Source organism: Corvus kubaryi, unplaced genomic scaffold (assembly GCF_017639235.1).
Source record: "Corvus kubaryi isolate FWS band 111438036 unplaced genomic scaffold, C.kubaryi_AGA036_p1.0 67, whole genome shotgun sequence".
Classification (NCBI taxonomy): Eukaryota; Metazoa; Chordata; class Aves; order Passeriformes; family Corvidae; genus Corvus; species Corvus kubaryi.
Window position 1 is genome coordinate 5,110,610 of NW_024582055.1, and position 144,179 is coordinate 5,254,788.

At 40.5% G+C, this 144,179-nt stretch overlaps 1 long non-coding RNA gene across 1 annotated transcript; it reads right to left on the reverse strand.

Moving 5' to 3' along the window:
• Window positions 1-28,612: 28,612 nt before the first annotated feature.
• On the reverse strand, window positions 28,613-110,220 carry LOC121674326. Its single transcript, XR_006019552.1, has 3 exons — window positions 110,054-110,220; window positions 39,479-39,552; window positions 28,613-28,838 (listed from the first exon to the last, which is right to left on the reverse strand). It is a non-coding gene; the product is annotated as an uncharacterized LOC121674326 (long non-coding RNA).
• Window positions 110,221-144,179: the final 33,959 nt, after the last annotated feature.

The following is a 144,179-nucleotide window of genomic DNA, read 5'->3' on the forward strand; positions in this document are numbered from 1 at the left end:
AAGTGGCTGGGTGGGGTTTAGTCCAAAAGTAAGAAGTACTGAGGTAACAAAACTGGTACTGGTGAGATCTCTGAGCCAGGAGTAGTCTGTCATCATCTTCACTAAGCACTTTTTCCATGAATATCTCAGAGCAGACTCCTTACAAGTGCCCTGTGCCTGCATTTTTCTGTCACAGTGCCTTCGAAGAGGGAAGCCTGCGGATGCGAATCCGACTCTCCTCACGTGCACGTGAGCAGCCAACTGGGTAAGTGAGGGGTTTGCTCAGACATGTCACAGACCTGCACATGTTCTTCGAAGTGTACATCACGCTTTGACAGCCCAGGCCTTCACACAGAGTGGTTTAGTGAGGCTCCTCAAACCCTCCTTCCCCATGCCCCCCGCCCTACATGAAAGCAAAGAAAACATTCGGAACTAAGTCTCTAAAAACGATTTGGTTCACTGCTACACTTCAAGCATATGTAAAAAAACCCATGCTGCTGCCTTGTGACACAGCACAGCACATCCCAGAGGTTGGTTTTAATGTATTTACTCTTCCAGAGCACCACAACTTTTAGTAAACGGGCAACATATGATGCAGCTCTGGTCTCACCACAACATGTGTAACATCTGGGAGAGCTGCCACTTGTGTAGCCAACCACCGCTCTGGTGACAGACAAAGTGAGCATTATACTGAAATGCCATTCCTCAGCTGTTTGCAGAATTAATTTCCCTGTAGAATTTTCTAATTAGTTGGCTCTTTCCAGCCCGTTCACCACAGAGGAAGCAGAAAGGAAGCAAAAGGCTAGCACCTGCTCCCAGAGCTCTGGCTGGGGAAAAAAAAATAATTAAATTTAAGGATGACATATACAGTAAGTATTTAGGCACTAGAAAGCCTTCTATCCATGCAGCTGTGGGGATGAAGTAACTCTGTTTGAAAGCTTAATGGAGATTCTTCTGTGGGGAAGAATTTCCAGTGGCTCACATTCCAGACAGTTAACCACATTACCGAAGGGAAGAAAAAGAGATTTGTTCAAGCATTAAGAACTGTCTTAAAAAAAATACAAAAAGAATTCCCCCAATCTGTAGAAAAAAGAGACAGATGAATAGACAGTGAACAGACACCTGAGGATGATTCTACAGTAGCTCACTCCATTACCTATGGGTTATTTTCAACCATTCTTTATTTTTCTATGATTTTGAATTAAAAACTATTATTATGTTGGAATGCAGTGTATGATATTATCTTAGAAGGAACAACTAACACAACAGAGTTTGTTCCCAGCTGAAGTGAGTCATTGGAACAAAAATAATAACGAGCTTCTTGCTTTGAATTTACCTGCAGTGGGTCAATGTAAGGAAGAAAACATGAGAGGTATTAATTAAAAAAATAAAAATAAGAAATAAACAGTCCAAGAAAGGTAATTTGCATTTTTGACTACACAGCCACTTTGCCAAAACAATTTTTACATATTGTATATAAAGTGCTGATGATGGTCAACTAAGGTTAGAATGCACGAGGGGAAAAAGCTCTGTTATGGAAATTAGGAAAGCCATTATCGCTTTAACACAGTTTTCACTGTCTTTCCACAGTGACCTTACGAAATGGTAGACCTTTCAAAGAACTAAGGTTTTAGAATAAGATCACATTTAAATCAAATCCATTTAAATTAATTGGGTGCGTGTTTGGATCAGAGCAACGTGTGATGTAGGCCCAGAGACGAGCAAGTTATCCATTAATAAAGCAGATGGTGTATTAAATGTACAGTTTTGTCTAATTTTTGTGTAATTCCAAAGGTTCCTGAAAGTTGTTTTTTAACGGATTCAACATATGTGTCTCAGTGCATGTATATATTTGGAGTAGGGGTATGTGGGATTGAAGGACTTCTTAATTAACAATGTATTAATTTCACAGAATAGAGACACATGTTACATTTTCGTAAACCCATAATTTTCCAGGACAATTTTAGATAAACAAATGCAAAAGGGAGTGCAGGTAGGAGGAAAGGTTCTGCTAAAACCAAAGGAAAAGGAGAGATTAAGTTGCCTGTCTGAGACAAACGCTCAGACCCTGTTCCCCACTCAGAGACAGTTTTGAAAAAGTAATGAAATAAAGAGTGGAATCACAAGGCAAGGCTATTCCTGCTTTTCACTGGCAGTGCTTGGTAATATTCTCTGGTACTCTGGTTGGCTATGGAAAATCCGTGTATGAATGAGTGGCTTTCATCCCTGTCATATGAGGTGGCGCTGACATGTCAATTCCAAATGTCTGCAATTATTTCAAGTGGACTTCCCCCCAAAGCCTACATTGGAGAGCATAATTTCAAACTTCAGAAAACCCAAGAAAACAACACTCATTTATATTCCTCGGAAGTGGTGTGGCTAAATTCATCTGTGGCTTTGAAAATCTCCCATGATACTCTAGTCTGGCCCATTAACTGCACCTGTTCTCTTTTTCTTTCTCTTCTTTTTTGAGTGGGGGAACAAGGGTGGGGGGGGAATTATTTCCCCTTCAATAGCAGGTGTCTGGCTTTTAAATGATGCATTGAATATTTTATTTCATTACTGTCTAGGCCTTTCAAATGAAATAATTATCCAAAACCCCTCATCCCATTATTTTCCCCCTTTGAAATTAAAAGTAAAGAGTGGAAGGGAGAGCATGTGCTTGAAAAGAAAAATGGGTGACATTACAACTCACAGGGAAACATAATGTGAAAGAATACATCTATTTCCTACAAATAATGATCTAAATTAATCCATTTATAGGTTTCTCTATATTATTCACTTTGACAAAAGTGAATTTTTTCAAAAGGAAAACATATCACTGAAGTAATTTTGACTTATTTCTGATTTGAGGGTAGACCTTCCATAAATATAAGTATACATAAGTTGGTACAGGCAGCTTCTCTCCAAGACCCCTACCCATACTCACAGAACTGACTTAAATTTAATTTACCTGTGGCTCACTGAAACAGGCATTATTTTTTCCCTTAACAAGTAAAGGGACGTGAATAGCAATTTGAGTGTAAAAAAGACATATTGTTCTCAGATTATTACAGGTCATAATATTTGACTTCAGCTAAATCTGAAGTCAAAAAAACAGGCTAAGAAAACCTTGGTTTGCTGGAGGAAATAACCCCTGCTTATTTCCCACACACTGAAATTAAAAAAATATTAAAACTAAATATAGTTGAGTCGGTGACATTTAAAAAGTCTGTTGGGGGATTTTATATTGGTTGTGTTCTGTTTTGCTTTTGATTAGTTTTGACTAGTTTATCTGCAAATCTAAAACACATGAAGAACCAAAGTCTGCAGAACGGAAAAGAGCGATTTTCTCTGGGAAGCCTCTAACCTGCTGTAAAGAAGAATTCTGCATTGTGGTGCAGCTGACTCAACCCTTATTTCTCTCAGCTACCAAGAAAAGCAGAGAAAGACAACTTCTGTACCTTTCCAAAAGTTTAGAAAAACACTGGATAAATGGCTGAAGAGGAATGTTTGACTCAAACCCCAGAACACAGATTCAGGAACCACCTTTTACTGGCTGCCATCTGAATGCCAACATTGACTGGCATTACCTGGTTTTTAGGACCAGGTGAAACCTCACCCACGCTGAAAGGGAAAGGCAGAAAGTGTTGTTTTGCATTTAACTTCGACAAATATCTAACAGTGGTGAGCATGGGATGAGAATCCAAAGGTAGTGTACATGGTTTGACTGGAGTTGGGTGACATCTTTCACAAACTTGGGATCACAGCTCCTTGTCCTTCTTTCCCCTTGCAGCTCCCAGACACACAGTCAGTCCTTCCCGCTCCCATTCTTTCTTGCTTTCTCCCTCTTTTGCCAGTCATCTGTTTCCCACCCAGGTGGCTCATACTGCTTTCCTTGACTGTGTTCATCTGAGCTAATGTTGCCAAACAAATGGCATGTGGCCAGATCCCAAATCCCAGTGCAGACACGCTGACCACCTCTATTTCCAGCGCCAGGCACGGCAGCCCCAGAGAGGCTCGCAGGTTGCAACATGTGTATTAATATCACTTTGCTTTCTCATATCCTTATCTCTAACAGCAAATCTATGTAGCTCAGGATATGAACTGCAAATGAGAGATGAGGAACTGGTTAGTGCTTATCGGGAATGATGGAATTTGAGATTCGGAGATGAAGGGGGGTTGTTAGTTGTGTTTTTTTAATGAGAGGACTGGCTGATGTTTATCAGTTGACCTCTGTTTCAGGTAACAGAGCAGCTGGCAGGGAGCTATTCATACTGATTAGATTGAGTGAGTTGGTATTCAGATTAACTTCTGATTTCCCTTGTATTATTTGTACAAGCTCTTTATTGCTCTGGATAATTCTCCCCTTCCTGGTTTAGGAAGTGGAACTGACATCCTCCTGGAGCACTGCTACCAGCTCACCAGATTTTATTATGTGAGATGATATGATGGTCATAGATTAACTCAACCTCTTACTATTTTTCTGTATTAAAATGAGACCTCTGTGACATTTGCTTTGTTCTAACCAAACAGGAGTAACGCACAGCTTTATCATCTAAAACAGATTTATGGTGCTGAGACTGATCAGGATATTACTTTTCATCAACATTTCTGTGGCTAAGGCAACTGCTGTCTTCTTTCAAGATTGAATATTTGTGTAACCCAAGTGGCTTTCAATCCTTACCTGTTCTGAGTCCCCAAAACTCTTCTGCTGTGGCTGGAAGGAATTACGATGTTCTTCCCTTCCCTGTCCCCTGCTAAGCTCATTGCAGTATCTTTGGGTTTCTTTCCTATTTCATAACCTGTTATTTGTCACTTCTCTGCCACAACAGATCCTTGAAGTGATTCATCAACGGAGCAGATTCATAACCAGTTTTTCAAAAGTTTCCTTATTGGCTTTACAAGCCTGACCCCAACAGACCTTGCAATCACAGGTGAGAGTCCAGGTAGAACAAGTAATAACTTCACACATATGTACGTGAGGATTTCCACTACACCAGCAAACACATTTTTATTGACATTTCCTTTTCCAGCCTGGCTATCGAACCTCATATTTCACGTATCTGTAGAGAAGACCAGGTTTGTTTTCCATGAATGGGCCGCATTATGGGGTTTTTTATGTTACTCCATCTCCTACAGGCTTTTATCCAAACCAAGCAACTAAAATAAAACATGGCTTCCTTCCCTGAGATGGTTTCATAGCCCAGCTCTCCAACTTTCTCCCGTACCACAAACATGCAACACAATTGTGCAACAGCCGAGGAAGGAATGGTGAGATCAGAGCCGTGACTGCAGACATCCTGACATGGGGATCTGGCAGCTATTCAACACAAACACAATTAGAGGACTTACCCTTGCGTGAAGTATTTGCTTTCTTGATAGTCACCAGCCCTAACCTCTAGGAATGCTTATGAATCAGATAGCGTTCCTTGAGGAGGGCGAGCCCTTTCAAGCTCCTCTGTCCTGCCTTAGCCAACACAGATACAAAGAAGAAAGAAATTCTGCCGCGTCCTACAACTTCTCCCAGGGAAAGCCTTTAAGAAGCAGAGAAGAGTTGTGGTCTCAAAATCCCTGCCAAGGATTCGAGAACACAATATCACATGGTGCTTGCTCCTTTTCCTACTCTCAGCAGGAAAAAATAACACCACAAGAGACAAACTTTGAAATTCTCACCCAACATGAAAGTAGGGGGATTTCCTGAGTCCTGCTCCTTGTCTTTGCATTGCAGTTGTCTTCTCTGGCAGTGGCGATACCACAGAAGGGTGGCAGAGATTTGCATGTCTTGGAGGACTCATACATGTGTATCTGCATAGATATTTGTGAGCTGGATAAAAAAAGGTTCACTATTTTAGAAAATGTAACCTGGTGTACACAACTTACAAATTCTCAAGTGTGACAACACAAATATTTATGTAGATTAATTCCCATCAGTGTAAATCCTGGGCTTTTCAGAGTAATAGCATCTTTAAAATGGCAATAGGAGCCGACCTCTAATAAAACATCTGCTAGCAAACTGGTCAAATGTCTGGCACAGCAGTTACAAAGGGAAAGTCTTGTTCCAAAATGCCCAATAATTTAAGTTATTCTCATCTCAAACTGCATTAGTGACACAAGAGAATTGGCCCAAGGGAGGGCCCAGCGGGGTAACCCCAGGAGTGTAACACAGCAGTGCAGAGGGGAAGAGCAGCAGGATTTCCAGATGATGCAGTGTGACATGACACGACTACCACGGCTACTGCAAGATCCAGAGAGGCTTAACTGGTATAACAAAAAACAAAATACGAATAAAAGAAAGTGGTAAAGACAGCTCCAACACAGAAACACAGGAGTGGGCTGAGAGGCTCTGAACTGTGTGACCTGCCTGGAGCGAACCCACCACCTCCCTGCAGGACCACTTATCCAACACCAGCTTTGAAACTGCACCCCAGCAGCTGGAGGAGGAACAGTTGTGCAGTGTTGTGCCCTCCCAAGTGACAAGATGCACTTTTCCATTTTTAGCAGCTTCCACAAATATCAACGGCCTGAAAAACAGCGGAGATTGCCAAAATATCAGACATCTGAATCCAGTCAGAATGAGACACTCCCAAAAATATTTCCAATGCTATGAAATTCACACACACACCTCCCCAGATACCCAGGGGAAAATTTTTGCATGGGACCAGAGAAAAAAGAACAATAATGCCTCAGCCAGATATCAGTGATCACAGAGTTCCAAGCTAAGGAGCTGATTTATGTTATTTTGGTACACGCAAAACAACCTGGCCACGCTCAAGGGACAGACTACCCGAGCATGGTAGTAAACTACTGGTAGTAAAGCAATTGCATCAAGAGAGCAAATAGAGCAACTAAAACACATTTCTGGAGTAGCACTGTTGACATCTGGAGACCCACCCAAGCCAGGCATTCATCCCAAAATAAAAAATTGGCAACCAGCTATGAATGGTTGCTGGTCTTGACTTTTTGTAACTCTGCTAAGGAAGCACAATATAAATCTGCAACCTTGTATCCGGACAATAATTGGAATACATCGAGAAAATGCTTGCAGTCATTCTGGACGAAAAAAAAAAAAGAGGGGGGGGGGGGGGGCAGAGAGATTTCAAAATCTAAGACTGCTTATAAACAAGGATGTTACTTTCCCCTTTCTTATCCAGAACCACCCTTAATTGAAAGGATCAGTATCTGAAGCAACTGGTGCTGCCCTGCACATGAATCCCCTTTGCACCTCTTCCTTCTTATTTCTTCAGTGGTTTTATTAACATTAGTGACTTATCTGAGTATTAGAATGCTTGGCTGCTTGGAAGCTTATCAACAACAAATTTTATGGGCTGTTTAGTGATGGAAACAGGAGGAGCTGGAGCTCTCCCCCCCAGCTACCTCGATATGGAAGTCTTCAAGAAGCCATGGAATGTGCTCTCTGGTATTTTTGGTATCTTTAAAGTGTCAAGAGTGCAGAATTTCTCTTGTCAGTTGTCACAGTGTGACTCACAATTAGAGCCATCTGCTCTGCATTCACCTCCCCAGGGGCACCGCTCGTTTTTCACCAGCTTCCTGTTGTTGACAGCACAGTTCCTCCCTGTATCACTCTCCACCAGCACCCATGCTCCCCGCAGACATTGGAGCAGGCTTAAGCAGATTTCCCTTGGGAAAGCCTTTCCCCTTGTTTTGCTAGTGACTGGAAAAAATATAGACTGTTGAGAATGCTCTGAAGGCGGAGGCTGGGTTTCTAAAGGAACTGAACAAATTCCATTCTTTTTTTTTTTTTTCTTTTTTTGTGTCAGGAGGACCCCATTGTTTTTAGATCTCTTTCAAATATCTCCACGTTTTCTCTACATCCAATATTTATTTCAAGAAAGAGAGCAGCTTGAAAAATGAAATGGTTTTTTGTGCTGAGTCCTCATCAATAATTGGTGGAAATGGGTGACTAATACTACCAAAATATTATTCAATTAATTTTTCAAATACTAGAAATAATTTCATATAATAAGTTTCACTGCCTTCCCTTTCTACTCCACCCAATTAAAAAAACAGTTCCACTACAGGTTTTTCCACACCAAATGCTTAAGCTGAGGGAGACTAACTATCCCAAGCACAGATCCATGCTTTGTGCATGGGTTAATGTCTGGACCATGCAGAAATACCAAATACCACCTAGGCTGGATATGGCTGCCTGAAGCACAGCTCTACTGTGTGTTCTATGGCATTTTTGCCCCTGTGGACTGGAAATTTTATTTGTTAGGCTCTGACCAGTAATAAGAGATTTGAGATTCTACTTTCCCTGGGAACTCAGCTTTCTTGAAAGGATCTCCAGTCCTGCAGGAGCATAAGATCTTAGATATTTTCAGCTACTGTAATCATTCTTCCTTGGGCTTGTTTCAGTGCTTCCCTGTTACGTCTCCTGCACAAGGAGCAGGCCAACAGAAAATTCAAGTAGTCAACACAATATAAAATGCATCTTCCACAAGGATTATTAATTTTATGCTCCTAACACTTTTTCCTGAGCCTTTAGGACAGCTCCTGGGCCCTGTTCCTGGCCTGACACTGGTGAAAACCGCTAACGTCCATGGTGCTCAGACACTCCAAATAAACTGGTAAATCATCTGTTTTGTTCCACATCCTACCAATAAATGTTGCATAACTTTTTTTGTCATTTGCTGGGATCTTTCCAGAACCTGTTTTCCACTTCTCCCAGGAACAGACTCTTCCTTATATATTCAGAGTCCTCCAAACACAAGTTTAGCAGACACCAGATCATGATGCATCTGCACTCACTCAGTCACATCACATCAATGCGATGCACAGAAGCCTTTCACTTGCCTTCTAAATTAGGACAGCGTAACAGCTGAAATATTTCCCACTGACCCTGGTCTTCAACACAAAATTAAACTTCTCTTTGCTATTTCAACATTCACTCCATCAGGATTATATTTAAGATCAACACAATTTGGACCCTGGACCCAGACTGCTTAAATTATTAAAAAAAATATGAACCCATGCCAGTTAAATCAAGAAAATGTGTTCTAAAGAAAGATAAAACACATCCTCTGTTTAAAAGCACATTTCCAAAAAAGCAACACTAAACTCATAAAACTGTTATGAAATCTGCAGTTCCCCCAAACATGAGAACTCTCTGCATGCTAGAATATTAACTCATATTTGTTGGGTAATCTAGTAAACCCAGATGGGGAGAAATTGGAAAGGGAAAAATGGATTATTTCAGTGTTGCCTCAGATGGTTCATCTACTCCACAGCACAGGCACATATCTGTATTGAAGGTTTTCAAGGTTCCACAGTGGAATTCTTACTTAAAACCTGCATTTGCTGAAGGCATGAAAACCTGGATTCAAAATAGTCTCTGTAGGATCAATTGTGGAGCTGCCACTAAAAGGCCTTAAAATGCATTTCCCACTCCATAATTATTGTTCCAGTAGACTGTAGCAGATTATTTTTACAGATTACAAACCCACTGACTTGGTCACCTATTAAACACAATCTTCTTGGGCTGAAGGGCTCTTTCTGATAACTGGTATGTTGTTCTAAAAAGTCGATGCGAGTCAAGGCTGGGTTTCTCCATTTATGAGGTTTGGAGAACTTGATATGACAGCCTGCTCACCACACTTCATTCCTCTCAGCTGTATTTGTTTCCTGCTCATTCTACCTGTAGCTTCAGTCCATTTTTTACAGTAGTGTTCCCAGCACTTTAATGATGGAACCATAAGCAAAGCTACACAGCTAAATAGCTTATTCTTATCAAATAAAGCTGTGCTTGCACCCCAGGTGATACCTGCCAGAACTTGCATGTTTTAAAAGGAACATCCAGTCATAAAGCCTAAGATGTATTTTGAAATTTAATGGAAATGCACTCAGTTAATAGTGCTTTGCAGAAGAGCAAACTGGTAGTAACGTACACTGAAAAATCAAAATTATACTGAGGAACAGAATAACTCTTCTCAAGCAAAGCTGTTTAATGTATAAAATTAATTGTGACGGGAGGAATCTGGTTTTGCGCTGAAAACCTCAAGCATTACATCACAGATAGTCCTGAGGCCTTGCATTTTAATAATTAATTTCATAAAAGATCCCGAGAGCAATAGAAAGGTCATGAGAGCTGCTCCAATCCATGGGCAGTTAAGCAGGAGAATGCTTCGGTGCCCTTTAGCCTTTGAGTGTGCTGCAGGACAGGGGGGTTTGGTGCTAAACGACAAATTGAGTTAGAAATATTTAAGTCATAAACCATAGTAAATCTTTTAGCACTTGAAACACCATGAGACACTCCAAGCTGAGAGCAAATGAAGTGTTAGTCTATGCATGTTTAAAAATGCACAGAGGCTGTGTTTACTGAATTATCCATTTCTTAACTATGTCTACTTTAGGAAGCTGACATCCAACAGTTTCCCACCAAAAGGAACCATTTATGAAAAGCTCCTCTATCATGGTTTAAGAAAAGAAAATAATATGTATCTCTCTGAAAGCAAAATTATGTAGGTTGCAAAGTCAAGGACAGCTAAATTAGGAAGTGGCAGATTTATGTGTGCCTGCATAACCTCTACTTGGCCCTCTTGTAGGTCCTGTGCCCCGAGCGAGACAGAAGTCCTGTGGAAAAAATAGTATGTGATTATGCAATTAAAGACTGTATCTTAACACAAAAAGCATCTGAATTCAGGTTCTGTTGGCAGCTGTGAATAAAACATTTCCTAACATTTAAATTCTGGGCTTTGCAAACTTAGCACAGGATTTCTGTCAGGTGATATCTTCAAGTGGCTTTTATACATAGGTGGAAATTAATTCTGGCCTAATTACTAAGTATTTATTGCCACAGAACAGTTTTCTCTTTACCTGAGCTGAAGAAAGAAGAATATAAGGAGGCATCTGTAAAAGGATGCTCTTCTTGAAATGAAAAGGATCTCTGTGGCCTTTGAGTAGAGTCAGCAGAAACTTTCTATAAAATTGGTTCATCTTCCCTTGTTTACTGGTTATTGTGATCAATATCGAAATGAGCACACTGAAATAAAGATTATTGCTGCTCAGATCTGAATCTCACCACATGCTTTGCTGCTTTTGTTATCAAAGCTCTCAGTCTAGAATCAGAGAAACACAGATTGTTTCTTCCTAACCAGTTTTGAAAGCCTGCTCAGGATTCCTAGGGAAGACTCATATTGACAGGAACCTTCCTACCAAAATCCCTCTGACCAACAGCACTGTACACTCCTAGGAAGGAGAAGGACTGATGTAATTGCCACCATTTCTTCATGCCAAGTCCCTCAGGGCCTGTCCTGTTCTGACACAATCCTTTCACAAAAGGGGAGAGCAAACTTTTTGCTTCCCCACTAAAAGTATACAGCAGAATCCAGCGTAAGCTTTGAACTGAATTCGCGTCAATGTAGTTCTTGTTATTTTAATCTCTCCTTTCTTTGCTTTATGGATTTAGTCAGGGCAATCAAATATTGAAAGAGCATGTTAAGTGCAATGCAAGCTGAGACTGTAAAGGTGCCAAATTGATTAATGAAGTTACTATAAAATTTGCCACACTGTTTAAGTATATGATGGTATAAAGTCATCACCCTACAGAACAACAGAAAATGTCATATATTTCTGAGTCATCATAGTTACAGAGTGTCATCACTTTTCACTCCCTCACTTTTAAACTTCTAGAACCTTAGACTTTCATCTGTATTTATGGCATTTTTGGATTAAAATTTAGCACAAAAACTGTGTATTCTGAGGGTCATATGAACAAAAAAAAAAAACCTCTTAATTCTAGATCTTAAATGTCTAGCCAGGAATAAATATTTCCTTATGTATTTTTAAATACTTGGGGGGGAGAAAAAAAGGGAAAAAGAAAGGCTGCTCAGGTTCGGAAATATTTCTATAACAAAAGCTGCTCCAAAACATTGTGTGCTCCAAAACACTGTGGCAAACAGTACAGGTGCAATTAGGACACTGTTGTCTTGACAACACCATGCAAGAAAGAAAAGAAACATTTCTGTTTCATGAAAGAAAGCTGCAGTGTTATTCTTTTAACCCAGAATATTCCACTCACGGATCTCAAAAGCATCACTCAAAATGAATGAGCCAAATAGGTATCAAGGTGAACTAGACTTCACTTTGAGACTGCAGTGTTAAATCCAAAGTGAAGCTCCCTTCTCTGAAAAAACAATATCAAGCTCTACATCAGGACAATTCTCTACATCAGGACAAACCACTAAAGCTTGCAGAAGCTGTGCTGGATGTTTTGGGATTAGGTCTCCTACAGTGTTCATTTTTATGGATAACTATCACTATGGAAAACGTGGGTCCTTCAACCTTACCCAGTGTGCCACTCAACCATTCTGATGGGTTTCAGCAGGCCTCACTTTTGCCCACATCTTACTGTGCTACTAAAATTGAGAAGGGATTTAAGAAAAGTGCAGGAGTAACAGCTGGACTTCCCAGAACAGCAGAGCCAGTGTCAGGACTGTTACCAAAGTGATCCTTACAGGTCAGGGAAATGTCCTGTCTATGAGGAACAGATGGAAGAGAAGCAGTGAGGGCTGGATCCCATAAGAGGTTACCACAAAGTATTCTGCACTGCCCAGTGCAGGCAGGAATCCCTGGAAGCCTTTGGGCCCAGATGTAGAAGTTACAAGGGGTCCAGGGAGCACTTCTGGGTGCAGAGTGGAAGGTGGCAAAGTGGTGCCAAGAGTGGTCCCACCTGAGAAGCCATTTAGCTGTGTCATTGAGGTGCTGGACCACAGAGAGCAGACCTGGTGAGAAGGAAACACTGGCTCTCACCCAAAGGGCGAGAACTTTGCTCTGCTAGGGAACAACTTGGGAAAAGGTAGAGCCATCATCTCTGGGGTGTGCATCATGCCCAGCAGGCAGCTTGACTGAGAAGTCCTCAACTTGGACAATGGCCTCACTTCAAAAGATGCCGCTTGAATGCGAGGATACACACTGGCAACAGCAGGCTCCTTTGAGGTACCTCTCCCTTCCCAGCAATATTTACCTAAGAAATTTAATGCACAGAAGAGAACGAGCGAAAGGGAATATTCCGGTACATGACAGGAACGGTCTTTACTGTGATTTCTTTTTCAGCCAGCACTTTCTTTTCTTTTAGTGGAAGCCTGACAGTCATAAAAAGCCATTGTAAGTGCAGCCCACTGAGAAGCAAACCACAGCCCTGCCTGCAATGCCGAGGGTCGGGATCATTACGTTGTTAGCGTGCCACCCGGAATCCAGGCAATGCATCCGCTTACTCTATTAAATTAAAGCATTTCCTGCAGCAATTGAGGAAGGATAAAGAAAATAGGTGCTATTATAAAAGCATTGTGTGATTTGCCTTTTTTTCTGCAAGCCATTAGGACATGGTATTGCAGGATCTCTCATCTCCCATCCATTACCATGAGGACATAAATGTGAAGGGCTGGAGCCAGCAGTATTGCTGTAGATATACAAGCTGCAAATGGGACAAGGATCTGTCTCTAGTGTTTCTCACTGTTTCAGCTTCCCCAAATTATGTATCCCCTGCACTGCAGGTTCCTATCCCTCTGGTTAGTCACTCTGTTTTTCAGCCACTGCTCTTCCTGTGGGACCCTCCTGGGTGTCTGCTTCTCTCTGCATTTGATAAGGAGATCATTTAGAATGGAAGTAGACAGGCACAGGTGGTGGGACCACCTGCTACAATCTCTTCAGTGCTTTTGGACAGTATAATAGCGCTTGGATTTAACCTTCATATTTCCTTTCTTTTTTTTCCTTCTGCTCCTTTTTTTTTTTTTTTTTTTTTGGAACTTTAAGTTAGCTTTCAATTCATTTATTCAGTGGTCTGAAAGGACGAATTATGATGAAAGACACTATTCCCTTGGTCCTGGAAAAGCAATTTGCTAGAATATTGTTCCCGGGACAAGCAGCTCATCCTTTGTGTTATTTCAAAACCTCTGGCAAGAACAACAAAACTGCAGTCCAAAAGCTCTTTTTAAGGTATTTCTCTTTCTCTTCACTGCCTAACAATTTCATGTGCCTTGTTGCCTGACTGCTCCTGCCAGCTCCCAAATTTTATGTGTCCATGCACAGCAGTAAGAGAGTATTTCACTCCCTCATTTGCCTGTGTTACAGCCTCAAAGGGTCTCTACAATAGTGATTTACTATGGCAGAGGTTTTCCTCTAAAATAGAAGGCTCAGTTGGTCAGGCTCTTGTTTACACAAATAATAAAAGAAAACCATCTTGTGTTGATTCTAAAGAAGCCACATTTTCCATGAACTTGCTATTTTGGGACTGAGAGTCAGATAGTCTCAGTTTAGCTCAAGAGGGAAGAAGAAATAGGTTAACTGCATGGCAGTCTAAGAAAGACAGCTGAACACCAGATTTAAATGGGGCTTCATACAGTTGGAGTTCCAATTAGAATCAGCAAGAAAGAACCAAAGCCCTGAAAGTACACTCACAAGGAATATTTAGCAGACAATTAGGTTTGAGATAGATACTACAGTTTGCAGCCAGGGGAAAGAAATATTTTCTCAGCTTATTTCATATTTAGTCTTTGTAATCACAGAAACATTTTTTTCTATTTCTGGCAGAAAAATTTATGCTAGATTTTTAACAAAAAAAAATCTACCTAACTCACTTGCTTAAGGTAAGGTTGGGTTTCTCTTGCACATTGTAGAAAGCATGAGCAAACTGAGGTCATTTTATGGCATGTATCTCTAGGAGCACAAGCAGAAGCATCAAACATAAAACAAGTCTCTCAGGTGCACTTGTCCTGAGTGCTCTTTGGGGGTCGGCACTTAACAAAAAGGAAGGGTTTTATAAAGTCACTTGAGAATCTGGAGATGGAGACGTTATTCCTGAGCTGATATGCGATGTAAGGCAACTTGGTTTTCAGCCCGGTATTTGTTTCTGCCTGCAAAAACTTGGGATCATTTTTATTTCCTTCTGTCAGCTTTAAAAGAAAAATGCCTAGGCACATTATTATTCATCCCTGAGCACTGCTTCATTTGAATTCGGGTGGGATATCCTTCTGCCTTTGGAGGAGATATTTTGCAGCATCTTTAGTCAGATGCATGCAGTGCTTCATTTGTGATGTGCACGTCATCTTTCACTGAGATCCCATAATTTTCCCCTGGAATTTACTCAACCCTCAACTCTTAAGATGACAGAAAATTGGACTGAGCAAGCCAACAGTGACAGACCTAATTGAAAGTACTTACATCTTTAGAGTACACCAATGATGCAAAGATTTACCTGTGGTTATGAAGGGAATGTGTGCACGCTCTGTTTCACAAAGAAACGCTGTGTATGCCATTCTGCTCAAGAGTCTGTCTTTTGTGCCTTCAGTACCTACAGGAGCGATCAGGAATGCGCAGAGTTTGCATTCCTGCAGATACATTATCTGAAAGTGCGGCCCTTTGTTTGCTTTCCTCCTGTTTTGTTCTGTTAGTCCTTCATTGTAAGAGAGACCTGTTTATACATTCCATTTTTCTTGGTCTTCTTTGGCACCTTGCAGTCAAACACTACTCCAGATTGATCCTTTGGTTTACAATGCACTGGGAGTACAGTCTATGTAAATTTTAGGAACAGACAAAAGAGTGTTCTCACCATCTGATGATTTCATTTCTAGCTCTCCAGCACCTTTTGTTATTTCAGGGTATTTTTTCCTGGTGGGAACAGGCACATTCAGCTGTTGTTTTTATACTGAAAGCCCATGTGGAAGCACTTCCCTGATTTCTTTTTTTTTTCCAGACATGTCTTTCAGCATGTTTCCAAAGGCTTGGAATCAGCACATTGTGTTGTGACATGTGCATACTTGACATTGCTTTGTTCTCTGACTTCCTTTTGCTTGCAATCTTTAGGAAGTTATCTTACAATTAGCAAGGAATTTTGAGTCAGTGTTATTGCAGACCCAGCATATTGTCCTCTGCCATCTGCAAAGAAGAAAGCCTGGAGGAGCAGGGGGGAAAAAAGTCATTTTGGCATTTTTAACTGCCTGAACCACGTAGGATTCGAGCCTTAGTTCAGTGCATAGAAGGGACTGCAGCTTTGACTGCTGCCAGAAAAAAAAATGCATTACACACTACAAACACCTTCTTTATTAAATGTATTAGCAGGAAAGCAAGGGCATTACAGTAACCATATGGAATTTGATACATCCTTTTTCTGTGTTTTGCTCTTGTTCAGTGATTCTCTTATCATACAGTAAAAGTGACAGGGTATCTTTTTCCTAAGACGTTTACAGAGAATTCTTTTGTTTTTCTTTTCAAATGTGCACCTGCATGTAAAGGAACTCTATTAATTTGTCCTGTAAATGGAGCCAATAAAAACAAACAAGTTTTGTACTATCTCAGTGGTAAATACGTTCATTTTTAGCTGGCTGAAAAGCAGGAATTTTTCAAATTTTCATGGTGTTCTCCTTTTTCTTCTTGTATTTTAGACCATCAGCCTCCTGGAGTACAGACAAGAAGCCAACTGGTTTTCAACTGCTTCCCTGTACAGGCAACACAGTTCAAGAGAGAGAGAAATGGCAGCACTTTGGGCAGGAGGGGAAACCTGGAGACATGTCTCAGAAAAACTTCCACATGGAAAGCCCTGTCAGGCACCACCTGGCAATACTGGAAACACCTTTAAACTGGTAAACACACTGAAATGCTTATCATTATGCTAGAAAAAAAAAAAGAGTAGGAGTAGCAATAAGAAACTGTTCCTGGAAGAAAGCAGCCATACCAATGCTGATGTAACATAGAGAACTTCTCCATTGGAATGATGTCTGCAGTCAGCTCCTTATTTCTGGACAGGAATGAGGGGCATGCCATGCAGTCTGACAAGACCTCTTGTACACTATGGTGTCAGGCATGTATGCTACACCTCTCTGAACATCAGCTGACGCTGGATATAAACACTCAGGTTTTAACTTTATGGCATTATTGCATAATAGATGTATGATTTATAACAGCACCGTAGAGGCGAGTGTTTTTCCATTACGGGAGAGGTGAGAAAAGCATCTCCCTAATTAATATTTTAAGTAGCTTTTTCTTTACATGCGATAGAACACACATTATAATGTTCGGAACAAAGATTTTGGTGTCAGGAGGCCTCATCTTCCTGCTGAAGTGGAGAGATTTTTTTTTCCTTAGAGTCAGTAAAAGTGTAATAAAACATCTGTTTCAGTCTACAAGAACAGACCTGAGGAAACAGAGCTTTTTACAGATACACACAGGATCTCCAAACATCAGCAAGGAGTCTCAGGTTTTCACTCTGTTAAGATTTGTCTCTACCAACTCCCCTGAAGTATGTCCACACAGTGGAGGGTAATAGAGTGACACCCAAACAAACAGCAGCAGAACTAACTTCCTAACTGGAATCTGCAGGAGTGTGTGGGTGCAGGACTCAGCTCGTGTTGTGAGAGCAGCCCTACAATTTCCAGACAGCACTGCAAAGACAATCCAGGATTTCCCAGAGACAGATCAGATGTCTGAGCACCACAGCCCTTGGCTCTGGATAGACAGGCTGGGTCCATCACAGGAAGTCCGGAATATTGAGCAATTATTCAGCCACTGAGCAAGACAGAGCTATTTAGATCCCAAATGGTCAAGTGTTGCTTAATTTTCTTCATCATGAGCTCTCCCTCTGAAATCTGTGTTTCAGATCACTGCATAACAGGGAGAGTGTATCTCAAAGTCTGCCCAAGACTGAGAGCTTGCAACATAACAAGGAATGAAGCCTAAAAGTCTGTGTTTGCCAAAAATACAGCAATAATAATTCATACACCAGCCAGAAAGAAGATCGTGCTGTAAATTCTAACGTAAGAAAATCAACAAGAAGGAAATGGCTAATCCTTGGGGGGGATAAAAAGGCTTTTTTTAATGTTAGAAGTCTAGGATTTCCCTTATTTATGGCAAAAATTCCACACAATTCAATTTATTAACTCCACAATCTAAGGATTAAAATGTACGGAGCATAAAACCAACAAGAGCAAAGAGAAAATTGTCTTCCCCTTGTGAATTTGTTTTCAGTCATTCAGTAAATGCTTTCTATTACTGGTACTTTCCTACAATGCAGATGGCAATGTGGGTGCTCACTTATGACACCCACACAAATCAGAAGTTTGTGTAGCGTCCTGTCCTGCATGGGGCACACCAGATGAGTCCTTATATACTAAATAATTCCTTCTGTAATATATTTTCCACACATAGACATCCAACTTGATATGCTAGAATAGCAAATAACTGTACATGGACAGAAATAGATTCAGGATATTCCTCTAAAAACTGCTTGGTTTCTTTCTTTCTTTTTTTTTTTTTTTTAACAGAACACCTCAGAATAATCTATCATTTTTTGGCACCACTGTCATTTATTAGTGTTATCTAAGTTGTACTACTTTCCTTGTCACATCATAAGTTAACCTTCCCTAATCACCACCCTGGACATTTACCAGGCCTTCCCTGGGGAGGTGTTTAACTAGAGCCATGATTTTCCTGTTATTATGTACTCCAGGGTTCTGAAAGCTCGTGTGGTTTCTACTCAAGAGACTGAGAATAAATCCACGTGAGTTTAATGCCAGGAATTTAACACACTAAATGGATATGTGCCTACTTTAAACAAACTCCATTGCTGGTAGCATGGCAAGATCCTCAAAGAATCCCACTTTTTGCTGCACATCCTGCTTTTTGGAAGCTTAATAGAAATGGTTTAAAGTCCTCCTTTCTCAAACACCCAGCAGTTTTCTTTCCCTGGACACCCACGGGAAGCAACAAAATGGCAGAGATCCAGGGAAAAGGAAAATTCCTCTGAAAGCACTGCAAGGAAGCACTTAGGCTACAGACACATTACTCATGAAAGACCATTAGTTCAATCCAGGAGCTCAAACAAGACCTTGAAGACCAAATGAATTGGTCAAAAAAGCCAACCAAACAAAACTCACAGTAATCCCAGGTTTTCACTAGCAGGGATACAGACCAAGCAGAGAGCTGACAATTCAACATCTACTCTCTTGAGGAATATTTTTCAGCCTTAACAGGGAAAGTTGTTGCCAATACATCCAAACCCAGAAATTTCTTAGGCAAGGAGAGGAATCCAATAAGAGACCAGCTGTGCTGAGTTAAAGCACTCCACTTAAAACATCCCATCAATCACAGAACAGGAGAGTGCTGACGTTATTTGTATGAAATGTAAGAGTGCTATTACTCACCTGCAATTAAAAAGAATAGTTTGATTTGGTTTCTTGCCGAGAGAATTATGTGAATATTTTCTCTTTTGCCAGGTTATGAATTTTGCCAGCTTCCATAATCTGAAGGTAGCATTCCAGGTTCTGACTAAATTGTGAATGACACAAGTCAGATCATTTTGGAAGGGAAATCATTCTTTTTTCTGAAACCTAAGTTATAAAGCTTCATGTTTTTCATCCACATTCTCTGCAAGGGGCTGGCTTGCGATGTCACGAAAGCACAGTTTTAATTCATACACTTTTTGGCACATTTTGAGAAGAGTCCAAGATCTGCATGGAGACTGAATTATTCGATCCTCCCTGGATTTGGACCCTCAAGGCATGGATTAAGATGAGACACTAATGGGGCAGCATGCAAAAGCTTGTATTACTGAGATAGATCTCCTTCATGGATAAAAAGAAATAGGAGCTTTCCAACTTGCAATTCTAAGTGAGAACAAAACTTCAGATAGGGAAGAGTCAGACAAGGATCCGGGCAAAGACTGGTAATGCAATGAAAGCATTGGAGCCATCTAGAGGGGATTTTGGCGGGGCTGCATCTTCCAGTGTTAGGAACCAGCAGTTCTCAAGGCTCTGAGTGCAGGTTTATACCACGTCTGGCAAAGGGAACCATTTCACATGCATTAAATGCATGTATGCAATTAAAAAACAAACAAAAAAGAGACAGAAGACAAGCAAAGGCAAGTAAAAAGAGCTGTTCTGAAAAGAGAAATTCTTTGGGTAAATGCCCTTGGTTCTTTTTTTTTTTTTTTCAGGTTCAAATCTACCATTTTCTCCATATTCTTTTTAGCTGACATGGAATATGCCTCATACCAAATTGCCTCAATGTCCGTCACACTAAGCACACATAAAAACTTTGAGGTATTAAAAAAGTTCTTCTCACTCCCAGAAACATTTGCTTGAGGATTTCTCTCCCAAAAAATAAAATTAAGAAATACAAAAACTGGAATACTCACATTAGTAGAAAACAATTAGTGAGAGGAGTGTCTATGCAGCCATCTTAAAGCTATTTTTTGATTCAGGTCATGGGAAGCATAAAGTTAGTTAACCAGAGCTGGGTGTAAGCTTCAGCTCTATCTTGATGCTGTATTAGACAGGTATCCAAGCATCCATATGCCCATCGCTTCACTTTGGCTTCTGAAAGAAAAAAATCAAGTCTGTGAGCCTGTTTGAACCCTAGTGCTTCAGGAGATGCCACACAGCACTTACCTAACACAAGCAAACAGAGCTAAGAAACATAACCCATGAGTGGCAAAAACCAGCCTTTTTGGTATCCAGTAGAGGAAAAGCAACCACTCACTCTTCCCCGAGGTATTCTCAGTCCTAACTACAAGAAACTATCTAAACATTTCGCCCAGAGAACTGATATTGCAAAGCAACAACTAAACGAGGCCTTACAAAACACAAGTATTTTGTCACGTAAATCTTTCATGGCAGCCCCCTTCCATGTGGCTTTTTCCTACTTCTCAAACTTCTTGAGGATGTTTGAGGGCTTAGATAGCACAGAGTAGCCTGTCTTCTTGTAGTGAAGAGGCAGAATGATTTGAAACCAGCTTATCTCAGGGTCATATCCTGCCATTGATTTTTTTCAGCACTCCCCATTGATTCCAGCAGTAAGTTCCACATACAGATCAATACCAGGATATGGTCTTTATTTATTAGTACACTTCTGGTCATTCCACTCTACCCTAATGCCTCAAAACACGTGGAATTAATTACAGCATTCAGCATTACATTGGCCTTGTTGTCTTTGGAAGAGAGCTAAGCCTTCATTTGGTCAACAGAATAATTTGAAAGGACTGTTTGGTGACTTCTGTCATGGATCCAGAAATAGATCCTGTGACACATTCTTCGGGGGCAGGGCTGAAGGAGAGGAGCAGAGACATGTGGATAAGCACGTCCTTTGGCTTACCAGCACTTCACACTTGCAGCAGCACTAAATTCCCAGCAGAAGTTTCAGACAGTGTCTTGACAACAAAAAATTCTCTACATTGAGTCAGTGGTCTGATTCTCCTGAGCTAGCCTGATCTTAAAGACATCATGTACTAAAGAAATATATGTTGGGCACTGGGATGAAAGTTCCCCTACTATTTATTTCTGAACTTCATCAGCATCTTTTACTTATCAGGTCAGGCATACAGGAACTGTAATTTTCAAGGAGTTCATCAAATATGCATTTTTTACTTCCTGGGGCTTGGAAGAGGAAGAAGCTGAAGCTGACTTGGAAAAATTAATATATATTCTCCAACTAGATGCCAAGAGCAAGACTAAATTCAACACAGTTTTTCAGTGGTTCTGATTCAGGGCCTCGGCCCCATGCTGCAGCTGGGCCCTACGGCTTTACCAGCCGTCTGCAGGGCTCAGGTTTGATACAGATTTTAAACTGCACAGGAACTGAAAGACAAAGTGTCTTTAAAGAGGGAGTGCCTTTTCATTTCTCCCTCTCACCACAGAATTTCTTCCCAGATGCAGGCACGGGTAAGAACTAGCCAGGGGATTAAAGTGAATGTTCTGCCTCCTGAGCAGTCAGGGCTTCTGCTCAGAGTTATCACATTTGATGGCCAAAATGCAACACTATATTTAAAAGCAGGGTAAATAAAACACTTCCTTCCTAGGTGCTATGCCTACACTACCTTTCTACATTCTTCAAAATATCACCAAGGTAATGATTCTCTGCATTCAGAAGACTTTTTCTTTAAAAACAGAAAACCAAATAATCTTGTCAGGACTTATGGAATTACAGTAGAGGCAGAGCAGAAGATGAACAGCCCCAAAATTTTCATCTATTACAGAGTCAGTGCATAGTGGTATTTGGATGCAATAAACCAACAGCTATTTTACAAGTACTGCCTGTACCTATGTACATCTGATTTAACCCAAGAGGGCAAAGGAACAAATGAGCAAGGAAAAGAAAGTGCAGAGGGAAAACAGAGCTTCAGCATTTGGAGCCTTAGGAAAATATCAGTGCTCTATTGACTTTGCTTCTCTTGTTCTCCTTTCCATCACTGGAGGGTCCGGCCTGTGCTTTAAGAAAATACTGCTCCTTTTCAATTGTTAAATAGTGACAAAGTCCAGGTGACCCTAGCACAGAGTCTGAGTGGTTTATGTCAAGCCTGGAGACAGTGACTCATGGAGTCACAGATGATCAGTTGATAAATGCCACCGGTATCAGAAACTTGGCCATTAACATGAGTGATGTGAGAACCAAGAGGTTAAGTAAAAGCTACCTCCGTAATGAGTGTGTGATATAGAAAAGCAACATTATGACCCAGGCTTGGATTTTTTGTTCTTGTTTCTCTTCTCCCCTTAAGGTGGATTTGGTTTTATAACTTTTTCCTGCTTCGTAAGCTCTTTTTTTAATGCAACATACATTTTTCATGGGTGGGAAAAGACTACAAGAATGTTACAGAGGTCCAGATGAACCAGGAAGTCCACTAGGATTGGGATTTTTTTCAACATTCTGCTGCAACAATGCAATGTGTTTGCCATGAACTGCTGGATTTGCAGTTGCCCTTGCTTCAAAGTGACTCAGAAGATGTTTTTAACATGTTTCTAGGAAAGAGTAAACTGCATTATTACATGCATTACAAGTAATGAGTTCCCTTATCGCCAGTCAAACATGAGACCAAGGACTTTGCTGAAGCAGAGCCCTCACAAAATCTTCCAAAATTTTATTGCCTAAGTATATAAGCAGGCAACACCTTAGATAACCACTCTGAGCAGTCTTCTTAGCTGCAATTCAAGGATTCAGTACGTCATTCATGTCATGACTTTTCTAGTCTTCAGGGATTTAATGCAAAGAAACCCTACAGTTTAGAAAAACTGTGGGAAGCTTTGGCTGCCAGCATGCAAAATCTCACTGATTATTAAAGCAGAAGCTAGTATTTCATAGTGGGGGTAACTAGTTCTGAAGCATTTGTATGTAAAGTATGTGTGCTGTATTTTTAGTGCACCATACATTTACAGTCATCGTTCTTTTCCCCATCACCTTATTTTAATAAGAAAGAAGAAAAAGCAGTTTAGGCTGCTAAAATTACAGATAGATTTATGAGAATGCAGGCCACTCATCAGAGAATTTAAATAAATATAGGGAAAGGGGTAAACAGCCTTCCTGGCCTGTGGAGGCTTTCGGCAGAACAGAGAATGCCCTTTGCAAGGCTGAGTATTTAATATACTTCACACCAGTAAATATATCCCACTCTCTCTCAAGAGGAGAGGCTAAAGTACAATTGCTCACATGTTCATCAACAGATATGAACCACTAACGGAAATCTATTTTTCAGAAAGAAATCTTTTTCTGTTATATTTTAGTTTGAAATTAAGTTAGTGTTTACCTACAAATACAGGGAAAGGAAGAAGGGTTTCCTCCTCATTTTTCCTGTACAAAATTGTTTTTGTTTAATTATTCATACAGTGGGAAACACAAAAGAAACCAAAATCAGAATGAAACATCACACATTATACTTTCTCAACTTCTTCAATAAAAACTTATTTTGATGGAATTCCTAGTCAGCTCAGGATTTTGGAGATTTTCTTTCTCTCTGGTGTGGGAATAAGAATGGAAAGCTTTAAATATCTGCTTAGAGATCATTTTATTCTGTGACACCCACCTTAATTCAGCACTTGAATGCAGATTTATTCATTCATCCTTTCCTATCAGGAGCCAGACTGGAGCCCAGGAGTGCACCTGGTAGCTCCCCAGATTTGCAGTTCCATCCTTTTGTTCTCCACACTCGGTCTTGCTGGCCCCACAACACACATCAGGGTTCTGGCAAGGTCTGACTTCCCCTACATGATCCTCCCTTTCACCTCTCCCATGCCAGCTTTGCTCTGCTATCAAAACTGCTGAAAGCTGAAAGTTATTAACCCATCTCTTGGAAGAGGTGCTCCAAACTGGACTGAACCAGCCCTGAGCAACCTGGTCTAGCTGGACCTGGTTTGAGCAGGGAGATTCCCATGGCATAATTAAAGGAATTAAATATTGTGCTTGGACTTCCAAACCAGACAGAAGCAAAAGTTTTATCCCAAAATGTAAAACTGAAGATGCAAATAAATTTTACATTAAAAAATAGGAATTGTTAAGAATGAAAACTACTTTTTGCCTCATATTAGGCCATGATAAGGTGAAAATGCTGACTTTTTTTCTTTTTTATAGTATTGATATTCATATCAGCCAAAGCTTCTAGATCTGAAAACAAAGTCCTGGATTTCCATCTTGAATTTCTTGAACTTCCTGGGCCTGGGAAATTGGGTAACGCGCTGAACTCAGAAATGATTTGACATGATTCGTTTGAAATGAGGAAGTGATATTTGGCTAGAAGTAAGGGGAGGCCCATTCTGTGACTTAGGAATTCAACATCTGGTTGCAGAAAACAGCCAATAAGCAAATCTTGCAACATTTGTGACCAAGATGTAGGATTGTAAGATAATTACATCCTGGAATCTGTAGCATGCAATCCATCCATTTTAGATCATCTACCAACATAGCACTCCAGAAAAGCAGGCAGCACATATTGCAGTGGTTAGTGAAAATTTAAATGGCTTAGCACATTCACAGGAAAGCAGAACTGTCTCCTTCGTGTCACATAAGAGAAGCAGAGCAGCAAAGGAGAGGCTCCTTAAGAGGACCAGAGCAAAGGAAAGAATTTGAAAAAAATTTGAAAGAAAATGTAGGGTCTCTCAGAGTGGCAGACAGGAGATTATTTTTAAGTAATAGGGTTATTATATCTGTATAAAATCTCCCTTCTTTACAGCGAAAAAAAAAAAAGAAGGAAGAAACCAACAAACACAGAAGTGCATATTGTCATTTGTGCTATTTGGCTCCTAATAAATGGCCTGAGCTGTCTGCAACACCAGAGCACTCACCAGCTTGAAAGTCCTGAAACTTTTCCAGAGGCTGTTTTGTTTATTTCTGTTGTACTTAAACCCACTTAACAGGGCACTGTGATAAACACCATCTTCCCTTGAGTTGTCCTGATAGCCAAGAGACTGAGTGCCAGGTGCTCTCAAAATGTAGTAAATAATTGTCTGTCTCATCCACTTAAGAAGCAGAGCATTCTGTGCAAGCCTGCCGTGTTTTCCTGACATACCTGCTGGCTGCTGCTCCAATTTTGTAGTTTTGCTTTGCTAGGTATTAAATACAATCAGTGGGTTAATAAAATTTTAAGTATTTTTAATGACGCTCAGTTAGGCAGAAATGGCTCAAAGCCCCAGAACAGCGTCTTCAGAAAGACCATAAGGGCTTGAAGTTTTAAAGGTCTGATCTTAACAGAACCATCCCACTGGAGTTAAGCTTAGGTATGGGTTTAAAGTGAAAATATGCCAGGGCAGACTGGTCAACCTGAATAATAACAAGCATGACATAAACTGTGGTTTCTGACTTGGATACATGTCAATGTTTATAACTTTTGGTTTTTTCTGTCTTGGAGTGAGAGAGATATAGTGGAAAACATACTCGGTGTTGTGGGATTTGTGGATAATAAAAACAATCTGCTAATATGCATTTACTGGGATTTGTCATAGAGCAAAAGGTGAAAAAACAGATCTAGAAAACGTCTCTAAGACAGCTTAAAGCTCATGACTGGTGTCCATATGGAACAGATGTGTGTTCTACTCTGTGAGTTCTTGGTGTTCCTGGACTAAACTGAAATGTTCAGGTTTTTGCTGAGGCTTCCTAGGGAATGAGGGGGCTGCTCTGCTGAGGCATCGCCGTGTCTGAGGAGAGCAGCACTGACAGGCTCCTGCTTTGGGTTGGGCTCTGCACAGCACCAGATTTCTGTCACCCTGGACCAGATCCACAGCCCCTGGCCTTGATTTAGGACTGGTGCTTGCCTGTGATGGCTGCCTATATTATTTTCTTTTCTTTTCAACACAGCAGGTGTACGAGAGCTCCTGTAACAGAAGTTGTTTGTAACAGAGTGCACATGCCTTCTTAATCAACACAAAGATTGCTGTGGGAAGGCAACGCTTATTTCATCCAAATACTCTCTCTGAAGAAACAGTTGAATACAATCAATAAATAATTGACCTAAAGCTTCCACGAGGTTCAAACACTGTCAGGAATCTGGGTTTGAAAGTGTTGATTTTTCAGTGTTCTTAGAATTTTTTTTTCCTAATCCATCTCATGAATTTAAAGATGAGCTTCCAGCCCAAATGAGGACTCCCATGCTGCAACCATTCAGTTTGACAGCAAATGTGTATTACAAAACCTCCTGTTTCTCAGTAAGCAGATGATGACCCGGTCAGAGAAAATACTGGCAGCAATTTTCAAAGGACTCTCAAAGACACTTAGGTTATGTCTAAGTGACCTCAGTGATTCAGAGGACTCTGTGACCTCAGAGTGACTCTGAAAAACTTTTGCAAGCTGCAATGAGAGTTCCTGTGCATCTCCCCAGAATAAGCATCCAAACTGGAATAAAGGAGTGAACCCAGCACTGTGGGCCCACCAGGGGTTTTGTAGGAGCCCCATGCCATGGTGGGGACTTGAAGGGTAGGGACACAGCTGGCAGGAGCAGTCTTTTACCACGAGAAGCGGTGACACATCAGCGATGGACACAAGCAGACCAGCACATCAGACAGAGGGATGGTGGCCTTTAGCTGAGACAGCTCCCCATCCCAGTCCAGCATGGTCACTCACCTGAATGGAAACTTGACTCCAAGGGACCTGGGGTTTCCACATATCCAGCTCCCACACCCACCCACAGAGGTGACTGTCTCCTAGGAGCGAGCCACCATAGCTCTCTGCTACCTAGGGCATCGTTCAGATCCTCATCTTCATGGGAGGGCTCCTGACCTGGGCTCTCTCTACAAACACCACAGCTCTTGTCCCCCAGGGAAGCGGACATCACTAATTTTTATCTGGATAATGCTAATCAATAAGACAGAGAATGGAGTAAGTGTTTTAACTTTTTTGTATGCTAAGTGGAGCTACTGTATTTGTGAGTTACTGATCAACCTCTGTAGTTAACTCTATATTTTCCCTTGCAGCCACTTAGCACAAAGTGAGCTCTTGCTTTTTTAAAAGACATGAGATGGCTGCCCATCAAAAACAATAGTTAGCATGGGAAAATAATGGCTGTCCCCTTTTGGTTAGGGACAAACCTCACTTCAAGTGAAAAAAGACAGTCACAGTTTAATAGTTTTAGTGCCATAATAAACTAAAGTTATATTGCAGCGCTGTCTGCAGTGCCTGGCAAAAGCAAGCACCCCCATCCACAAGGGTAGACCCCTGTCTCCATATAAATGCTTACTAAAACACTAAATCACCTTAGAGGAAGGATTTTACTGTCCTCCTGCTAAAGGAGCTTTATGAGCCATTTGTTCAGTTCAATCCCGTGTCTTGTCAAGAGCACCGGCTCTATACTGCACTTGTCAGTGTTTGTTCTCACGTCCTATTCACTTGTGTATTTTTATACATTGACAGCTTCCATCACCAAATTTAATGACCTCTTTTAGACAAAGAAATAACTGTCTACTGAGATCTTCCTTTATTTGCAGTAACCCTAACAAACCGATTCCTCAGCAAGCCCACAGGCAATTAAAAAGCATGTTCACTTTCTGTAGAACAGACGTGATGCAGAAACCATCTACAAGGCACCAGGACAGGTGCATAAGGATAAGACACAGGGGCTACTCAGCTTTTTTTTTAAATCTTTAATTTTTTTTTTTTTTTTATCTTAGACAAAATCATGTCTCAGCCTTCAATGAAAATCTGTCTTCTGCAAAAGATTTCATACTGAACAAATTCCTCTATGGGCCTGAATCACACCATCTGCACAGTCAGTTCCTTTGAAACATTTTCTTCCATTTCATCCACAAAGAATGGATCCGAGGCTTGGTGGGCCTTGTTTCCAACTTTATAAAACATTTCTAATATTCCTTGCCTTCCTGTTATTGTTTTCCTCTTGAAATTTGCACAGGGCCATGCAGACTCTGGGGATATCCATAGGTCTGCTTCAGGACCTTTGGATATGCAAATCTCAGGAGTCCATGACACCCCACAAAATAAATATACAGAGTGTAGATTGCAGTGATTGAGATTATTGGTTATGAAGAGGAAGATGCAGTTTCCACCACTAGCAGAGAATCCAGCGCCCAAAGGAATGGAAACTCTTATACCAGAGGTAATTAAGCAAAACGTACCTCACAGAACTGACTCAGTATTTTGGAACCATTAAAAGCAGAAGAAGCCATGCTCCTTTATTAATGTATTCCCATGGTGGCACAGATGAGAAGCACTGAAGTGTTACAGATTGTGACAGAGGGTCTCTGAGAAATCTCTTTACATATTTAGCTGTATAACACTTTTTTAATGTGGGTTTTAAAGGAGAATTTCCCAAGGGGAATGCATACAGATCTACTTGTTTTCAACAAATTCTTTCCTCTTTAGGGCGGGGAGCAGATAAAATGCTTGCAGAGACTGTTTTGCAAGAAAAGCATTTCTGCTGCCTGTGCCGGTTCCCAGCCGGTGGAACACATCTTGGAACAGGTCTCTACTAGACACAGGCGTGGAACGAAGTTTGGCAAAACAAAGACATGGCTCCAGAAACAAAGAGCGTCCTGTGAATAACTGATCCACTACAAAAGAAAAGGAAGTGGAAGGGGAGGGAGCTCCTTCAGGCTTTGTTGTAATGCTAAATCATGAGATTAACTCACCAAAAGAGGTAAGGAGTCTGCTCCATGGTACAGCTTCTGTAAAGTGGAGAATTTAACATACATTTAAAATATAGCAGCTTCATAGATTGGCATGAAATGTTTTCTGTATGTCACTCGTGGGGTCATGAAGAAAACCAAATTGAAAAAGCCTATTGTGCCAGAAGTGAATTTACTACCACTGTAGATCCTATCTTTGGGCTGATCACATTATGCCACTTGAAATGGACACGGATCTGGTCTTCACCAGGCTATTTTTACCATTTAAACAGGCAGTGATTCAGATTTCAATTGTCTCACCTGTATGACATGCCCACGGAAACAAAGCCAAGGGCTAAACTCCCCCAGGCTGCCTGCAAACAGCTGCTTCTCAGGAAGGCAGGACAACCTGCATCTGATCTGGCAACCATCCTTCCTTCCAGTCACTTGCCAACACTGAGAAGAAGGAGCCAGGATGTGATAACAATTTGCTTCCACAGCCTGATGCTGCCATGTGAAGCACACAGGCAAAATAGGCCACAATCACTTTTAGCAAAGAAGGAAACATATTTATTGTTAGTTATTAAACCATCCTGACTGTATGTCTTTCTACTTAAGCCAAACAGACTAGCTGAGCTCCCTAAAACAGCTCCTGCAAGTTTCAAGACAATAAAATATACTGGTTTTTCTTCTAAAATACTGAGACCTGAATTGAGCCCAAACTCTTTCAAAGTAGTACAGGAGCCTGAAACTGGCCTGGGTAATAGGTGATCAACATGTGTTTCCTAAACCTCATGACTATTAAGCACAATATATGAAAATCTTTTTAATTTTCTGTTTTGGTCTGGTTTTATGGGTTTTTTTGAGAATTGTGTGGGGCTTGTTTTCACTGGGACTCTGCAGATATTTTTGTTAGAAAGCCTCTGGCCACACAATTCACTAGATCACCATGAAATGTCATCAGACATCTGCTCAGAGAGTGTGCAGTTATTCCATCTGTGCCTCTCCTCCTGTACATAGCTCCTTCATACCATGCCAGTGCATTACATAAGCTCCCCCGGTCTCCAAGTACTTGAGTCTATTTGACCTAAAAAAATAACCAACTCTGCCACCTTTAAGCAGACCACAACATTTTTCCAACGCACCTCTTCTCACAGTATAGTGCTCCATTCAGTGAGGGTGGCAGAACCCAGCCTGAGGAGGCTCAGCCATGCAGAAATGGGTGGAAAATCCAAGCCCTTCCATTCGCTCTCTGCTCTGAGCACCAGTTTGGTGGTTGCATTGAGAATTTCAGCAATGGTATTCGTCCACCTCACTAATATCTTGAGGCCCTAATTTAAACTCCATAAAACAAGCCAGGCTTCATGGAGCAGCAAAGTGCTCTTTACTCGCTTGTAAAACAAAACACGCTCATGAATAATTATATCAATTATAATCAAAATCCTACGCACTATTAATTTAAGATGGGAAATACAGCAGTAAAAAAAGATAATATCTCCTACTGTAATTTCTTCCCCTGAGGACTTTGCTGCTGTAGGCCCAAAGAAATAAATGACAGGCAATGCAGTTACACCCTCTTTTATTTTGCTACTTAGCATTCACTGTGCAAATGTATCGGTTTTGTTCATCCCTGCTAATTCTGATTTTCTTTCTCCAAAAATGTTAACAAGATTTTCTCTCTGGTAAGTACAGTCTGTTGCACGTGTGGTGGTATTGGTATGGCATAGAAAGCACAGAGTTAATCAAGTTCATAGATTAATCTACTCTGATCCCACACCTTCCATCAGAAAGCCTTCCTTTCCTCTGGGTGCTCATGTGCCTGTAAGAACATTCTGGATTTGCTCCATGACTTTTTTCAGTCTTATTTTTGCCACTGCTTCACCAAATATACTTGTCATTGCAACATTTTTTTCAATATAAAGCACTTAGGATATCTTGTGAAAAAGTCTAAGGGCTTTCTCGTGCAAAGCATCATGAAAATTCTGGAGAAATCCTAATCCTATTAAAATCAATGGTGTCTTTGCCATGCACTTCAACACTGCCAGGACTAAGACCCCTGTTGATTTACAATGATGAGATGTTGTTTGGATGATAAGTATTCCTGAGAGGGCGTTTAGCTAAGCAGCCAATCAAAATTATTTGTTAGTCCAGCCTCAGTCATGACTTTTCCATAATTTGCATAAAACTACTCAAGATTTGAGTTTCTGTGGAAAAACATAAATCAGGTAAGTTTAGCTTAGTTTTAGGTTTCACTGAAAAAGTTACACTGAACTTTGGTATGTCACTGTTTGCTTAAAAAACATTCTTTCTGAATTCCTCCACACTTTTTTTTTCCCTCTGAAGAGTTTTAGGTCATTCTTGCTGGAGATGAGTGGATTTCATCAAGCTGTAGACCTACTTTGATGGTCTGGAGTGTATTTTACTGGGTCATGGATTTGCTGCCTATAACATTTGCTTAAGGAGCATGTCATCACATCTCAAACAAAAACAGTACTGTCATTTGAGTGCTTTTATCAGGCTTTGCTGTCCTGGTATGCGATGAACCACAAAACTTGTTACATACCCCTTTAAATTATTACTTTACTGGGACAAATGAATGAAGTTAAATTTGTATTTGGGGCTGTTCTGCTGGTTTTTTGGCCGGTAAAACCGTGAAGTTTTAGACTGTGGTGGCTGGTGGGTAGAGCTTGCCTGTCAGTTTTCTTTTGCCTTATGTGTGTTTGAGTGTGTGGTTTGGTGTTTATGTAGTAGGGTTTTTTAAAGTTTGCATCTTTGGCTTTTGCACTGTGAGCTGTTGGATCTTTATTCGGTCTGGCTTCTGCCATCACAAGGAGGTGTCAGACCCATAGCAGCATGGGTGGGGTAAAGGTGGCAAATAAATAATGAGAGTCTTAAGTTTCCTACAGTATTCACTCTACTGAGAATCTCTAGATTATGTCCAAAACTCATAAGAGTCTCTAAAAACTCAGATATCATCTATCCAGACCACTACGCCACTCCACTCCAAAGCTGCTTACAATTTTCAATATATCTTCTAGTCTCTTTGCCTGAGAATATTCTGAGAAACCAGCAGGATAAATAACCAGGGTTTATTCTGACTATAACAACATCAACTTTTACCTACACCAAAGTTACAGGGAGGGCATCTCCCCTTTTAGTGCAGATGAATTATTTCAAAGGGAGGAGGGGAGAGATAGGATCATAACCAAAGTACGTGCCTTATCAAAATTGTCTGGGCTTTTACATTCCATTTCCTTGTGATAAGACTCTTGTGCTGAGCTGGTATTCGGAAGTGAGCCCAAAGGGCTGACTGATAAGTTTACATAAGGAAGGAAATAATCAATTTAGGGCTGTTACTGAATGAGCGCTTATCATGTTCATTTCCTCACTATTGCTTCTCAAGCTAAATATTACATGTTTAGCAGCAACTTCAAAAGATTTAACATTCTAGCCTCTGCATTTTATTAAGGAAAACTCTTTCAATAGCATGAAGCATTTGCTTGCAGCACAATAAGAGTACAATTCATGCACTGAAACTTGCATTTTAAAACACTGATATTTATGTTGAAGGAAGCAATATATTCTTGCAAGAAAACTACTTTTTTTTTTCAGCTTGCTATCTAATATTTGAAGCACAGAAGAGGGATTTTAAAAGGTACTAATAGGCAGTACACTAAATTCCCTTCTGTAGATTGGCCTGTCCTTCTCCTGTAATGTGCTTTGTTTAACTGCATCAGTCTACTTTATCTCCAAAAAATATGTTTTTTTAAGACCCTGATGACAGCAGCATGATTTGTGGGTGCCACATGACCTGTCATACTAAAATCTAAAAATGTGGCTCTTATTTTCACTCTGCATTAAATCATAAAATACATTGTGTCTGGTAAGTGACTGGCTACAGCCCCTTTGTCCACAGTATCTTTGCAGTGCTCCTGAGAGCTTCATCCAGGGCAGAATCTTTTCCACGAGATCAAAATGGAATTATTGGGAAAGAGTGGGGAGGGAGAGACCCAACTTAAAAAGAATTATGGTAGCATTTAATAGATTTGAGTTGGTCGTATCATGAATTGGTATTCCAATGTAAAATAGCTACAGATTTAATGCACTACAGCTTTCATATGAGGTCAATATTTATTTCTCTGTACTTGACCTGGCCACAGCCAGTACTGTGGACGTCTTTGCTCAGGTCTTAGCTGGGATGTTTGTTTTTCCACAAACACAGATTACATTTGTATCCTAACATATTTGTGACTGGACTGTGTCCAATCATTAAGGAAAACCACCAAGACCTCTAACACTGCCACGGCTATAAAACATTTTCCATTGGCATGCAACTGCTATAGCAAGTGCAGCAACGGAAAATTTCCTCTGCCAACAAATTTAACAACAATACCATGATCAAGCTTCAACTGAGAGAAAATCTGGGAAGGAATGTTCTTCCTCCCCTGATCCAGCACAGCCTGAAGTTTCAGACTGTCAGGGCACTTCACAAGGTTCGTCCACTCCACTGTGAGCAGCCTCCTTCCCAAAGCCTCCATTACAATTGCCTTGCTCATGTTTCAGCACTGTTGGATCCAGGTATTTCATTCTAGCACATCTTTAATTTACAACACTAGATTTATTTATGGAGCAGACCACTTCCTTTCCAGAAAGGTTATACACCTTTCAGCACCTATAATGAATATATAGCTTAATGAATTCATCAAGAACCTGATCGAAAGACCTTGAAATGAAGTGGAATCTGTTCAACAGTTTGCTGCCTGAAGAAAATACAGAACGCTCAGCTTGGATTTTACATAGCACAAAGGATGATGCATTTGCATTGAACAGCCAGTTTTAAGCAAGAAATTCAATGCTTCTCTCTCTGGGCCTCATGATGTATGCAGCCTCAGCTAGGCTTTGATCCAAAACCCTTGACCTAACTCTTCGAGGTACAAACACTGCAGAGCAGGAATTGTTTGATATGGATGCTCTCTAAACTGTTTCCCAGAGAACATTGAAATAAAACAGGCATTGTACTTCAGTAGGCAGCCCTATACTTCTGTAGGAAAGCTGACATTCGTTTACAGAGAGGGCAGCAAAGTTGTCCAAGGATCATCAGGTGCTAAAGAGATGGGCAGGGCCTTCCTGCTGTCCAGCATATCCAGGAAGATGAGAAGATCACTGAAACCATGCAGCAATGAGTAACCAATTGTTTTGAGTGAGACTTTCTGTGGTACCGTGTCTGCACACTTCACAAATCATTGACAGGTTTGTTATGCAAGTGGTCACTGGCACCTTGTAAACAGAGCTTCTCCATGCCCTGTTGATCTTTCCACTGCAATTTGTTGAAGGCCTAATAGCTGTTTAAATAATTTCTGACATGGAAAAGCACAGGCCGGATCCAAAAGTGTAAACCAGAACCCTGAGGCTTAGCTGCTAAATCCAGGCACCTACCACTGAGCTCAGAGCATCTGCATTAGAGTGTTTGACACTGTCAGTGCAGCATGCTCAGAGCCTCCACAGCAAGTTTATTCCAGCAAGTTTAAGTATCTGATTTCCATTTCCAATGCCTCAGTGTAGGGAATCAAAACTGGAAATTCTGGGACACCCAAAAGAGAGGTGAAACTTTGTATCGGAATTGCTAGAGAGGCTGTTTAACCTCTTGGACTCAGTCTGAGGGCACAAAAGGAACAGAAATTCTCCCTTCCTTCCTTCCTTTGCATTATTATTATTATTATTGGTGGTGGTGGTGGTTTTGTTGTTGTTGTTGTTGTTGCTGCTGCTGCTGCTGATGCTGCTGCCACTGCTGCTGCTGCCATTAGTCATAATTGCTAGACCAGATAAGTGTCACATCAGTAATGTGAGTCTATGTCACCTGGTTACTTATAAAGTGGATTGGCTACTTTTTCGTGCTTTCTATGATAACGAGGAAATCTAAATATACCTGATAACACCAAATGCTGTGTACACTGGCAGCCCCTGGAAACAAAGTTTAGTCAGATGGCAATAGATTTCAGTAAAATACTCTGGATTGACACCAAAAGGAATGAGACCAGACTGAGTTTTCATTGAATTCACCTGTGTTTGTAATCACAGGCTACCTAGGTTACTACAAAAATTTGATCTAAAAGGCATCAGTACTAGTGGCAAAAAATTGCATTCTGGCCAGAACAAATATTTTCCTTTCAGTAAACAAATTTTCACCCTCCTGCCTAAGAATAATGCTGTTGAATTACAGCTGAAAAGTTCAGAAGCCCTTTGCTTCCAATATAAGTTATTAATGAATGTAAGGGACACTCACTGAGGTTCAAGATCCAGCAGGATCTTCCAATGAGAGGCTAAGAACTCCACAGAAGCATGATCTAATGGAAAAAATATGATCAAATGCAACCCTCAGTAGAAAAGTTCCTTGTATCTCTCTTTTCCAAGGGACATTTTTACTGGCATATCATTAGCTAATTCTTGGAAATGTCAAGTCTGCCTACAAAAGGATTAACAAAAGGGGTTTAGAAAAATATGAGACATAAACCAAGGCTCTCCATAAAACTGCAGATGATAGATTTTTTTTTTAATTATTATTATTTTTTTGGAAAAAACAGGGCACTCCATTTTCATCAAGTGTCTGCTCTGGTGCCCTTTAGCATAACTTAATAAATAAAAACACAGGAAGAGAAAAGACAGCAAAATGCAGATACAGAAGGGAAGGTCTTAACTTTCCCATGAAACTGATATCCCCACAGAAAATCCATACTGAAACCTCAGCCTGAACAACTCCCAGCCCTGCCAGACCTATTTTCCTGCATTTTCATTTTTCAGTGCACAGGAAGATGTTGGAGCCTGAAGGACTAAATCAGCATCTGTGGCCTCAGTACCAACAGCACAATTCCAGAGGTCACTCCAGCCACACTCCTCAGGTCCTCACTCAGGCTCCCTCCATCCCAGAGCATCATTCCAGCTGCAGGAGGCTGTTGTGTGCATCACTCCTGGTGTGGCAGGAAATTGGTCCCTGCATGGTGTGCATTTCTCCTTGTTGTTATCATTATTTTCATTCACAGAAACAATTTAATAACCAGCAAAGGAAGAAACTGCCATAAGCATTAGGATGTTTTGTCTAGGATGCTGGCTCCAAGCCTGGAAATTCTGTCATTAAGTGATATGATAACATTATCAAATAATAATGATAATACCAATATGATAAACAATATCAGAAGATAAAAGTAACACAGTGTAAGCACTCTTTGACTCTATTTTGTCTTTTTCTCACTTGCATTATGGCACACCACTGATAATCTGCTTTCCTGTATGAGTCACATCAAGTTATATCATTTATCCTTCCAGAGGGTTCAGAGGATATCATAAACCATGGAGAGCAAAGCTTGTTCTGCACCCTAATGTGCCTGGTGCTATAATTGTCTGCCTGTTGACTGCTCTGCTTATGGGGTATTTAAAGCAAAGAAAAACAATGCCTGGCTGCATTTTTTTTCTCTGTTTATACTCTCCTCATTCATTCACATCTCTAGACCTGATGCTTTCCCTCACTTTCTCTTGCCTATCTTTCCGATGCTTCCTTGTCCTTCCTTTTCCCAGCCTCCTTCCTTCCTCCTCAGTCTCCAGGGTTAAATGAATTTTTTTCTTAAGCCCGAGACTGAAATTGCATCCACAGAACCCTGTAAAAATTATTAGAGAGGTGGGATATCCTACAGGTCTTAACCAACAGCCATAAAATCATCAAGTGCACCCAAGAATGCTCTGGGCAGAGAGTCCAAGTGACTGTGGAGCCGATCCCACAAAACACACAACCAAACCAAACAGAAACCACAGAAAATGTGCAAAAATCTATTGAAATATCAGCTACGTCCTCCCCCATCGCTCCCATCTGCTCCCCAGATTTGTTTCACAAAAATGTTTGGTAAATTTCATATAACCTTCATCTGAACCTGCTAACTCATCAAGTTTTTATTCCATCGACTTCCAGAATATAGTTAATAAATATATGCTTATGTTCAATGATTTGGAAATGTTTATAATTCAAAAGCTTCCAATTTCCACCTTTTTTTTGTAAAAGTTTTGTGTTGCTAAGGTAGAAGATAGAATTTGTGGTAGGGAAGCCAGGTTGTAAATAGAGTTTTTTCACAACTACACGTACATTTTCTATGCATTACACTTCCAGGTTACACCACATGGGGTTTTTTCATTTCTATTTGCACAAAATTTGTGTATGCAAACTGCCACTGCACACCTTATGCACACAATTCTTTACATGTTTTTCTCTGAAAAAATTTGCATTTTGCAAGGGTTGTAAAATTATCAAATATCATTCTATTGCACATCAAAATGGGTGAGAACCTGTTTTCCAAAGTGTGGACTAAATTTACATGGTTCAGTCCTGGTATATAATAGGCCAAAATGCATAAAAAGAATCCAATAAAAATTTCATTTAACAAGTGTCTACTACGATCAGTTGATACCAAAAAACAGGTGTTTAAATGTTTTAAAAATTAAGTCAGTGTTAATTCATTGTTGTGTTGTCTGCTTCATGAAAATCAATTTGAAATTCAGTGCCTGCCCATGCTGTATTTTAGAAATATTTTCCCACAATATCTGAATGATGAAAGATGCAGCCACATAAAAAAAATGCTCTTCTCTAGCACTTCATACTGCAGGTTATGACATGATCTTTACTTCCACTATTCACTCTTTATTCTTTAAATAATAGATAATTATACATTATATAAAATGATAATTATTGTTAATTTTGTCATTTTTGAAGAGCTACCTGCAAAACAGAGCTACCTGTGAAACATATTTGTCACCACAGAACTTCTTTTCAAAAATACCATCTTTACAATTAAGAACAAAGAAAAAAAAATCATTTTTCTCTTTAAAAATGTGCAAAACCACAGAGTTTGTTCTGGGATTGCGACACACAGAAGTCTTCAGCCTGCGGGTTACGTTAGGGATGGCCCAAGGAGTTCAGACCTAATTTAACTGTGGTGACTGGAAACAACAGGAGTCAAGCTCATCTCATGACCAAATGCTTTTGTTGCTCTTAGCTCCCAACTTGTGCCCCACAAAATGCCTTAAGAAACCAATTTTCAAGTTTGCGCTTGGAACACTGCTAGAGGTGAAGGGCTCCAAACTCTGCAAGGCACTAAGAGCCAAGCATCCCTTGCACACTTGGATAGAGATGGAAAAGTTAGAAAGCAGGGCCATAATTTTTCAAGCATTTGAAGGCCTGAGTTATGTTAACACAAGTGCAGAACAGAAATGGTTTTCTTTTAATCAGATTCTGAAGCAATACCAGCACCAGCCCAGGGTACAGTTCAGAAAACAGAAAATACAGGATGCTGATCTGTGGTACCAGAGCACACACACGACATTACACATTACAGACCCTTTACAGTCTCAGTGGAATAATGGTGGTCTTGCTTTTCTTTCCAAAAGTGAAAGGTGTAATTCTATTATTTTTCTGTAAGCATTTTTGAAACAATGACCGTGGGCTCCAGTCCTATCTGGAGGAACAATCTGACTTGCCTTCATTTCCACATATTTATGGTTTACATTCAGCTCTCAAAAGCAGTTCCAAACTACCAAACCCACAACAGCTGTTTTCAGAAACAAGCATTTCTTATCATTCGGTATCAAGCATCAGAGCCCATTAGAGTATGGAAGGAATGCCACAAATGAACTGGGTTTCTAGAGTCCTAGGAGATTTGTTTCAGCTTCTAATCAAACTGGTTCCCAGACTTAATTTAGTCAGCCTTTATTTTCCCTACACTTGGCAAGCGAAGGACTCTTTTTTTTTTCCAGAAGCAATTACTGTAAATATAAATGGCTAAGCACACAAGCAGTATATTAACTCTAAATCCTTTTCTTCTGCTCTTGATCATAAAAACCCTTCCATCCAAGCAACAGTAATGCCCCTTTTTATAGCATAAAGAGTAGAAAGAAAGACCATCTGGGCTGGCATGCCTGCCTTTCTCATACTTACACAGATTCAAGGTGACCCCTCCCAATGTTTCAGACTCCCTGATCCCTTTCAAAATAACTGGAGACTTCTTCCAGCTTATCTTATTCCCAGGATCTTTTAAAGTGCATCAGATGTATTAGCCATGATGGACAAAGAGGAAGGAGGGGGAATGATATGAACTGATACAGTTGCTATGACCCGTGTGCATTTCAAGCTCATTTTGAAACAAATTTGTCCAGTTAGAGGATAGTGACTTCCCATATTAAGATCAACAAGGGGGAAAAGTATGTAAGTGAGACTGACTTTTCACTGCTAAAGCAGCTTTAAATGTTAATCATGTGGTGACACAACATGCTTAAGTGTTGAAAAGACAGGACCCTGCCATAATCAAAGTGACACTGCAGGAAAAACTTACTTTCAGTAGGGAAAAGCATTAGGTTCGTACAGTGGGATTCCCAGATAAAACAGCACAGGCAATTGCAGTTGTATAAATGTATATATACACTCATAAAGAAGGGGATAGAAAAATAAAGAGATATAGGCTTAATTTCCAAGAGTGGAGCAGGGAAGTTGGTTTATAGTTCTTGAACTGAAAATAAACTTTGAATTAATAACTATCATCAGACCCTGTACCATCCAATATCTGTTGACTTCTGGTGGCAGACTTGCAAGTTGTTTAGTATTCTTACACTATTTCAATCAACAAATCACTTAATCCCACTTACAACCAAGAAGCAGCACTGATTACCTAAAATGGAGGGAAAAGTCCTTTTCTTGAACTTCAGGTGCAACAGGCTAAAGGGCTGGGAGTGTCAGAAGTCCCTGGAAGAGAAAAGGAAGAAGGTTATTAAAAGGTGGATGCTTTCAGGTAGCAGTACCTTTGAAGAGGTGCAAAGTAAAGGAAAACTTTAGGAAAATACACGTTGGATACATTTCCTTTACTTGGGTAGCCTCAGAAGAACAGCACACACAACTACCCAGACACAGTGTGAGGCGGCAGGAAATTTCTTTTTACAGGAAATTCCCCAATTATCCTAGTTTAATGGTGCATGTTTTAAAATAAGGCAAGATCACTCCTTCGTAATCCACGTTAAAAGAATATTGACATCATAATGCATAACCACACATTATCTGTATCAGAAGGGACAGGCATCATCCGTTGCCAGCTGGTGTTGAAGAGGTATCAGAAGCAGACCCCTGCATTTCTTCTCTTTCCTAAATCCATAGCACTGCCCTCACATCCTTCAGCGCTGGTTTGACCAAGAATAGTCCTATGGAATTTTCATACCCAATGAAAATACTGAACATAAGTGTGTTAAACAGACTAAAAGAACAGGTCAGGACCCTGTCATCTGCAGTAGAAAAACTACGCAGATGAAGTTCATACAGATGAAGTTCATACTTATACTTTTTATTTCAGCCGCTTGGTTTCATCATATTTTACGAAAACATCCTCCCTTTTAAGAATTTTTTGCTCATCTTTTAACACCTGGCTACATTGTTCTTCTTTATTACATGAAAAAAGGCTGTGATGTTTACTTCTACTTCATTTAATAAACAGTCTCTTATGCCGTAGCACAAAGCGTTAGGAAGTTGCCTAGTTCCTAAAGAAAAGATCTTTGATGCTGGCATTGTTGAACTTACTTATGTTTCCTTCTTATTTATTCAAGTCAACTTCTGTAACATTTCCTTATCCCAGATTGTCATTCTATTTTACCAACATAAAGGCAACCCTTCATAATCTAAGCTGAACATTTTGTATTTGCGTGGGGGGTTTTTTATGTTTAATTAGACACTTTAACAATGTCAAGTTGTTAGGCAACAATTTACAGTCAGGATGAATTACAAAGGAAGCTCCCAGATCACAAAGGTCCCAGAGCTTTTGAATGGCTTCTCCACTTTTTCATCCCTGCATGCTGCTGTGTGCTTAAAGGGTGACATCACTCATCTGCATTATTGTGCTGTACATTCATCAAAGTACTGATTAGAATCTAAAAGTTCTCAAATAGCAGTTGGATTTAGTAATTTGTAATCAGATACATAAGAGCGAACAAAAGGAAGTATCAGTGCTTTCAAAGGGAGTTGGTGACCTTCTGGTGCAGGTTCTGGAATGACTTTCTCTGCTGATTTTAAATTGTACCTGAATGGCAATATTAACAAAGCAGCTGGATGTATGTTACAGGTGTGGGAAAGCCAAGACTCTACTCTGTAATTACATTTTGATATTTTACCATGTATTTAGGAGTATTAGTACATGAGAGGGCAGAAAGACATGAGCAGCTTAGTACGGTGAGAGTCTCAGATTTTTAATTTGCGGTGGCTAACACTTGTAGTGGTGATGTTCTGGTTTCCCAGGGGCATGCTGCTGCATTGCTGCTGCTTTTCAATCATTTGAGGCTTTCCCTTGATCAGAGATCCATAATGTGCATGTGTTGGATACTACATGAAAAATCGAATGATAGCTGATATTATACATCTGTGGTGGGTATGAGCCCTCTCTCTCCCCAAGGCCATGGAGAAGATTTCAATCTACATCATGATATGAAACAAGCCAAGCATTTTATTTGCATTTCCATCACAGAGAAACCCATTTCAATAGCAAGTTTGTCTCCCTTTAGAGCAGCTCTTCTATCCGCATAAAACGCCAATAGATCATTCCATACTTGATTACGCCAGTGCACAGCACATCCCAAAGAAAGTTTACAGCTTCAAGTCAAGGCATCTTTGTCAATAAACTCAAGGCTCTCATGGATTGCAGGTGGAACCCAGCTCACGAGTTCCCTTCTCACTTTCAGCCTCCCAGGTAATACCTGTTGCTTCCAGTGTTTCATAAAGTTATTGCCTTGCTTACAAAATGCAGATATGTTTAAATGACAGGCAGGGGTCTTACTCCCACCCAGCAAAGCCTCTTTTGAAGGTACTGATGGCATATTTTAGGGCAGACAATTGGTCACCATCTCCCACAGCAAGACAAGGATCCGCAAGAATCTCTGGACTTTCCATCCCAGGAAGGGATCTGCAGGGGCCCCACTCAGCAGCTCGGAGCTGCTTCAGACTGCTCAAAATTGTCTTCATCATCCTCCCAAGGGCTGCTGCAGCAGCTGGGGCTTGCCAGAGTTCACAAATGGTTTGAACCTCCCTCCTGCCTGGCCTCAGCTACATCCCAGGTGTGCTCCCCCATGGAAGGCACAGCAAGAGGGTGCTGTGGGGGCTGGGCTCCTGCAGCTCAGGGATACCGAGGAGTTCCCTCATACAAGGCAATGGATGCAAGCCAGGGATCTGGCTCAGCACCGCTTCTTTCAGATCGGGATTCTCCCCACACACACACTGCTCTCATTAAAGGAAAGTTGCCATGTGTTGGATAACCCTAAACTATCAGCAAGAAGGAACAGTGGGAAGCATTTCCTTCAAATGACTGAATACTGTGAACTTTCCTTAGGTTTTAAAAATTCCGTGTCAAGCACCTTCCCTCAAAATGCACAGATGTCCATTTGTGCAGCTCAGGCGGTGAAAAGTTCCTGCATATTCCAGGAATACAGCTACTTGTCTGCACGTCCATGGATTTTGGAAACACAGCTGGCTTCATCCATTTCCAAAGGCTGAGTTCACACTGTATTGTAACAGACCATTTCAGTAGGTCAGAGAGAGCAAGAACTCAGGGTCTAGAAGGAAGGTCCCCAATGGGGGCTCTCAGAATCTGCTGTTGTTTTCAGCTGCAGCCTTGTTTTTCAGAGCTCTGCCAGCACCAGCAGCTCCTGCTCACAGAAGAGTCAGCAATTTGTTCCCTTGAATTTTGGCCACTTTTACAAAGCACAGAGTTCCCATTCTGCAGCCCACATTCTGCCTTTGTTCATTGTCATTAAAACTTCACTGACAACAGGCAGGGGTGTAAATGAATGGAGACTCTGCTCCCCTCTTCTGTTTCCTGAACGCCAGCCAAAATCACCACATTTCATACATCCTGAATAAAATCATAAATCCTTCCCCACGGGGAGCAGGGTGTTCCCCTTGGAAGTTGGCCTGCAGTTCCAAACCACTTCAGGAATATAGGCCAGGTTTCTAAAACCAAAACTGAGGCATGTCTGACTTTTTTTGTAATACATAACTTTTGCTTCCTTTTCTCTGAAAACAATACTTTGCATGCTTTTAAAATAATATTCCCTTCTGAATCTATACACTTAAAATGTGCATAGCTGAGCTGCCAGATGCTATAAATCGTCCCAGCTCGACTGGACATGAGGAATCTATTCTGCCTTCTGCAGTGGGAAGATGTGCAGAATTTCAAACCCATTTTTACATGCACTTACGCTAAGATGTTGTTGGAGATTAATTGGGTCTGACCTTTATGATACATTTAAACACTTCTGTTTTTTCTCACAATTATCATTATTAATCTTCTCCTGGATGGTATAGCCCACGGTATATTCATTTATTAGTGAAATTAAATTTCAAGAGGGAGAACACTTGGGTAAAACATCCTCAGGCTTTTGGGTATTCTGAGGGAAATCATGTGTATAAATGAGCTGGTTTTTCTGTATATACATGAACTTTTCCCAGAAAATAAAGAGGCAGCTACTTCACTGAAATTCTGGTAATTATCCTCATATATAACATGAAAGTAATGATCTATCATGGCCCATAAAATAAGCGAAGTCCCATAAATAAGCAGTTCTTGCCAGAAGTCAGCATGTTTTTATAAAACCTTTACTTGCTGGGTTTTGACTGATTCAGTACAGCAGGTTCATTAAGTCATTAAATCCCTTCTGTGCATTAAAGATCTTCTGCTGTTCCTCGCACACACTGGCACTATGTGCACATTGGGAAATTCCCATCTCTCTGTACAGGAATATCTGTTTCCTTTTCAGCTTGCACTGCAAACTCAGCACATCTTTCTGCATTCATGTCCATCAGTAACTTGTGCCAGACATCTCATTCAGGTACAGAATTGTTTTAAACTAGAGAAAATTTGTCCTTCATCATATTTTACCTTCTTTTAATTTTTTTTCCCATAAACTGGATGTGAAGGGAAATGCTAAAGCAGTGCAGAATCTATCTTATTATAATTCAAAAATAGAAAGCCAGTAGTAGCTGTCTTACATAATAGGGCCTGGAGTTTGTGTTTCACCATTGCACAGGAATAAATTTAGCATGTTAAGGATCAGGAAATTGAATAAGCAGTTTAAAATCACAGTGCACCAAACCCTAAAGCTCCACCAGATGCAGGAGGGTCAGACTCAAATTATTCGACCTATTTCAGGATTCTTATGTGCCCTGAACGACAACACTCCCTGCTGAGGATTTTCCAGCCTCTGCCACGGGACTCAATTAAACAAACATCAGCCAACCTCTGACCCCAGCACACATCTTTAATGCTCACATTATTTGCCCATCCATAAGGCAGACAACTCTCAGGCCACAGTTGCCGCAGTAACTTGGATAAGGCGCCACAGAGAAAACTGCAAAACGTATGTTATGCAAGTACCAACCAACTTTTCTAACCAACAAAAGGCTCCTTCTGAAAGGAACACAATCTGAAGAACACTCCCACCTGGGTTTCAAAAAGAAATTGCCATTATTTGCTATGGCACAGTATCTCATCATCACCTGCAGCCACTAAAATCTGTAGGCAAACACATCAAAATTTTAGTAACATTGCTGGGAAGTGTGGGACAGACTTAGGAAAGCTGTTTCCAAAGTAATGCCTTTCCAAAGGCTGCCTGCAACTAGCTCATTCAAACAAGTCTCATCTCTGATTAAGCTGTATGACAGGGTCAGTAGCATTTGAAGGGCTGAGGTGTAATTCTCATGAGTATGTTATCCCCTGTGCTCTGTGAAGGAAGGGAAAATGATTGAGGTTATCCACCATTGTAGAGAAATGTGATGCCTGGTTTTAAAAGTATTTTACATTCACTCTTTTCCTGGCTCTCTCTACTTGCAACATCTCTGTGGTGAATTTCTAAACCGAATGGGTGGGGGTGGTTTTATTGCTTCCTGGCCATAAATGAGAAAGCCAAGTCATTTTTAAAAATCAATTACCTGTAAAACATAGTGTCAGAGAGAAATATTATTTCCCCCTTTATTTACTAAGGGGAGTTAAAATCATTTGCTCTAAACATAGTTTCTGTGGAAAGACAAGTTTCCTGTCAGGGTCATTGTCAGTCACAGCAGCTCTGCAGCATGAAAGCAAAGGTTACTCGGTTTTGGTGTGTTTTGGCAAAACTGCCAATGATCTAACATCACCTTAGCATTGGTATGCACATATGATGATGGCCACAAGGTTGTCCCCAGGGAGAAAAATCACTGCCTGCTTCCTGGCTGAGGTCTAGCTGATGGTCACATATTCTTTGCGTGTCATTTACATATCTTTATATACATCCATATAGATATCTTTGTATGTCCTGATGTAAATGAGACAGATCCACTCTTCACATGCCAAAAGTCCTCCTCATTTTGGAAACTCAGGTTACAGTCTGCAGGGAAGAACATATTGCAGCAGAATGTTGAAACCAACCTCGAGGGGCCCAGTCAAGCTGAAATCAAACCATAAAGGTCTGTGTCAAATAAACATCACAGAACTCTCCAGAGATGAAAGAACCTCTTCATTCCTATCTCAGAGAAAAGGGGTAAAAGAAGGAGGAGGACACCAAAAGATGCAAGCCTGTGCTCTTCCAGGAGGAATGTGAGCCAGCATTGCCTCCTGTGAGGGTCTGTGGATTATTTACCATAGTCTAGCTAGCCCTTAGCACAAGAGCCTTGGAGTAGACACATGATGAATTTTCTCTCTCAAGTAGGCTACTTGAGCTACACTCCTGTGGTTTTTGAAACAAGGAAAAACACTCCAGGAAAGAACAGTGTAAACCATATCTCAAATTTAAATATTTATATTTTCTATATATTACACTTGAAATTCAGGCCGCATATAAACCACAGATTTTGGAGAGAAATTAGATAGTTATAGTTGGGAAATTATGACACAGAATTTAGTGAACACTGAAGAGCTGTGTCATACTATTTAATTTCATCTTTAAAAGAAAAACATCATGTCACACTGACAGAGATTATAATGCTTAGGCTTAAGGGGAAAGAAGATGATAGGGCTCTTATATTTACTCTGAAGTGAATCTGCAGCCAAGTGCTCTAAGGAAAAACACTGTAAGTCAACTCAGCGTCTGCAAGATCAATATAATTCTTTAAGAGGAAAAAGTTCTCTGTTTAACTTATTTTTCTCCCACAGGGGACGGTGTCAGACTGTTGCAGGAAGCAGTAAATTGCAGAGTTTGTGGACTCTGCTCAGGCACAACAAGAAATCATTGTAATTCAAGTGATGAAGTCAAAAATACAGGAGTCTGGTAGAAACTATTTTTCATGTTCTGAGTTGCAGCTAAAGTTGTGGCCTCAAAAGGTGTCAAATAAACAGCACTGCTTGAGACCCAGATCTCCATAGCCTGAAGTACCAAGCTGAATATCCAGTCCTTACAGTCTGTAATGAGTTGAAGAGTAAAAAACACTTCTCTTGTTTCCATTGAATATTTCAGGACTCCAGGAAAGCTTCCTGATAGGAGACCCCTAATCCTGAGTCGTGGCTGAATTCACGTTCAATTGGTATGGGTATGGCAAAGCTCTTAACTCACTCCCAATTTCAGCACAGGAAGAGGAGCTGTGGGAGAGAAGCAATATCTGGACAGAGAGAAAAGAACCAAAAAAATGGTGAAACCATCTTGAAGTCACACGTACAACATCACCCTTGCCCAGCAGTGGGACTGGTAACACATTAATGAAGAGGAGTCTGAAGGACAGCATTGAAGCCACTTTCTGTGGGCTATGGAATTCCCATTCCCCCTGCATAGCTGAGATGAGCTTGTTGGATAAAACGAGGTTGGCAATAGGGGATTATAGACTGGATGGGGACATCACAAGATTGACCAGCAGAGGGGTAAGGAATGGCCTTCAGGGTGAGGACAAGAAGGACATTGAAGGAACGGAGAGTTACTCAAAACTATGTTCTAGGACTGCAGTCTTGGCAACCACACTCTGAGGGAGCTGCTCAAGGGAGGACTGTAGCTGTCACGCACAAGACACGAGGAAAAGCCCAGTCAAATATTTTAGCTGGATAAAAACTGCCCTATCATTGAGTTAATGTGAAACAGAACCAGCAAATGGTACAACACAGGCATGGGTCAAGCTGAAGACAGAACTCAGATTATGGCTGACAGGTTAGACCATAGCAATATGTACTCTGATTAAGAAAGGAAATACTCTTCAGCAAGGAATTGAGAGAATGTATCATTTGGCCTTTTTATGGTTTTTTTTTAATGTTAGCATGGAGTACTTGATAGCTGCTGTGAAAATTTCCTGGCATGATCTTTAGTTGCACGATGAATGTCTAAGCTTAACTAAATCATCTTGAGAGAAACATTAGAGATAATGGCCAAAGCCCTGAGGAATTACTTGATTTGATAACTTTCAGCGTCATGACTATAATGTCTGATATCTCAGTGCTACAGGAGGACAAATGACTGAAAGCAACTGCTGTCTACTTCCCCATGAATGTGGAAATCATCTCTTTGCCATAGCCTTAACTTCCCAGCTCTTGCTGTGAAGCTAACTGAGCTGGCCAGAAGACAAGAATTCCTCATGAAAAACACTGAGGTTTTGGCATTTCCCATTCAGACAAAAAAAGAAGGGATTTCAAAATATTTCACCACCGGGAGAAGAATGTCCCTGAATTAGTCCAGAGCAGCACTGAAAGCACTTGTCCAGTGGTGATTCAAGTCTGCTCTCCTCAATTTCTGTAGCTGACTTTTCAAAGAAAGAGGGGAAAACATCCAAATCTTCCTTTTGGATTCAGAATAAAATTAAAATAGGAGGCTAAATGTTTCCTTCTCTTTTAATGAGAGGTCATTATCTACGCATTCCTGAGATAAACTATAGGAAACATACAACAGGGTGATTTCCAACTGAATCAGTGAGGAGGAAAGATGATGAGAAAAGTTTGTGTATCTAGTGTATGGAGCATAACATCAGCTAAAGGTTGCACAAACTGCCAAGTGATTTAATACCAGATGTAGAATCATTTAGGTTGGAAAAGACCTCTCAGACCATCGAGCCCAACTGTTAACCCAGCACTGCCAAGTCCAGCACTAAGCCACGTCCCCAAGTGCCACATACTGAGGCACAAGTGGTCACTAAATACAAACATGTCACGTACAGCTGCCAGAGAAGCTGAGGCAGGAGCAGGACACCCAAATGCCACGCAGTCACCAAGTTAGCAGCTAACACTGTGTTCAGCCACCACATTAGCAACTAACATTGTGTTGGCACCATCTGTAATTTGGTATTTACCTCATGCTGCTGGGTAGGGGCTGAAACCAGCCATGTTCTGGTTAATCTGCCTTGAGTAACTACAGCTGGTGGCCCGGAAGAAAATGACTCTGAAATTAATCTGCAGCATCTCATAATAAAGGTTACCGTTATCCAGCAAGGAGTGTCCCGGGGCTAGCCCTGCCCAGTGTTCTGGGAGACTCTCAGGAATGCGCAGGAGGAGGAGAAACTTTCCATTTAAATACCTTCCGAATGTTTTCATGCTTCGCATCCTCCTCCTTTCCTTTTCCGAGACACTCCATTCTCACAGCAATTGAGACTCTCCAGTGAAACTTGCTTAGTTGCCTGGATATTTTTCTGGATAAATTTGCCTCATGGTTAAATGGATAAGAAGTTCTCTAGTTTAAATCCATCTTTGAAGAGATCTGCAGTAAAAACGAGGCTGCTTTTTTTTCATTATACACCTAACTGGCTAATGTCTGCATGCTGTTTAAGCCCAGGACACAGAATAATATATGAGGTTTTATAAGGGTACATAAAAGTTATAAATGCCTTGTGTAAGTATTTGACTTGTTCATAGTCAATGAGAACTATTTGTACACGTAAGGCAAGCAAGATTTATCCTGTAATGGGTAATCCTTTCTTCATTTAATAAATAATCCTTTATTTACTTTTCTTCAGTTCTCAAAGTCAGTCTTCAGAACCTAAAAAAAACAACCCATGACCTCATTACCTTCTCCCCTCATGGCGCTGGAAGCCTAGGGATGACTGAGCTTATGTTAACATGTTTGCAAGTAACCATTCAGCCTTTTTTTGCCTCTCCTTTGAAACAGCCCTTCCTATGAAGGCTGTTCTGAGAGCAGCCATGATGTTCCATAACACAGAAACCTCATGGGGCAGGATTGGAGGAGAAAAAAATCAATTTCAAAACCAAGCATGTATTCTAGGATTAATTGCCAGGACTACCACTTGCTGTTTGTGTTTTACCAGTCTTTGGTTAGTGGGACTTAAAGTCTTTCTGATTTCAAACTTCAAAACCTCCCTGCTGCATGTCAGCACCATTTCCTAATCGGCTCCTTCAGCTTTGAGAAGTCTGCTGTAAAGGGAAAGAAATTCTGCCTGGACTAAAAGATTTCCTATCCAGATGAAAGCCCCTAAAACAAAGCAAGAGCACTTTGCAATATATATCATCATAAATATTCACATGATTTATTTTAAAGTGCTTACTAAAATTAGGCTCCTAATCCCTTGTTGAAGCATTTAAATCAGTGTCAACCTCTTCCAAAATGGCAAGTATTCAACCAGTATCCCCTGAAATATATGGTGGTTTTGGTGACCAGCACTTTTAGATGTCAGGCTATTAATTTATGCAGCTATCTTTCAGCATCCAGTTTTGCTTGACCCATATTTCAAAGATGTCTTATAAAAGCTGGAGAAGGAAGAATTTTAAATCCTGGCAACACTACAGCGGTTACTATCAATGGGGCCTTGATTTAGTAATTATGTTGTTGTGAAACAGATCGTAAGATGTTGTTTAAAATGGGACAAAATAACTGGTAAGGCCCCTTTTCTTTTTGGTAAATTATGTACAGTGCTGCCTGTATTCCAGTTCCTGTAGCATGCTTCCTACCATCTGTTTTCCATTTTTCTTTAATTTCCATTTATGCCCTTTGGCCTATTCCCTGCATTCAGAAGGAAACAGTAATTAAAGTTGACATTATCTCTTGTGCCTTTTCCAGACTACATAAATTGAAGACATTTAATTTTTTTTTAATGTCCTTATAAGTTGTCTTGTATCTTTTATTACAAGATCAATCTTACTTTTTTGAGGATCTTAAGAACTGTCAATTAGTGATCAGCTACAGACTCAAGTTGGCCACAGTAATGAAGAGGTTTGATTTTCACTGCATCTGATTTCACTCATTTCATTAGTACAGATTTCAGTGAATATCCTTGTCCTTGCTAGGCTGCAAAAATCATCTATAAGAATACTGAGCAATATAAGATTTATACTGTGTTTACAGCAAGATCCTCGCCCTGTCAATACCCACATGAGGTGAAATTCAGTATGGACATCATTCTTGTCCCACAAATTCAGAATAACTATTCGTTTTCCTTCACACCTACAGACAAAGAGATCATTTCATTGCTCAGAATAAACGGTGTATAAAAAAGAGCTGATGCCCTTTCAAACTGCTGTACACTGAAAAGTACAATCATCTTGAGTAATCCTGGATGTGCTCTTACCAAAATCAAGCCATATTTCACGATAATGGCATCAAAGTCCTAAAACGCAGCCTTTCTTTGACACTGGAGTCATGTTATATGACCACAGTCTTGTGTTCTGTGGCTGCCTTTTTGGGAGCCATATATTTGAAATTTGACATTTATATATAAATCACCTCTGGGAAAAGGGAAATCGGGCTTTTAAAATCATATATATGAACTCTTACATGATTTCCTCAGTAAATACTGTCTTTCAATAGCTCCAGATAGTGCACAGACACAATACACAGCATGCATGACATGTGCTTGCTGTACACCAAATAGTTGACTGAAAACACCTGGAAGATGATGCCCTCATACCAGCCTTAACAAAAGATAAATAGAAATTTAGAAGCCAGATGTAGGCTCCTCAAATACATATGAAAGATTTGCCTCTTAATTCAAGCATTTTTATGTGCCACAAAACACTTCAGAACCTGTAAAGGATCACAGAAAAAAAAAAATTGAAAAGAAAAGAAGAAATGGTAACATAAAAAGGAAGTACAAAAATTTAAAATAAAATAATAATAAAAACCAGAAAATGCTGTGCTATGTCATGCTCCTGTCATTAATGGAGTCATCCTTTGGACAGAGAATTATACACATTATATATGCATGAATATGTGTCTTCTTATTGGTTTTGTATATTTTCTTTGTGTGTTAGATACATTACCACAGTTTATAGTAATGGACTTGGTGCTTTCCTCAGTCTCACTTTCCTTTAGCAAAATAAACTTCAGGTGTTTGACACAAAAAAAAAAACCACAAAACAAATAGAAGCAACAAACCCCACAAAACAGGTTGAACAAATCAAGCTGCAGTGCCATTTGTTTAATCCTCTGCGCCGATTTCAGACAGCTGGATATAAAAATTAGTGCATTTTAAAACGCAGAGATTTGCTGTACTTCAGTTCAGCACAGCATAACTGTTGTTGGCAGGAACAAGAGGCAGCTTGGTGGAAAACATAAGCATAAAAACCAACACTCAGCTTGGGACTGGAGTCTTCATATGTCTGACAGCAGTATTGACTTCAGTGGAATTGCTACAACACTCAAAGCAGCACACACCAGTAAGTGCTGTGCCAAAGATACAATTACCAAAACCAGAGCAATCAAATATTCTAAAAGAAGTAATGTTTTTTTTAATTTTATACAAACCTACTATGTCCAGTTTCCCAGTGAAGAGGTGAGGATACTATTTTGCAGTCCTCCATGTTACAGCTGGTCCTTAAGTCACTTGATACTCATTATTTGTTGTTTCTGAAACATCATGAAAACCTGCCTATATAAATCTTTACCCTACTTATGAAAAAGCTTCATAAGTATTATGAAAGGGTTTTTTTCTAGTTTATGTTTAGCGAACTGTGAAACAAAATTAATCTTCAGTGTAGGGCATGAGGAGTTTTTTAGCTTGCTAAAAAAGGGGGGGTTTCCATCGGCTTTTCTTTGGTGCATCTCACAAAATACTTTTCAGAAGCCTAAAGAGAAATACGTGGTTACTGGAACAGAGTTCCTTATTTCCACATTCATTCAGTTGCCCAATACCATATCCTCTGCATATTTCATCTTTCCTTCCACTCTTTCAAGGATACGAACAATATTGATATCTCCACTCTGATTAAAGCAGAGAGTGGGTTCCCTTCAAACATGAATTAGTGCTACACAGAATGAGGATGTATTTAACTTCCTGGAAATGCAGCTTGTTTCTGCAATATTCATTGCATCAGATCAATAAATCATTCAAATCCTGTGGGACTTCAAATTCCCAAGGTGCAGAGGTCAAGCTACAGTGGAACTAGCAAATATCAGTTTCACACAGATGTGCAATTAGAACATCTGTTTGTGTCTTCTCTGCCTATTAAGATGTTTGTTCTGTTAATTGTAGGCAAAACATAAGTAGTCATTGTGGTTTTGTTTTTGTTCTGACATGGGGAACTTTGCATCCTATATTCAACTTAAACAAGCTGTCAGCACAGCTTTTAGTCGCTGCTGTACTTTTAATAGGGAGTGTCAAGTTTGGTGAAAAATTTGGCTCACGGATGCTGGTTACCCTGAAAATACTTTGCTACAATTTCTGCCCTAAACAAAGAACAGTGGAGACTTGTCAGTTCACTGAATCACCTTTTTTTTTTTTTTTTTAAATAAGTTTAAATCCCCCAAGTTCCTGTTCTGTAGCAATAAAGGAAAAGTTGCTGGGATTTTTTACGGGAGTTGAATTCATAATCTGATCTGTCTCAGCTGCCAGCCTCACAAACACCTACATCTGTGCTCAGCTCTGAGTCTGGGAGCAGTTTGTACATTCTCATCAGAACGCTTGCACCCTGCCAGCATTTGCATCACAGAGTGGAAAGCATTGTAAATGAAACACTATCCAAGGTGGTAGGAGCCTGGCCAGCGGAGCCAAGGCCTCTGAATCTACTCAAGCAGCACAAATATTTGCAGGACAGAGGTATTACGAGGCAGAGGAAGCAACACAACTGGAACACCAGAGCAAGAGTCCAGAGTCTTCTCCAAACTGCTGTTTACTTATGACAGGATCTTGGCGTGCTCTTTAAGTTCCCTTTGTCTCCGTCCCTCTGTCCATCTCTGCAAAACCAATTAAGAGCCAGAGGTGAAAACCAGTTTTTCTAATCACTAAGCTCATTATTATTGCTTCTTTAGGGGCAAAACTCCCTTACTAAAGAGGATTAGGATGCCAATTGTCACTTATTAGAGCTAACAACATGACAACTACACAAATTCATGTGGTTTTGCTACCTCTGTTGTTGACAAATAACTGCAGTCCCTTAAAAGGATGCAGAGCCCAACTCTTTGAATCGAAAAGCAGAACGTCCATGGGCTTTCTGGCATTCATGCTGACCTCAGGCACCCAAGGCAACAACAGATCCTCCTCCCTCTGGTATCACTACCCACTTGGGAAGGTACCAGACTGACAGAATCTTTGTTTGCAAGGAGCAGACCTATAAATTATCTTCTGCTTCACCTGCCCTCTTAAAAGTATAAGTATTATTTTTCAACCAATTATTTCTCAAATGCATAATCATTAGAAATGTCAGTAAAATAATAACTCGAGGGTGCTTCCTGTTAAATTTCTTAATAACCACATCCTCTGCTAATAAACACCTAGGCCTTTGGCCTCAAGTTTATTTAGCCCAGGATATGGGTATTATTACCTCATTAAGAGGAAACACCCTCAAGATATTATTTAAGTACCTCCAGAAGGAAAAACAGCTGAATGAAAAGGATGTATAGGCCTGCTGTTTAAAATTCACTGGGTAAGGCAATTTTACATGTAAGTCACCAAAAATTAGGTTTACCTTGGATAAAGAGATATTTATTTCTAACGTGATAGCATGCAGTTACCTGTGTGTTTATGGGAAGAAGCTGAAGGCATGGGAGAGTTAAGGAAAGGCCCTGACTTAAATTTCCTGGGCACTGAGCATTTAGCAATACAATGATAATTACTGGCTTTGATATATTCCGTTTCTGCTGTTATGCTGGAAAATGTTGGTGACATTTTGCTTGACTTTTCCACTTCAGAAAAGACAGCTTTTAAATGAAATACGATGAAGTTGTTCCAATAGCACCATTTCTTCAGCTCATGTACTTAAATCTCAGCACGTGGGCAAATATTTGTAGACTCCAAGGTTGGGATATTAAGCATTATCATATCTTTTTGACTAGAAACCAATTTAAAATAAATCCTTAGCTATGCTTACAGGACCAATTTATATTTTTAAATACTGCAGCAGCATTTTTTACACTGACACGACAGGCACATTTTTTTCAAAACAAAAGTATGTGTGTGTATATATATATATATATGCATATGTACATAGTATTTTTTTAATTTAATGGTGAAACAACAATTATGTTTGGCAATTATATAAACAATTCATCTAAGCGTTAAATATGTTCAGCAAGAACAAAATATTCTATATATTTTCAATACATATCATGGCAATATTCCAGTGGAAGCAGAGACGAGACAGAGGTTCTCACTTCACTTGGCTGAGACCCCCCAAAAAGATAGGAGGTTACTGTGCCTGCCCAGCTTAAAGAGGGACTAGGGGTTGATGGCTGTCCTGGCACACAAAAAATCTCACCAAAGTAGCCATGAAGGAGAAGGAGAATAATGGAGTTTCACTACAAGGAAAGAAACTGGCAAATCCTCGAGCTCAGAGCTTTTCCTGATCTTACCCATCAGAGTTACGGCATTAGGGCGTTAACTTTCACAGGCCACACCCCCATCTTCCTCAGTGTTCTTCTCCAGAGCCACAGAGCCAGGTTCTGTAAACAATTACTCCATTATCCATGGACAGAATACGACCTCAGGCAACGAGTATTCAGGAAAACCCACTTTAAACCACAGGTCCTGCACGAATGCAAGTGGTGAGCAGGGTAAAAATGTCATTTTTGAAAAGAGTACAAAAATGTGGTGTGGAGAATATCTGTATCCATCAAAACAAAATCTTTTTTATAGCACCTGCCTCTCCAGCACCCGCCTTCATTTCTCCTCTAACACCCCAAAAGGAGATTTCTGTGAACAAAATGGTTTTGTTTTGATCTGTATATAGAGCACTGTAGATTATAATTATTGAAGGAGTTTACAAAGTCAGGCAATGCAAAGGAAGCCCAAATAATCCTCTTTATTGACTGGCAGCCTTCGGCCAGAGGGTGTTGCAGGCTACTTTTGATGCAATTACTCCACAGAAATATCACATATTTTATATATACTCACATACAAAGAAAAAAAACAGTAAACGGGCATCATCTGGAAAGAAAACATTGGAAAGGAGCAAGAAATCATTAAAAGTAGAAGAAGGAAAACCTACCTGACTGCCCAGAAGCTCTGAAGTCAGGAATTCATGAATGAGCCCAGAGGACAGGCCTAACCACAGAAGCACGGAATGGCCTGGGTTGGAAGGGACCTTAAAGCCCATCTGATTCCATCCCCTGCCATGGGCAGGGACACCTTCCACTGGACCAGGTTGCTCCACTTCCAGGGATGGGACATCCACAGCTTCTCTGGGCAACCTATATCAGTGTCTCACCACCCTCACAGTGGAAGAATTTCTTCCTAACATCTAATTTATACCTGCTCTTTTTCAGTTTGAAGCCGTTCCCCCTTGCCCTTGTAATCATTGAGATGCTCAAAATTCACTGTCAGCCACTTCTCTCTCTTTGGAGTTTTTTGTTGTTTCCAGCATTTGAGTCAAACAAGAAGTGCCTTTCTTATTCTTTTTTCTTTATTTCAATATAAAACTTCCAAAATGGAGAAAGAGCCACATCTTGGCTGTCCCTCTGTACCTTTATCATTGCTCGCTGGACTTTCAGCCCTCAAACTGTGGAACAAGGCATGAGCCAGCACAAGAAGTGTCTGTGGAATCGAACCCTGAAATTAAGCTTTTAGCTAACGAGCTGGTGTTTTCTGTCTCAAAAAAACCCCTGCAAAACAGGAGAACAGCTCCTCCCTTCTGTCTCCCTACATGCCCATTTTGGGAATGTGTACAATAAGTAATTTTCAGCTTTTCTTGCAACCTCAGAACATTGACCTCTCAGCAGAGCAGTGGTGATGGACCTAAACCATGTCAAGGAGCCACATGAAGCAGCTGGGTTTCCTACCTGAGCTTTTCCTTGCCTGAGCAGCACCCACCTCTGGCAGCCTCCCGGCCAGCATACCAGAGCCCTGAAGGAATGGCATGTTTGTAAACTAAACAGGAAAGAGGAATAAGCCAGACACTTACATCACCTGACAGATGTCTTTCTCAAGCATGCAAGTTCATTTAAGGATTTTCCATGGCATGTGTTGACTCAAATCAATAAATAAATGAAAAAGTAAATAAAGGAAGGGGGAGGGGGGGCGAAGAAAGGAAGGCAGAAAAGAATGAGAGAAAGGGAGAGAACGGGTGTCACGCTCAACATGTTTTGCACCCTATAAAAAGGAATTAAGTGACTCAGTCTCCCTGCCCCCCTTCTCCCTTTATGTCTGGAAGTGAGTCCTTCTGAAACACTATCGCTACTGGCAGCACAGCAACACATAATAACATGGTAGCGACACATAAAACTGTCAGTCTTCAATGGAAATGGATGGTTAGGCTGAGGGGGTAAACAGACTAAATCAATTTGAACATGCATGTTAAGGACTGTGAAAGGGCAGAGTTTAGTGCTGCTAAGCTGGAAAACATTTGTCTCTGTCTCGTTGTATTTCCCTGCCATTCAGCGGCATCCACCCACAGGCCTCTTGCTTGGCTCCAGTCAGACTCCACGGCTGATTAATGGCAGCTGGAGGTGTCCAGTAATTTCCTCACCTAATAATAAACTACAGCCCAAAACAGGGGTTCCCCTCAGGCCCACATTTAACACAGCTCTACTTACTACCAGGAGAAAGCCAATTACCCCATGTCTGCTCTCGTCTTTGAGACAGTGCACATTTAAGTGTCTTTGAGAGGTTACGTGGTTGGCTTCAAGCACATCATCTTTGTCTGTGGCAGGGTAAACAAAGCTCAGAGAGAATCTGCATCACTCTTATACAGGGATCATTAAGGGGGAAAAAAAAAGCAGGAGGGAATGTCATTTTTGCAATGGAAAAATAGTCTCTCCTCCAACAAATCTTAACACCAACATGACCTTAAAAACAGAGGGACTTTCTTTCTCTTATCCTAATCCCAAGGTCACCAACACACACAGTTATGATTTCAGTGGCTGAGGCTCAAGCAATCAGTCTGGCTCACCACTTCCTACCCAAGGGTGCCCAATAAAACATTTTATGTGAAGACACATCCTCAACAAGAACTTTTCCAGATTTTGTTAGCAATTAAAGAAAAGCCTTGTTACTGAAAGAGTTGCATGGATTTGTGTACTCAGTATTAAGGCACAAAGACAGCATTGTCTACCTGGGATATCAGATTAATTACATAGTATCACCCTTACATTAGTAACTTACTGGTTAAATAATCAATCATTTATACAAGATGAGGAATTTTTTTTAATGTTATTTAGGTGGGTTTAATATCTCAACTTCTGTACAGTTACCTGAGTGAATAAAGGACACAGATTTAGCTGTAGATAATTGATAGTGGTATTGACAGCATGAAATACCTTATCAATCCTTCAGCTGTCAGCAATTTAATAAATAAACATGCTTGCAAAACACAGGATTATTCCTTGTGCACCTAGAATACCCCCTTATAGCTCAGTCCTCCACGTTCCAGTACTATGAATACAAAAAATACTGGAATAACATTCAGTTTCTACTCTCCTGCAAGAAGAAGATGGGAAAGCTGAGTATCCCAGTTTCTTGGTGAGCGGACAATTGCAAGCAATGCAGACGCCAATATTTTTGCAGTAGTACTTCCTCACTATAGGAACAGGATACACTGGGTGCCAAAAAGGAAGTAAATCGTGTCCCATACTGTTTGACAGGTTCTATTAATACCTGCAATTCATGATGTCTGTCAAATTTTGAAAAGCAAAAAATGCATATGCCTATGTGTACATGAACGCGCCTCTCCCCGGGAACAAATGTAATGAACATGTGGACACTGAGGGAAGACTGTCAGACACACACAGACCATTGCTGGCAATGTCTGGTCACACAGGCAACTGCTGGCACTAGGGGATTAAAAGGTAATATAATGATTTCTTCAAAAGTCTTACGACAGCTTGGGAGGAAACTGATTTTCCAGACATCTGTGCAAATAGATTATCCATTCTCTTCAAAGGTTTTTTCCTATCCCTCCCCTATCTTCCCTCCCCGGGGCACAGATCATCAGGAAGAAATGTAAAACAGTTCTGGACATGGTTTTTATGCTATCCCTTCTACAAAGAGGTAATGTCATTTCTGCCACAGATGTCATTACCTATAACTTTGCACTATGTTAGAAACTGAGTTAAGAAAAACAGTGAACAGGAAAACAAATGTAGATATGAAGGGAAATACAATTAGGAACTGGTGTTTTTAATCACATTAAGGCCATTCCACTAGAGGTGCTGGTACTAACCAGTAAATTATAAGCAAGGCCAACTTCAAGAGAAAGTTTTTTAAGTGGAAGAGGAGAAGATTTGGCTGTATCAAATAGTAAAACATCTTTTTATCCTTCTCTCACTGCTGTTCTAAAAGTTGAGGCTCGAGTGTAGAGCCTGCATCCCCTCTCAGATACACCCACCCAACATTTCTCATTGAGTCACTTTTCCTATTTCAAAAACCTATGTATGTGGCAGGTCAAGCATACAAATTAGTGATTACAGGACAGCAGTGGAAACTCCCTTCCGCAGACGCAGAGTTCCATGTAAACATACAAATTTCTTAAACTCAAGGCCGTGTGACAGACAATCTCTTTCAAAGGCACACAGACACCAAAGCTTCTTTCCGAAGAGCATCCTAATTTTCCTGGCTGATGAGGAGGCTTTCTCCCATGTTGGACAGCAAAAGGCAGATACAGAGGCAAGTATAACATATACTTTGCCTCAAGAGCAGAGCAGTTTTGCTTACATTTGTCTCAGGAACAAACAGCCACAACTCACATCACACAGTGAAGTGGCCTCCTAACACAAATTGCAACAGCACCATTTTAAGGAGTTCCAGAAGGACTCATATCTAATTAGCAAATGAGTTGCATAATTAGCATCAGCCATATGATAACTCAGCCTATTGAGCACTCTGACATTGCCAACAATATGCAACTGTGGTGGCTTGTTATGAGCACTTACAATATTATGTTTTATGTTAAAGAGCAATAAATATTGTTCTCTATATTCATTGTATGTTTGACATGTGTCCCCTTTGCAACGGTGGTTGCTTCAGTTCTGTTCTTAGGACTCTCAGACTAGTTTCCCACCTGTTTCACAAGGGACCTTTGCACATATATCAGATCATTTGCTCTTAATTTCATTGGGAAACTGTGTTTGGAAATGGGGAATTCCTTCCTCCTAACAGTTATTAGAAGTTATTACCACAGACTTACATTTTTTTCAGTATGCACGATCTTAAGAAATGGCAGGCTTATGGTGTGCTTTGGGGTCAAGAGTAGTCAGGCAATTAAAAAGACAAAAAGTGACAGAGAAAATGGGGTTTGTGAAGAGTTTCTGCCAACTCAACAGTCTGTGGGGCAAGAGAGCACAAAATAAGGCAGAGCTCAAGAACTGTCCTTCACAGTGGCTATGAATCTGAGATATTATCACTGATATTTCCTGCAGGTTTTTTTCAAAATGGGGAAAAAAGCAAAAAAACAACCCCAACTTTTCCCCAAAAATGTTCTGGTTATTTTCTGTACTACCAGTAGTATTCGTATGACTAAAATACTCCCAAATGCAAAACTTGCAGTAAAAGTTCTGGCCTGTTAATCTTGAATACACTGAGGCAGCTCTGGAACAGATGAACAACTGCACATAAAATGCAAGCCTGATTTACTTTCCTCTCCAACGTCACCATTTCCTGGATTTATAAAATATCATGTTCTTATGAAATTACTTAATTAAGTCAGATCACAGCTGCCACGTGATGGTGTACAACAGAAAACACGGATCCAACTACCACCAACCCCATCTATTTTGGACAACAAGAACTTGCAGTGATTACTTCTAATCAGACAACATTCCTGATCAGTGCATAAGTGAACCCAAAATTGAGCACAATCATATCTGCAGCTGATTTGATAGGCCATGTAAGTCCTCCCTATAAACAAGAGACAGTTTTTGGGAAGAGCAACATCATCTATTACACCAATTGCTGTTTTGGGGAAAAAAAATAACCCTTCCAGACACAAAAGTCCTTAAGATCTTGTGAGGGTTTTTTTCCCAAAAAAAAATTATCCAGCTAATAAAATCTACTTCTCCCTTCTAATCTTTCCTCCCCAATATCCTTTAAACACCATAGCTGTAACAACACTGTGCTTTTCCATACATCTTCTGTCTCCCTCTTCTCTATGAAATGAAATATAAGCTTCAGGTCTGCAAAAAATGGTTGTAAAGTTGCTCCTGCATCCACATGCAAATCCCTTCTGAAACATCTCTTTTGCCATGAGGACTGCTAAAAACAAAGATTGCTGATGTACTGTGACAGCTGCTCTGCCTCTCCCTGTATTTCAGCTGTTGGTTACAAAAAGCCTGAAGAAATTGTTTTTTCAATATTCTTTTTTCTGGTTTTACATCTGGCCCATCAGGCCCTCTGGTTCATGACCTAGGTTCCTTAGCAAAATAATCAAACAAATAAATAATATTAATAAAGGTAGTCTGTATGTGAGCTGTGGAGTCCCTGCATGGACTATGTCTTATATTATTTGAATCTTTTTTAAGGACAAAAAAAATAAATCAGTATAAATCAAAGACCTCTTTTATCTGAATCCTGGATGTTTCCAAAAGGAGGAAACAAACTTAAAAAGGCAATAACACAAAGTTGAAATTGATTTCCTTTAGGGAGGTTGTATGAGCCTCACTTGCAGTTCAGTCCTTTCTTCTTCAGGTTGCACATACAGACTGCTTAAGAAAATTTTCTTTACCTCCAGCAGAAAAGCACATGCACTATTCTGGAGATTTTTCCCCACAAAGAGCTGCTTACTTCAAACTTGATCTAAGGTCAACCAGAATTTTTGATCAACTTGAATAAGCACAGGGTTCCTTGAAAATTTTAATGGAATTACGGAGGACGTGAACTTCATTTTTAAATAGCATTTTCTCCTCACTCAGGAGAGCTTAGAGGTGACAAAACCTTGGCATTGCGTTGAATCTGCCCCAAAGAGGGATGCAGGCTTACATTTGTTAGTTTTATGCCGTGAGGCTCCAGTTTACAAGCCAGCTTTCGAGCGCAGGCATCTCTCGAAGCTGGGCCGTGCTCGCAAGGGGCTGAGCTCTTTATTGACTTCCCTGATCCTTCAAATGCGTCTCCTGAGGCCACCACACCGCTCCCTCTGTGCCGAGATTACGTGTTCCCAGAACACAGGGGGAGCGAACAAAGTCCAGAAGAAAAAGGAAAGCTGCTCTCCTGTCAGAGCCTCGGCTTATCTCAGCAGCTCCCTATTTTTAACTCGATTGCAAACGATATCTGTGATCAAAGGGTCAGAACCCCTGGAGGAGCTTAGGCGAACAGCGTGGTGGCCGCAATTCTTCCTGATGATTTGTAAGCAGGAAAGGACTTTTGACATGAAAGACAGTTTAAACAGCACAAGAATAGCAATAAACCAGCTGTAAAATGCTTAACATTGCCCTTGAACTAATGCAAATTGTTCCAAACAATTTTCTTTTGCTTTCCTCTTTCTTTTCTTTTCTTTTTTTCCTTTTTTTTTTTTTTTCCTTTTTGCAGTCTCTGGGTGCCCCGCTGGGACATTTAAACAGTCACATGCTCACCGTACAAAAGCCTATATAAGTGGGGAAATACAGTGTACTAATGTGTTTAGAACAAGGGAACCAAACAACGGCCGCAATTCAGACCTGCTGCCTTCCTTTCTTTTGTTTGAGAAAGTGTTCATTAATGACAAGCTTGTTTTGGATACTGACTGAGCGTCCAGACAGAAATGTTGAAGGGTAATTTATTGGCTTAAAATACTCCATTAAGCTATTGAAGAGATAGTTAACAAAGTGAGTAAAAAGCCTGAACGTTCTGAAAGTAAATTAGTTGGGTCACTGAATATTTTAGATGCTTAGAAAATGGCAGTATTTACTGCCTGAGCTTCAGCAATATTGAAGAACTGTTTACAGAAGTGTTGTTTCAAGGTCATGCTCTCTACCTACAGAAGTTATACTACAAGAGTCTTACAGAGCCCTTTAATGTCATCTTTAAAAGCATTCTTTTCTTTTTCTTTTCTTTGCCACCTGGATGTAATGTAGATTTTCAATTTCAAGCAATGACACCTATCTTTATCACCAGCAATTAGTTATGATCATTTAATAAGTTCCAATATGGAATAAAATAAAACAATCTTGTAGCAATTAGAGATAGGAAAGATCAATGAGATCATCAGTTCCATTTCCAAAATTTTTGAGCACTGGCAGATTGTATCAGCTTTTAGAAGAAAACACCAGTAATTAGACATTAATTTGTTGGTGTGCATGTATGCATGTTCAACAAATTAAAATTCTCCTCTACATCTGTTCACTTATTTCTACTTCTTCCTGACAATGTTTGTTCCCCTAAAACAACACTTTCTTTTTTCCCCCCCTCAAAAACTTCATTCCTCCCCACTGTTTCTCAGGTCATTGTACAAAAAAACCTTATTAAGAAATTAAGTAGATTGATAAAACACTGTATATTTCAGACAGCTCTAAGGTATACATTTAGCTCAGGTGGAAGAAAGTGGAATATAACTGAAAGTTTAAAAATTACATCCCAATCAACAGCCCTGACTTGGGGCAGGTCTGGGGGGACAGGTGGGGAAGATGGAGGACAAAGGCTGTGCTGCTGCATGGAAAGGACACATTAGAAAGAAAATAATTTAAAACAGACAAACAAATATTTTATGTAGTTTTATCTGCAGTTAAAAGGTCTTCAAATTGAAGAACTTCATTTTAAATTTAGGAAAGTTTGCCAATCCACAACTGTATTCATAACTTTATACTGTATTTTAAATCACAGGACAACCATAGGGCTCGGGAAAATCCATGTTTATGAGCACTTTAACAACTTCTGTATGCCAGTCTTCAATTTCCCTCATTTCTGTTATTCATCAAATTAATGTCAGAACAGTGGTGTGGTAAGAAACACCATCATTTAAAGTCTTCAGGTGAGGAGCAGGAAGAGAGCGCTGTGTATCCACGGCCAGAAGTATATGAGGTTTCTGACCTGCCTAGGAAATGCCCTCAGGAATCCATATCCCAGTACATCCAGCCATATTTCTTCATCCTCTGGGGATTTCTCTGTCTGAGGATGATAGGATACGCACTCCTGCTAAATCTGAACCGCGTGGGAACGTCTTCAGCTCTTATTTCTGGTGATGCTGTAGCCATTCACTAACCATACCAAGCACATGGGTCTTGGAATTGTTTAAACTAACATTGTTTGAGGTCCTGTGTGCAACCACAAAGCAAAGCATCTCAAATGTTTTCAGCTCCCAAATCTGATGTCAATGAAATATAGCTGGTGAATATTTTCTGTTGAGGCTCACATTAGTGTTTCTTTAATTCAAGTGACCTCATACTCAGTAAAAACCCGCTATTGTTCTATTTTATGTAAATTTTCAATGACTTAAGTAAAGCAGCAAGCATTTTACTGACTCTTTTTTCTTATTTTGCTTCCCATCATTTTTATTTCACGGATACATTATGAAATAACTATTAAATTTGCAAATTTTTACAGCACCTCAACCAACAATCAGGGAAAAAGAACTGCCTGGCTTTGTCTCTGTTTTCCTTAAGACTAATTTCTGCAAGTGCTAGAGGTTAATAACACTTATTTCATCCATTGCTTGAATCTAATAAAAGCAGTGGGGCATAACATTCTGTAAAACCAGGCAATAGAGGAAATAACACTAATGTTAACCTCTAACATAAATGTAGTGGTAATTGCCCTGGTCTACTTTTAAAATGAATGCCTTTTGTAGTCTCCCAAGCGGCACGGAAAAAAAATTCCTATGGTCTAGGCAGCCACCAGTTTCCCAGACGGAGAGCACTCTGTGTTATCCATCCCTTGTTGTGCCATACTCCACAAAGATGTCACATAAAGGATTAACACATTATTACAGATATAGGCAGAGCAATCCCTGGTAGCTGCCTTGAATGTATGTATTTAAAATGCAGAGACAGCTTTCTGCCAGAAAAAAAAGCATTTTTCCTACTCTTCCTCTGCCCAAAGTTTAAGCAGAATACATCAGAATGCAATTGAGGTATTTTTCGTTAATTCCTGATGGCATAACTTTTCTGTTTTATCCCAAGACTATTTTGGTTTTAAATAAACTCTTTTTAAAATTGCCTTTTATAGTTTTCAGGATAAACCTGCATGTGTATAAATACCGAGTTTTTATAAATACTATTATTATCTTATGTTTATTTATAAATACTGTCACTTCAAAGTCTCCACTGACCTGAAGGGGACATCTCCAGTCTGGCGTGTGCTGAAACTTCATGTGGAAACTAGAATTTCACAAACATTCACAGAATTATTCTCAGCAGTAATTTTAATTTCCAGTTGTCTTCAAGCAGGATAGGAAAGAACATGACACTCCCAGGTCAGGGCCATTACTTATTAGCTTCTCACCTACAAATGTTCTCAGCTAATCCTGAGAATTATATTCCATTCTGTTGTATAAACACAACCTTCTGGACCCACTTGATATCCCCTTCCAACTTTCTCTCCCTAAGAGCACAGAATTCCCATACCCCAATCCAATAGGAATAACTTGAAGGCAAAAAGTCTCACATAACACCACTCAGGAACTGGTTAGAGCCCGAAATATGTCACTCCGACTCTTCGTATGTTTCTTTGGTTTATTGTCCTTTTTACCACTGGAGTTTCCTGAAGACCCAGGAGTTAATATTTGGTTGCAATGATGCTGCTGTAGCTTTCTGAGCCTCACCTACAGCTGTGAAGAAATGCTCTCTTATCCTTCCCTAGGGCTCTGAAAGATTCAACAATGCTCCAATTCAGTTAAACGCAAAAGTGTCACACTGTGACCACATAGTGCAGTTCTCCAGAACAGTCACTGTACTGTACTTCAGTTTCTCCAAAATCCTTCCTACTACCCGTCAGGACCATCAGAGAGCCAAGAGCTCTGAATCTCCAGGTATTTACTTGGTGGATACAACCTGGTGACTGATAATGATGATCAAGGATATTCTTACTAGGAACTGGTATCTTGTTACTATGGGTATTAATTAGTAGAAAGAGAAAAAGCAGAGTGAAGGATCATGGTGCTTGTAGTCACATGGGAAAGGAGTTCTGGAGATGGTCTTTCAAGGAATTAAAGAAAATTAAAGAAACATACAATAATGAGAGAAAACAAAACTAGCGGGTAACTTCTGCAGAAAGGCTAAAATTTAAAATGAAAAATGAGAAGGAAAGAGACTCTGAGTTGCATACCCAACTTCTCTGAGTGACCTTGGATAGGCAGCATAAAGTCAAAATGGAGAAACGTGTCTATCCATCCATTCCTCCACCTGATATGCAAGGAGACTCAGACTGTTTGCTGGGCTGCCACACTAATACTCTTCAGACACATTACATTCACTAAATTCTTTTCTAATAAGGCAAGACAGCAGAGTTCTTTTCTCTTGACATTTATGAAGCCTGCAAAGTGGAAACAATCAGTACTTTGTCAACACCTGACATTTAGCCTGACCTTTTTTTCATAATTGTATTAGAAGGCTAAACTAGACCCCAGAACATTTGGAAACCAGCTGGATTTATAAACAGTAAAGTATACTTCAGTCTACTGAAGTCTACTATGCTCAACTGAGACAGTTCAGAGTGGGTTCCTCAAAATTTAGCTGTGATTTTCACAAAAGAGCAGCATTGTAAGGTAGCATTTAAGGAAATGGACCCCAAGGTCTGTGTATAAAATAGCAGTACAAATGTAGCCTTTCCATCACCATCCACACAAACTTACTTTCCTACCTGAAACACAACTTTCTGAAACTTTTTTTTAGGAAATCCGCAAGACCTTTCCAGGATGGCATATCTCTCCCACATAAGACACAGATAAACTGCACTAGAGGGAAAAAAAATCATTTGGAGTGTCTGATTTTATGACATTCATGCATGTATTTTACTTATTTCATGACTTCATCATATTTGGAGGTCTCCCGTGAGAGAGATTTAAGTGAAAATGTGACATCCAACAGCTACACAATGTACAGAGACTGATTACATCTGTCTGCAGAGGAACAGCTGCTCTCATCTTCATTATTCTCATGATACAGGGCATGTTTGGGCACAATGCAGGTATCATCCCTCTCTACCTAACAGACTTTTCACTGTCTTCCAAAAGCAAAACTGTAGCCTAATTAACTCAGCCCTTGACATCATTCCCATTTACTTTGTGGAACCACAGCTTTCCAGAGCTTTCCTCTTAATCCGGGAGGTTCTCCTCCAGCCTTTGTAAAAGCATAGCCTGGAAGGAATGAGGGAAGAGAAAGGTACTGAAATCATGGGTTTCTCCACAAAGTGTAGGAAGAGCTATGCCCCAGAGAAGCATTTGAACGAAATAATCATTCTGATGCAAGAAAAACAGTGTTATTGTAGTGGAGCAGCTATGAAAGAAGGTATTCTGCTGTACCTGCTGTGAAAAAGGCCCCTGCTTTAATTATGTCTGAAGCTTGGTGGCAAATATCCAATCCCCAAGTGAAGGGGGAAAAAGGAAGCAGTATTTTTTTTCCATTCATTTAGTTGGCTGATTATTCTGAGTCTTTGACTCTTTGACCTTTTGTTCTTTATGAATGTGCCCTCCATATACCTATAGGGTCAGCTTAGACTGACGGAGAGCAGCTAAATCTGGCTTTGTACAGTGCTTTAAACACACTCCACAATGCCCAGCAGCTGCCTCCTGCCCTCAGTTTAATCAAGCACTGAGAGACCTCACTCCTAGGAACTGGTGAGAGCTGGGAACTGATGGGCATGTGACAAAAGCAAAGGTTTTTCTTCGTCACAAAACACAATGGCCAGCATTGCCAGCTGCTGGGAGACCTCCTGCTTACAGGACAGCAGCTCTGGCTTGTGACTGATCCAGAGATAAGCTTTGCCCATAAAATAACTTTGACAATAAAAACACAGAGGACTCAGACAGATAACAGTGTGAAATTGTTGGCTGTGCACAAACAGCACTGACTTGTGCCTCTAAGGAAGCCCACTACCCAAAAGGACCCTACAGCCAGGTTTTGGGGCAGAGATCTCATAAATGACTACAGAAAACATGACAAAAAGAGAAAAAGGAAAAGAAAATACAGGGCAAGATGCTTCTGAATATATTATTTTAGAAGCCTAATGGCACTGAAAGATTTTGGTCCTAAAGATCAACCGCATTATGTTTGATATACTGTGCAAACACAATTAGCACTCTCCTAATTGAAGCTGGAAGGAGACACTGGCAAAAAGATTGAAAGATATGAATGCAGAAAAGCACAGGCCATTTTTGTTAGTGATGTTAGCCTCTTTATTTCTGTTGGATAGCCAGGAAGCCTGGGAAATTAAGTTTCTAAACCAGCATCTGACTTGGGTGACTAAAATTAGGCCATGCAAAGAACCTGTGAACTCTGCCCTTGAAGCTGTAGTAAGCATGATCTATTTGGTAGGAGTTCCAGTCATTATATCTGTGTCCTTTAAAGAAAACTGCACCATGATTCCTAATGCCTAAGCAGAAGTGCCAAGCATAAGCCTTTCAGAAGGCTTGTTTTCCAGACCTCTCTGTGAACCACTGCATTTTCTGTGATCCCCAATCTAAAACCAGAAAGATTTGTGTGTTCCTACCATTATTGGAACACAAATTATAAACACTCTGATCATTCCTCCTTCTCTTTCTATTTGTGCTCCTTTCATTTGTGTTTTCCCCTCTGCCTATTACAATCTCCAGGTATTTCAACCTCCTTTAAGTCCATAACACTCAGTGTATTCAGAGGACCTGGATACTTCCACTCACCAGCATATTCCAAACCAAGCTGAGCAGCTTCAGCAACTCCAGTGTTGTAGATTCAGTGTGATTTAGCTTTACAGCGTAATTAAGGACCTAGCCCTTACTCTGATAAGAGCCCCACAAACAAATAAATACATTTGTACCCTAGGCTATACATCAATATGCTCCCAAAAGCAACTAGTGTGAGGGATTCTTTACCTTACAAGTTTGTGGCCCACAGATACAGTAATTGACACCAAAATGTAAGCCACATGATCCAATTCCTCAGTCTCTCAGATAAAAGGGTTAGACTGCTCAAAGATTCCCAAGGAAGCCAAGATAAAAATACACAGTCCCATGGCTGGTTAGTGATACGACCAGCCACTGCTGTGCAGCAAGGAAAAAAAGGGAATGCTCAGTTAAATTCATAAGCATGATGAATAACAGCTTTATAATTCAACAGGAGGGGCAGATCCCTGAGAGGCACCAAAATTTTTCTCCATAGTAAATGCAGGACCATGAACTGGTTAAATCAAAAACCAAAGCTGGAAAAGCCCTGACAAATGGTACTTGGTGTAGAGATCAAGATTTAGATTAAAAGAAATGGAAAGGATAAATGTGATCCTGGATAGTGCTGTATGGAAAAATACTGAAATCGTAAGTAACAATGACCCAGGCTCTGCTGTGCACCCTGTCCAGAGAAGGCTACAGCTATGCCCAGTCTAGTCAGAGAGGGACCTGAATCATTCTCTGCTTCAGCTTTAAATAAGGATGACATTTTATACTCAACAATTCAGGAAAATAATCTTCACTTTAAACTGTTTATAATTTACAAATGGGTTATTTGAAATTAAATTGTTGGCATTCAGTCTGTGGAAAAACCCCCAGTGCTGGGTTTTCATCTCGCCTGTAAATCTATCTTTGTCTATCCTGCAGAAAAACCATGTAGTTAAAGCTGCCACTCATTCAGGAAGGTGGTACAGATCTATTACCAGATTCCCTCCTCAGAGGCCACTGCATATTGCCTCCTCTTCCAAACTGCTGGGGGGTTTTCTGGTGCCTGCTCTATGGGCAGATGTTCCCAGAGAATTACTGCATTTATTTTAACAAACATATATATATATATATATATATATATATCGGTATATTAAAAAATCTGTTACGGCAAGTAATGATGACCAAAAAGCCACAAGTTTTTCTACATCTGTTTTTGTTACACATGGTAACCAGGAAGATGAAAATATCCACAGTCCTTGATTCTGCTACTCATAACAAAGTGCTTCTGCTTTATACACTGAATGGTTTCATTTGATTTTTTTAAGAGACTGAAAATAAACACGATCTCTATGCATAGTTTCCTCTGTTTTCAGGAACTATGACCTTTGACTCCTGTAAATCTATTTAAAGCTAATGTCTAAAGATCTGTTGTTTCAAGGATGTACAAAATATACCTAAGATTTATGTAACAATAAATCTTTCCTGGGCTTTCCTTTGTCAATTTTATTTCATTAACCAAAGCCAGTAACCAAAAAGAGCTGCACATCCTCTGGAAGCTATCTAATGGGTTATTTATTTTTATTACAAACAATCATTTGTTTGTATCTCATATTAATGTTGAAGGCAGGTGAAGACATAAGGATTTACTGTCACCCACAGACGTGCAGTAGCACTACAAACAAGAGTTGTTATTATTATAAAAACTCACTTAATGCCATGCATTCATCTCTGAAAACAACCCCACTAAAACAACCCAGATATGAAATGTGGGCTACTGCACAAAGCACTCTTGAAAACAATATTTTCTTTCTTTTGAAAGTCATGGAAAATGTTACAATAATACCATTTTAAGACTGTTCTTGAAATTTTCTTGATCCTCTTATTTCACGTTTAAACCACTATCCCCACTTCCACCAGCCCGAGATTAACACTGAATTAAAATTTTTAGAAATAGATGTATTTTCTGCTCAACAGGAACTGTCACCCCTCCAGTGGTCTGAACAAGTTTAAAATTGGTGAAAAAAAGCTTGGTTAGAGTGACACGCTTGGTTTTCCAGACATCTTGCTTCAAACCATCTCCTTTCGCAGAGAAAAAAAACTAAGCTAAAATGATTGGAAAGAAAAACTACAAAGCAAAAAGTAAATTAATGAAACTACTTGGGAAGATGTTTGTCATTTGAGAAAAGACCACAAAACCATATCTAAAGAAAGACAGTAACTTCATTAGGCAGCCAGCTGGATAAAAATTAAGATAACAAATGAAGAGAAAGATTGCAATGCACAACTCCTGGAAAAATATCAGACTGTGATCCATAAAAATCCATACTGGATGAAGTTTGTGGTCATGGAAGGTGCTAATTGGTATCAACTAGCTATAAACACTTCAAAAACAACTGGCCAAGGTAAGAGGCAGAGATTCCTAGAAGAGCTGTTGAATAATATCCAGCCTGATGAGGTCCATTTTTAATAAATCTTTTAATAATGAGGAAATTCAAGACGATTGGAAGAATGTTAATTATTTGCCAGTGCCCACAAAGGGCAAGCTGGATGACCCAGGTAATTGCAGGCTGGTTAGTGACATCTATTTTTGGTAAAACACTGGAACACCAAAAGGGGATTGAGTTGATAAAGAACTCAGGTATAGGAAGATAATCACTGCCAGTCAGCATGTTTTTATGGAGAGCAGACCTTGTCAAATACCCCATTCAATCTTTTGAGATCATACATTTCACTAATGGAAGCAACTGCACAGATGCAATAATCTGACACCTCTATAAGACAATGTACTTCTGATTTGTTTACCACTATCCAGTATCAGTGAGATACATATTATCAGTGAGATACATATCAATGGAGTAAGAGCGAGCTTAAAATGAGGAATAATCACTGAATGGAAGTTCACTAGCAAGGGCCCTGACAAATTGGTATTAACTCCAATGCAATTCAGCATTTTCATGGCTGATCTGTGATTATTAATTTCCACTGACCTGCACTGTGGGGCTTGCACAGACACACATATAGATATCACTATAGACCTATACAGTGAGAGATTGGGCCTTGAAAAGCAGAAACAGGAGGGACTCTAGGTGTCAGTGTGTAGGTAATTTAAAAGGAGTTTCATCTCCATCTTTCATTTCTCTTAAGAAACCTAAAATACATAAAGAAAGGAATATTGAGCAGAAATGTGTTTTAACCTCTAGACTGAAGCTGATTAAACCTCTAAGGAATATTTTTTCATAGTTCTGATGTTCACTTTCTAAAAAGCAGATTGGAAAACTGAAATAGCTAAGGTGAAAGAAACCATAAAAATGAGAGCTTGAGAAAAGTCTTATTATGAGATGAGATACATTTGAAGATCTCTTTTCACTCCTTTTAAGTGAGAATACTGGAGAAGGATCAGGGTGTGCAAATACCTTCACGAGAGAAAACACAGACATTAAACAATTCTTACATTTAGCAAAGAACTGGATTTCAAGGTCCAACAGCTATGTAATGTTTAGATTCAACTTTCCTTTAACTCATACTGGGCACGCACCAGATACATAAAAGCCAAATATCAGTTAAAAATTAAAAAAAATAAAACTACAGCAAAAAAAGGCCTTGTAAATAGAGGTTCATTGTCTCTGGTTAAGCTGTGGCCTCTTTTCTTCCAAAAGATCCCTTTTTAAGGAAGTACCTGTGTTCACTTCTATAAAGGAAATTTCTTAGTCAGGAAAATGGCTGTGCTAGTTCCCACCACAGACTACACCACTTCCCAGAGAACCTGCAGGACACACTGTGGAACAGGTTAGTACCACAGGAATATCCAACCTTCACAAGGGGGCTAGCTGCATGTAAGATTGTGTCTTCAATGAGTAAGTAAGGGTAAAAGAGCTTTGAATTAAAAAATTCTTAAGATCATTTCAGTACCATGTCACAGTTCATTTATGAGGATATTTTCAGCCTTTTCTTCTTACCACCATGAAGATATTTTCCCTATCATTGTCAGGTGACAGAGGCTTTTCATACCTTCAGGAAAGCAGCATTCCTGCCTTATGGACTTATCTATTTCAGGTAGATGAACAAAATGGAATAACCAAACAAAACAAAAAAATAGGCTATTTTAAAATGCAAGTCACAAATGAAACAGAAATCTCAAAAAGCTCACATATAAACACATAAAGCAAGAGTCTTACAAACTAACTCAGGCAGCCTGCTCTCTTCAGCAAAGACAGCACCAAAAAAAAATGTTGATAATATGAAAAGCAGATGGATTTGGGAATACTGGAGGAGCAGATGGGGAGGACTGGGAACAGGAAGTCTGCTGTGGGAGGACAGCTAAGAGGGCAAGCTGCTCTTACACTCAAGGCTGTGGAAGTGGTGGCAAGCTGCTTACACCTGATGCAGCACCAGGTGAGGAGCCTGTAGGGACACATGAAAGAGAGGGTGAACATGATCGAGCTGATAAGGAAGGAAGGAGTTCAGCAAATGCATTTCATATTCACTGGGAAGGGTTCTGCTTGTTTTGGGAATGCTAGAGTAGTGGATGTCCCAACAATCAGGGTCACATAAAAGTAGACCCCACAGATCCGTGTGGATTTTAAAAAAGTCAGTTGGCTCACACCAGCAGTATTGCTCATTGTTAGGTTTGGAAACAGATGTTTAACTGATGAGAATCAGAGGAGCTATATGAATTTCAGTGGAGATATGGCAGCTTATGATTACTGGCAGCTTTAGGCCTGTTTGTCATTAACTAACAACTTACCGTCAACAAATACTTTGTATATTTACAGCACTAAAGATTTTTAGATTGAAAAAGTTATTTTCCTGTCAAAATGAGCAAAGTTAGCTGATGTTTACTGCCTTTCTCAGTTCTATTGCTGCCCCTGACACTGATTTTCACTGGCTTTAGCTTGGTAAATATTTGGTATTTTACCAAGTATTATGTCATCCTCAGTATATAGTTCACAATCTTGTTACTTAAGTTTCTATGGCAAGCATTAGTCAACTGGAGATTGACATATGACTTTGATTTAGGGTAAAAAATATGAACCAGAGCAGAGGACGAAGAATTCCATTTATAACCACCAAAATTGCAAGGAAAATACAACCAAGAACAATGTTGGCATTCCTCAAAATAGCAGATATATGTGTGGCTGTGGCTAGGAATGGGAGGGCAAAGCGGAGGACTTTCCAAAGGAATGGAATAGAAATTTTACAGTGGTTTGTCTGGCCCTTCTATTCATAGAGATTGTTAACTCCCTAAATAAAGTCAGTAGAGAAGATCATTTGCATTTTAAATAATGGGTTTTGCCTAAGACTCCTAACTCATTTTATTAAACAAACGAGTAAATAATTAGGTACAAAAGACAAATAAAGGATAAAAATTCCTACTAGCGAAACATCTTCTAATTGTAAGGCTACACCATATGATCCCCCGGGAGGCATTGCAAAAACATTTCAAAACTTGCCCATTTTCTCATTTCCTTAATCCTTGAATCTTTCTTCTAGTCTCTGCACTAACAGGGTGAATTTTGCTTTATTTAAAGTTTTTCTGAAGAGAAGCCTTGCCCAAATACTACTAACCGAAATTTCTCCAAAACTGGCCTTGCTCAAGTCTTCATTCATAGACACAAAACTACAGACAGTACAAGAGAATAAATTCTCACCTGTATTCAGGAGTAATTTCTAAAAACGAGAGACCAGAAATAAGGAGACAGCTGCCTAATAAATGGGCTTCATTTTGCTTTTCTCTTTACCTGTGGCACAGGCAGCCTTGTTCTTTCCTCATATTTCCTCCACTTTCCCTCACTAACAACATCTTACTCCATATCTATACATTCTACAAACATTCCATTCAGCAAATAGGTGAAAAAAACCTAGAGATTGGGTTTTGCCTTCTTTATCCTCACCCTTGCCTGTCTAACAGAGACCATGAAAATTTTTCCTCCCTTTTCCTTTGAATTGAAATTATTCCATCTCCTTTTCTAAATTTCTTGTCCAGTTGGGGTTGTTTTCCTCACTGTTCAGCTATAACCCCACCAGAAAACTCACAGTGTCTTCTTAAACCTGCCTAGCACCATTAGTTTATCTGTTGATGATTTCTCCCATTAGATCATCTTGTGAGACTTCCTGTCATTGAATTTCACTTCAGAATCCTCCATCGAGCTCTCTGGGGGCCAAACACTGTGCCACAGGCCTTAAGTCAGGGAGACATCAATACACCACCATTTCCTGAGGCTCCTGGAGTGCCAGAGAATTGATTAGATGTGCCCAGGTTATCCTCTCAGGCAGTGTCTTCTGGGCAGGCTATTCCTTCTCCATTCGTACTGATAAAAGTCTTTTCCAAAGCTCTTCAGCTTGTGAAGAAGAGATGCTGAACAAGTATAGAGGGACCAGCCTGGCAATGAGAATCAGAGCCAAGCTGTATTTCTGCCTACAGGAATTCCCCTCTGCTTCTCTTCTCTCTACTAAATCAGCAGACTTTGCTCCACTTTTGAACAAGATGAGCAACAGGAGATAAGTAACTTAGAATTTTCAGATCTCATACTCTCATCATTTTATTTAAGTCTAAAACTAACACAAATGAATGCATTCACTCCCAAAACCTTACTATGGGTAACTACCCAACTACATGCGGTTACACGGTCAAAGAGAAGGGCTGAGAAGGTTTTTTTTAAAATATGGTTCATTTTGAAAGAGAAACAAGCTGTTTGTTCCATGGATGAGGATCACTAGTCATTTTGAAAACGTGCAGTAAACACAGGGTACTGGCTGCTGGCAAGAGCAGCAGCGGCTCTGGTCAGGAAATGTCTTAAAATATTAATAACTGTATACACCTAGATGAAAAAAAAACTTCTCATCTGCTCAAGCCATTATAAAGTCATAGAAATGCATTTGTATCAGACACTTAAAGCTTCCTGCTTGTCTTCTTCCTGTTCCACATTGATTCCATAATGCATTGGCATTGCTGAGTAAGCTCTTGGGAAGTACAACCAAATACAGTTTCAGAAGCTAGAGAGATCAAATAGAGTCTGATCTAGTTTGCAATAATGGCAATAAACAAAACAAAGAAAAATACTTCCTGAAGGAATTGTTTTTCTATGGAAATCCTAGCCATACTCTTTTTTTTTTATTCTAGGGAAGAATGTCAATATTGAAGTAGCTTAACTTAGTGGAAACATTTAATTCTCATGAGTGTAACTTTAAGAGGTCTAGAATGTCCTGGCTAATAAATGTCTCAGGTCAGATTAAATAAATCAGAGTGACAGCATTGTAATGGTTTAATTTTATAATCTGCATATAAACTTAGAGCACTGTAGTAGACTTTATCTGATTTATTTATGCCTGTACCAGGATCCATACATTTAGCATCTCATAATTTAATCAAGCTAGGAAAACAAAATCCTGCATGCTACATTAGTTTTCATTATACAGCTTAGGAGTAGGTTCAGACAGAGTTTCTAAATACTTCCCTTTCCAGGGTACCTGAACAGATATGAGGCATTCTCTAGGCCTCTACTCTTAACTCGCAGGGGGAAAAAAAAAAAAAAAATTGGACATAATGGAACAGGATACAAATGGGAAGAGAAATTCTTAATATGCCTAGTGTTTGGGAGCTAGGATAGCACATAAAATATGAAAGATGTGACTAGGTTATAAAATTAGGAAGTAGAACCACAAAGCAGTTTAAAAAAAGAACCGTTTGGGTCATGTTTAGGCCCGACAGAAAGGGATTCATGCTAATTGCTACGCAGTCTCTTCAGTTTCCATTTCCAAGCTCTAGAAGTCCCATCAGACAAGACCAGTGCTGGAATATAACCACAGTCCTCCCTTTCTCACTTTTTACAACCAAGTCAGCCACAACAAGGAATTCCCATAAATTCCAGTGGAACCCACAAAGGCTCTAGATTGTGCTGGGAAATTATATCCACTGAGACAAAGAGTCTTCTTCAAATAAGCTACGTCAGATCTGTTTCAGACATATTCAGAGCTGGCAACACACCTCTTCCCAGACTCTCTTCCAACCCCATGAACCAGGAATTACTTCTGACTTTATGCTTACTTGTAATCTTGGCATCTTGATAGATATATCACAGATTTTTTTTCTGTTCTTTCTCATATTGTTTGTTGACTCACATTGCCTAGATTTTTGCTGCAGCATTTACATTTCCAGAACAGTCATAACCTAAGAATCTGTGCAGAAGTCACCTTTTCCTGCATCTTCCCAGAGGCTTGGGCTAGAACTGCCAATAACTCACTCCATCCTTTTTCCCCGCTCCATTTGTTTGATATCCTGTGATATTTCTTGTTAGTAAAGGGGATCTTCCTCACAAGCATCCCTGGAAAGCAGTATTCTTGCACAGTAGAAATGCTAAATACATCGTCTGAAAATTATCTATCAGTGCTTTTTATTATCACCTGCCCATTTTTTTTTTGCAGATTTTCTCAGAGAGATGGGGCTAAGGTTCTGCATGTCCTAAATGCCAAGATAAACTGAAAGATAATGGCAGGGCAAGTCATGTCTAGAATGCCGTATCTTTCAAAGTGTAATTTTAATTTCTTGATCACTTTCCTCACTCTCATACAACACAAGGTGGCCAGTTCTCCAGAGCTTGACTAGATATAGCCAGTCAGGACATCCTCTGCATATTTATTCCTATGTTGTGGTCTACCAATTACAGTAAATTAATTCACCACTATCATCATCCAACACTAGCAGCTTTTGTAACACATTCTACAGGAGCTCATTGCAAGGACATTCGAGAATTAACTTCCTCCTGGAGCTTGTATGAGAAAACAGCCTGTGCGAAATTGTGGTGGATGTGTTTGTAATAACTGTACCTGACACATTGTCCCGTAAGACTGAGAAGCTAACAACAGTTTGAGTACTGTGATAGGGCAGATTATAGCTATTCCAGACACACTTTCACATACAATGGAGGTTATCAGACTTGTATTTCATCTTTGCTTTGCCTTTATCTTTTTTAAGATACATTTTTTTCACTTAAGTAACTGCCATCGGATGTCACCCATAGAAATCTCAAAAGACCAAAATTTTCAGGACATTATAAACCATGAACCATGAAAAGACCTAGTAGAAGAGACAGGAGGGATTAAGGAAGAAGCTGGCATTGTCCAGCTGTGGGATAAACTCTTTGTATCTCACACCTCAGTGATTGTGCAGCTAGATAGTTAATGTGCATTCACATTCACTCTGCTCAAAAAAGCGCGTGCTTTTGGGGATGAGAACATTGACTGCTGGAAAAATGCATGCTTTGGAGGGTGAGGACATCGACTTCCTTTTTATATTTGCTATTCTAATTACACTGTCCTGATTTCAAATTAAAGACACAATGGCTTTTGCTTTTCCATTATGTAATTATAGATTTTCTGTAAACATTCTTTCCTTTGTTGGTTTGCTCTGTGAGCAGATTTTTTTTAAATGCACAAAACAATCAAAATAAATTCTGAAATCAAAACAAAGAGAAAACAAATGGCGCCTCAGATATTCCTTTAAAAATTAGCGCTGTGCATCATCCTCGGGCACTTTTGTCATCTGTTGCTATAATAACAGCTCTGATTACACGAACGCTCACCAAACTGCACTTGGCTGACTATAGGGCACTTCCCAGCAGCTAAATGAGTATCTCTGAAGTACTGCTCGCTTCCAGCTCAGTACCAGATTGTGTCCTATCATATCAACAGCCACAGAGCTGAGAAACGGAGCTTTCTTGCACATGGTCTCCATGGTGTTGATGTGTTTCTTCCCCAAACAGACAGATGCAGATTAAGCAATGCATGTCAATCTCATTAGGAGACTGTGAAATGTGCAGAAAGTTTGTTACACACTCATGCAATCATACACATTGTGAACATCCTGTTTATTTGGCCTCTTCTCTGATGATTGGCTGTGGTGTTTCAGCACATTACTGACAGCTGGGACTTGCTCCAATGGAACATGCTTTTCCTATGACAAAGATCCAGAGAGCAGCAGTAACATGTGTCTGCCCATTATTTCAGCCATACAGAAAAAAGAAATTAAAAAAAAGAAACAGCACAGTCCCTCCAAATGAATAGCACATTGGTTGTCTGAGCCGGGCTGCAGCACCACTAGACGGACCCTCGACGACCTTTGGAGGCCATCTGAGATAATAAATCCTCGGACCCCCAGTTCCGGAATGCTTTGGGCAAGGTCAGGATGGCAAATTTCCCACTTCCACAATATCAGATGTTACGGTAATTCCTTTTAGCTAATGTGTAAGAGCAAAGGAATGTCTTCAAACCTCATCTAGGCCCTGTGGAATCTGTTGAAAATGCATGACAGCTGCGGGCTTTGGCTGGGGTCTGCCTGTGAATATATGAGATTTGGAAGCCTTTCAGACAGGGAAAGGAGGGAATGACTGTACATTCAATGTGTACCATCAGTCTCTCCCCTCCCTTCCCAGCCCCATTTCACACCACACAGTCATGTCACAGCTCCACGGTCATGGCTGTCACGCATTCTTTACAACTGAGTGTCGCGGCCAGCACATAGAAATACAGATGTGCAGGCGTGTGCACCTCCACAGAGGCACACAAATGAAAAGAGGGATAAAAAGATGGATTTCCATAAGGTCTGAGAACAGGAAATTGAGTAGCTCCCACATATTTTAATAAAATTGATAGGGAGCAAAGAAGTAAGAAACTAAGCACTAGGTTTCTGCTTGATGTGCCTGGATGCCCAAGGTGAGGAGGAATCCCACATGGATTCTCTTGTTACCTGTTCTCCAGAACCCAGGTCATGCAAAAGACTGTGGTTCCTCATCCCATGTCCTTTTTTTCAAGCAACTGATCATGGCCTCCTACACATCTGTTTTCTTAAGCAAAAAAGTTCAGCATCAGCTAGCCTATTTATCCTCTTTGCAGTCTTGTGTTTTCCAAGGACTTTATAGTCTCAGCTTCTCTGATCTGGTCCTCAGATCCAAGGTCTGCAGCGTGTGTGGGAAACTCTGCTTGCCATGTGCATAAATTACCAAGACACAAGGCATGGAAGGATCAGAACAATAGTCTTGGAGGATACCTCCTCTATACACAGCTTTTCCAATCTGGAGTTGACAACCCAGACTAACACAGGCTTTTAACTATTCTTGAATCACTTTAACAGTGTGAGAAGGCTCCCAGCAAGAGGGGCTTCTTCCAATAACCTCAGTACTGCACACAGTGTTTCATAAACTTTTATTACATCACACACTGCCATGGAGCCACCTGCATGTGGACTGTGTCCATCTTTTACACTGAAAATAGCAACAACTTGCTTTATGTGCAATAATAGCCATTACAAATTGTTATTACCACCAGTATAAAATGGAATGAAGGAACAGATTCAGCAATACCTGGATACAATGCACCTGATGGTGAGAGACTTGGAGCAAGTACTTCTCCCAGATTCCAAAAAAAGGTCTTTTATTTCCAAAAGAAGCAAAGAAAGGGCTGGTTAAAGAGCTTGAAAACAGGACTTGAAATACGTGTGGGGCTGTCACACATTTGCTGCAGCACAGAGGGAGATTAGAAGTATGTTAGGTATAAAGACAGCACACTCATGGCTTCTTACAAGCAGCTGAAAAGCACAGCAAAGCTAAACTTATGAGCCAAAGTCTGGCCACAAGAGAAAATGGTCTTTGGTAAAATCAAAATATATTGAAAACTTTTTCCATTTTTTGCCAAAGGGAGAAGGGCTGGAAAGGTTATAATTTGTCCCAGATTTTCATAGGAGTAGGAGGAAGAACAATTTCATGGCTGGTTTCAAGTAAAGACCGTTGAAAGGACTTATTTAAGCAGAAAGATTTCAGAAAAATAAAGTTTTATCTACTTCAGAATGCAGATTCTGAATTAGTGAGCTGGAGCTGCTTTGTTCTGCCATATGTCTAACAAGCATCAACTTACATACATCTACACAAGATGTACTTTGAGTGAAGGATGGTGGAATTATCACCCACTGAAATACAGCGCTGTGTTTGACACTGCAAAACATTTCAATCCCTCTGTTTAGGGGCTTAGAACCAATATCTACAAACTTAATGGAAGTCTGGATGCTGTAATTATCCTTATTCTTGTACTGATCACTGTGTCAAATATCACCTCAAACAACTGCAGCTTCTAGCACTATACTGGGTTTGTGCTCAGTATAGGTGGAAGGAGACTCTGCTGGATTTCCCATTATTTATTCATCTGCCTTCCTCAGATGAAGGTGCCTGTTCTCCACCCCATGCCACCTTGGCTAATCCCTGATCCTACACCAAACAGGCTAAACATCTTTTGGCTTTAATTCAGAGCGATTATGTAAGATACAGTGGTGGTAAACAGACAGGTTGTTCTATCCAAGCACGCAAAAAAATAACGTGGTACAATGCTGTTTGGCCCACTGGCATTGTTATAAACTGTGTGCTGCTTTACAGGAGATAAGCCTTCCTTCCAGATTTTGCAATTCCTAGGTGTACACTGGAGTTTCTATTGTTAGTTTCTGTTTCTTGTACAGGGAGATGTTTTCATGCACAAATTGCTTTCATATTGATTTTTTCCAGCAAATACTTAGTCAGGGAGCCACAGACACACAGCATTTTTTAGTTTATTCATAGATATTCTTCTTTTGACTCTACACAGAAAATGGACTGGATCATCAAGATGTAAGGAACCTACCACTCAAACAGATGGTATTCTCTCTGGCAAGAAAGAGGAATGAGTGGCTCTGAACTCAAACAAAAGATATAACGATCATAGGTCACTAAATAAAATAATTCCCTTCATTCAGTGATCAAAAGGTCTAACTCTCCTCTGCCAAGGGAACATCAGGGATAAGGATTCACTTTGCAATTGCTATAATCAGCGTGAATTGACCACACCAACCTGGTGCTCCGAAGCAGCAATGCTGCAGAGCTGATGTAATCGTAAAACCCAAAGACTAATTGTTCATTTGTTATGCCTGTGGATACAGAAAGCTTCCAATCATTACCACAGGAGAAAGAAACCCAGAGAGATGTGTGCAGAACTGGTGCAGCACCAGTCATTTGAAGTTCTATTCACTTTTCCCAGTTTTCCTGGAAATATGTACAAACAGACCTGGTTTTGCCTAAGACCAGTTTTTGCCCAAGACCAGCTTTTGTCCAACCAAGAAGGAGCCTTTTATATAGAATCCTTATGAATATTTTAAAAACCTAAGAAATGAACCAGAATATTACAGTAACACTACTGTAGTGGTTGGTGACATTAAAGCAGGCTGTGGTACCATACTGTTTGTAAGAAAAAGAGAATGACAGTACACAAAACCAAGTACAACTCTCTTTTCAGTGTGGAAAACTAACCCCACCTGATTAATAAACAAATTCTCCTCAGGTAATATTAGTCTGTCTACTGCATTCGACATGGTTTGTAATCCTGACTCTGCTTCATTGTGAGGGTTACCTGTGATTTCAGAGGGATTTTACCTACTGCCCTGCTTTTATGCAAACTTCCTGACCCCTGGTAAAGTGCACAAAGAGCCTAAAGCAAGGGAAGAGCTCCGTTCAGACATACTATCAAACTTCAAAACCAGCCTATTTTCAAAATTACAGCTACTGGAAATCTTTTTTTTTCAGAACTCTACAGACATGCTGCTTTTTTTCCTCACTAAATTATCAGCCAATCCCTCCCACAGTCACAGCTGATTTTCTTCCACATTCAAGAATTTTCAACAGAGCTTAATCAATTCAGCAAAAGAGAGGTTGCATTAAAAATACATGGAATTCACGAGGATAAACTTTCTTTGTGGAACCTTATCAAATAGCAGGGGATTTTTTTGTGTGATCAGGGGCTCTTTCAATTATGTCACTGGGGCAGATTCAGCACTTTAAAACAACAGTAGAAATGTAGAGGAAATCCGTGTATTTAACTTGGTCTCAGGGGATTTCACCTAGATTTACACTGCTGTCAATAAGATGAGAATTTTGCCCATTGTTTAGATGATGTCATTTTGCAATGTGATAATAGCACTATTTCAGAGTGTTCACTCCCAAGAAATATCAAATAATAGATGCCACTACCCTCAGCTTTTTCAATCAATGAGGAGCAGAATTCAGCATCTCCACCATTACAAAATAAAGATGAAAAAAAAACCACATTATAAAACAGCTATTTATTTAAAATTCTATAAGGCTCATATGGAAATACAGTTTTAACCTTAATGCCAGAGAAGTTGTAAAGAGCTTTGACCATGGCAGCCATTCCCCTTTCAACAAGATTATTTTCCAGGCATGCTCTACACAGATTTTTAAAGGCAAAAAAATTATTGAACCTTCAGCTGAGAAATTCAGGCAACCAATATCTGAAATATTTCATCTGCCAGAATGCTTTCCAAGCTGTTTTTGATATTCATCTTCTAGCTTGCATTTAGACACGAAGAAAAAAACCTCTTTAATGACTAAGTACAAAGAATTTGTAGAAGCCTTTCCAAACTTCTAATTATACAAATAGTCGTGATTCCGAACTGCACGTAATAATTAAAGTAGCATGTTCCACCTCAGGAAAATCCATTTTTCATATTGGACGTCACCCTTGGTTGCACGGAGTGGAAGAACATTTCTGTTTTGTTACATATGCTTTCCATTTGGTATCAAAAAGCCATACTGCTATATGATATGTAAGGAAAACAGCAAGCTGGTGGAAAAAGTGCTTAGAAGAGTGACATATAAATCTTTAAGATCTTCTCACAGCACGACAGGTACCACTTTTAATCAGTTTCTCCAAACCTCTACTTGTTCCATCAGGTTATGGGATGGTCACATACCTGAGAACAGCTCTGAGAGCAACCTGCCAGCACAGGCATTCCCACTCCCTTTATTTCCTTCTCACAGCCCAAGAACTCCATCCTCTGATTAATTCTTTCACCTCCCTACACCAAGCAGACAAGGCGCAGTGAGGGATTTGAAACTGACTCATGAGTCAACCCCAAAGAGAAATCCTCTGTCAGCCCCACTCAGACACATAATGGAGTAAGTGTGGGCAGTCTCCCCAAAATCCTGGAGATACCTCATCATATGCTTCTCTTCACACTCACTTCTACAGGGCAGCCAGAATCACACAGCAGGATTTTTCCCATTAAGCACATTTAACCAAAACAAAGGAGTCAAATGTAAGGGTCTCTCTCTCCTCCCACATCACCTGACAGACCAAGCACAGGGAAGCCTGGCTGAGTTTAGTGCCAATGAATTAGCTAAATATTTTAAAACAGGTCCTTCATTTCATTGTTCCAAGCTTGCCTTGCTTGGTAAGCCTTGATATTATAACCAAAACAAGGTGTATACTGTTGCTCTATAGGGAAAATGTGCCAAGACTGTATCTCAGCTCACCTGTGGGATGACATAGAAAGAGTAAGACTGGAGCATAGTGCCAGGCCAAGAGGCACATCCTGAGCAGGATCTCCTCACACAGAATCCAGCTTCTCTTGGCACCAGGTTTCCAAAAGAACAAATCCTGAAATTTTCATTTGAGAAGTGAGTGAAGACTGAGCTAAATTCTAGTAATGTCTCACCGAACTGGGTTTTTCTCAAAACTGGACAGGACTGCCAATAGTATATACATTCTTGTCTACTCTGACCTAGCTGTACACCTGACTTGACAATTTGCTTGACATGATCTATTTTTTTCAGTAGGAGGCATATAAAGTGAGTAAAATTTGCATGACATTGCATTCATTGCATGCATTCCTATTAACAAACACAATATCCAGGGATGAAAACTATTGGAGGATCACTTAAATTGGAGAATATTTAAAAGATGTGGCCTGGAAAATACAAAAATCCACAACAGCTGTAATAGAACATCCACTGCAATCCCAAAATAAGCACAGCAGCAAGGTCTGCAAATTGCCTGCAATTTGCAAAAGGCAAACTTCCTTAGGTAAAAGTAGTTACTATTCAGCATGGCTTGGGTTTCCAGTAAGTTGCTCTCTTGAGATCTGCTTTTATAATCATTCCCGTCTCAGAAAGAAATATAATATTTCCAACAAATCTGTATCAGCAAAATCACATTGTCCACAAAGCTTGACTGGCTGGCTGGAATCCTCACGTGCACTGTTTTCAATTCAGTTGTGTCTTTTGGGCCTCCTCCACTTGCAGGGGAGATAAACAAGAAAAATTTTGATGAATACTAATTTATGTCCTTCGGAGCACCGTGAAGCAATAAACCCCAGGAGCCACAGAAGCTTTAAAAAGGCCAAGTCAAATCAGAAACCAAAGTTTTCAGTGGATTAGTACAAAAGCACACCCCACCAAAACTGACTTAAAATTTTTCTTCTTGCCATAGTGATTCTATATTTACAGCATAAATAATGTTCCCTGTTAATCCTCCCTATAATGCAGTCCTTTACCCTGTCCCAGGAACTGGTGCACTGAGCCCAAAACACAAGTCTCTCTAAGGCTGGGGTGTGTTTCATGGCTATTTTAGTTTCTTCTAGCTAGGAACCAGCCAAGCTCTTTGGCCTTGTTCCCTAGGAACTAATGTGGAATATGAAGGAAAAATCATCCTCCCAAGATCAGGCTGTGTGAATTCTTCTTTTATTCTCGATGGCATAATAGAAAGTCATTAGCATACATGCATCATTTCTTAACAGAGTTACTGAAATCTCAACTGAAATTTAGTTTATTCGTTTCCCTCTGTCCCTCATGGCACATTGGATGCTCAGATCAAGTATTGCAAAAGCACAGACACAGAAACATGGAAACCCTAGCTAACAAAAATCTTCCTAAGATGCCTTTTTTTTCAATGTTGTCGTTCTTTAATCACAAAACCCTCATAATTCCAAAAATAAAACTATTAACTCCAGTTACCCATGCAGTTGAGCAGCAGATGGAATAAATTTTTACACTCCTCTTAACAAAGGAGCAAGCAGGATCAGACCTCAATAAATTCAGCTGTGTCCGGTTTGAGATTGGGAGACATTTAATGCCTCAGCATCACATCATGAAATTGTAAAGGATTTCAACTGGGCCCAAGTAGAAACAGGATAAAAACAATCTTTTTTCCTCAGGATCCTCCAGTGTGCTGTACCTGCAGCCTCCCAGAAGAGCAAACCATCACACAGTGCTCAAAATGATTCAAAATACAGCTACCTTGATATATGCAAGACAGTCTCATGTTAGAAGGGCAAGGATGCTGGAAAAGAGCACATCGTATGGAACAGCAAGTCTGGGCTGGAATTCCCTCTTGAGCAAGCTCGCTGCAGTCTTTTGATATCCTTTGCTCTGCAGTCATAATCCAAAACAAACAAAACCAACTAAATACAAAACAAAAATCCACCACAACCACCACCTCTAGAACAGCGCTTCTGTCTGATCCTTCTTTTTTTGGGTCTTTCAAGGAGAACGGCAAGAGTTATGACCAGATGAAATAAATGAACTCTTCTGCATTTTGACCCCATATGTTTGGTGATGTCTCATTTTAATAACAGCAAGGCTTTCACTAGACTCCCTTCTCTGAGACTCAGGAAGACCTGTTAATCTATGAGTTTGGAGAACTGCTAAATGATGCTAAATGTCAAAGGTGGGGAAGATCTGCTGGGCTGCTCACTGCTAGCAGCATCCCCACTCTATGTGTTGGCACATTCTCTCCTTGCTGGTTCTCATAAACTGTACAAAAGTGCAAGTTTTGTCATTTCCTTGGGCATTTGCTTTTTAACAAGAGACAGCCCAGTGCTAACATTTGTACCATAACCTTTCCAAATTGATTGGGGTTAAAACCAATGTGCCACCCAAAAAAAAAAAAAAAAAAAGAGTTCTCTACATAAATTAACCTATTAAATGTAGCCCAAAAAAAAATTGCAAACCTTTTACCAGGTTTTAAATTACCATCCAGATCAGGAATAAGAATCACTTTTAAGGACGTTTCAGAGACTCTACATAAAGAATATCAAATCTAAAGGCTTTTCTTACCTACCTCACAATGGTAAAGCACTTATTCACAACATTATAAGCAAGTAATCTTCTCAGTTACCAGGGACAGAGGGAGTTTGTGGGTTTGGCATGCAGCCGAACAGGATGTGAACTGCAACACAACAACAGGCAAATAACAGTGGCATTCTCCTCACAGAATCCTTCAGTTCCTAGAGCCAGACCTCACAGCCCCAGAGACTCTCAACACTTTCATCCAGGCATTTTGGAGTGAAGAAGATACTCAAACAAATGAAAATGTGAAGAGAGTGTCTCCATGCAGGCTCAGCTCTTGTCACAGAGATGTCATCTCAGATCCCAACACATGATCACTGCAGCCAGCACTTGGAGAGGCTGCTCATTGTTGATACCCTAGTTCACGTTTAATTCTGTATTTCATTGTACCTGAAAAGAAAACCAAAACAAATCCAATATTTTTTCCTAGATAATAATGAAAATACTGATCACAAAACAATTAAAATGCATTTGAATCAGCAAAAGAGCTTTAGGGAAAAAAAATACAAGGAAACAAGTACTGATCCATAACCACATACTGTGGTAGAGAACTGAAGGGTACAGCTGCCCTCAAGAACTCATACCCTGCTATGGTCCCAGCTAGAGAAATTATAATCCATTCAAATGGCCAGACAATGAACTCCGTAGGCAGAGTTCAAACTCTGGGCTTTCCCCCATTATCTTGAGGCCTCCAGACCCCAAACCAAGAAGTAACAGGTTCAGATGTGAGAAGCCACAGACTGTAACCACAAAGGACCAGCTGCTGGAGCAATCACATTCACAACAACTCTGATCCTAAAATGTAGTCTTAGATAAGTGAACAAAATTAATTCTGTGCTTATATTCACTACAACAGGAATATACTAAAAATAAACTCATCTATCTCTCTGTAATGAGAGGTGAGGACTAAGGGGTTCAGATCTATTTCTTACTTGTGCTGTATTACACTTACATTTCACATCTGCACTGCAAACAATCTTTCTAGGCAAAACCCACTGAGACTCAAAGAATCGACACTGCATGTTAATCAAACCAAGGATGTGGATCAGTGCTGACAGGATGCAGGAATCCTTTACTCCCACCCTCCCAAATTTTAGTAGCATCCGGTCAACACAAATTCCTGAGGTAGTCCTTGAAAGAGGAACTGAAGAATACGGCTTTCATCAGAGCAGTTTCCCTTCCCAAGGACACTGCAGCAGAATCCAACCACCCCATCAGCCAGATGCCAGCTTCTTTGTGAAAGACATCACTCAAAATTTAATGATTCCACAGAGCTATGGAATTAGGGAATGCAATTTTTCAAAAGTCAGATTCTCTTTTCTATCCAGAAAATTATGTGCAAATGTGATGTAATAGGAAAGCCTGACTTTATAACATTCATTTCAGATTATGTTACATAGCTTTATGTGAGCAGCCATACGCAAAATTACTTACCATAAATCCAAATCCTTATTTGCAATGAGATTTTTTTTAATGGACATGGGAAAAGAAAAATCCGGAGCACTTTGATTCTATGAACTGTCAATGGGCAGGATGTTATTTTGAAAATATAAAATCTAGAAATTCCTAAGAGCTTAAATCCTACTCCTGCTGATTTGGGTTTGCATTGTAGGATTGCATTAGGATAATTTTTTTTTCCACTGAGTGACAGACACACTTCTCTATATCTGCAGAGAAACCAGACTGCAAAAAGAAAGGAAGAAATACATCCTCCTGCTGCATCCTAGCTATGTATTCAAGCACCCAGGAAAATCATTTAAAATCATTTCATATCAAGAAATATAGAGGCCAAGTACTGCAGTTTAACTACAGAAGCTGAGAAAGCCAGAAGGCTTCGCTTACTCTCCCTTACATAATGAATATTAGTCATACACCTACAGAGACTTCTTAAGCAGAACTGTCCTGCAGGAAATATCCTGTCAATTAAATTACAATCACATCATTACAGGTTTGGGGGATTACCCCAAAACCAGCACAGCTTTGAACCAAAATCTTGGCTTTGTGTAAACCACATGGTGACAGCACTACCAGAATAATGTATCCAGATCTTCGATGCTTCCTTTTTGTTCTAATAGGAAGGAAATTAGAAGAACCACAGAAAAATAGCCAAGACATCACATTTGGACACTAACCAATTTGCATCATGGGCATCATTGCAAGTGACCCACTGGAATCAAATACCTCATCAAAACCTGCCCACAGAGGTAAAATGCAAGAGAAGAAAAACAAGAGGACAGTTTCTTAGGTAAGTCTCTTTTATGCTTGTTTTTTATGAGGCACCATCATTCCCATGGCCTACAAATGCTATGCTGTCCAGTCTTCATTTAATTTCCCTGGCAGAAATCAGCCCACCCACTTCAACAAAAGTTTGAGGGCAATAACATTGAAAGCCAGAATGGAATCACTTCAAACTGGGGCCACTTCTGGCCATTAGCTACCAGCAAACAAACACCTTTCCTGATGTCCCTGATATTAAAAAGCTGCACTTTAGTCAGAGAACTTCAGCATTGCTCAGGGTTACTAAAGTTCAATAGCAGCAAATTGTTATAGATGTATTGACTTTATTTTTCCGTAAAACACACACAAAACCAAAGCATAAAGATCCCAGAGAACGATAAAAGAGAGTGCTTCAATAAAGACAGCCTTTTTCCTCATGAAGGATTGAAGCAGAAACCTCAGCCTTCAAAATAATTGAGCTGCAATGTATACACTCAATTTTCAGCTTTGTTTGGGTTCCTTTTTGACTCTGAGCCACCCCACTGCAAGATCCTTTTGTTTTTTAAAACTTTTGGTAATAAAAGAACAATCCATCATCTGTCAGGAGAGCCAGATTCTAATCCCCACTCACGTATTGCAGGCGTTTTCTGGAACACCTGCACTGACAGTCCCAGGAAAAATTCTTGAGCAAAGGCATGAAGCTCTGGGGGAGGCACAAACCAAACCACATAGAGAGCAGCAGTGGCAAAGCCACAGGAATTTGTGTGTGTGCACACATGTGTGCGTGTGTGCTTGAGGACTCCAGACAAATTTGTTCAGGGATCAATACAGTTTGTGGATACAGCCTTTTCACCACACTACCCCGCTGTTTTCCTGGCTTTGGGGAACAGATGATAATTGGATACACTGCCCTCGAGTAGGAAGCACATAATGTGAGAAAGCTGCTGTTAATTCAACACACAGGTTGAATTAGCAGTCCATGAGCTGGGGGACCACTGGTTATGAGACTCACTACAGATAACCAGAGGTTCTAATTTGGCACCAGCTTCGAGCATTTTATCAGCTGACACTCATAGGAACAGCACCAAAACCTTCTGAAAGCTTATACAAAATGCAGACTTAGAAAAATATTCTTTTGTTTTTCTTTTGTTTTTTTCTTTTTGTGTGAACCTTAGCTTTTCATTAAGAAATTGAGGGACAAATTTTACATGTGGGCAAGGATATCAGAGGCCCAGGTTTGACTCTGCTCAAATCAAAACCAAAATTTCCATCAATATCACCTTTGGAAAGAGAAGTCACTTGAATGTCTCATGCCAGCTACCAACATACCTCAACGTACCAGCAAATCTGCTTAAGTAGTTTCAAATTCTAGAAAATAATCAATAGGCAAATTTCTCATTAAACAATCTGAACGAGAAAGCATTAAATAAGACCCTCCACATCATGAAACAGTAGAGAAGGAGTGCCAAAACTGATACCACTCACACGCATATCAGGAGAAAAAAAAAATCACTCAACTTCAGGAAAACTAGAAAACTGAATGTTTTGACTCTTCAGCTATAACATAAATACTACAAATATACTGTCTAAATCTAGGCACAGTGTTGGGCTCTGGCTCTTTCAGGAGTTAATTACAGAAATTGCGTCTTCTGCAGGAATGGGCATCTGCTGTCCCTCTATTTCTCAGTTAACTCCAGAGTTGCTATTCCCTATAAAAGTATGAGTGTCAGTGGAGCCGACATACTCTACCGCTCTTATCAGTGCTTCTGGTCACAGTTTAGCACTTCAGAAAGTGAAGAGACAGCCAAATACCAACAGAAAAGGTGAAAATAAATGAGCAAAAGTTGTAACAACCAAGGAAAATAGGAGCTAAGATTGAAGGCAGTGATTTGCTTTTTGCCATTTGCAGAGTGACGCCATATTCCAACACATGAAAAGTCATCACTCAACCAGCTGATGTCCTGCCTGATGTTGAGAAACACAGCTGTTCTGCATCACCAACTTTCCAAAAAGATGACTCTGCCATGACATTCTTCATATGCCCGGGGGTTTTTGTTGGTATTTTAAAATCAACAGCACTTTTTCCCAAACTATTCTTTTTTATAATTGAAAAAACTTTTTGACTGAGTACAGTTTGTGTTTGTGTGAACATGTGCTGTCACTTAGGAGTCTGCACTGCAATCCACTTTGACACACTAGACCAGTCCAAGTAGGGTTTTTGGGTCCATCAGAGGGGTGCACCACGTTACCAACTTTGCTCCACACAGTATTCCCAACAGAAGGATAAACAACCACAGCTCAGAGAGGTTAAATGTCGCAATACTAAATCAGGTAACGGCTTGTAGCTTTCAAGGATCCAGCTACCACACACAGGATTCCCCGAGTTATCCTCAGAGCACAGAGAAATTGGGCTTCCAATACTAAATGCAATTGGACTTTGAAAGAAGCACATGATCCCTGTTTGCATGAAAACTGGAATGAAGCTCTGGTTATGCAGAAGACAACTGGACTTTACCATGTGAATTTATTGCAGTTCCACTCTAAAAAACTCCCTGAATGAAGAGTGCTGCTGGAAAATATTATTAGAACTCTTCATTTTTCAGCCATAGAGGAGGGAAAAAAAAAAGAAAAACCCCCCAGAAATGTAAGACTTACAGCAGATGCAAGAGAGGAAATCAGAGACATAATTTCCTACACTGCAGTAAACTTAACTTCTGCGTGGTGATTATGATCTCTTTATGCAAAGTGTTTCAGGGTGAAATTCCCAAATTCATCTTCTTGCACGCTAGAGAAATAGAAAATCAGCAAAGTTTGATGTAGATTTACTACTTCAGCCATTAAATAAATGTCATGATTTTTCTAGGACCTACTTATCAATGTGAATTATGGTTCATAACCTCCTGTGTTTGGAAAGAAAGCAGGTACAGAAATTGGTTTTGATGATTTGTTATTGCCTACATTAGAACAATAACCAGACTGTGTCATTACTCAGAAGAGATGAACTGATTAAAAGGAGGAGTGACTGTACCATTAAAACCAGATGAATTCATCAGCTATTTTGGCACTGTACCCCCAGGGCTGCATGCTCTATCTTGCATCCTTTATGCTGTAATTTACCTCCTCAATTTCAGTATCATTATGTGGAGAGTCAAGAGATGCCATTGTATGTTGCTTTACATCTTCTTTTATTTAGCTGGCAAGCCCTGCTCAATCTTTCGAGAAACCCTCCTATTTTTAGACCTAAGTTTTGTTTTACTTGTGGAGGTGGCACAAGTAAACAAGACAATTTGTTCTCCACTTTAGTATCTCTAATGAGAATTAATTCTTGAAATAATGTCATTCCAGTGGCATTGCTGTTCTAGCAGTTTAGGAAAGAAAACAAGGATGAGGGAGAACATCTTGCATGCTCTTTGACCATTCCTGTCACACAACTGGTGAGTGCACTCTTAAGTAAACTGAGAACATACCCAGACTCCACATCACTGATTTCTCATCCAGTGGGAAACCCAGCTTGCATGACCAGGAACATCTGCTGCCACTCAGCCCCAGGATGATAAAACTTACATAAGAGTCTATCTTTGTTGTCAACAATTCTATTTATCTTCCATTGCTCAGGTACTGGCTACTGCTAAATAATTGTGAAGGGATCTGCACAAAGGGCAGGAATGTAACCCTCTTAGATTCTGATATAGATTCCAGCATAACCTCCCCTCTATTTTCTTCTATATCGTCCCCTCTGATTCCTTGAGTATAAATGCATTTTATTCACATCAAGATGTAAGACAGAAATAATCCCTCCCTGGCTGCTGCTTCCACAGTTGCACTGAGACTGGATTCTCAAGAGGTGGAATGTTGCTTTGGAGAGTTAAAGGCTGCCCAGGCACTTCCAGTATTTCAGCCCATGTTACTTAATGCTTTCACACTGCATTAGAGGCCAGCAGAAGAACACAGTGTTCAGCCCTTAGCACAGCTAAGTTAAAAACCCATCAAATCTGGTTTGAACTAAATACTTTCATAAATAAGATGTAATACTTTGCAATGGCTGCAGGACTGAGTTCATCGTTTCAATGCTACAAGAAGAGTTTTTGCAATATAGTGACTCTTGCATCTAGACTCTTGCTACTACTACTATTATTATTATTATTCTACTTTAAACATGAAACTTCTGTGAGAGATGAGGGATCTGCCCCATTTTAGTCTGGGCTCTCTGAGAGACACCATAGGCACTTCACACAGCCCATGTCTTCCCCCTGAAGTAGGTTTGTACACAAATGGCCCCATCACATGTGATTAAACAAGACACAGAAACATACAGAGTTTGCAGCTAATGGTGAATGCCATAAGCAAAATAGGGGGCATCCTCTGTTTTTCCCTCAGAACATTTCCCGGGTGTATTATTTAAAAAGGTAAAAAAATAAAAATATTTGGTTTATGTACATACTTAAGCTGGAAAGCCAAAGTCACAGGATCATTGCCAGTGTTTCCTTCTCCCCTCTGGATGAAAATACAATTCCTTGTTTGTATTTCTACACCTGCCCTATCTACATGGGTGCCCTACCTTCATCTTCCACCTAACACCTCCTTTAGGAGCTCTAAGCGCTTAAAAACCCTTCATTGAACCTCCCAGCACATTTTTGCTTTGCATCCCTTACTCATGCTGGTGTGCAGATTCACAGAACCATTCAGGCTGGAAAAGACCTCTGAGATTGAGTCCAACCTTTGATCACCATCTTGTCAACTAAACCATGGCACTGAGTGCCACATCCAGTCATTTCTTGAACACCTCCAGGGATGGAGACTCCACCACCTCCCTGGGAAGTTCATTCCAATGTTTAATGACCTTTTCCATGAAGAAACTGTTCCTGATGTCCAACCTGAACCTCCCTTGGTGCAACCTGAGGCCCTGTCCTCTCGTCCTGCGACTAGCTGCCTGGGAGAACTGAGAATTTGGATAGTACACACAAACCAGCCCCCTGGCATCTTGTCAAAAGTCATCCTCCCACTGCAAGTCCTGCTCCACAATAAAGAGAAACTGCAACAATAGGATATTCTGCTTCAGACCTTTTCAACACTCGACAGAGCAGGGACGGTCTGAAACCAAGCGGAAAGACATTCTGGATTGGTTTCCGTTCTTTTCCTTTGTCTCCACTTTTTACGATACTTGTAGCAACTTACAAAACAAGAGATGGCTTTTCCTTCTATTCAGCTCCTAGGGAATGATGACAAGCAAGGAACACCCTGCATCTCAGAGCACCAGAGCCTGCCCTGCCACTTACTTCCCCTTCCCTGCTGCTCTCAGCTGTTTTCACTCCTGGGCTCCAGGCTCTGGTTTCAACTTCCATGGCATGCTTTATTTTTTAACAGAGCAGTAATTGTACATGTTAAGCATTAGAAACACCAGCCCACGACCAATGTAAAACAAATCTGAGAATGAAAATGCCTCCAAGGTGGCCAAGCCAAACACAGCAGCCTGGTAAGGTTTGCTCCAGAAAGAGGTAATGGATGAGTTTCCAGTGACGTGGTATTTCTATCAGAAATTTGCCAAAACTTTCTGGAACTTATTTCAACAAAGAGCTTTAGTTGGGATGGAATAAATTAGATGCCCAGCATGGAGTTACTTCCATAGCATAGAGTGCTCTGGCAGGAAAGAGAGGCAATCTAGGAAACCCTCAGCACAATATTCAGTGCATGCTCCTGAGACGGTACATGTCATCTTCAGATTCTCTGTTATTAAAAGAACTACTTTGGAGCCAGAGTCTCCTTCAGGATACTGTTCCAGCCAGAGGACTGACTAACTACTCAGGAGAGTCTTATTCTTCCCTCAGAACTAACAAAAAAATGCTTTTAAAATAAATCTTGGTTTCACGCTGAGGTGGATACCTTCATGACCGAAAAATAAAATATCTGTTTAGATAAATCACTGCTTCTGTGACTTCCCTCTTTTACTGACAGCTGAAGGTGTCACTGAATTAGAGTAATGCAAAGGCTTCAGGCCCAATTTGACCCTTCCATGAAGTGTGAATGGCCAGGCCACATCAGCATGTAAGTGAGCTTTATCACAGTTTGCTTTATCCTTTCCTCCCCTGTGAGGTGGCACTGATCTATGCAATTCTCATGCAGCAGGGAGCCTGGCTGTTTCGTAGACAGTGAGACATTCCAGCTGGTACATCCTGTGGCTGGCTGTCTTCTCCACTGTCTGCTTCAAATCCTGCCACTGAATGCCGGTTCTGCTGTCAGTTTAATGCATTGATCTTCTTCAAAAACAAAACTTAATCAAGCTCCAAATCTCTGAAAGACTAAGAATTAGGAAAGACTCCTCTGGACTTCAGAGACCTTAAAGCCCCAGGACTTAGAGAGCTGAGAAGAACTCAGCTTGTGCTGAGACTCACAGAAGATCTATCTAACCTTAGGAAAGTTGTCAAGAAGAATTAATAAGATCAAGCCAGTATGGGCATCTTACAAAAGAATCTGAAACTCATTCAGAATCACAAAACAAAAAAGTACAAATCCAACCCAGAATATATCACCGCATCTTCGTCCTATTGGAAACTCCTGGAAACAGCATTCTGGGCTACAAAGACCCAAGATCTGAATGACTCCAGCAATTATTCTGTTAAATCCTTTTTGAAACAGCAATATCTTCAATAGATGGACACTCACATTATTCCATTAAATCAATTCCAAGTAAGTCAACAGTTAGACCTGTAGCTGAAATAAAAATCTTTGAAGATTTTAGCCCTGAAATTACAGATATTTTGGAGAGCAGTCTGCATTGACTCAGAAAGGTCTTTGTCACTGAATGTACTCAAGACTCCAATTCAACAGGATGCCTTGCAGTACAAAATAAACTGAATATATAATAGAACATATTATAGAACACAGTGTTGAGTGAAACTCTTTCATCTTCATAGATGCTTTCCACAATTTTTCTTCTTTTAAGCCTTTCCTGGGATTTCTCATTTTACCATCTACAAATTCTTATTCTCACGTCTTCATGCTTTCTGTTTGATGCTTTCTCCTTGCAATAGAAAACATTAAGCACATGAATTTTACCCATCTCAGCCAGTGGGCAGATTCTTGAAACACTGCTGCAATCACTGAAAATAAAAAAAAATCCAAGCAAAAAAACCTAAACCAAGAGAAAACCAAAACTAAACAAAACAGAAAAACCTACATGCACATAGAAAAAACCCCACAGCAATTCTTTACTCTGTGACTCTGTTGTAAAATTTAATGACACCAGATAGAATGACATCATCAGACCACAGCAGTATGAAATCAAATGCAAAATAAAATCTTTCCTGTTAACTTGAAGCAGAATTATCACCTGCATAATCAGAGTGCTGCAGGATCATTTTGAACAGGTGAATGAGCTAAATTCCTACTTTTTTTACTTACATACATGGCACATATGAAATAAAGACCTCAATGTCATACAGTATCTCACTATATTAACGCATAGAACTATATCACAAGAGCAGAACCGTTTTATTAATTTATATATGTGTATATGAATATCTATAGCTTTTTTAAAACTCAGGAAAAATCGCAGAACAAAGTTAATCACTTGAGATCTCTAAAAATTTTTTTTTATTTATTTTTAGACAAGCCAATGCAAATGTGATTGTTTCAGCTTGGGTCAAAAATCAGTTCTTTGCCTTTCTTCTACAAGCTTGCCTGGAATAAGGAGTGTTGTCTAAACTAAATTCAATTCAAGGAGACAAACAAGCAAATCGAATTTTAAAAAAACAAACAAAGGTAAGTGATTGATGGATTGATCACTGACCAGTCAATACACAGCGTGCACCAAGTGACATTTGAAAAACTATTTCAAGATTTCATTTTAACACATACTCCACTAGTAATGAAAAATGTGCTGTCACTGATAAGTGGCCTTACCAGAAGAGTTTGCGGTGAGAAGGCTTTGAAAGAAGGAAATGGAAAGGGTACGGCCTTTCATTACATTAGGTAAATCTATTTGACCACAGAGAGGTTGAGACTCAGCTGCTGAGGTTACAAGCTAAACAGGCCATCAACTTAATTAATGCATGACTTTTCAACCGAGGGCGCATTTTCGCTGCACCCAACGATCAATGTAATTCTTTACAAGGTTCACCCCCTGCCACCAGCGCCGCGCTTGGCAGCGCTCCCGTGAGCAGCGCGGCCCCGCTCCGAGAGCACCTTGGGGAGCGGGCGGTTCTCAGGCTGCCGGCGGCCAGCTGTGGCCAGCTGTGCGCCAGGGAAACGCGGCCCGGGGCCCGGCTGCCAGCGACGTGCCAGATGACTCCCTTCCCTCAAAAACGCGCTGGAAACAACTGCCACGCCGCTGCCTCAAACGCCTTCCTCCCCTCCCCGGCCCGAGAGGAAAAGGTGGCCAAGTCTGGGTGAGTGTTTCCCACAGGCTCCCAGTAAGCACATCCTGAGCGCCGACAAGGACAGCATCCTGTTCCTCAGTGCTGCCTGAAATCCCATTCTTCTGCCTGACAGCGCCCGTCCTGTACACAAGCCCGGGATTTTGGATTCCTGGTTACGATGTTGTCACAGGGCTCTTGAAGCTGGGAACTGTTACTCATGCAAAAGTTCTTGTCCTGAAACTTGAAACCAGGTGAAACCTCCCCACTGCCTCCTTCCCTCCCTCCCAGCAGACAGCCTTACAGAAGCCTTTGCCAAGTTTCGGGAGCATTTGAGCACACCTGGGTTGAGCCTCAAAAGCTGAGGAAGGATGTAAAGACGTTGATGGAAATTATGCAAAGCGACACCAAAACCCCCCAAGAGGTTTCACGCCACCTCTGATGTGTTCCTAGGCTACTAAAGCAAATATAAACAATATAACTTCCCAGGTTGTACAAATGTTGCTCTCAAAACTGCATTTTGGGCCACTTTTGCTGTTGGCTAGAAACACATCCAAAACACACCTGTATTCCTCTACTTGCAAATTGTGTCATTAAACTGTAATGTATTGTATTAAGCACAAGGCCAGGTCATAATATCTTGTGCCTCACTTTCTCTGGAAACCCCTGGACTGGAGGTCCACAGCAGGGTCTATATGTCCTGGGTCTAATCCTTTAGTTTTCTATCTGATTGCATCCCAGAATACTGACTGCATCCTCTAAATCTTGCCTGAAACCTATAGATCCTGCTTAGCCTATGGTATTTGATCATTTTCTTTTTTTAATTATTCATGTTTTGTTTCATAGGAATTAAGTGATAAGAGGCATAAACTCAGATTAAAAAGGGAATGATCTAAATAGAAATTATACCTTTATGATAACCATAGCCAAGGTGTGGGTGCTCAGCTCACTTCTCACTCTTTCAGAATAAATCACATGCCCTGGGAAGGGCAAAGGAGCTACACAAGTCTAAGTAAGAGAGGAAACCCTGTGTAGTGAACAGAATTTCCTCATGTTATTAGTCATGTATTAAATAATTATTGTTACATGTATGTTACTTCTATAGCATTGAACATAAACACAGGGATTAATTCCTGTCTGTCTTTATTACAGGATATTTAAAGAGAAAAGAAAGTCCCACCTGCCTAGTTCATTGCCAGCTGAGCTTCAGCAACCCAAGTCAGGCAGATTCCTTCTCTAAAAGTAAAGCTGGGATTTTTCACAGTCCCCTGCCCCCCCCCCCTTTTTTTTTACACCAGTAATTGATTTTACAGTAGGAAAGAATTGACCATCAATCACCACTTCACACTTTGGGCAGGGAGAGCAGCTCAGACCCATCACTTCCTTTACCTTTGTCTGTTGTGCCCTTCCTTCAACCTCACACATCTTCGCTCACCCTCCTGACAGCATCAGCACTCATCTTCCTCTCTCTTCTCCCTCAGGATTGGTACCTACACGTTCAGTGGCACCAAGGGGGGACACTTTTTCACTACCAAGTCCCACAGTGCCACGGCACAAGTTCAGCCAACCAAAGCAGCTGCTGTGGGGCAGGTCCACAGTGAAAGTCTCACAGACAAAATGCAGAATTTTAATACGCCTCCGACCCATATCCATACTGTAACTCCAAGTCCCTCAGTCTCCTTGCACAGCTAAATCTGCTTTAGCTTGCTGTCTCTGAAAAAACAGAGATGGGACACATTTGTGCCCAAGAAGTGGTGGTGACTTAGACAACAGCACAATTGATAACGATTGACCCAGAGCTGCAGAGAGATCTCCTGTAAATTACCATTTTTGAGGATTTCCTGGCATAATCTCATCTCCTTTACAAGCATGTCTGTGTGCATCTCTTCCTGTGTCACTATGAGTGGCTTGGTCTCGGAAAGCCAGGTAGTAAATGCCATCCCACTTGGAGCCAGAGCTCGCTTGCTTGTTTTTCAACATAATAAGAATGGGTCAGACAAAGCATCCTGATTTACTCAGGTGGAAGGACTTTTTCAGAGAGGAATGGAAAAGGAGTGGGTGCGGCGGCTTATGCTAATTATCATCTATTTATTTTGGGAGATAAGCTACTTATACATGGTATGTTTGGTTTGGATTAACTTGGGCAGACACAGAATGACTGTCCACAATTTGACCTTGACATGAGTAACTGGCCTTTGGCAGAAAGGGGGGACATTGACAGATACTGCCTGAAGAAAGGGATCAGTCACAACCCAACTGCTGCACAAGTTGCTCTGGGCAACAGATCGGGGCTGGGAAACGCTGGCTGGAGATGGCAAAGGGAGCAGGGGGAAAAAATACAGACCGTGGTTGGAAAAATTGGAAAGCAGAGGAGCGAGGTTGACCAGGGGTACAGACACCTCCTGTGAATGTCATTTGTTTTGGAATGACAATGTTTGTACCGAGCTGAACTCGAGGACAGGAAAAGGCAGACAATAGCACAAAGCTGCTGCATTGTTCGCCCCATGAGCTCTTTTCTTTCCCCTTGGCTTACCCAGCTGATCATTATGTAACCAATCAACTGGGCTAATTTTCAACCTGTCCAGGATATTCTCAATTATGTATTCTTCATAGAATGTCACGGTTTATTTTTAAAAGGCCCAGAATATTTCCTGTGATTAATGTCTGGATTAGTCGTTGTTTTACAGGGTATATAGACTTGGGTCACAAATCTTAATCCTGACTGAAAGGGCAGTTCAACACGAGCAAGCTTTTAATTTAAGTATCTTAACAAATGGATTATATATTCTTCCCCTTCCTTACAAATCTTCAGAGGAAAAATACAGCAATGGCAGATGAAGTGGGGCATGAAACACATTGTTTTCTGTTCTGGGAAGGTCTGTTTAAAAACCAAGCAGATTTCAAAATGACAAAACAATTTTTCCTGGCAAGTTTGGTATCAGGCTTTGTTTTGCTAAACCTGATTATGTACTTTGGCTGCTCAGCACAGGCATATGTTCCAAACCAATTTAGTCTCTGCTCAGAATGAGTCTCCTTATTTGTCCAACAGCTTCGGAAATCATTTTTTCATGCTGACTTTGAGTGACCGTTTAGCACACACTGCAAAGGTATTCCAGGGACAACAGACCTCTACAGTAAATGAAGATCCAATTCAAGATTTTTTTCTATTTTTTTTTTTTTACTCTTCTGTTCAAGCTGCAATAATAAAGCTCTTCTCTTTGTTTTTAAACCTGCTGGCCACATTGCACATGTTCCAACAGAAGAAATGTCAGTCAGAGATTGCAAAATACCACAAAGGTGGACAAAAGGGTTAATTTTTTTTTTTTAATGGTCGTGATTTTGAATACAACCCTCATTTCCATGCATTAGTACAACATAAAAGTCTTCATGTGTGCAAAACTCACAATTAAATGCGGGAAAGGTGCCCAGATCTGCATAAACTCTTCCACATCCTCTTATGAGATTTTGGTTGTTCTGTTTAGACCCTTTAGTGCTCTGTCCAGTTTCTAATCCTGAATGGGAATATTTCCCATTCAGGATTGTAATGCAATTCAGGACTGTAATGCAATCAAACTTCACACGTGCTGGACTGCTGGGGAAGAATGATGCATAGGTCTTGATAGGCAGAACCTCCCCTTCATATTTAGCAGACAACTTTCTGAGATTCAGGACCTTCTCATGTTGGCAAAACTACCAAAATCCTGACAAATAGCACTGTATCTTTCGCAAACACCCTTCCACTAGCACTAAGTACTCCCCCTCACTGGCATCATACAACTCCCTTACAGTAAATATTTAGTGGACATTCATTCCTCCTGAGAGAAATCTGGGAGAATACAGCACAACTGTATCTGATATGAGAGCAATGCATCTCAATAGGGGGGAAATGAAAAACAAGAAAAAATAATAGCCACCAAAACTATTGCCTGGTTTGGACTAGAGGCAAGGAAAGCAGCTTCTCTGGGGCCAGTTAACTGGCACTAGAGGAACTGTGTCTCCCCATGATGAGAAAACTATGGATTGCCAAACTGCTTAGCTTGCCAGCTCTGCTGTTCTTCCTGGCCACAGGGAACACATTTATCAGCGTAAGAAAACCTAGGCTGGGCACATTTCTAGACACCAAAAACTCACAGCTCAGCTAGGGACTCCTTCCCTGGCAATTTCATTGTCACAGCATCGTCACCACCGGGCCTTATCAATGGGTTGGACAGGCCACCCAAGATAACCCATAATAGGCAGGCAGAAGCAGTGCATACCAATGCTTTTAGTGACAGTGAGCAAACAAACTCTATTGAACATTTTGGCCACTGCTAATATGACTTGGCTAATGTAAGAGATTAACCTCTCTCTGCTCCGAATCACCCTTCCTGCAAATGAAAATAAGTACACCAACCCATATGCCTCAAGGAAAAACTTTAGCCAATAATGATTGTTGCCAGATGGGCACTAGAAAGTATCACACTCTGCTTTTCCTCACTCAGTGGGAATGACAGATATTTCAGAGGTTCTGATTGTCTTTCACCCTCATGGAGCAGAGAGGACAGACAGCCCCAGCACAAATAAAGTTGTTTCCTTTGCTTTCAGACACCTTAGATCTGTTTCTGAATGGGAAGTTAGGTTTCCAGCTTCACAGATTTCCATGACAAGTGGTTCTCTTAAAAAAGAAAGGACCACAAATATTTCCCAGGATACTGAGAAGTCCCCCTACAACAGAAGGGTGGGGAGTCAGATATCTGCCATGAAGAACAACAAGAAAAGTTCACTCTTTAACTTGTACCAAATTATCTGTTGGTAAAGGATGAAGACAATGCAAAACAGGTCCTACTATCCTCAGCTCTACGAATTGGTCTCTTGAAGAGCAACCTCCAGAGGTTTACAGAAAAGCCGTGCAGTTTACTTGGGTCTTCTGCATGAGGAAAATCACTCTTGGCCTATTTTCATGAAAGCCATTTACTAAGCTGGGTCACATTTACATTCCTCTCTTCTTTCCAGAGCCACGTAAGACAGAGTCAAGAGATCAGAATAAAAGGTGTCTAAAACAACAATCTTCAGCAGGAGTGCCTACACATGTCTCTGTAGGAGATTACAGGTTTGATTAATATTCGAGGCCTCCCCTCTAACCACAGTGCCTTCTGCCTCCAGGTACTGAGCTGAGGGGAGCAGGCCAGTCACACTGACACACGGTTTCTCAAATGTGACAGGTTTCTGCTGCTCGTGTGTGAACTCACTCCAGGACCTTGTAATGCAATCAGGCTGAAATAAACTCTTTCCATCTGAAGTAATGGATTGTGTTTCTGCAGGCTTAGGAAGGAGAGACCTGGAACAGATAATCTTTTGTTGCTATCACAGCAATCCCACCCGGGGCACCCTCTGGGGATATGACAGGGCTTCGCACTCCATCAGCTCCTGGTTTACAAATGCTGGGTGGTCAGCCACAGCACCTGCTGCAAAATGCTCAGCATTTCCTCTGCTCCAGGGAAGTTCATCCCTGGGCTGTCTTCTTCTCCCAAAAGACAGCACTTGGCCAGGCCAAGTCAAACTAGTGTCTGGAGGAAGGCTATCAAAGGACAGAGGACTGACAGGCTCTTAACTGTTCATTACATCAGTAGTTCCTTGACATCTTCCAGAACGAGTTTGAAATTGCAGTGGACTACAGATAATTCAGTTTTTTCAGTGCTTGCTTCTTAACACCTTGTGTTACCTCCAAGTGCTCCAGAACAACTGTTGTCACCAAGAATACCTGCTACAGTGCAGTACATTTCTTTTCATTTACCTTGAATGCAGGGTAGGGAGGAATGTTTCACCAGCACATAATGAAATCTGTCAAGTCGGTGTGCACAAGCCTTTTAACCACATGCCCTATAAACTTAAGCAAGAGGTTTTACTTTCTGCTTGCTTTAATGCTTTTGCTGTGCTGCTAACAACATCATGCTTTCTTTTTATTCTGATTAATCCATTTCTTTTGGAATTTTCTGCCACTAGAAGATGTGATGGCATGCAGCATAGGTAACTGCATTACAGTTATCAGTAAATTGCTTCCTCAAAAACAATTGGGTTCAGCCAGCAGCAATTGAAAATGCTACTGTAAGGTGCAAGATGCTGCCTGCCTGAATACAGTCAAACTGTGGGAAGACATTCAGCGGGACTGGAAGTTTTTCCTTAAGCAGAAGCATACACAAGAAACGCACCAAACTGTGCAAGGGCTGCTTGTGCAGATGAACAGGATGGAGTTGCACAACCTAGCAATAATTTTCCATTTTCTCCTGGTGCAGCACTTGGGTACAAGGCTGTCTTGTTAATTAAACACAATTCTGCTCCACACCAAACACTTATTTGCTTCTAAGTATTTGGTTTTAAGCAATTCCAGGAAACAATCCCTTTTGCTTGTTCCTCCCCTCCATCCTCCCACCTCCCCCCTTCATCCCCTGGAAGGATGCCTTTTAATTCTGACCTTCCATGTATCTCCATGCTAATCCATGAACAACTGCACAGAGTGGGGAAAAGCATGACAGCTCTGCTAGGGGCCTGGGGAGGCGAGCCTTGCAGAGACCTTTTGTTGTTCCCCAGGTAGGATGTTTAGATCTCCATCCATGCAGCCCAAATTCCTTTCTCACCACACCCAAGGTCATTTTAATGAAAATTCCTAAACCCATGCCAGGGGGATAGAATTGCTCCTAATCCTTCAGCAACATGTCATTTGATCCCCGGGCCCACTGGGGTTATTATTGTGTGTCTGCAGAGCGAAGCAAAGCAGACAGGAGTAGAAAAATGGCAACCACTGCAGGACATCCCCTTCCCTTTCCCAACCTTTCTTTCAGATCCCCTTTTTTATTCCTTTTTTTCTGCCAGAGCACATTCACTGCCTGCCAGTTTTCAAGGGATAATGCCATGTTCTAAGTCACCCTCTGCCATTCCCTAGAAGCTGCACACGTTTTTAATGAAATTAATGAGGAAGTTTAATTTTAAAGGCAGATTGTTTCCTCTGGTTTGCGTTTTGAAAGGAACTGCATGTCTGTGTGGTCCGTGCCTTACAGTACTGTACTGATGGTTTACATCTGTGTTCAAGCAATGCTTTAGCATCATAACACAAAAAAACAACACAAAAACAAAATTAAAGTAAAATTGCATTTTTGGCAGGATGCAGAGGAGGGGAAAAGAGCTAGTGAATCCAGTAGAACTTCATCTGTGTTTCTGGACTTTTTTCCATGATGCCACAGAGGCCTGCATTTTAGAGAGAAAGCTTTTGGTGGATAAGGTAAGGTTTAGTATTTCTCCTCTAGTTGCCTTCTCATAGCCTTCCTGGCTCCTCGTAGCCTTCCTTTCCCTATCATGGTGGGATCTGAAAATCCACTGTGCCCTTGCCTTAGTATGCCCAGGCCTCACAAAAACCTGCCTGCCTTTTCCCATCAGCACTCCTTACTTCCCTGGCACAGGGATTTCAGAGCTTTCCAGCCCTGCCAAGTAAGAGGAACGCTTAGAAATTAGCAAATTTCCTCCCCAGTATTTAAGTATGTGTAGGGCTGGGCTCACAAGCTATTTCCTACTCTCTCATCTCCTCCCCAAACATGACATTTTCTGCCCAGTTCTTGTCTACCACCTTTTCACTGGCAGAACTCAGAGTGGGGCATAGCAGAGAGGAGCATTGCTATCTCCAAGGGGAAATTTGGCCAAGGTCGCCAGGCATACAATGGCTGAGACAGCAACAGAAAGGAAAATCTTCAGTCCAGGGGCCAGGAATATGTCCCAGCTTGCTCTAGACCTGGTCTGGACAATAAAAGACCAGTGCCACAGAGCACTTCTGCTCTTCCAAAGATCTGCCTAACTCACACTACTATGGGATGAGAGTATTGACAGTATTAACAGTATTTTCCAAGATGCAAAAGCCTTGCCACAAAACCGCTCTAGAAGTTGTCAATGCAAATGACAGAGAAGCAAGAAACTGCAGCAAAAAAAGGTGTTCTTATATATATATATATGCATGCACACACAAACATGCAATTTTTATATTGATAAAAAATTAAAATCTACTCATTTCTACCTAAATTGGTGGGGTGGGAATGAACAGAAATTAGGAGTCATACGAATGCCCAAGAACTACCGGACCAATGTGTATTACCATGCTCTCTCTTTAATTTAGCTGCATTCACTCTGAACAATTATTATCCTGTAAATCATTCTCAGTTTATATACTTCACCACCAGCTAAAAAGAAAACAGTAAATAGGGCCAAATCTACCCATAAATCAAGCTAGAGCCAGGGATGATGTAAACACACTTGCTGTGCCAATCCACCTTCTTCCATCCTGACCTGCCATACTTGTGTTATTCTAGGCCTGGGCCTGATCAGAGATACTTCCTTGTGCCAAAAGATTAGGTAATCACACGCACACATACACATCCATACATACATAATTTAGAAAAAAAACCAAGAATCATAATTAAAAACATTCATCAGAATTATGTTTAGGAAAAAAAGAGAAAAATAATAGTCAGAAAAGTGTTGGGGACGTCACTTAGGGCAATACGTAAAAAATAGATGGGGTTTTTTTAAGGCTATTTTACTTAACTTTTTTTGGGGGGGTGGGTTGGGGTTGGTTTTTTTTTGGATTGGGGAAGTCTGGCTTGTGTTACCCTGCAGCCACTGTGCAGCGTGATAGGAGACTGATTGATTGATCACAACGCAGCTTGTCAATGACCAGCATCATAAAGGCTGAGGTGTCCCCTGCGGAGGAACTGTGCAGGCAGACTTGACTGATGGATTGAGTACAGCAGAGTCCCACACTGGTCTGAATTGTAAAAGTTAATGCCACACCACACAGGGGTCCTCCTGATTGATAGGATGTTTGACTGGCTGCAGCCCAGTCCCACAAGGATCACAATCCTGGGGCTTTATGGTGCACTGAATTCCTCAACCTGACACAAAGCTGGGCTGCAGTTCACATGCCCCTCTCACATGCTAATCCCAAACATCACTTCATGACAGGTGAGGATTACCACAGCTTTCTATTGGAGAAGTAAAATGAAGAAATGTCTTAATGTAGCACCTGTCTGGGGGGTGGCTGCACAGCCTTGGGGACAATGTCCTGCTAATATCACACGTGCAGTGTCACTGCTTTGTTCACAAAGGTGCCTTAGAAAAGCACTCAGGGCAACTTTGAGAGGCCACCCCTTTCCTCTCTATTGAAGAGTGAGTCCTTAACCTTCCAATCACATTGTCCCAGTATAAAGACTTCTATTGTGGTAGAATTAGGGTAGCTTTGAGCCTTCTTGCCCTGCTGCATTCATACCAAAATAAAACATGAAACTGCAGTGGGCAGGAAATAACTGTGTGTACACACTGACCGAAGTCTGGTATGGTTTTACTCTGAGGAAATTCTACATCATCCAACGATAACGTGGAGGAAATTTCCAGAATTATCTGAAGCATAGGTTCTGTAGCAAGAAAACAGGTTTTGAAGCACAAGGTGCTTCGAGGTTTTGGTTGTGATCCAAAAGATCTTGGGTGCATTAAATCTCACCATTTACTGCTGCTACTGTTATTATGAAAGGTGATGATTTCTTATTGGGACCTTTACAATATCTTTCAGTTTTAATATCTAGTTTTCTATGTATGCAGTCAAGAAATAACTAGACCCTTGCTCCTTTTCAGTAATTCCCTTATCAATTAGTGTGATTTTAATAAAATTTATGCAACTAATTTATTCACTCAAATTGGGGATAGGCAAACTTACCTGCTAATAAAAAAATAGCCTGTATGTCATCTTCCTTTGGTACTTGGTTGTCTTGGACAAAGGAAAGTTCGCAGGTGTGATAAGTGGGAGCCTTTAAATATTTGGAAATAAAAGTACAGAGCCAGAAGAGTTTCACTTTTCTCCTCACAGCTAATATCAACTCAAGTCCCATGGAAAATCTGCACTACATTTGCTGATGTGCCTGATGAAGTTTACATTCATATCTTCCAAAAACACAAAAAGCAGAAAAATTAAACTGTGGCAGTTCTGATCATTATTGGCAAAGAAGTGGTGCAGGACAAAAACAGATATTGCATATCTGTATAGCAATAGATGGCTGGAAACCCATCAAAATAAGAAAGAATCAAACACTTGAAACAGGAAAATGCAGGCTGAAATTAGAGCTAAACCCTACAAAGCCTCTGAGATTGCCTGAAGTCACAGTGATCGTGCTGCTGGTGGGGCCACTGAAGAAGGAACATGAGGAAATCCCCAGCTGGATTTTTGGGCCATTTCATGACGTCCTTGAAAAGCCAGACAAAATCCCAAAGAATGGCAGGTTGGAAGCCAAAACCGTTCATTCCCCCACGGGGTAACATGCTCCACTTGGCAAAGGAACAACAACTGCACAAGCAGGAGAGGGAATGGCTCTGCTACAAAAGAGCAAAGCACCTCAGGCCATTTTGAAGAACAGAGGTGGGCGAGATCCTCGGAGGATCTCACAAGGAAGCCATGACAACACAACCCTGTCACCAGGTAAACAAAGACAAGCTGCAGTTGGAAAGGTTACAGGAGTTAGCTGGAGACCCAAGAAAAACAGTCAAAAGAACCAGAACAACAGGCAGCCTTCCTTCCTCTGGGATAGGAGGCCATGGCCAGGACCATGGAAAGGCAGAGGCTGGTGGGAGGAGGAGAGGTCCTCATGGGAGGCAGCACAAAGGAAGATCATGCCTACAGCAAGAACTCCGGGTGGGGTAGAAACACCCACATCCAGGTCTGCCCCCAGGTCTGGTTTAGTGCTGTGGCAGGAACAAAGTGCTGCTATGGCACTGCCCAGCTCTTGCTGTATTAGCAAACATTGCCCACCCCAACCAGCCCATGGGATGTTCCCCATGCCAACACTTTTTACACAGATCTCTTAAATTTGGCAGAAGCAGCCTTTACCATGTGTAGGGATTTTCCGTGCTGGGGGAATTCCTCCCTGGACACAGGAGAGATTTCTGCCTGGCTGTCTGCTGCTTGCAGAAACACATTTTAATGATGAATTAGGATTTGTGGGTTCATTACAGGCATTTTCACTTTTACCTCAGAGTTATCTAGTATTGACACTATTTAATTCAATTTAAAATGCAAAAGACATAGCTTTGGCATCCTCCAGGCACACACTCACTTGTAGGAAAAAATGATTAGTTCCCTTTTCAGAGAGAAACAACAGCACAATCACGGCTGCTCCTTGGCATGTTGCAGTGGCACACGGGCAGCCAGACAGGCACAGCACTTTGTTTCCCCATCCATTCCAAACAGGGAAGGATAAGAGTTTTCATCAGAGGGATTACAGTTTAAACATCTGGAAGTTAAACATTTCCTTACTCAGTTAAATCTATCTGTTTTGTTTAGTTACATCCCCTCCTCAGCAGCCTCATCCAGTTGACTGCCACATCACGAGTTCCAGCTGTTGCCTGAGCTCATGATTCCCATACTGCTTATCACCCACAGGAAAAAAACACCCCCACCTCCAAAAAGACTGTATAGCCTCTGGGCACTGCAACTCTGACACAAATAATTTAAATGGGGAGATGACACATTCAGCTGAAGCCAGAGGTCTCAGCTGGCAAAAGGACCTCCACAAAAGTAACGAGGAGCCACACTTTTGCTGCAGGACAAGCAGCCAGTGGCAACCTATTAGTAGAGTGTACAGGTGCCATGGCAGCCTCTGACTTGCAATAAGTCTCTGAGTTCAACATACAATACCAGTAAACCCTGATGATATCCTAGAACTCCATCTCTTTCATCATTTTAATAATTGGAGGGGGCATTCATTTTCTTTTCTCTGAAGCAGAGGTAGGAACACAGACACCTGGGTTAAGAAGCTCAGCTAAGATCTCTTATTATATTGATACATATTTCTGTTCTATTAAAATTTCAGACAAATTCTAATAACACATGGTGTATGGAAAATTCCAGCTTACCTATTTCCACTGACCCTTGCCTGCAAAACACAAAAAGGCAAAGACCCAATGCAGGAGAATGAATCAGGGTGCTAACATACTTGCTATTGACATGGAAAGATGCACATATTTCAAGTTCTGATGCTTGGAAAAACAAGGGTTTATTTTGAAGTCATCACCCTTCAAACCCAATAATTACTGTCATTGACAATCATGATTTATGTAACCTCACTAAAGCGGTTTAGATGCCTGCATGTTTAGGAATTCGCATGGTTTAAAGAGAGAAAAACACATACTTAAGTATTAGAGCCTTTACAGCAAAAGCAAAACTTTGACTTTCATTTTGTCAGGCAATTGTTCTGGAAACATTTTTGCCTTTATGAGCAAAAGGTACCAAAACAGCCTTACTTCATAGTCCTTGTATTGTTCCAATGTGTGTCATGCAGAATCACTTTTTTGGACATGGAAAAGCCCATGGGCAAGTCATACATTATTGCACTGAATACTCACAAAGGAAATGTCACAGAATCTACCCAACTGATGGACAACTTCTTTGACATGAGTCAGATAACACTCTTACCTCCATGCTTGTATTCCATTCCTCCCACTGGCAAGAGAAAAAAGCCCTTCTGCATTTGTGTATGGACATACACATTGGTTCCACCCTTGACTCACACATTGCTCTCATGACTCCTTCCAGCCCAGCTGTCCAAAAGTGCACACAACAAAGCCCAGCTAATGGCAAAGTTTCATTTTGCCAGAGTAGCTCAGCCCAACACTTAACCAACACACCTTGCATCATTCCCTTGCTACAGATACTGCTCTTCCCTCCTACACAACATTTCCCATCAAGCTTTGGTTTTCTAGCTGCTATTTTTCTCAGTGGAAGATCTGAGATAGCATGGCAAATTCTTGTTTCACATGCTACTAGATAGTCCTGAAACAGCCAGAGGCTTTTTGGTTTCTCCAAGAAGATTTCAAAGGCTTTTCTCCCCTAGTCAACCTGGTTCTCATGCAAAGTCCAGCAGTTGCAGGCCTAAGTGCATATATTCTTCCTCTCAGCTAACATGGTATATAGTCTAGGAAAACTGCATTCCCCAGATTGGGAGTTAAATACAATCAATTAGTCTGGCTACCCATGACAGTGGGAAAAGCTTGTTTCTGCACCTCTTACCCAGTTCTGAGCCAGAACTTGAACCTATCATCTCTGCCTGGTTCTAAAATCTGTTTTTTCTCCTCTGGTGGTTCTGCTCTGTACAAATATGTCAACATTCAATACACTCTCAGATACCACCTGAATATTTTCATGGTGTCTCCCTTACTCCCTCCCTTTGGCCTAAGCCCATATCTTTATCCTGGACACTGCTAACTACCTCTTTTGTCAGCAAGCTATTTTCCTTGCAGCTGGATCCATCCAGATCCCAGCCTCAAGCTGATTAGAAGCCTGGATACCTGACTTAGGGCTGCAGATTCCATGGGTAGCAGGACACCCAAAACCTGGGCTATCCAACCTTTTCTGTCTGCCTGTTCTGTAGCTTCACTTCCTTTCTGCCCTGCTCACCCACCCTTTCTAGCAGAGAAAGAAAGACCTATAAGTCCAGAAAGAAAATAAGTGAAATTAACGGTTAAAACTTGCTTTTTTGTTAACTGCAGTCCCATAAAAGCAAAAGAGCTGTTTCAGCAACTAGTATATAATTGGAGCACCCAACACTTCCTTTCACAAATACCAGACAAAAACATAAAAAAGCTTTCAATCTTGCTGAAAAGAAAATAAAAACAATATTATTAAAATTAATTGAAGAATGCCTTACCACATCTTCTGGCACTGTTTAATGAGGAGGTTTATGCTGGCTACGTGTAGTGAAGGGGGCTTCCCTGAAAGGCATTTGGAAAGAATGTCCCCAGCACCTGGGTGGGGTGCAGGTAGCCTCCCTTGAAGATATTTTCCTTCTCTATTCAGGTAGCTCCTCTGTGTTCTTCATTCCTGTAATTTAATCATTAAACCAACATCAGAGACTTCCCACTCTATCCCAATGCATCACAGGGCTGACCATTCCAAGAGATGTTACCAGCCAAATTACATTTTTCCTCGTCAGGTTCATTTCCAGTACAATCACAGGGGTGGGGAGATCAGCACTTAAAACTAACTGGTAAAGTCAGGCTTTTGGCCAAGGTGTGTTGCCAACAGGTGCCATTGGCAACTTCCATGCCAGTGGAAATTCCAGTTGTTTCATCTTTTCCAAAGGAAGTACTTGAGAGAAGGTAAGTAAGTAAGGGTCACGGTTCCATTAACCAAATAAACAGTGAAGGACAATGACAGAGCTTCAGAGAAAGAAAAAGGGAAGTGATTTGAGGATATGACTCTCCTACTTTTTTCCACACCTTTGTCTTGCATGTGACAAAAGCTAACTTAATGGAGACCAAAAGTTATGGTTTTGATAACTGGTACAAAATAAGGTAAGTGATGGATTATAGTGGATGCTTCAACATGACCAAAAATCACCACTTTAATTGGCACAAACGGCAACCTTATGAGCAGTGTTACTAGAAAGATTAAGAGCCAGCCAGACTTCAACATTGGACAGTAAATGCTCAGAACAGTTTAAAAAAAAATCCATTTTGTTGAAGATCATGAAGTTTAATTTCTTTCTGATTTAGGAAGGAAAAAATCCATAAAAAGAGATTCTAGGCACAAAAGCTTAACTCAAAACACATTACGAGTTTTCTTTTTCCTGCTGCCCATACACCACAAAAATTCCACACTTCAAAAATATTCTGAAATTACTATAGCAAAATTTTGCCTCCTAGTGATAAAAAGGCACTTCCTCTGTGTCTGCTGAACACTTCAGTGGAAACAGTTTCATAACCCGCCTCTGTTTCACCAAAACGGAATTTTCTGTGAGAACCCAAATGATCCTAGGGGAAAACCAGTGAAAAAGAGCCCATAAACTGGATTTCTAAGTTGCAATGCCATCTGTCAGTAACAGTAGGATCTACTGAGGGAAATTGCTGAATATTCTGGCAAGCTTGCTGCTGCCCATTCTGGGAACACAGTCCTTTATAGCTGTGTGCTTGTAATGAAACTCTGTGGTCATTCTGTAGGCATTGGCTAAACAGGAGCACCAGTGGGAAGGGAAGAGATGGCAAATGCATGGGGCAAAGACAAAATGATCTCTACACAGCCACTTTCCACAATTGCTTTAGCAAATGAGTTTACTCAAAGGAATGGTGGTAGGAAAGGAAACTTCTACACAAGTATTTTTTATATGTTAGCTAAAATTGAACTAAAATATTCACCTTAAAATCAGGACTTTAATCATTCAGTTACACTCAGATAATCAACGCAAGGATACGATACCACAGAGCCATAAATTTCATAGCCTCAAAAACTTGGAACAGCATGGAAGGGATATTTCAGCCTGAGAAGATATTGAAGATTTCTTGAACAACAGACATCACAAAGATGATTCTCCTAGATCATTTGCTCAACAGCTTTGAAAAGTATATGTGAGAACCATAATTCATACCTAGCTTGTATTATGAATCATAATTGTCCTCTCCTGAACTATTTGTTCACCAAACATTACTTTCACTCAATACCTAAGAGAACACCAATTAGAATGGCAATAAAAGAGGGGGAAGAACATAAGACAAATATTCTTAAATTAGAAGATGCCAAATTATATCCAAGGCAACTAAGCAAGGTATTGAACTATCTTTGTGAGTAATTCCACCCACTCAACTCCCTCACAGGCAGCCTCACTATTTCTGAAGGAAGTCTGTGTTTTCTGCATTTTCCTAGAACTAATAAGGAGTAAGAGAGGGATTTGTTGTAATCACAGGGGTAAACTGCACATGTTCCACATCAATATTCTGTAAGACAAAATTGCCACCACTGTTAGATACATCTCTCAAGGGACAAGAGCTCATTTCTTCCCTTTTCAGTGCAGGTTTTCGCTGAGGAGAGAAAACCCACAACAAAAGCACAGCCACTGATGCAGAGAAGTTATCAGCAGGGCTCGCCTGAGAGAAAGTCACACACACAGTCCCACTGAGGATAATTCTGCAGTGTCCACAGACTATTTCTATCTACCAGGAGAAGCACCCTGCCTTCCCTTTCTATGACAAATGACAACAATGGCACAAGGAAGTAGACCCAAGAGTGGATAGCAGCAGAGTCTGTCATTAGGGTGACATATAGCAATACTGCCACTGCAATTTTCTCCCATAATCAATAGCTGAATTCTCTGTGTTCAAATAGCCTTTTCAGAAGCCCCTCCTACTGTAAGCTTCTCTCCTCAGAAAGTGCCCCGAGCTTTCAGGAGTCATTTGGCCATTAGAAAAAGAAAGTTGGGATCAAAGCTGTAAAACAGCAAGTGTCATGTCAAGAACAAGAATTTGTAGCAGGTACTGTGACCTGGCTGGTTTACTTATCAGTATCAAGTGCAACTACTAGTCCTGGAGATAACATTATTGAAATTCCAGCAGTGCATGAACAACATGCTGAAACTTGTTTCCTCGCACAGTTTATCACTAAGTAATTCTTACAAGAAATTCAACATGCTTCTGTTCAGAATTGGAGTGTTTTTACTTCGTAGACTCAGAGTTTAGGGTTCCAGAAGCAAACTGAGAGTCAGCATCTGCAGGGAAAATAAACTTCCCCAATTTTGCAGGACAGAAAATCCCCATGAGTGGAACCTCTGTATTTCCAGTCTCACAAGTGACTGGAGCAAAGAGAATCAGTAAGGATTTTCATTTGATTTGACAGAAACATTTCTGATTATAGCCATCCATTTTTACCCTCCACAAAATGAGCCATAATTTGCCTTGAATTCACTGGAATAAATAGAACTTAAACATCCAGAGTTCAAGCACCTTCACTTTCTCTGCCAAGAGATGGTTTAGACCATTACAGATGTTCCCAAGAAGGAGCGTGGCTGCAAAAGCATTTCTCCTGTCAATAACTGCATCTCTTAAAGAAATTCAATAACAAGCGAAGGAGAATGAAAATTAAAATTGGGGAAAGAGAGTATCCTGGGAGGAGAAGTGAGAACAAAACCATGCAGGCTTATGCAGCCAGCCATCCGCAAAGCTGAAGGTTTCACAAAGAGAAAAAGCCTCTACTGTTCCTGAATCAATGACTTCCCCTTTGCAAGCGAGCTCACTCTGAAAGAGATTCAAAATGTCTCTCAAGGAATTCATGCCAACTGTGAGGTCTGTTTTCTCAGCTCTATCCCACTCCCCTCTTTCTTTCCCAGTCACAAGGATGTAAGTATTTATCAGTCCTGTACCCCTGCCAGCGTACACTGGAACGAGTCAAAGGGACCTGGCACCGAATCACAGGGATTTGTGCTGCTAATAAATACAGCAGGCCCCATCCATTGTTGATTAATTTTGACTGAAATCTAAACACCAAACAACAAACACTCTTCTGAACTGCTTTGGTACCCATTAGTTTGATGTGTTTATTAGACAAGACTGTATTCTTTCAAGTTTATTAACAACAGATTAGAGTATCTGCAAACAAATATAGGAGTTTTATTATTTAAAGGTGTGGGCACCGTACACTAACATCTTTAGGATTTGACAACAAATAAAACCAAAATTCCCATATCAAACTGTCCTTAGGGTGACAAAAAATACCCCAACTAGTTAAAGTGCAGCACAATGCCAGCCCTTCACATTTTCAACAGTTTCAGCTCAGTAGGTGCAGAATGACGCCGCTGGAGTACACAAAGACTAAAGATAAATTTTAAAAGAAACAAACAAAAGCAAACTGTGAGGGAACCATAGAAATTGCACTAGTTCACAAAGGATTCATAGTAAATAGGAGAGGTTTGATACTTCCATAATATACTTTGCAGGTAAATAAATTTGTTTTGTTTGCCAAATCAACATACAAGTATTCCAGCAGCTCCCAGCAAAACCATCAAATCACAACTAAACCCCACAATTGTTCCCCCCAAGATTTTATATCTTTCAAACAGGTGTTTATTGGGCTGAAGCACCTGGTAACAACCAAGCAAACTGTTTACAAAACATTTTTAAACCTTCTAACCTGGGATCTGCCCAGCTGCGAGTGGCACTGTGGAAAGAGACCTAGGGATCCCAGTGTACAGTGAGCTGCATCACCTGCAAGACAAAGTTCCTACTCAGCGCTTGTCAGGCTACACCAGGAATACTGTGCTCAGTTTTGGTCCCTAATATGCTAAAAACACATGGATAGGCTGTCCAGGGAAAGACCACAAAGATGATCAAAGGACTGGGAAGCTTGCCATGTGAGGAAAGGCTGAGGGACCTGGGGAGTTCAGCCTGGAGAAAAGAAGGCTTAAGGGAGTTTCAGTATTTAAATGGGTGGCTACAAAGAAGATGTAGGAGGGAAGACACAAAAGGAAGATGGTGATTCCCTTTTTATGGGGAATCATGAGGAAAAAATGAGGGGTAATGGGTACAAGTTGCTCCTGGGGAGATTCTGATTGGATGCAAGAGAGAAAATTTTCCCAGTGAGAATAATCAGCCATCAGATATTTTCCACAGGGAAGTGGTGGATTCCCCAACTTGTGACACTTATAAGATTCAGCTGGACTGGGTGCTGGGCCATCTTGTCTGGCCATGTTTTTGCCAGGAGAAGTGGGACTAGATAATCCTTGCATTCCCTTCCAACCTGGTAGTCTACATTTCTATGATGATTCTCAAAATACGACAAACTGAAGAACTTCTCTGCTAAAATCAGAGACAAAAGCTTCGACTAGGATGCAAAGGGGCACTGCAGAAGAAAAACACATAAATATTAATCCATTTTCTAGTTACATTAAGACTAAATAATATTATTTCCCCTAAACTCCTGCTAAAAATAAAAAATAGCTTTTGTCTACTCTTATTTTAATTCACAGACTGATAGGATATGTCAATATGCTTTTTGTTTCTGTCCTAAATTTGATTTTAGTTATTCCTCTTCAGATATTCACAAGCCTTTGAGTTTAGATGACAATAAATTAAAGTGCGTCGTTATTACTTAGATGGATGACAACACTAAATTTTAACACAATCAAGGATCAAACCGAGGGCAGCTCAAAAGGAATAAAACAAAACCTTCTTTGTTTGATGCAATGAAGTCAAATATTAATTTTTGCCTCAAGGGAAGTATGATTCATAACCATTAGCTGGCAATATCATGAAAACACATAGTATTAGATTTTGAATCTTTAAGTTTTCAAACCCACCAAAATTCCAGTCTACTAATATCTATGCACCTCCAAAAGATTGGAATGCAAAGATACAACTGCAGTTGCTGGAGATTTTGCCATGAAAGGTCAATGTGAGGTGCCAGAGCAACTGCAGGAGTCAAGAGTTCAGACTCAGCCCTGATTTAGACTTTGGGAATAGAATTCTGCATCAACACCCTCCGTATGTGAGGAGAAATTAGTATTTAAGTGGTGATAACCTCACCTGTGTTTTTCATAGCATAATAATATATACTTTATCCTTTTCTTTTACCCAGGCTAACATTTTTCTTTTCTACTATGATTGCCACTGTTCATCAGCCAGATGTGTGCACTGAGGGGGCTCTCATACCTAAGTCTTATGTTACTCCAGTTAATTCAAAACTCAATAATAAGTAACTAAGTAAAAGAGTCACTGTTTTCCAATAGCAGCAATCTTATGCTTCTAACAGAAAATATAGTTTCTCATAGTGCTGTTCTGTCACTAGTTTTATTAGAAATTTCTGACTCCCCAATAAATAATCCTCAATAAACAGTGATGAAAAGTTTGTTCCACAGATCAAATAGTCGAGTACCCAAATAGCTTTTCAATTTAATGGGCTCTTTCAAGCATTATTTCAATGTGCTCTGTTGTCATAACAATATTACAGTGCCTGTTACTGGACCATAAACTCATTCAAGAGGAAAAGTCATGCTGATCTTACCAAGGCTTATTAGCTTTCACTGTAGATTCAAATTTTATAATTTATTAACCTAAAGATGAAGAGTACCTAATAGAAACTTTATGGGATTGAAGAGTTGTTTATTTTACAGTTTCCAAAATATTTGGAAATTTTTTAGAAGAATATCTTCCTATTGTTTGGACAAACCTATCTTCACAAGCAGATGTGAATGTCATTGCAGGCAAGAGCTCATAGGAGGGCTTTACATTACAGGATTATTTAGTAGGCGGGTTTTGCCACCATCTCCACTCTGGCTTTTATTTTATACAAATCATTTCACATTGTTCCTCTTTAAAGAAGGTTGAAAACAAGCACTCATCCAACTTTTCGTTAGTTTTTTACTATGTTCTGCTACCAGAGCCTATAATTGCCATAAATCGGGTTGAATTGCACTGGAAAATAATCTTTTCACATTTTCACTGGCACACAAAGACAAACTACCAACTAAAGTTCACCATGCATTACTTAGATGTATCCAAACAGCTGTAAATCTAGTTTTAAAGTTTTGAATCTCTCACTGATCTCAAGTGATATATTCTTGCTACTTTTTCCTGTATTATTTTCACATATTTATGTCCTATAAGCCAGGCCACTCAGAATCATTGGTCAATGTCAATTCTTCCATATGTTGGTAGAACTCAAGTCCATAGGAAAGCTCTCCAGAAAGATTTGACAAATCCTGAGACTACATCAGTTCCACTGATTTGAAGGACAAACTCTTAAAAAAATACATCTTCTAAAGTTCTTTTTTTTCTACTGTGTTCCAGGACCCGCTGCAAGGTCAAGAGGAAGCAATATATTAAAATATAAGCACCTCATCGGGTTTTTCTAGGAATTTCCAAACCAGATATCTTGTCTTTAACTAGTCTTCCTTCTAAAGCCAATACAGTCACAGAAGGAAGGAGGATCAATAAGCAAGTCATGGGGATATTGATTTATTAATTACAACAAAATATTTGGAAGGAGACAGTTGGCACCAATAGTTTGGTGGCAGGTGGGGGGACAGGTTCACATGAAGGATTTTGACTGCCCAAGGAATCCAACTGACTTGATAACAGCAGCAGCTTGGTTTAACATTATCACTGGTACTGTATTATGTCCCCTTTCCTAAATCCTTACTCAGCCTCCTGGCTTCTTCAAGCACTGCTTTAATTTTCTTCCTAACAAAATCAGTGAAGACTCGAGACTAACCTTGAACAACAGGTGTCTGATAGTCCCCTCTCTAATGGATGAGAAAGATATTAATATGTTAAGCTTAAGACACTGCTGTGAAGCAGAAGAATTCTTACTCCCTTATAGCTTTAAAGAGGGAATTTTATGGTTTTTTTTCCTCTGCAGCTCAATTTGGCATGCACAGCATTAATTTCGAAGGAAGCTAACACTGCTAATGAAGGATTTTCCAAATAGCACAAAGGAAGCATTTAATTACTTTTGGGCCTGTTGAGCCCAAAGCCTAGTAAAACAAGTCAAAAGTGAGTTGAGAATAATAAAACAGCATCTGTGTTTCACTCTGATACCCTGAGTGAGATGGGGAATTTGCATAACATTTTAACGTAGAGTAAAACTGCAACTCTTGAGGTTAAGTTCTTTCAGCAACACACTAATGACACAAACACCTTACAGCTAACCCTACTAATGATCCTACATAAAAAATTAAATAGGGATAGGATTAGACAGGAAATTCCTCTTTTGCATGGTGAATTAGGAAGATCTAAAAAGATCTGCAGTGCCTGCAGAGGCATTGAAATTACAGCTCAGATACAAGAAATACTGAGCTCATTATGTCACTGAGATGGCTACTGTGGTGCTTCATTCAATGCCTGGGTTTTAAATGCTCATTTTTAGACTCTTGTTTCCAGGGACAATTCACACGCCACTTGTTTCATACTTACATGTCCCTATGGCTGTATTTCCACGCATGTTCCTTTCTCAGACTAATATATTAATACCTACAACTTTATATCCTTTTATTCCTCCATTTACTAAACCCAGCAAGTGTTCAATAAACCTCCAATATGTCCCATATAGTCTTGTGTTTCTAAGCCACTTAACAGAAATTTGTAGTTATAGAAAAGGCTTTTACATCATCCAGCATTCTCATGGTAACTGGTGTGAATTAATTCACTTAACTTGGTTATCTGGGGGTCTGTTCACAAAACTATTCACAAAACTATCCCAGTTTTTGTTTGTTTGCTGAGACCAACAAGCATCTGGTAGAAACCAGTTCTAAAACTGACTAACACATAACTCTTTTACTTGCTCTCAGATCAAAAACATACTGATAATTTTAATTTCTACCTTTAAAAATCTTTCCCTGAATCACAAACCGTGGCACAGCTGAATTATGTCAAGCTCATTTGATTTGGCACTTCTTTGCTCAAAAGGGGATTTGAAGACCATCTTCCCAAATTTGTCTTGGTGTACCACTAACCAAAACATTGGAGGATTCGGTAGGTTTAAAACCTATCATGGGTACTTCTCCCCTGAGAATGTGATTAAATAGGCAATAACAAACAACCAGATATTTACAGGGTAATTGTGTGACAATCTACTTTATACCTTAAGAACCTACATTTCCTGTACAAGCAGTAGAGAAAAATTCCTCAAAAATGACTGAATGGTTTTTGTTTGTTTAAAGATAGACTGCCATTCCGCATTACTTCACAAACCCTCTTCCTGAGAACAAATTTTTACCTTTTTTGCATTCCAGGTGACCACTGCTTTTTTTTTTTTTTGTAATGCTGATCCCATTAATTCAAAATGAGAATAATTGAGTGTCAGCATCCTCAACTTCAAATTAAGAAATGTCTCTTTTGCTATCTATGCAACACTGTTCATATTGTCCTACAGTGCTGTGCCCACTAGGAATTCCTCGAGGCTAATAGCTCAATTGTCAAACCTCTTCTCCTGGTCGCACATGTTCTACAAATTCTTGCAACATAATATTGCCGTTCACTTATCTTTTTCCAAATATCAGGCATTGTCTTGCATAGATTATCAGAGCTGGCACGGTTGCATGGGCTATCCTGCACACTGTAGCCAAGTTTTACAAGGTATCAGTCCTTTGTATCCCTACTTTTAGCAGCAGGGATTTTTCTGTCAAGCCCTGGCACATTTCTGTTGCTTTCTCTAGGTTTAAAGCTCTGAGTGTTCATTAGCAACTTGAGAGAAGTTCTTTACAGCTCTGCCTACCGTGTTGCTTTCAGACAACCCCCTTTACCATCTCTGATCTTTCAAAAGACACATGGTTACGTTCAGTATTCACATTAAACCTGACTAGTTGCCTGTAGTGGTACAGAAAAGAAATAAAAGATAGTAACCATTAGATTTTCATACACAGGAGAGATCTATAACATCTGCAATAACTGCAACAGCACAAAAGGGCCCTCAGAATGGATAAAAAGCAGCAGCAAAATCAGTTTCAAGACTTTAGTTGCAGGTCTTAAGTATCTTACTTCTATGCTTATTAAAGATAGTTTCAGGATTTGGGAATCACTGTTCTAGGTTCTGTAAAAAGCACAATTACAGATATTGCTCCTGCCACAGATCATTTTAAGGCAATTAAAAAAAAAAAGAAAAGAAAAAACAAACCAGCCCAAAAAATCCCACACTCTCCCTATAGGCTTATTTGGAAGTAGGGTTAATCAAGTTTCAATCAAATTGCTGAAGTTATCAAGGTCTCGCACAGAACTGCCCAGAACCTGCTTTACTGGAAGGGAAGGGACTTGAAGTTGGTTCTGGTCACCAACGACCTCCCTCTACAGAACATTTCCAGGATGGTATCACATAACTGGCTGCAAGGGGATGGACTCGATAACCAAAAGCAAGGAACAATACCAGAAACCCCTCACAGGGACTGAAGTAAATGTTCGTATTTAATAATTTCAGCCACCACTTACATACTGTGCTACCCAGGCAAGTCCACAAAGGGACAGTACAGCAAAGACTTTACTTTGCAAGTGCAGATTTCATTTTAAACCAAAAATTTTTGTCACTGCTTCTTTCTGCCTGTAAAAACAGGCAAGATAGTAGCGTAATACGCTACCTCAGTCTGGAAGGAAGAAAGGAAAACTTGGAATTTTGTTCAGCAGTGATCTGTCATTTATATGGTCTCCCTCTGGGTCTAATACTCTAATGACATTCAGAAAGACAGTTCAATAAAAAAATGGAAGCTGAGGCTGTTTCACAAACTGTACTTCATAAGCGATCAAACTTCAGACCTCCATGTTTCAATTAATCACCATCCATCATATCATATGTACATTGGAAAAGGCATTTTAGACTTCATATCAGTCACCATAATTAATTTAAAGAATTAGAGTCATGACAGGCAATATAATTAAAAGAAGCAGGCTTAAAAAGAGTTGGAGGGGAAGGTTGTTGAGTTCGAGTTTAGGGAGTTTTGTATTTTTTTTTTTTAACAATGTCATCTTCCAGTAACTTTCCTGTTTCATCCTATTCCATCTCAGCCTCGGAGGTTACAGACTTTGCTTCAAAGAATTTCTTGGCACTCTCATAGTCATAAAACAAATATTCTGTAACTTCCAAGATCAAACACACTTTGGCAGGATGCAAAATAGCTACCTCTGCTCCAGTTTGGGCAGACACACTTGTAAAGGATTGAATTTTTGCCTCTGCACCTGAGCAGCACATGATGTATCATGAAATATGCAGGTCTACGTTATGTATGCCTTTCAGACAGGCTGCTTGTCCTTCCCTAGAACTGGAGCTAACATCTATATGAATGCACTTCTCCAAAAGGAATTAAACATGTCACAGGATCCATAAGAACCTCTTGTACTGCTGGAAGTCATAGAATGCTCCATTTTAATATTGTAAACTCTGATTTTAATGTGAGTTCCACTCTCCCAGGCAGAGACTGTCTACTAAGGATTATGTGCCAAAATGCTGTATTTTTTGAAGGAAAGACTTCTTATTTTGGAAGAATCTTTCAGATTTAGGATAGAACAGTAGCTGTGGAAGCAGACAGAAGTGACACCAGCACAAAAAAAAGGGAGATATGAGTAAAGCCTGTATATCTTCAAGTACAAATGTTTCCTCTCCTTACTCTCCTTTACTGTTTTCTCAGTAAAAGTGGACAGACAAGAGAAAGTGTAAGGATGAAAGGTAGTTAGAAGCCTTAATATAATAGTATAATAAGATGCATGTGTATGAACACATAGACACACGTCTAGTTCTTCCAAAATATAAATTCGTAATTTTGTTCTATATAAAACAGTGACTTGGAACAGAAATATTTTTCAAGTTTCCAAACTACCACAAAACTCAAACACTGGTTCCCAGCACAGTTCCTGCAGTAGAAAGTGCCACGGAAAAAAAACAATAAGAAAACTCACAAGTTAGTATTCAAAGTAGGGCTTGAAAAACATGCAGCAAATGAGTCACAGGCCATGGTGAGGACAAAAAAATAGCAAACACAATATAGAATTCAGTAAGCACTGATATTCTCAATGATCTTGAAATTAAGGAGTTTCTAGGGGAAAAGTGTGGGCTAACAATTTTGGCATTTTGCAAATTGTTGCAAAGTAAAGTATTCAAATGTTCTTAAATACTGTTTTGGAGCAAGAATACCAACTCAGAAGGAGAAAACAGAATGATTCTATACTGGCCAAGTTTATTCTCTGACTTCTATCACTTTCCAACATAATTTAATACAATGCAACTCTAACATTACTTCCTTTGTACATTTATCAAGGCAACAAAGTACAATTTGATATAGATTATTGTCTTTACAGTTTGGAAAATTGATATATAGAGGTGAAGTGAGTTGCCTCAGGTCACAGAAATTGAGCAAGCAAGAGCAGAAAATATCCAGCTCTCCTGAAACCAGAGATCCTAACGGAATTTAGTGTTTTGCCACTTATTTGTCACATAAATATAAAAACTCAATTTTTCCCCCATGGTTACTGCTTCACTTATCCATATACCATGCTAATAAATAGGTTTTACATGTCAGGAGGAATTCGAGGCTTGCCAATGATAACAACTTCAGTGATAACCAGACAGCATTAGGTGATGAGACAGGGTTGGGTGAGAGGTCTCAGTGCTCAGGTGAACTTGCTCTCCTATATAACTTACAAGCTTTCTTCAGAGTTCACTGGCAGGAAGTTTGAGGGAAAATTATCAGGAGATTTTAAGAAGAACCCAAACCCCAACAAAACCAGTCTACTCTCTCTGAGCCAATATTATCATCTTTCCTTATTGCAGTAACAGCCAAACACCACAGTGGGTCTGTTTTACTGAGTACCCAGCAAGAAAAATGGTCTTTTCCCCTGAAAACTGTATGACCCAAATAGACCAGAGATATCAGGCAGGGCAGGTACAGAACATTGTTCATCCTGCCAGCAGCTAGCAGCACCTGAGGGTCACAGCCCCACCTTTTCTGCTGAAAGTGAGTGTCTTTTTTCCTACTTAGTTTATGGAGCCACACCGTTCTGCACAGAAGGTCTCCAAAAGACCACAAGCAGAGAGCTGCTGACCTTCAGCCTGCCTCAGCCCACCCTCATTACAATCCCTCAGAGACCTCTATCAGAGTGATATCCTTCATATTTTGTTGTGTAGAACAATGAATCTCGCTACTCTGTCTCTTCAGCACTCTATATTTCCCCACAGCTTCACTCTTTGCAGGAGCCATGGAAGCTCTGAAGAGGCGACTGGCATTGAGACAGAATATTGAAAAGGTCAGGGCTGTACCAACAATGCAGCCATGCATGGGGCACAGCAGCTATTGAAACACCAATCCCATAACTCAAACGCTAGAACAGTTTGCTCGGGGAGGCTGTGGAAACTCTGTGCTTGAAGGAGCTCAAGGTCTGACTGAGCAAGGCTGGGCTGGACATCCTCCTAAAATGCCAGATTATGAATCTACACCACCTGCTACTTTCACCTTTCAGCAGTATCCTGATCTTAAAGCACTTCATAAGGAATAGCCCTGATTTTACAAGATCACATCAAAGTCAGTGTGGTTCCTGGCTGGTGATTTACTCATGCTGGGCCAATAGAACTGAGACAAGACCTAGAAATAATAAGAGTTTAAATGGGGATCATTCCACCTGCATTGAATATCACTGTCTCTAGGGTTTTGAAAAATAAGAGTAGTATTTTCTAATTGAAATTTACAGTGGGAGCTTAGCAAGTCATCAACCTTGGATTTAGGCAGGTTATGTGACAAGATAGTTATCCACATGAGTTCTGTCACTATCTCTCTTCCACTGAATGTCTCTCTTCAATTTCTCACAAAATGGACTGAATAAACAGATTTCTGTACAGAAACAAAATTCTAAGGCACACAAAATTTATTCCTCATCTCTCCTCATTCTTTACCAGTTCTTTTCCTTCATTGATTAAAAGCAGTCATGCATGTGCATCTTCCACCACCCCTCCCTACACTATTTGCCTTTTCTCATCTTTCTTGGTCTATTTTCTGCCCAATTGTCAGAGATAATTTTATCTCTGTAATTACCTCTGCCTTAACCACTCTCCAGTTCTTTTCCAGCAATATAGTTTCTTCCCTTGCCTGTCCCTTCTGAGTTCTCTTGCCATCTGTTACTTGTCTTCAGAATTTTTTTCCAGTATATACAGTCTCCTTTTTTCCACTATTTTGGAATTTAGACCACGTAGCACCGGCAGTTATTTAACTCTTGCAAAGCATATACAGCAAACAGAGGTCTTGTAAAAGACCATAAACATGACAAAGTAGTATTCTATTTTTAATCACTACATCGCTACTCAGTGGGTACATTTAATACCATTTGCAGCTGTCAGATTTGCAAGCTGAGGCAGGTGAGGCAGAGGTAAAAGGTCAATGCTCCTTATTTTGATAGAAATAGAGGGAGCCTGATTTCCTTTATAGGCTTTATGGGACTGTCATTCATAACTCAGTTCAACATGACATTTATCTGTTTGTTTCCCCATTTCACATCCTCTGTAAAACAGACCCGTCACATCCTCTCCTTGCCCTCAACCTTCCTCCAGCTGTAAACTGGATGTACTGCACAAAACCCTTCTAAATAAAGCTGGAGCTTATTCAGTAGAAAGATCCATGACCAATTAGAACGCTTTGCATTTCCCTTGGCTTATGTGAATAGCAAAATGAGAAAAACAGAAAAGATAACTGTGCTCTGTTAAAAGATAATCCCTTAGTATAATAATTGTCTAGCAAGTTGGAGTGCCACAGCAGGCAGAAATCCAGTCAGCATTTAGTAATTATGTCCCCATTTATTTATGAGAATTTGGCTCTGCCATCGCTTCAGGCCCTTTAGAAATGCTCCTATTCCCCAAGGCCTCAGCTATATTTATAATGCAGTATCCCCCACTATTTTCCCAGTGTTATGGCAACAAAGAATACAATATTTAGAGAGCTATCAAGTTCTGACAAGGCCAGGCAGCAGGCTCTGCGTCGCCCTGTCTCACTCGGAGGGCGCAGGCCGGGCGTGCGTGTGAGAAGGCGCGTGTGCCTCTCGCTGTGCACGGGCGCACGTCAGCCAGGCCTGCAGGAATAGCAGCAGAGAAAAGACACCACAGCAGGATGGAGGAAGGGGACTAACAAAACTGTGTTTGTTTCTTCTCTAAACCTCCTGGCTAGAGGCACTTAATCACAGTATAGATTAGACTGTGCTGACTCATTTAAAAAAGAACCTGAAATGCAAGAAAGCTCACTTCCTTCCTACTTTTTTTTTTAATGATAGAGTGAGGTTTGACTCTCAAGGTCATTGAAAGCTACAGAAATATTTCCTTCCACCTCAATAACCAGGAGACTCCTGCTTCCACATCTTTTAGTGATTTTTCTACACATCAGTAAACACAGCAAAGTTGGGACCCAGCAGATCAGGCTCCATATTTCTAACAAACATGTTTTTATCTAAGCGGACATTCAGCTCTTGCAGTGACTGCAGTTTTGCAGCACATTTACATTGCACCAGCCAGCAGAGCAGAGCCCTTTCTCACGTTGCCATAGTCCTGGTCAGGAGACTGCAAGGTTTTATTTTCTCATTCAAGCTAACTTCTGGAAGTAATTACTAATAGATGAAACCAAAGTTCAACTAAGCTGTTAAGCGCTCCACTGAAAGTTTTCCGAAATTAGCAACTGTCATGAGTCCTAAGACTTGATAAAGATTCTCTGAAAATTGTGCTTCCACAGCACTGCTGCTCATTTACTGCCCTGTCAGATGTGCTGCCACAATGTCATTCCTAGAACCTACTAGAAGTGGGCGAGGGAGGAACTTGTCTTCTTTTTTGTGTGTTGCACATATGCACACATATCAAAAAAGTCATTGTGCCATACCAGCACTTACCATAGACAAGGAATGAAACAGAGCAGGAGTATCAGGGCTACCCCATTCTCACATCCCACCTCTCCTTTAAATGTTCACACTGCCTCCATCTCTAGCAAAAATAAGCTGTTCAACCTTCGCAGGAAAAGGAAATTATTGTAATTTAGTCCAAGTCCAAACTTCTACCCTTGCCCAGCAACGTGGCTCATTGTGTTTGCCTCCAGTCATCTAATCCAGTGAACATACAGAATGGGAAGATATTTCTTTGGTAGGGAGTATTGAAATATGAAATGACTTTACACTTCTTGAGCACTTTAATAATTTTTCCTGGATAACCATAAACAAAAATTCAGAACCTATTTCTCAAACCTTTTCAAAACACTTTGTTGACACCTTAAAACACGGGGGGGAAAAATAAAAAGGAGGGGGAGGAAAGAAGGAGGAGGAAAAGAGTGATATACCAATGGAATTGAGCAGCTGGGTAAGTAGTTCTCATCTGGATCTGAGTACATCCAGATACACTCCCAACTGCCAGTTATGGAGTAAGCATGATAATAAGTCTAGTACAGGAACACAAGAGCTACATATCAGAACTAAGATTTCTTCCCTTAAGAAGTGGGCTATAAGCACAAACAACTTTTCTAAACCACTATGCAAATAACAAACACACAGCTCTATGAGCAAGTCTGCAGAAGTGAGCACGGCTCTTTCAGGTTACATCTCTGCTTTCATCCAGCTGTTTTTCTTTAAATCACTTTCTACCATTGTCTGAAGGAATTAACTGAATTATCTGGGGGGGGTTTTGGCTACATCCAGCTTGTATAAAAGACCCATTGCCATCTTGTGGCTCCCCCACTTGGGAGCAGACTGTGTCCGCAAGGAAACTGAGAACAGCCCAACACAGCCTTTTTGTACCTTTTAAGATTTGCCTCACGGAAGGAAACGTTGGCTTATGTCCAGGCCCATGATTTACTGTAACCTTCCAAAGGAACATCCAGTTGACTGGAGCGATTTATTAACCATGCCAAAAAACAAAAGCAGGCGATATTTCTGGCATGTTCTGTTTCCAAAGGCCCAAGCATAACAAGAGAGATTACGCCTCTGTTTGCTATTTCTACACTCAGAACCTTAGACATGTTGTTCAGTTCTCTTAAGCTTATTTGTAGTTCAACATTTTCAATGTGACTCGCTGATGTGTCAGAAATTGAAACCCCATCATTGGAAGGAAATCATTGTTGTCCTCCCAAGTAAGAAATGTAACTACATTTGGTCATACAAGCCTTATTGTACACACCTTCTTAAATACAGAAATCACTTTAACTTCTATAGAACCAAACCTGAAGCTTCCAAAGACTGAGAAAGTTGCCTCTTAAAAACCAGATCGGAATACACTGAAGTACTCACTAGTTCAATATACAGACGCGTGTAAGTGGCATGAAATGGGCAGCAGCATGAGAAGCTAGAATCTTGCTTTTACTCCCAAGTAACTCAGTGTGATTTGCCATACTGTGGTTTCTGATCAGCACAAAGATTTGTGTCAACTGCTGTGAAAAGTTGTTAATTTGTGTTCATCTTTTCCCTGCTCCTCCCTCATACCTCCTCCTCAAGGAACTCTTGATACTTTCCTTAGCACACCTAGATTCTCTGAAGCTGTCCCTCACAGAGAATCACCCACCTTACAAAAGTGTTTTCCATGTGATAGCCATGAAAACAGCAAGATGAAGTGGAAAACAGCAAGATTAAGCGAAAGACAATCAAACACATTATTTTTCTGTACCAGTGCTGAATTCACGCTGTAGACACATAGAACTAAGAACTACTTAAGAACTATCTCCATAGTAAAATTTCACAAAATATTATGACACCAAGCACACTGTTTATCAGATTTCATGTCATCTTATTCAGTTGCAAGTTGGTCGTGCTTAATCACTATGACCTTCCGGAGATCAGAACTTACTCATCTAAGTTGCTTCACTTCCATTAGCAGACCATATTAACAAAATGTACAAAAGCACCATTGAAATGCTTGGATTAATCTGTGGGGCAAAACTAAAAACATCTCAAGCCCATCCTCCTACATCAACTGAAAAGTCTGAGTCGAAAAACAAAAATGCTTGGAGTTTACAATGTGTCAAAAGAAGCAACGATTAATTTTTACTTCTTAAATTTGTGCTTTATCACTGCCCCAAAACTTTAGATGCACAGTTCTATCAGATGAAAAAAAATATTGGGTTTAGACATACTGAGCTCAAGAATGTGGAAAACAAGCCCAAAGCACAAAGTAAGAAATAAAAATAATAACAGAAAAAAAATTTTTTTTTTTAAAGAGTGAGTAGAGCACAATTGATGAACACACAAGTCAGGCTTGGTTAGCAGGGTACTTAGGATACAGGATGTGCTGCTTGATCTCAGTGTTTGTGATTACAGACCTCAACACCTGGCTCTCAAAGTAGATGCAAATTTGATGGCAGATGTTTGCAAGAATCACAGAGGACTGTAGTTAAAAGTGATTAAGGCAAGATGTTCATTTTGCCACATTTTTGTCACCCTTCCATTTTGAACCATCACCCTTCTGCCTCTTGTCTGTCAGTCTGGGACAGGACAAGCCATTTGGCAATGGCTTACTCAAATAAACCTACTCCAAACATGCCCTGATCATCCCAAACTCCTGCTCTTTCCATACCTTCTCCATTTTCAATTCAGAGATCACAGATGATAGCCAAGGCAACCTCACGTATTTTGCCCATGTAGGTTCAGCCCAGATGTGACCATGGAGATTGAACCTCTGCATGGCATTTTGCCCTCCCATTTTGCCCTGGTGGCTGCCTCCAGCCCTGCAGAGCAACCCCAGAAGAGCATTGCTTCTCTCCAGCAAACCTTAGTACCATCCAGTATCTACAAAATGGGAACCTGCTAAAGCTTAGCTGAGAAGCAGAAGGGTGTCAATAACCTCTTCTCTATTCCCACCTCAGTGAATCTACACCCAGAACATAAACCATTCAAAGTCACATTCCCCATCTCAATCTGTCAGTGTTGATATCACCTCCCTCCCTGTTCTGTGAATAGAGCCTTTGGAGAGACAGCCCCTGCAAACAAAAGTCAGTTGCTAACCCCACAACTTTCTTCCAGCCTCAAGCTTCCTTTCATCTGTGAATATCTGTTTCCAGGCCACAAAAAGTTTAATTTCACACTGGATAGAATGGACCAAGGCAAGGTTGGATGGGGCATTAAACACCCTGGTCTACCAGAAGGTGTCCCTGCCCATGGCAGAGGGTTGGAACCAGATGATCTTTAAGGTCCCTTCCAACCCAAGCCATTCTGTGATTCATTCTATGATCAAGAGCTTGTCGGAATTTTGGGAGCCTGATAATACCCATTTCCCACACTCCAACCTTAAAGAAGGAAAAAAACACACTGTGCTAAAGTTGTCTCAGCTCATACATTTCAGCCTTGAATGAAGCTTTTGACAAAGGAATCAGAGGATGCTGGTCACTAGTTGGTGCTAGTAAATCAGGACACCTCTTTCCCCATCCTTTCTTCTTTGTTTTTTTTTCTTTTGTGTTTGTTTCTGTAAAAGAGTCCACCTTCACTCCCTAAACAAGAAAACCAATTGCAAAACACTCTATACCAAAGGGGCTAAGCAGTCCTTGGAAATCCAGCCCTTCGCATCAGCCACAACACTGCCCCTTACTTCCTCATCCATGAGGGGCCTTCTTTGCTCAATTTTTCATGCCAGCACCTCAAAGCCCAGTCCAGTCCTGCTGATGATAACCATAAATTTTAGCCAGCTTAACATTCTGAGCTGCACTTGAATTCATAACCTACAGGCAGATGACTTCATACGCTTCACCCATCCCGCACGCCATCTGGTCCCCACGTGGCACTGCCTTGTAGGAGCTCCCTGCCCTGTGGCTCTCACACAGCTGTTGTGTTCATAGCCTCAGAACTAAACACAATTTCTGCTTCTGCCATGATTACCCCTAACTTTCTGTTGCTACTCAATATGCCTCCTGACATTTCCAGGCACCATGACTCAGTCAGTTTCAACAATGTCCTACAGACATATGGCAATAAATAGAAAATTTTCCAGAAAGTAACAAAGAGCACCCACATTTCTGAATGCCCTTTTCAGCTGCAACTAGAAATTAGCTCTGTTCAAAAGACTCTTAATTTTGTGCAAACATGCAATGAACTTCTCTGGATTTCAGATCTGGCCATGCTGTCTCTAAAGTGCTCACCACAGACACCCTAAGCTTCGCAGAAACAACAGGAACATCCCCCAGGCTAAAGTCACAAGACCCTTTTCCTTTGGCAGGAGGCTGACAAGAGCTCTCACTTTCCCAATAAAATGGCCTGAGGCACATCTTGGAGCAGTACCTGTTCCATGCAGGAGAGGGCAGCGATATACACGCGTGCACACTTGGCAAATAAATTTACACGCATTTGGACACACTTCCTTTGAGTGTCTGACTCCCCTGGAGGTTCAGATGCTGCTCATGATGACGCAGTTAAGGAAAAATCCCGTTATGGCATGCGACAACCTCACGATGACAACTCAAAATGAATGCAGGTAGATTGATGCTAAGTTAAAGGAATCAAAAGTTTGGGGTGGAAAAGCAATTGCAAAAGGCACAGGATGTGCTGGTGGGAGAAACAGGTTCGGCTTGGGTGAAAGCAGAGATCCACAGCAACTTACCCTTTCTTTAAGAGCTGACGGTACAAAATTTTATTTAAATATAGGCACCCACAAACACAAGATGAGGGAAGGGAAAAAGAAGGAGGTTCCTAATGTGTCCAAAGCTAAAATCTGCAAGCCACTTTGTCACTGGACTCTGTAGGACTGTGGCATCTAAATACCAGCATGTATCCAAATCTCGGGCATGTTTCAATAGGAAGCTAGTGACACTTGAAAAACCTGAAAATACTTCCTAAAACTCTGTTTACTAAACATTTAGGAACACCTTTACTTCTATTTTTTGAAACTATCCCAACTTCTTCCCGTAGCAGAAGTATTTCCTGGAGACATTCATTTGGATTCTGGCTTTTTTCCTCTTTACATGGAACTCACAGAGCAAACTTGAAGACAAAAATAATACTCTTCAATATAAAACACCAGAAATTTAACAAGCATTATTTCAAGTGGACTACTTCACAAATAGAAAAGGGCAAAGATGAGCTAAAACCAAGGAAACGCTCTCCAGGCATCTCTGGTGTGCCCAGTAAAAGCACCACCAAGATATATTTAATACATACCTTATGGCAAATTTAGTAACAAATTAATTTAATAACAAATTTGTACTCAGTTTATAGGGTAACTCTCACAGGTGCACCAAGAAGCCTGGCACATCCCACAAAACCTTCTTAAAGGTGAAGCTTCCCAGCTGGGGATGGCAGAAAAACCCAGCACCCAGGAGTGCTCACCTCACTGCAAGAACAAATGCAGCCCTTGAGGCAAACCTGTTCTGCACAACTCCAAAAACTGTCACTCAAAGCAGGAGTAAAGCAAGAAAGGAAAATTGGAGCTGTGTTGATGTTCACCTGCCTTGTACATGGGCATGAAGCTGAATGGCATAAAGCTAAGTGAATGTTTAAGCTAATGTAAACAGCCTACTCATTTAAAACAAAAATACAGTAAAACAAAAACCAAAAACAACAACCAGCAAAAGGACACAATGAAAGAGCAGCTCAAATATGCAAAGAGCACACAAAAAGATCTCTATCTCAGCAACTAAACTGTGGTAACTAGAGCTGTATCAACAGTACCTCTTAGTGGCCACAGTAATCTGCTACCAAAAAGAGGGAGGAAGGGAAAGGACCAAAAAAAAAAAAAGAAAAAAAAAAAAGAAAAAGAAGAGAAAAAGTCATGAGTAGAAACATAAGGGAGCTAGAAAAAAAGAAAAAAGTAGAAGAATTTAAGAATTTGGTACCCTACCCTGAAATAATCTTGCAGACACTGATCCAAAGATAGTGGGTTTTGCCCTTCATGTTTTAAAGAGATGTATATGAACAGATGTCACTCAGCCTGTGTTCTGTGTGCCACATGACCACACTTTCCACAAGCCCTGCTAGCAAAACTCACCCTGGCCTTGAAAACTCATATTTAATATGCTTAAAAGTGTAGAACCCACTGGAAACATTTCAGATATGTAAAGTGAGATCCAAACCAAGGTAAATAAACTTCATATTTCTTTCCATGTGGGCTAGGGAAGGGGCAAATAGAGAATGAGATACATGTATCCTTTTACAGTGTACCTAGACACTTAAAAATAACAAAGCAAATTTTTGACATCCCTGTGCTTCACTTCCGCAAGCTGTGAAGGATTGCCAGAGAGCTGGAGCATGGACTTGTGGCTAGAAAAAGGTGGAATCTGAAGGTGATAGAAGCAGGGGTAGGGAACTTTTCCTTGTCCTGCCTGGACCATCAGTACATGGATCATGAAGCAGGAGGCGAGGCTTCCAGAGCACACTGCTAAGGCAAAGCTTGTAGGCATAAGGGATAAAAAATACACTGGCTATTTTGGGAAGATCATGAGTGTACACTACATTACAATTAAAGTAATGAAGAGGGGAAAGAGTGAGAACCCCATGTAAAATCTTCCCAGATGTATCCACATAATTACTGGAAGATACGGAATTAGAATCAAGCCTGCTGCCACTCTCCACCTCATCAAGACATCCCAAGATACCCTTTCCCAAGGGCAATGTTATCACATAACATCTTCCAGACTTGGCAATTTTAACAATTGTTCAATTTAATAAAGAAATAAGCAAGCTGACTGCTGGCTAAGTTTAAACTAGTATTTCTTTGGAAAATAGGAGTGTTCAAATGTCCTCTACCTATCATTTAACTGCAGACTGGAGTGCTAAATTTCCTCTGACTCTACCTCATGCCTGTAAATCTTCCAGCTAGTCATTAACTGCCTGGTAAAGGACTGGCACCTCATATATTGTCACTTAATTATGCTATGCTACATTGGGCTTCCTAGGAGGCACTCATTTAGCACAAAAACACCTCTAAAGAAAACGATGTAGACAGACTGCCCAAGCCAGAGACGATGAAGAATGCTGCTGACAGGGGAATAGAAATGACAACTAAAACAGCCTTTGGAACGGAAGGAGAAACCGTAGCGACGGGGAAAAAGAAACCAAGCATGGACATTTGAACCATCAGATAAACAGCAGCTGACAGGACATTTTAGATCTGGAAGGAGGGGGCAGAGGAGGAGGAGGAGAAGTGCACCAAAGTGGAAATAGAAAATTACCCTCCTGAATGAACGAGATGTGTTTGGAATGAGTCACAGGGGAAGGCGAGTGCAAACATCAGCAAGTTGAGAAGCTGACTGCGCGGTACCTTGCTCCTGAACCCGGTCCTCAGAAACGAGAGACGGCTGAATAAACACAATGAGAAAAACAGCCTGTTCTCACGTCCTACCTTTGCCATGCTGACATGAAAATGCTCTCTGGGCACAGCCCTACGAGCACAAGGAAGGCACTGCCACTGCTGACTTCAACACAGGCAAAGGACATTCAGCACCTCAGAATTGTCCTTCCTTCTTCTCACGCCAAAGAGATGCTTCGGTCTTTCGTGCTATGGAAGGAAAACCAACCCTGCTCCTGTACAACAGACACTGCCTTCAGGACCTATTGCCAAAAAAATCCAGGCCAGAACTGAACATAAAAGAGCCATATCAGCAAGGGATATAAAATAATACCAATGCTGCCATGTGGCAGTAACACACACACACACACCTCCCTCAGCCACAAGAGCCATTGTGGATGCTGCCATGGATGGAGTATTTACAAAGAAGTCTATGGGAAGGCAGAATTGGATCTTTTGCTGCTCCACAGCTGAGAAGGATTTGGGGTATTTATGATAACAAATGGCTGCAGCAGAAGCTTTCCTCCCCTCCCCTGTCTAAACTTTATTTCTCCTCCCCTTTGTAAACATCAGCATTTCTCTGAGTCCCAGTGACATCTACCAGGCTGGAAACCACCACCCTTCAAAGCACAGTTGCAACTGCTGTGCTTGGCAGCTTTACACTTAACTCTGGTGTCATTCAGCTACATCAAGTCATTGGACAAAGTCAGGAATTATGTGGAAATTGCCAGTGATAGCTAACATTAAAGTAGGAACTTTTTCCCCCAAAAAAACAAGTTTCCATTTGATATTACCAAATTTAGGGTGGTGCAAATCAAGGTGGAAATTTAGGTTCAGAACCTAAGGTGCATATACTCATATCCCTAATTGGATTGAAAAAACAGTCTCAATTTTTTCCCCCCATTTGTCATAGATAGATTGATACTTTCTACTTGAGAAGAAAACCCACTTCCTAAAAAAACACAAATAATGTGGCAGGCAGTGAGAAATTTGGTTTGCTGTGTATTTTTCTTTGATTCATCTCCTAAAGACTGCTCAGGAAAAGCCTGCTTTGAATTCATGGATAGTAAGGAATTAGGGACACAGCTTGTCTATATAAAACTGTATGCTTACTATCATCACTGCAGATAAGGAGCCTCCTCGGTCCTGAATGTTTGCTGAATAACTGTGTTCGTACCTGTGCAGTGAAGCAGGCACTGTTAGACATGCAATTGCCATATGTGCTACTGAAATAATTACTACAGACAGCTCTTAAAGGATTCCTAAAACAAGAGGCAGCACTGGTGTGTGTTCCTCCAAGCTGGAGAAAAGAAGTGACTTGAAATCTATCCTTTTCCTTTCCTTATCTCCACATCACTTTGCCAGCAAAGGTCAATTACATGCTCACAAACAACCAGCTCTTAGAATTTGCACTATTAGCGAAACCTTAGTCACCAGTTCCGGCTGCCTGCAAGTATAAAAAGCAGCAGCGCTGCAAGCCTGTGTTAGAGCTGGTCAGGAAATTATACCCCCACTTCCCAACCCACACAAAAACATTTTAGGAAAATGAACAATTTCCAATTTAATCGTAGTTTCCAGTTTACATGCAGAGTTAAATTTTGTTTGGTTTTGGCAACTAAACCCTTTTCTCAGTTCAGTAAGTTTTAGTGTTTTTTGAAGCCAGCCTAGAAACTCAACCCAAGTGGAAAGTTTTCATTTAAGTTTTTCATTTCATCAGAAAGTTTATTTCTCCCATCCCACAGACTTTTGACCAAATTAACCAACCAGCCTCACAGGAAAAGTCCCTTTCAACACACAGGACTTCCACCTTCTTACTTAATCATGACACGCTTGGTTCACATTGTACTGCTCACATCCAAGAATCAAAATCCTAAATATTTATCCTGGGCTTTTTTTCATAGTATTACTTGCAAAGGTTGAAATCAATTTGTAGAACTTATTCTAAACTAGTGCAAATATGTTTTGAAATATTCATTGTAAATGTCATGGAACAATGCTGATACCAACGTTTTGGACAGCTTTTTACATGTACTAACAGTACACAAAATCTGAGGAGATTAGCATCTCACTGCAAAACTAAAGGCAGATGACAAGGCTTCAAATAAATTACAGCAGCATAAATCTGTTCTGTTCTCAGGTCACTGAGATCTCTGGACACACCCAAGGGTTGTCTTTGTTTTTTATTATAGGGGAAGGCAAGAAAAACTCACACAAAGGTGCTGCATACAGGAGTTTCCAAATCTTAGAGAAGCTCCACTTTTAAAGAAGGTGAATATATATATTGGATGCAAACATGGTAATTGCCCGTCAGACTTTGTGTCTATCAGAAGATATAATAATATGTGTTCCTTCAGAGGACAGAAATGTCCTTTAGTACCTGCTAGTTTTCAAACATAACTGTCAAAAACTGTGCAAATCACAATCTACAAGTTTTAATACTTTAAAATGAGATTTGTCTGACCTCTTCAGTGCAACTTTTACCTCCATTTTGCTCACAATCCCGGCCTACAAACCTCCATCAAAACTACCAAACTGAAAATGGTAGATAATTATTAAGATAATAAAAATCAGAGCAAGAAACTGCTGTCTCTACTCCCTAACATGGATCCCAGTTTTGTGGATGCCCATTCTCTTTTCATAAATTAATGTCCAAGCCACCCCAAACTGCAGTTGAGTGTTGGAGGTAGCCAAATGTGTTGGCCCAGCAACTTCACAGCAGTATGGCATCTTCAGAGCAAACACATGTTGGGCTGGGACTTTACTGTTAATGGGACAAATTCTCAGTGGTCAAATCCCATCAGCTCTAAAGGAACTACATCAGTGAGGATTTGGCAACATTATTTTATGTTCTTTCCTCTGCTGCTTCCCTAACCATAGTTTAAGACTCACCTTTTAGTAGAAAATTTCCACTTGGAGAAAGTCCAGACCCTGTTTCTAAGGAAAGATAAGGACTGTGGTGTTAAATTGGTGTGAAAATAAATGATCTTCCACAGTACTTCCCTCAAAGTCTCACTGTGCCTGTTCGAAGACCACATGATACCTGTGGTAAATATCTGAGCTTAACTATTGGCTGTGATGCATACACATAAAGCAGTTTATGCAGTTTTTATAGAAGGCAAAAAAAGATACATTTAAAAGAGATTTAACAGTTCCATGCCAAGTTATATGTTCTGTAAAATACTGCTTTATTGAATGAGCTCCGGTCATCCCAATAGGGGAGAAAAATCATAACTATTTTTCCTTGCTTTGTTTTGAAACAGTAAATATTTTCACCCTGGAGGTCATTAAAGTGCTCACTATATAGAGATTATTTAGTTCACCAGCCAGAGTTAAGCCACATATGCTGTATTTTATCCTTGTATTTACGGTATTCAACAGAAAGCTGCATTTCCTATGTGGCATCGTGTCTTACTAATCTATGTCGAGAAATACACACCTCATGTTTGGCATGAAATTAGCCAGGAAAACGCTTAACAAATTGCACCATATTTCAGAATGGCCCATGGATATCAAAAATACACTTTATCCCTAAACATGTTTCAGCCCAAGTCTCCTTGTCTCAGCACCCATGTTCACAGTGATAAGAGATTTATTAGGTGCTTCCAAAAGGGTTTCTCTATCACAATTCCTATTCAAGCACACAAGGAGGATAATACATTTAATGTTATCACTCAGGAAACATCATGCCTTATATCAGTAAACCTGGACTCTCGTGGACAAAAGGAAGGGGGGAAGAGCCCTTAAACCTTTAAAGATATGTCAAATAAATCTCATTATAATGAGAAACTTGACATCATAAGTGAGCCTTTGATAGAAGCAATATTTCACTATGGATACTCGCAAACTCTGTAATAAAAAGCAATTTAGACTTTCCAAAAGACTATTACAGACTGGATATGAATAAGAATTAAGGACAGAAGACTATTAAATCCTGTCTCTAATACATTCTAAAGAGCAGAACATCGTAACTTAAGTGTAAAGCAAATTTATCATGGATTTATCATGCTTACCTATTCATAGCATCAAACTCCTTGGAGAACAGGTCCTCTTAGAACCCAAATGAACCAAGAAAACTGCACAAATAGGGGTATTTTAGTGCAATGACAGTAATTAGATTGCATTCTTCCAGAAATCAAAGTGGCACTTGGGCAAGAGAGATTTTTTTGCAGCACATGTTCAGTGGTCTCAGGATAAGCAAGGTTCTTTAATCTGTTTTGTCATCAAAATAACAATAATAGTAATAAATCATTGTTCTGTGGCAATATTCCTACTTGTTCATATCTGAAGATGTTTTTATCTGGCAAAAAAAAAAATAACCTCATACTGAGTAGAATGTATAGGCTTGTACAAAAGCATCCTAACACGAAAGACGAAATGACTCTGTGCTTAGCTTCAAACTGAACCTCTGTGGGAGTTCAAGTGCAAGTTATGTAAAACTCATTGGTTAAAATCTACATTCCCACAAAAGTACACCAAGCACAAGTGAAAACAAACTTGCACTATGAATTCAGCACCATGACTTTCCAAGGCTGGCCAGTCCTGGGGCCCTCCTCAGTCTTTGCATCAGGAACTATAGGAAACAACAAGGTACTGTGGATTATGGAACCATTCTTCTAGAGCCATGTGATTGGAAAATACTGTGCTTCAGCTAAGGTCTTGCCAAATCCCAGACTGACACATGTGCAAGGGGCTAGATCAGTTAGCACAGACTTGGCAAACCACCTGGAGACATCTTCATGACTATGAAATTTTTCTTCAGAAACCACCAAGGCCACATTTGAAAGATCCCTACCCATGATTAAACTTCATGGTGCAACCTGGACCAACAGAATTTGAACATGTACTAGCAGATATTTCTGCTCTGGTTTTCCCTTACCCATTCCTCTGGTATCAAGTATCACGCCTTGCTCTGTGCCTCAAGGCTTCAGGTAAAGTTACAGATCTAGCCTGGGAATCAGTCTTTCCTTTCCTAGGAGAAATTTCAGAGCCTGTATTTGCATACAACCTGGAAGAACCCAGCCCAGACCAGGGTACCTCCACAGCATCCCCTACTACAAGATGTATGCTATACCCTTCCCTGAGACCAACAGCCAGGAAAAAACCACCTTGGAAAAGCTTTCAGAAGGAATTTGTTATAGCTGAGTCCCCTTTGGGGAAGGAGCAATCCAGGGCACTTGCTGCAGATCAAAGCTTCCAGCCATGATTTCTCTAAGTCCAGGATATGCCACAAAGTGCACCAAAAAAAAGTGTTCCTGTATGAAGTTTGTAGAAATAGGGGTGTTTGAAATGTTCATGTCAAAATCAAAACCAAGCTGAACTTCTCTAGTTTAAAGTTCTGCTCCGCAGCCAAATAGAAATAGAAGCCTATCATGTGTGAATGAATTCTGAATTATTTAAGCTGGCTTACAAATTGAAAATGAAAATCAAGCACCCCTGTCAAAAACTAAGAATAGTGTCTAAAGTTTCACAGGAGGAAAAGCTTTACTTCCGAAACTTGGAAACAGCCTTCAGTATTTTTGGTTCTTTTTATCACCTCATGACAAACAAATCCCCTTGATTTTTAATAAACCCAGTTGTACTTCCTACAGTTTGCATGACTGACAATTAAAAAAACAAAACAAAAAATCAACTTCAAACACACAAAGCTCAAAATAGAATTTTGGAGAAGATCATTTTTATATGGAAGTCATCAAATCACAGAGAAGACTGTTTTTACAGCCTGTTGTTCTCCAGGGCTTGTTCTTTGAGCAACTTTTCCAAGAGCAACATTGGTTCTGTTTGCAATTCATCTCTCCAGTGAGCATTTTTAAACTTGAAGAAGTGGCAGTGTGGAGAAAACCAAAAAAAAAAAAAAAAAAAAAAAAAAAAAAAGAAAAAAAAGGGAGGCCAGAAGACAAAAGTGTGGACATATTTAAAGTAGGAGTCCTGTAGGAACGAGAGGGTTCAGCTTTGCGTGCATGCGAATGTATTTTGGATTTAAAGGAAGTCTCGCTTACGAGGCAAAACCACTGGCGGTGTGAATTATATGAGTCCAACTTCCTCCAGTTTGGCAGGGCGGTGAGAGCCCTGCGGAAGGCAGCCACTGTGGTTTGACTCTCACTGATAATAGCCGACCCTCCCTCCGCCCCCTGAAAACTCAGCACTCTAAAAATAAGAAGGAAGCAAAAGGAGAGCCATTTCCTTGCCAGCACCAGTAGCTGGGAGGCCTGGAATGATGCCATTAGATACCCTGCTATTTATTGCCCATTTCCACCCCATAGGAAGCTTGGGGAAGTAGTTGCCAAAAGAAAAAAAGAAGGGAGAAAAATAAACCTTCCTGTTTGGCTTAACATTTGACAGGACAAAGTCAGATAATTCTAGCTCTACATTTTGCACGTTCTTGCCCACAGTTGTTTTCCTCCAGAGGTTCCTTCTGAAAACAAACATGGATTTTTATACATCACTGCTTACAAAGCAAACATAGGAAGTATCTTCTCCATTCTCCTTTGCTGCTTCACTCTGTCTTTACTGGGCACTTCCATTCTGGACAGCACAAAACCAGGAGCATTAAAATATATATACTCCTTAGTTCAGTTTCCATCAGAAATTACTGTTTCATCAATATCAAAAGCTTTGCAAGTTAGTTGTGGTTTTAACAAGTTGTCTCAAATCACAGACATAACTCTGGGGGAAGTAGTGGCAAAAGAGCAATTAATTGAAGACAACATTATTTATTATGTCCTCACTGTCCAGATCAGTGAGGATTCATACTGGTCTCCTGCCTGCCCAACAAAGTCATACCTGCTAGGCTGGAAAGGTACTTCAGCATGTTCTCCGAAACTTGTTCCACTCTATTTAAATCAAGGATTAATTAAAAGGATCAAGACAGACTATCACCTGGTGGAGCTAAGCTAGTCACCTAGCTCAGGGTCTCCAAAGCCTGCTCCTTTGAGGAGCTACGACTTGCACTGGAAATGACAATAAAATAGAAAAATTTTCAAAGCTGAGATTAGGTGAGTATCTGGAGACCTATTTTAAGTGTCTGGTCCAGACTGAAGCTGGCTCAGAAATGGTCCTGATAGAGCTCACTTCCAGTGCAGAGGCAGTCCAAGCAGTGATGCAGAAGGATAACCACGCAACCCGCTCACCCAAGTTTGAGTGATCAGGACTGGACAGATTGAATCCCTCCTGACCCACAGCCTACAAACGTGCCACAGCACAACAGAAACTGTGTATGGTGGGAACATGTGAAAATACATCATTAGGACAGGGTGGGAAGCTTGTTTCTTGTCCTGCTAACATTTCTAGGATTACTACAACAAATCCTTCTGCACCAGGACACAAAAGAGGAGACAAAGTGAGAGATGTACCCTCCAACCCCTTCTCTGAAAAAGAGGCATCCACACAGGACAGCCAAAAGCCCAGTAGTCAGAGCTTGTAACAGTGAAGGAACAGGAACCTGAGAATCAAGACCTCATGTTTGGCAGACACATCTCCTGCATTCCCAGGAAAAGCTTTACCCTCCAGGGTATTGGCTATTCTGAGCTCTCTGCTCTGGCTTTCTACAGGAACTTGGTGCCAGATCACAGAAATTTTTCCACGCAAAAGTTTCATCCAAAGCAACAAGTTTCCATGAAAAGTTTTGACGAAAAGAAATGTTTTCTTGGAAAATTCCTAGCAAGCTCTAATCTTCACATTAAATCATGGCCATGGATTTACAGCAGTGTGCTGCACACATGCTGACTGAAGCCTAGTAAAACTCTACTGAGCTCTGGTTCCTCCTCCACCCCTCCTCTGGGACATGTAAAATCTTGTATCCTCTGGGTCCTATATAACCTCCTGGTCAAAAATGCAGTGGTGGGGTTTTTTTGGTTTCGGTTTGGTTTTTTTTTGGGGGGGGGGGGGGGGGGAGGGGGGGGGGGGGGGTTGGTTTGGGGGTTTTTTTTGTTTTGTTGGGGTTTTTTTGGTTGTTTTTTTTTCCTTATTTGGTGTGATTCAAACTCCTGTTATTTCTCAGGAGCAAAGCATTAAGACCTGAGTTTTTGTAACTTTCCCTTTTGTTTTCACCTAGTCACACCAAGAAATTCCCCCAGCAGGGATCATCTTAGATATCCTCCTGAATGGTGTGGCACAGACTTTACAGGCACAGAAGGTTTTCTGTCACTTGCAAAGGGTTACAAGCAACTGAAAATTCTTCCCTTGCTCCCTGCTGTTTTGGAAGAGCAGTGCCATCTTCAAAATAAACAGGGACAGTTGAAAACAGTGATGAACCTCCCTCCAGTGCAGTGTATATCATCACTGAAGCTACTTCTGTAAATGCAAATGTTTGAATTACAATTGTCAGCTTTAACAGGATTTCTGCTTGCATAGAAATTAAGTTATATTCTCTTGGCAGCTTTCAGTTTCAAGGGGAAATTACATCTTTCTTTCATGAGCAGTAAAGATCAGGAGGCAGCTCAGCCCCACACACTTTAGGTTTCTAGAAGGATGCTTTCCTGTTCTTTCTGAAGCCTGCAACCTTGCCACTCACAGTCTCATTATTTCCTTCTTTCAAAGGACAGCATTGAGGACTCAGCACAAAGCTACCTCTGACTGCATGTCATCCATATTAGAAACTCCAGATCCATGTTAAATTTGGGCTGAAGTACAACACAGTTGTCATACTGGCAACTAAAAACTTATGAACATCATACACTTCTATGTGCAATAGACAAAGAACAGACACTGATGGCTAATCTGGCTTGAATTATCTCATATTTGGTGCAGGCCAAGTGCAAGTACGTGGACAGTTCCCCTCGAGCAAGTGCTGTGCAGTAATGTTATTTCACAGCAACTCATCTGCATGCTAAACCTTTTCACTTGGAGCTATGGCTCAGTCAAGACACAGTGTTGATCTGACTTTGACAGGAAGAAGCTGAAGGAACTGTGAGCCTTTGGTCTCTGAGCAGAGATTTCTTCCCGGCCAGGTATTAAACCCAGGATTATTCCTTTTTAACTATATCTCTGAACAGCCAGTGTGCATGTGAAACATACCTAGGAGGGGAATATATATGGGAGCCGTTCAAGTTTCACATATAACCAACACCACTGATTCTACACAGTTTTCTCTTACTTGAAAATAATCAAGGCTTGTGATGCCAAAGCTTCAATCCCCATTCTCTCACAGCACTAAATCCTGAGAAATCAGTGTCAGTAAAGAGCTACTACAATATGCATGTTGCAGATGTATACGGTGAGTTCCAATGGATTGTAGCACCTCCCAGTTTCTGTGCAGTACAATAGAATATGGGAAAGAAAAAATAATACTTTCCTTTAAGCCTGCTTTCCTTATGCCGTCAAAACATCAACTGCTCTGCCTTCTCACCCTCCCTAGCTGATAGCACCCTGCACTTTTACACTGTTTGTACTTGCTCTGCTAAGAATTCAATTTCCTCTGGTGATCTGCATGCAGGCAAATATTGCCCAGGGCACAAATGTATATTTGTTCTTCTTGAATTGCACACAGAAATATTGTTGCTATGCGGCGAGCACAAAACAATCCAGAAGTCACCTGACATCCTCCATCAAACATTTAGGAGTCATCAAACTTAATTTCCCCTTTGTGCCATAAAACACCAAGAGGAAGCTTTAATAGATTGTATTATGTAACGGTTCTATAAAAATAGCAGGCCAGCGCTGGAGCACTTCCTTCCTGAGGCCCAATAACCTATGCTGAAAGGATACACACTGGTTTCCCTGGCAACCATGAGAGATGACACTAGGGGAAAAACAGCAACAAAAGGACCATTTTTTGCTTAGTAAAATAAGGTCTGGCTTCAAGCTTGTGATACAGTGAATACAGAGTGCCTGACAGAGAGAGAACCGGTTAATAATTCTGCTCAGGTCCCAGTGACCTTGCAAGGCTGTTAATGCTTTTCATTTCTTTTTGTACTGCCTATGAAAAAAAAAAAAAATACCAAAACCACAACAGCAAACTCACTTCAGCAACTAGTACAGCTTTAAATCTTTTCTTTTTAAATTAAAAAAAAAAAAAAAAAGGAAAAGAAAAAAAGGCATTTGATGCAAGACTGTGTCAGAGATTGATCTGACCTGCTAGCATTTCCACTTTTCTCCCCTCCACTTGCATAGATCTCAGCATTTTCACATTTTGGGTAAAAGACTCCTTTATGTTTCCAAGCCTGCCATGCTTAGTATTCCGTTGTCCAGCAGACAGCTGTTTTCAAGGCAGGTCCTTTGCAAGTAACCAAAAAACAAACTCCCTCCCCAAAAAAAACTCATGGTGATACAACACAGCACTAAAGGCACAACCCAATGAGCTAGAACACTTAACAACAAGATCGTCTCTCTCGCCTTGTTCAGCCCTTCCACAGCCCCATGCTCCCACAGTGAGCCAGAGAGAAAAGTGACAAAAGTGCTTTTTTGTTTCAGTCCAACCATGGGGGCTGGAAGTTTCCTTGTGGAATAACCACATGAGCTTATTCTTGTCACCTTCAGCCTTCCCTGGGCAATTTTTAACCCTTGCTTGTTGCAAGAGTTCCTGCTAAGGCAGCTCCCACACCAAGTTGCTTTCTTCACTGGTCCCCCAAAAACCTCTGGCACATTTAGGTATTACACAATGTAGTGGCAGTAGGCAAACACATGCTTTTGAGAAGATTAAAAAAAAAAAAAGAAAAAAAATCAGTCGTTTTCACTACAATCTGGAAAGCAGCTGTCTAAGGCTCATTTTCAGCCTTTCTGAAAAATTCCCTTCCTCCTCCTTGTCAGTCAATAACAGGAGGAAACGCATTTGAACAGGAAATGTAGTGGCACATAACTCTCCTGCTGAGCAACTCCACCATCTTGAAGCGATCCCGGGCTCCTCATGCAAGCGAGAAAAATGTCACACATCCTGCAGAGAGGGAAACCCAGGAACAGAGACAGTAAGTGATACACCCACAAAACCTCATTACTCCACAGCAGCAGGCATCCTGGCTGGAATGCTATTTCTGTCATTATACTTCCCTTGCTAAAAGCGTGTCTTCAGTCTTCAAGCGGATATTTGGATATTCCTCTTCATTTCCTCTTGGAAGTGAAAAGGTGTTTGCTGTGGCTGTATTTCAGTGGGGGATTAAGTCACCCCTACGTGTTACCTGCTTCACAGGATCACACACGTTTCTTTAGACCTGTTCACACCAGGTGAAATACTCCCCTATGCACAAGGCCAAGGCATTGCATAACTACTTAAGAGGTTAAACAGGATTTGAGGGGCGTGTAAGGCACTGTAGCTGGATAAATTTCCCTCAAGATGATTTAATTCTGACACACTGACCCTTTCAAACACATACATGAGGCCTTTATGAAGT